General features: G+C 47.7%; 1 protein-coding gene across 1 annotated transcript; it reads right to left on the bottom strand.

Moving 5' to 3' along the window:
- Positions 1-64,473: 64,473 nt before the first annotated feature.
- LOC147710183 (uncharacterized) lies at positions 64,474-126,479 on the bottom strand. Its single transcript, XM_086920868.1, has 3 exons — positions 126,225-126,479; positions 126,076-126,132; positions 64,474-67,463 (listed from the first exon to the last, which is right to left on the bottom strand). The coding sequence occupies exon 3, from the start codon at positions 67,080-67,082 to the stop codon at positions 66,159-66,161; it is 924 nt and encodes a 307-aa protein (XP_086776994.1). The 5' UTR covers positions 67,083-67,463; positions 126,076-126,132; positions 126,225-126,479; the 3' UTR covers positions 64,474-66,158.
- Between the last annotated feature and the right edge of the window lie 17,700 nt (positions 126,480-144,179).

Genomic DNA, 144,179 nt, shown 5'->3' with positions numbered 1-144,179 from the left:
GAAAGGATCCAATTTTCCCTGGAATTTATTTTATTTGTGGCAATAAGGCTTATTTTAGCCTCCCAGACCACTGGTATGGGACATGTTATCTTGGCCTGGTCTTTCCAAAAATATTTCATGTTGACAGAAATGAAAAAGGTACTTTTGAATTTGGTGAACACTTGAATCAAAATAGATACAAAAGAGAAAGCTTCACAGAAATTCTGGGAGACATTTTTGGTGCTGTTATTCCTATGGTGGGGATTACAATGAATTCTATAAAAATTAGAAAAGGGTCCACAATTGTAGATAGGTTGTCAACTGATACTGCAAGTGGTTTCCAATTGGTTAGCACAGAACTTGTTGCAACCAGAAGTATGGTTATGCAGAATCGTCTTGCGTTAGACATTCTGCTTGCAAAAGAGGGTGGAGTCTGTGGGGTCTTGCATGTCCAACATTGCTGTACTTATATACCTGACAAAAGTCGGGATATAGAGTTACTTGTTAAAAATATCACACACTTCCATGAGGAAATTGAACCCATGGAGGAGGAAACCTTTACTGAGAAAATTGGGAAAAGAATGGAGGCTATCAAAGATTGGTTTTCAGAACTTGGCAGGTCCGTCATTGGAAAAGTGCTCTATCCAGTAATTGTCATTATTATAATGATAATGCTGCTAAAAATTAGTTGCTTGATTCACAAGAGGAGGAAGCGTCAGAACGAAAAGAAAAGAATTTATAAACTCAGAAAGGAACAGGAAAAGGAATATGAATTAGAAGAAATGCGAAGAGTTCAGTTTGATAAGGATAATCAGACAGCTGAAACGGGGGTTTAGGGAAACTAATATCGAGAGAATTCAGTGTGTGTTGTCTCTAAAATGGGTAACATTTTTCTGAAATTTTTGGTGTGTTGTTTGGTGATTTTAATATCACCAGATGAGGGAGTTGATAAAGCGGGCTGCAGAAAATATTTTATTCTGGCTTGTGGATTCAATTCCCCATAACATTAACTGATTAATTAATGCACTGTTGCATGATTTATTTTATTAATCCAACCTAGATTAAGTTTGCACCACACATGAACACGCGGGAAACTAATTATATGTGCTTTTGTTGCATTTGCTAGTCTGTTTTTGTAACACATTATTAATATTGTCCTGTTTGTTATGTCTGTCCTATTGTCTTTGTCACTATTAATATGCAGCTGATCATTCATGGCATGTGCTTTTATATGTGCTTATATGTAAGTCTTATGTTGTGTATTGTTTGTCTGTGTATCATTTAATTATCTTTTTATTCTTTCAGAAACATAAAGCTGGACTACATGAAGAATGGTGGTTATTTTATGTGCTGCTTTAAATGTTTGCTTTTGCTAAATGTTTTATTAGTGGGTTAATTAATAATTAGTAAGGGACTGGGTGGTACAGAAGGGTTTGCTTTACTTGAATTAATCACTCTTTTTGTGTTTGTTTAAATAATAGCTCAAGAGTGAGCTGAGGCCTAGTCTTTGCTTTGGAGAAAAAGTTGGTCGGCCTGAACTGAGCAGAAGCTGAGCCAAGCTGCACGTTGAAAAGAAAAAAAAACTTTCCATGCAAGAGGTTATTGAACTTATTTCTCGTGGCTCAGACTTTTTTATAAAAAAGAGACTCTTTCAATGGAGAATATTTTCATGGACTGCTCTGGATGTTCCTATTCAAGGTCGAGGAAGTGACAAGCGTGACTCTGCCGAGCTTAGGTGGAAGTAGATTGGCAACTTTTTGTTGCAATGCCTCGGAAACTGATGTCACTCTAATGGACAATGGCACGGTGACGCGCATATTCTCTGGACTGGTAGCTGAGGTGGCCTGATGGCCATAAACCAATCACAGTGCTGAACTTTCCAAAATAATAACATTTAGTTAGTTTTGAGAGCGAAAAATGATATAAAATTGGCTCTCTTGAGGGGTTTGGGACTGTCTTTTCCAGAGGGGCGAAGCGCTGTCGGATTGCCTTGTGAGAGTAAGCATGCAACTGTTTATTATTTGTTTCTCTTTCAGGTTAGAAAAATTAACTTAGAGAAAAAAGCTATGATTTCTTAAATTCATCATTTTGATTATTTCTAACTTGTCAGCTTACTTTGTGCCAATGATTATGTGATTTGAAATAATAAAACTAAATGCTTGATTTTAATAAAGTGAGTTATTAAAGATTTCCAATTATGAATTTTTAAAAAATAAACTTTTCAAAATGACAAGCTGGTCTTGTTTTTGTAGATAGTTTATTTCTAAAAGTCATGCAACATATAGTATCCATTCACCTCACTCTCTATGTTTATGGGCCTGGTATTGATTGGTAAGTGTGATAGTGGATTGAGTCATCATTTATAAAGAATTTTAGTTTCTGGGCTCTATCAACATCCAGCATTAGAACTACAAAATAAGTCTGGCGGTAAAACCGGAAGTTGTTCTGCACTTCCGGGGCATGACGTACGACGTACGGATCGTTTAAATGAAGGACGTGGAGAACATTCCGTCCCCTTCAGCCGATACACGGATACTGGAGGATTCGGAAAGTTAGTAAGTAGTTCCTGGAGAGTGTTTTTTTTAGTTTCAAGTCTTTTTTAATTTTAAAAAAAGATCGCACATCACAGGACCAGAGGTACACAGCGTTAAGCCTACAACCCTAGTCAGGGTGGCCGCGAGCTCGAATAGTACATGCAATTTGGTAATACTCCATATAGAAGGTGAGATGATACACAGCGTTATGCCTACACCCACAAGGGGCCGGCCGCGTTCTGTAATGCATATAATGGCATAGTCTGGTCCCGTGTGGAGGGAGACCCCTAGTGTCCACCCTCGTAACAGACGGGCAAAGCGCCCGGATTCAACAATCGGCCCAACAGGGCCCTAGAACCTGCAGAGCAGTGGAGAAAATGGAAGAAAAGGATAGACGATAGGAGATAGACGAAGAGGAAGAGGAGAGACAGTGCAGGAAGAGTAAGAGCAGTGTGCGCTGGGGATGAGAGAGCCGGGCATGAAGGCCATTCCAGTGGCGGCCATGGTGGAATCGCAACGCAGGAGAGCGGCTAGGGTATCAATCTGCTTGGGTTAGAGGGAATGACAGCATCCATGAAAAGGTGCAGCGTTCTCAATTTGGTGGGCACATGGCGGGCATGTTCTACCGTGCATAGGTATTTAATTAAAGGTTGCCAAACAGCTTTAAAGTGTGTATCGCGTGCCTGCAGTCGCGCTGTGAAGAGCTCCATAGTGGCAACATGCCATAAACGCACAAACCAGGTAGCGATTGGAGGGCCTAAGGTTTTTTCCAATACAGAGCAATAAGCTGCTTAGCTGCTCCTAGCATTTGAAGCGCCAAAATCCAATCACTCCTGGTGAGCGCCTTCAGGCCAGCAGGTTTGATGCCTAGCAAGACCGCACTGGGATCCTCAGGCACAGGGAACCCCAGCACCCTCCTGATGTGGCTAAGGACCTCCTTCTAGAGTATAGTCCACAGCGGGCAAGCCCTCCAGATGTGAATGAAGTCCCCCGTCGCAGATCGGCATCTCCAGCACAAGGGGGAGGATGAGGGGAACATCCTGTGAAGGCATTGGGGCATGTAGTACCACTGAGTCATGAGCTTATAAGTGTTTTCCCGTTGCGGAATGCTACAGTACACTTTGGGAATGTCCCGTCACAGCCTGCTCCACTGCGCAGGAGAAATATCCGCGTCCAACATTTCCTGCCAGGGGTGTTGATAGGGGTGGGAGGGCGGTATCCGTGGATGTGGCATCGGGCCAGGCGCTCAAAGAGAGTGACGTCCTGTGTAGCTGCCTGATGCATGTCCTCCGCGGAAACCCAGTGCCTCAGCTGGGCATATTATAGCCCTGCCGTCAACAGGACTCAGAACTCTTCCCTGCATTGAGAAAAGGATTTAAGCGCACCCCCCCTCGAACAGGTCCGTTATAACCCGGTAGTCCCCTTGCGACCATTTGGCAAAGGCCCGTGTGTGATAGGCCGGTGGGAAGGACGGATTCCCCTCTATAGGAGTGTGTGGCGAGGGAAAGGTCGTGAGGCCTCTGCGTACAGCTTCTTTATCCCAAATGTCCAGGACCGTTTTTGTGGGTATCGTAACATAGGCCCTCTTAGAGCGCACCGCCCGTTGGTGCCAGGCAAGGTCCCAGATAGTTCGCCCTGTCACGGCTCGGTCCATGTGTAACCATCCCTTCTCACTCTCTGTTACCACCCACTCCACTATGTACCTAAGATGTGTGGCCCAATAGTAGACCACTAGGTTGGGACATGCCAGTCCCACCCTATCCCTCGGCGCCATCAGGAGCTTCTGCGAGAACCGGGGTCTCTTCCCACCCCAAATAAAGTCTGTGAGGTCGCGCTGGAGGCTGCGTATACAATGTAATGGAATGGGGGTGGGGAGGCATAGAAAGAGATATAGGATTTTGGGAAGGACCGACATTTTGATGGCGTTGAGTCGGCCCAGCCACGACAGCAGCAGTGGCCGCCACCTCCTCAGATCTTCAAGCACTGACCTGCGACAGTCTCGCCAATTAGCTTGCGTCCACGTGTCAAGAGTGGGAGTCACTTGGAGGCCGAGGTAGCGAATGGAGTGGGCGGCCCACTGGTATGGGACCAGGCTCTCCAGAAGGGACATTTCGTCCTGCGGGATGGTTAAGTTGAGTGCTTAAGACTTACTATGATTAATTTTGAGGCCAGAAGCACATTCAAAAAGGCACAGCACAGTATGGAGGGCCGGAAGGGACTCTCGGGGGCGCGTTAAGGAGAGAATAAGATCATACGCAAACAACGCCACCTTGTTCTCACGTCCCCCATGTGGATGCCATGTATATCGGGCGCCTGGCGGATCATTTCTGCCAGTGGTTCCACCACAAGGGCAAATAACAGAGGTGAGAGAGGGCTCCCCTGTCTAGTACCCCTGTAAATGGTGAACGGGTCCGTGAGCCGGCCATTGACCCGAATCCTAGCCTGTGGGGCAAGATATGGTGCCATGATCCGGGTGATCATGTTCTGGCCTAGTACAATTTTACCTAAAACTGCCCACAGGAAAGTCCAATCCACACGATCAAATGCCTCCTCCGCATCCAACGAAAGCAGGCAAGCCGGGATCCCCCAGTGATGTGCCTTACCCACTAAGTGCGCTATTTTGCGTACATTATCCGCCCACTGCCGGTTGCGGATAAAGCCAACCTGATCTGGATCCACCAGGCCCGGCATATAGGGGTCCAGACGCTTCACCAAGAGTTTGGGGTAAATTTTGAGGTCGGTGTTTAGCAGAGCAATGGGGCGATACGATGCACACTGTGTGGGGTCTTTTTAAAATCAAGGCTATCTCCGCCATACCCATATCCTGGGACGGTCCCTCAGTGTCTGTAAAGGAGTTATACAGCCTTAAGAGATGCGGCCAAAGCTGGGACTGGAAGATGCGATAGAAAGATAGGGGCAGACCATCCGGTCCCGGAGTCTTCCCAAGAGGAAGATCGCTCATGGCTGCTAGTACCTCTTCTTGAGTAATGGGGCCTTCCAGGGTCTTAGCATAGTGCAGGTGTAACGTCACTCCCGTGTAATTATTCAGGACGTCCGTCACCACCTCCGGAGACGGTGGATCCTTCTGATATAGTGCCGAGTAGTAGTTCTGGAACGCCTCGCGCTTATCCCCCTCCAAGGTGACCTTTGTCCCGTCCGGACGCTGGACAGTCGCTATATGAGCCTTAGCCGCACGCGCCCGTAACCTCCCCGCGAGCAACTTGCCCACCTTGTCCCCCCCCCTCATAGTACTTCTGCTTTAGGGCCAGTAGAGATTTTTCTGCTTTGTTAGTGCGTAAAAGTCGGAGTTGCCCTCTAAGGTTGGCGAGGCGTCTCCTAGATGCTAACGAGGGGCCACCCTGATCCCTTCGCTCCTCCAATTTTATGTCTTTCGCCAGTCTATCCTCTAGGGCTCGAACCTCACGCGCCCTGACAATCGAAAGAGTGCTTATATGACCTCTCATGGTTGCCTTGAAGGCGTACCATACCACAGGGAAGGGCGTCTCTGGGAGATCATTGGTAGCGAAGTAGGAATCAATGGCAGTTCTAATGCTGTCTACATCTGCCGGGTCTCAAAGAATACCCGGTGGCAAGTGCCACTGTGATTCGCGGGTAGAGGAAGCGGTCGGGTCCTGAAGGAGCAACTAGACATGCGCATGGTCTGAGAGCGAAATATCAGACATGGAGGCCCCCAAATATTGCGCAGCAGGGCGTGGGAAATAAATAAATAATCAATCCGTCAGTAAATCAAAGCAAATCATCTTTATTCGGTTTCCATTTTTTGAAAGCCATAAAAGTACATAAAAAACACAATAAATATTAAAAATCACATTCATTTTGTATTGAACGGTACATTAAAAACATATTTTTAGAAGTCCATCTTATATCAAATATCAAAAAGGATTCTCCATCAGAATTCATAAGTTCATTCGATGCCTAATACATAATTTGAGATACTGTACAACCGATTTTGTCATCAGGTTATTTTCCAAAAATTGTAGTGCCAGGTAGTCAGGGCGACATCTGCGAATTTTTAGAACTTTTAGTACTGGTATTATCCACCGTCTGCGTAATGGTGTATAAAATTTGCAGAAAAACAAGACATGAATTGTGGACTGTGGAGACATTGAATCACAAGGGCATACTGAGATATTATGTGTCCAGTCATTCTGTTTAGGAAACAAAACCAAGTAGTGATATAAATTAAACCTAAAACGGGTAAGAAGGAATTTTTCATGTTGTGTTAAATCAAACTGCAAGTACGGTTGGATGGTGGGGACCAGCTGAATTAGTAGGCAGTGCTGAACTGATGGCTTCCCTATTTCACTCAGCATCCGTAGTTGAGATAGACGCGACATACAGATTGTTTTAAGTTCTTTTTTCGATATGTCTGTTACTGACAAGGGATCGTCAAAGAACCTCGGGAAACCAATGTCTATAAAAAAAGATTTCACGTAGGCCAACCATTTTATCTTTCTCATGCTGTCTAATTTCAGACAGTCCTGAATTATTGATTTTGTGAGCTGGCACTCGTCCGTTGCCCATATTCTGCGCCACAACATGATCGGTTGGATTTTGATGATGTCAGTAATAAAGTCCACCCCGAGTTCGAGGTGACATCCGTATGTAGTTGTACTTCTTGGGACAGCCAATAGAAATCTAAGAAAAGAGTTTTCAACTTTTTGTAGTTGTTCAACGTTTGTCGTTCCCCATACCCCTGCTCCGAAGGTGGCTGTACTTATGCATTTGGCATTATATATCTTGATCATCTCGGTCGGGGGTCTTTTGCCGAGGCGAAGGGAAAAGGCCTTTAATGCACCAATTGTTCTTATGAAGGACAGTTTTCGGGAGTTGACTGCTTCCTTCCAGTTGAATGCCTCGTCCATAGTGATGCCTAGATAGGGGTACGTGTTTGTTCTTTCAAGGGGTAGGTTGTCCACGTATATATTCTTTACTTTTTTCCCCTTGGTACCCGCGTGCATCACATATGTTTTCTTGATATTAATTTTCAAGTTCAAACTGGTCATGAAGGAGCAATAGTTATTTAGAGTCTGTTGAAGTTGGACTGGAGTTTGGGCGAGAATTACTGCGTCGTCGGCATATAGTAGTGCAGGAATCTGCCGACGACCGGCTTCTGGGAGATCAATCCGTGAGTACGAGCGATGGGCGTGGGAATAAAACGAGTAGTCCCTCAAGCCCGAGGAGTGATAGCACCACGCATCAAACAGTCCCAATTCCGTTACTTGAGTACGCAATGCGGAGGACATGGCCCCGGCGCCACTGAACACGGCATCACTACGGTCCAATGTCGGGTCCCAGACTAAGTTAAAATCCCCTCCTAGGATCAGCAAGGGGTCTCCCCGCGGGACATGATCTTTCAGGGGCGACTGGAGATACCGATCCTGCATCTGGTTGGGTGCATACACATTACACAGAGTGAAGGTGCGCCGTCCAATCGCCAATCTCATCTCAAGAAAAGCCCGTCCCCACTCCTGAAGGGCCCGACCCCCCCGCCTGATGCCAGCCCTGCACAGTATTGCTACACCTGCTGTCTCAGTTTCTGCCGCCGCCCAAAATTGGAGGGGATATCTGGTGTGAGCCATGAGTCCAACATCAGCCTGCAAGAGGTGGGTTTCCTGCAAAAATATGATGTCTGGACTCTGTTGCAGGAGATATCGCCACGTCTGGCGCCGCTTATTAGGGGAGTTCAGGCCCTTGACGTTTAGGGTTAAAACCTTCAAAGGCCTGGGTGTGTTAGCTGTCATAGTATGAGCCAGCCAGAACCCACCCATGCCTCCCCCCTCCTGCCCTTGAGCAGCGCAGCCCCGCAGGGTATGCCCCTCGCCAAACTCCATACTGAGTGTCGCTGTCGCATCTCCCCCATCCAACGCACACTAAGGAAAGGAAAGAGAAAGAGAGCGGAAGCAATGGAAAGCAAAGTGCGGAGAGGCAGAGAAAAGAGAAGGGAGGAAGAAGAGAAAGAGGGAAGAAAGCCAGCACGAGACAAGTAGAGAGAGAAAAGAGCAAAAGGACAAGAAGCTACCAAACCGGCCTCAAAACATAGTATAACCATAATGGCCAACAGGGCCTCACTTCTCTGGCCCACGTAGAGGGCATCCTACACCCAAGGGTTTGGATACTCTCAGGGATGTCACTCCCTTGGGGACAGTCCGGGTTGGGTCCGCAGTAGCCTTGCAGCTCTACCATCAGGGAGCTCCTGCCACCCCCACCCTCCCAACCAGGAACCGGGGCATAAGGTGAGACATGCTGCAGAATACCACCCATCGGGGTGAGAGGAACCTGCCGGGGGAGCGGGCAATCTGTTGTTCAGTTGAGAGCCACTCCTCTGATTATGGCGTCGAGGGGCGCAAGACAGGCTCCTCCTGGTCTCCTTCCAGGGATTTAATGTGCGCTGTGATGTCCTGTTTGGCCTGGGAGGCCGACCACTCGTCTAACGAGGGCGTGCGATGATGACGCTGGACAGTTGTCCAAGTCGGTTTGGCTGGTATCCGTTCCTGTCTTCGTGGACGGGATGGGCTTTCCGGCAGCGACGTTGGTATATGAAGGAGCTGCTCCGCCTCTGTGAAGGTCCGTATCACTCTTCGCCTGCTCGCCCACTGGAAAATGAGGGCAAAGGGGTGGCCCCAGTGGTAAGAAATGCCCAAGGTTCGCAGTTTTTCTGTCACTGGCTTGAAGGCACCTCGTTGCTTCAGTGTGTTGGGCGCCAGGTCCTGAAATATCTGTATTTTGTGCCCCTGGTATCGGAGTTTCGGTTTGTCACGGACCGCTCTCCAGATGGCTTCCTTCTCTGTAAAGAAATGGACCCGCGTCAGGATGTCTGGAAGGATGCCCGATCGCCCCGAGGGTCCAGAAACTCGGTGCACCCGGTCCAAAGTCAGCGGAGAGGCATTCTCATCGCCCCATACCTCATTGAGGAGCTGCGCCGCATACGTTAGAATGTCCTTCCCCTCTTCTCCGATGGGAACTCCCCGGATGCGGAGATTGTTCCGGCGGCTTCTATTCTCCAAATCCTCCTGTTTGACTTGCAGCTCTATATTCTGCTCCTCCAGAACCGCCAGGCGCTGCCACAGCTGCTCCTGATCTTCCGTGCGGGCATCCATTGTTTTTTCGAGCCCATCCACCCGGTCCCCCAAGTCTGTGACTTCCCTCCGAAGCTACGTCACGCAGGTGTGCACCTCGGATCTGAGGGAACCGATCTCCATCTTAAGTTCTGTCATGAAAGAGGTCATAAACGCCTGAGTGACCGGCATCGAGTCCCCCGCCGCCTGGGAAGAGCCCTCAGAGGCCGTCGACACCCCCGTCTTACCCCACATCACCACAACAGAGTTGTCTCTGGGGGCCGGGGCTGGGTCCGCCTTACCCCCTCTTGAGCACGTCATCGCCAGCCCTGGAGTGGCCCGGAGGCAGTCAGAAAATGCAGCCACAGCACGCCTAGCACAAGGTAATTAGGGGGCCTCCCCAATGTGGTGCCATTCGTCAGGTATGGTCCAAAGCCTCAGCCCCAGAACAGTAGGCATGGTATCGGGCCCCAGCTCCCAGCTCGTCTGCTCACTGGCACTTAGGCACAGGGAGCCTCCCTTTGTCCCTCCCCTCCTCCTGTAAGGCTTGAGCAGGGGGACACAGCTGTCAAAAGTGGTGAATCTACCCCCCAAGGACATCAACCGCAAATGGTCAACAGGCGAGGACTCAAGACTTCTAGACAGGGCGCAGATGATATGCTCAACCCTCGCGACAAACAAACAGAGGGCTCAGGAGGCCATATGGGTTCAGACGGCACGATAAGTACAGCAGGCCACTCAGCCACACCTCCCTACTCGGGCCCGCTGCACCCTAAGTAGCAACACCAAGGCAGAGTGGATGTCCCCCTGTACTCAGGATATACAAAACACTTGTCTCAGGGCAATCAGTCTCAGCAGCGCTGGAAAGTCCATGAAAGAAGTCCCCACCAAGGGGCCAACGCAAGATGTAGGGGATACCAGTCTCTCTGCTTCCCTTCCTGCAGCCGTCCTCAGCAGTAGTGTCACCTCCCCACCCGTTGGGACCCCCGAGGTGCAGTCTCAAATTCCACTGATCTCCCGAGCAGCCGGGTCAAGCGCCGCAGGGCAAAGGCCCACCGGGGCAGGGTGCCCAGAGACTTCAGGCTGGGCACCAGGTGGAATCGAGAGCCATCGGTGCCGCCACCCAGGGCTCCCCCGCGCTGGCGCTCAGTAGCAGCCCCTCATAGGCACCTCCTAGGGCCCCCCCACGGCAGCGAGACCCAGCGGGGCAGGGGCCCGCAGCAGGAACAGAGGCCACCAGGTACAGGAGCGCCCAGGGGCGGGGAGCGCCATACCGCGGTGGGGAAACAGTCAAAATGGCAGGGAGGAGCACGCACTCACACTCCCCTCTCCCCTTAGGCGCCAACCACCTTCAAGTCCAGCAGTGTTGGGCCCCGTCGCCTCCGCTCCGCGCAGCACACCATCCAGCAGAGCGGGGGGGGGAATGTCTCAGGCCGGCCCAGGCCTCCACCGTCCGGCTGCGTCTCCAGCTGGCAGATCGTAGGGCTCCCGCTGCAATCCGGGGACCAGAGGTGACACCACAGCTGTGGGGCTCCGTTGCTCTCAATCCACTCTCGTCCGACACCCCACCTCTGCTGCTGACGCGGGTGGGGCCTGTGTAGGCACTCGGGACCCAGAGACACCCAGGCCCGAGCAGGCCGCACCAAGTGCTCCTTCGGGCAGGCCACAAGATGGCGGCTCCCACCTCCGCGCCGCAGTGTACCCCCTGCCATACTCTCAAGAGGGTCCCCACGGGTCGGGTATCCGCCTCACTTCAGGCTCTCCGTCAGGGGCCCGCCTGTGTAGTCACCACAGGGCCACTGTAACTCCCCTGCACTTCCGCCACTACAGCGGGACCAACCCAGCCGCCGGGGCCGCCCACTGTGCAAGGCCACAACCGGAGGTCCGAGAGAAAGCCCTCGTCACCTTCTCCACGCGCAGCTCACCACCTGTCAGAGCGGGGGGGGGAAGCCTCAATCCTGGCCCGAGCCTCCGCTTCCCAGCCGTGTCTCCAGCCTGCAGGCCGCAGGGTCCCACCTTCGTCCGGGGGCCAGAAGTGACACTGCAGCTGCGGGGCTCCAGTCACACCCAGGTCGCACTCCGCCGGCACTCCTCCGTAGCTGCCGACACGGGGGAGGCCCATGCAGGTACCCGGGGCTCAGGGACCTCCAGGCTCAGGCAAATCACACCAAGAGCTCTGCCAGACAGTGCACAAAATGGCGGCTCCCGCCTACGAGCCGTTGTGTGTTCCCCGCAAGCCTCTCAAGGGGGACACCACGAAGCAGGATTCTGCCGCACCTCCGGTTCCGCGGCTCACCACGGACAGCTCTCACTCCGGGGGTGGCAACATTAGCGCCCCAGCTCCGCTTTGCAAGCCCAAAACAGTGGTGGAGGGTCTGAGCTCCCACAGAACATGTCCTACGGTATCTCCAGTCAGGCCACGCCCCCCCCCCTGGAGAGTGTTTTTGTCATTGAGTAGATGTTGACGATCCAGATTGGCAAGTTAGATTATGCAGTACGTTAGTGTTAGAAATGGGGGTCTCTAGTTGGCAATGGCTGGTGCCAATGTCCAAATAGGGACCTTTCTTCCTAAGACAGGGCAAAGGGGCTACCCCTTTTGACAACCCCTGCTCAACCCTGTGGTAACGTAGCACAAGCAGTTAGGCCTATGTCAGAGGCAGTGTGTGAAGCATTTATGACCATGTACAATTAGGCAGTAATATATTTGGAAAAAGAATGGGCCCCTGCAAATCAGATACCAAACCCAAGCAGGAAAATTACTTATTTGGAAAACGTGGCACACCGGGCACAGTGTATATTATAAAGGGGCATTTAAACTCTAGACTGAATTGGCCTGTGTCTATACAAACAACATCAATACTAGTACACCAAATAAGTGATATATTATTTTCTTTTTAATATTCTTTTATCTTTTTTGTAGAAAACATTTTTATATATAAATAGAAAGTATACAAAAATAAATAAATTTGATGAATGAACGATATTTTATCATCCACACATGTTCTCGTCCTTAGACACAAGATACATATCAAATGATTTAAGGATTTTATATTCCAAATATTACAATTGTCTTGATATCAATTCCTTTAGACATGCAGAAATTCTACTTTTTTAATTTTGCCAACTTGGTCAAAGAAAATCAATAATAAAAAACCCATGAATCACAAATTGCACAGAGACTGGCGGTTTGTTGAAAGACAACGCGTTTCGGCTAGGCCTTCCTCAGGACTCTGTCACAATGGTTTAACTAGACAGAAAAAATATATATACATATATTCATGAGTTTAGTTTAGAGTTTACATGCCCTATTCAGAATAACATTTATACATTTAAATTAAACCTAAAATAACCAATTGATGTAAGATGAGATGGTATAAAGGTTTCTATTCTCGAGTCAGGTTAAAACACCAACAATAATAAACAACTACATTCAAATAAGCAATAAATCTGCAGCAGAAGCCATAGTTTAATTCATATACAGGATAAAGATAGAAAGTAGTGTCCAGAGACCAATAACCAGAAAAGTTATATAGGTGTCAGTGAGTGGCATCATCCGTGCTTCAGACCGAACTATCAAACTTATAAAAACCGTTGAGATAGGTCAATTTGTCCTAGTGTACTAGATTTGCCTTCACATGATTTATGAATTATGTGGAATAGATAGAATAATATATTGCTCAATCTACCTCATGGTAAGGCAGTAATGACACCACAAAAGGACACAACTCAGGTAGGTATAGAAAAATAATATCTTTATCTAACAGTTTAACTCAAAACTCTCAAAGCGTTTCAGCAACTACAATTCACTTCAACCAGTAGGGACTCAAAAAGGCAATAACGTATTCACCAGAACGTGACACCGACTGAGTTCAAGGCCAGGGCCTACGCAACCCGTTGCGCACCCGATACCTGTCGTTGAAAGGGGACACAGCACGTAGCTTCTCAAAGAAGCGGAGATGGTGACAGGCGGACTCCCAGTGACCACAAGTCTTGGCTGCAGAGGTCCGCAACATGCACCCACAATGATTCGGGCACTAAGGGACAGGCCGGCTCTCAGCAGCAGCAGCACGCGGCTGCGGCAGCCCGGGCTGGTGGTGGCGATGACTCTCAGCTTGCAGCTCTGTGGTGGGCTCACAGCGGCAGCAGCTGTCTCTTAGCTGCGCCGGCCTACGAGACGATAGCGGCAATCCTTGATAATGGTGAACACGATGCGGGCACTCAGCGGTAGGAGCTCTCCCTTAGCTGCGACAGCCCACAGGACAAATCACAAAGAGGCAAAGTTAGCAAAGGTGCGGGCCCTCAGCGGCAACAGCTTTCTCTTAGCTACGGTGGCCCACAGGACGAATCACAATGATGCAAAGGGGGCAAAGGTGCGGGCACTCCATGACTCGTAGCTGCGACGGCCCACAGGACGGAGGGTGATGCAAAGTTGGACAAGAAGCAGGCACTCAGCGGCTGCAGCTCTCTCTTAGCTGCAGCGGCCCACAGGACGAATCACGATGATGCAAAAGGGGCAAACGTGTGGCCACTCAGTGGCAGCAGCTCTCTCTTAGCTGCGGCGGCCCGCAGGACAAAGGATGATGCAAAGTTGGCCAAGGTGCGGGCACTCAGCGGCAGCAGCTCTCTCTTAGCTGCGGCGGCCCACAGGACAAAGGGTGATGCAAAGTTGGCCAAGGTGCGGGCACTCAGCGGCGACAGCTCTCTCTTAGCTGCAGCGGCCCCCACAGATTCAGCAAAGGGTCTGAAGGTTCACCTCCAGGCGGGCTCTCAGCGGCGGCAGCTCTCTCTTAGCTGCAGCGGCCCACACAGGTTCAGTGAAAGTTTAGAGGGTTCAAATCCATGCGGGCTCTCAGCGGCGGCAGCTCTCTTTTAGCTGCAGCAGCACGCGCAGATTCAGCAGAGGTTTCAAAGGTTCAAATTCAGGAGGGCTCTCAGCGGCGGTAGCTCTCTCTTAGCTGCAGTGACCCGCGCAGATTCAGTAAAGGTTTAAAAGGTTCCGTCCGCAGCCCTCACAGTAGAACTAGAAGCTCCGGATTACTCGACGGAGGCCTCACCTGCAAGCAGAATTCCTCGCACAGGAATTCCGACGGTTGATGGGGTGAAGTCTATTGTCCCTGAGACTTCTGCAGGAGGCGCTCTTGAGTCAGGGCCTCGGGTAGTTTCTTTGGCAAGCTTGGTGAAAGTTTCAAAGTCCTTTCCTCTGTTCACTCGGACAGAGTTTTGTCTTGACATCCAGAAGGAACACACTTGGACAAAGTTCAGGCGCCGCATTTTATACCTAAAAAGTCTTTGTTTTCCGAGGTCGCCAATCACTAACTCCAGTCAGAACCAGAACAGTGGGGTCGGGGAGCCCTTGGTTTACGAGGCAACATCCTGCCCTTTCAGAATGAGGGGGTCTGCTATCAGACACCCAGTGGGAGTTGGAGCCATCATTCACCTTGCCAGGCACGGCCGTGCTTGGATCAAAGAGCCACCCCTCCCAATGCTCTGAATACCGATCTCTCTCTCCAGCCAGGTCTGACCCAGCTGGCCCTGCTGCTCCAAAACCAGACTGGCAATACACATACTCGCAAAGCCTCTGGTAAAGTTTAGGCAAGAAACTACCACGTTTTCAGATGAGGCATTTCCCAACATGGGATATATAAACGGTCCTTACTAAAAGGTGTCTCTCAATGTCCTGAGCATAAACATATCAAACTTGAAGTTCCTATCGGGTTCCTGGGGCCAGATAGAAAGACAGAAAGTAATCCTTAACCGGCCCATTCTGGCCTATGAGAATGGATCGTTTCACAGTAGCAACAGTGAAATGGAGGGTAAATTATGATCGGAACGTGCTACACAGCTCTAGGCATTATGATTATGCTAATTCATACAGTCATCTTTATACAGGGAGCATTCGCGCTGTGGCACTGATTAGCAGTGGCATGGCGCCCAGAGCATCTAAATCCAGCCAATATAAAAGATAGGAAGAGGAGAGGGGAAGGGAAGGGAGACCCACACCAATGATGCCAGATCCAACAGTTGGGGTCCGGTGTATAGGTATGATCGCTAGTATGGGTCGCCACACTAGGGTGCCTTACAAGTATGAAAGAAAGATGATGTGCCCTTAATGCATCTTAAAATTGGATCGCAATGCAGCCGGTTGTGGAACTTATTGTTCATAAACAAGTGCTTATACTTTATGGGTCGCACACTCTCTAGAACAGGTTAACGTGCTTTTGAAATGTGAACCACTGTAGTCTGAAGTGGTATGCTTTGGTCCATATTAAACGCCATCATATGTTGTTAATTGATGGTACTTATATTGGCGAAGTGACATACTAATGATTTACATGTTTATAACAACAGAGCACGCAGATTGTTATGAGCACTCCCCTTTTAATTATCCGACTTTGTGATAAGAGTAGAATATGGAGGAACACATATTGAGATAAGATATGTCTAAGTGAAATAATTTATGCGTATACCACACTTATAGATTCTCGAGATCCACGTGAAAAGGACCTTTTGAAGGTGGAGGCAGACGAGGTGTCTAGAATTGGTGAGATTGTGTAAATTACACAAATAACTTTGTCACGTGTGTACTAAGGTGGAATGCACACTGGCGTTTTTGGTTGTTATGGGGGATGAATGTTTTCCGACTGATAGAATTAACTCTATTTTTACAGGATACGGACCAGACTGCAGTTGGTTTATGGTTATTTGGTAATTTTTACATTCATTATTTTTTCACTAATGTTAGCAGAGTGACGTGATATGGTCCTGAAGAATGCCACAAACCTTTAATCATCAAGGCAGAAACATGTCGACCTAATCTAAATAGGGAACATCCATACCCCAATTCTCACACTGTTTTTATGTCTATCCTTTGAGGACACATATTCAAGTTTTTTGTCCTCTTATGAGATACTTTTAATTCAATTGTTAATAAATATTTTTTTCCCACCACCATTGGATGATTAAAACACCTTTCGCTCCTCTTCTGTGGGAGAGTTGTAGCCCACACTGTATACCTTGCAGTCACAGTGTGTAAGAGGGAACCCAAGCATGTCACCTTTGGGTGAGTGAGGGTTCTTATCTTTAGAATAGCTTCAAAACATTTACATACACGTGTGAACAGAACAAACCTGGTGATCTCTGAAATGCCTTTTGAACCCATAGAAAATATACTCATAGTATTACAGAGTGCTGTGGTGAAGGAGTGAGAATTAGCCCAGGGGAAACGAATTATCATTGTGACTCCGGTGCCAACCTCTAAGGCCGTCATAAAAGCCACTGTTCCAAATGTGAAAGCACTTCATCCTAGATGGAAACAACGAGCTACCTTCCTCACAGCAACAGGAGTAGATCACAGATTTGATTCTACACTGCAAACACAAGCTTTCCTGCAATACGAGAATGAATATCCTCTAGGGGTGGGCGAAGCTCGCAGAGTTCTACCCAGCAGAATTCCGCAGAGATTACATAAGAACTACACAAGATTGAGCGGAGTTCTGCCCACTCCTTGCTACGCTTGTTTAACTCAGCAGTGGTGAAGGTTGCTATCTATTCTTAAGCACCTTGATATCGTTAGTGTTCACCGTACAATAGTGTCACACCATGGCGGCACCAGGGCCAGACAGGTAGAGCAACAGGCAAAGATCGGCTCAATGAAACCATGATTACTGCCGAATGTTTACTGACTATGGCAGCTCAGCTGATCTTCCCGAACTAGGGAAGTCATGCCCCTGCAGGAAAGGGAGGTGTCCCAATCCAAGATGGCTGCCTCTTTTACAGTGATAACACAATACACCACTGCTGCACAGCACATTAACCTGCAAATTTGCCTCAACATGGTTGCATTTTTCTGCTCAAAGCAAAAACAACAGCACTACGTCGTGCCTAAGAAAAGAAAGGTGTCATACACATCCCAGGAGAACATTCATGCTTCCAGGACAATACATGTCTAAAATGGGTTTCCATAGGTTCCCCAATCCGAATCAATGGTACTAAGTAATCACATTTCCCCAAGGTCCAGTCTTACCCTCCAAGTAGAAGGCCCTGCAGATTCGTCCTTGAGCCACTCCAACAGCAGTCACAGTAAGCTGTCTCCAATGGTAATGCCGCCGTACTGGTTGCAATTGCTCACAATTCTCAGCACTGGGCAGAGAGTTCAAAGTGGTAGCTTCCCTCCCCGGCTTGGCATCTTTTGGTGTGTTTCTCCTGAGTTTTTGCTTTCTGACCTCCCGATTTTGACTCTGTTTTTGCTGGTGTAGTGTTTCTGCGCTCATTTCTCACTGCTGATCAGTGGTAAAGTGCAAGTGCTCCTGTGGTAAATTGTGTTATGGATTGGTGCTTCCATGGTTGGATATTTGATGGTGCTTCCATGGTTGGATATTTGATTTACTTGTTAGCCCCTAGTGAAGTGCACTGAGTGTGCCAGGGCCTGTGAATCAAATGCTACTAGTGGGCCTGCAGCACTGATTGTGCCACCCACGTGAGTAGTCTGTGCGCAGTTTGTAACTGCCATGCTGACTTGGCCAGAGCACACACTTGCCAGTCCCTCTCCTCCCCGTTTCCTACATGTCAGCCACCCCTAAGGTAGGCCCAAGGTACCCCTGTGGGCCGGGTGTAGTGTATGTGAAAGGTAGGACATGCCCCGGTGTGTGTGGCATGTCCTATCTTTTTCGCTATTGCACGGCTACCTGTTCCCCATAGGACAGAATGGGGAGTTTGTTTATAACATCTTATAAATATAACTGGCCCAGGGAATTAGGTAGGAAAATAAAGTTTAGTATGCCTGAACTCAGAACCTAAAGATGCACCTTTTAGTGAAGGTGATTTTTACATTCTGTATTTGAAAATACCACTTTTAGAAAGTAGGTATTTACTTGCTCAGTCATCCCGTGTGCCTCTGCTGGAATGTGGATTGCCTGTCTGAGTTTTGGATGACAGAAGGCTGGGGAGCAGGAGTGGCTCCAGATAGTCTAGGTGGGTCAGGAAAGGGCTGAATAGATCCGGGCTGCAATTGGGGAAGGGGGAGGAGATTTTCTTGCACCGCAAAGGGCCTGGTCTGCCTCTGACCATGCTGTCTCCCCCTCCAGCCAGGAAGTCACACCAGAGAAGGCAGAGCTGGTACTGGCTGGGCACAGACACTCTCTGCCTAAAAGATCAAAGGATTTTGGGATATAAAAACTGGGGCCCAGACCCCTGAACTTTAGAACTCTTTTGGACGAAGATGACTGCCAAGAAGAAGAGCTGGAGAAGCCGGGAGGAGGAACTACCACCTTGCTGTGTGCTTTGCTGTGTTGGCCTGCAGTGGCTGCTTCTGTCTTGGGCAGTGTAAGTACTGGACTGAACTTTCTGAAATCTACTTTTGTGGGTTTTGTGAGTTTCTCCAAGGGCTTGAGGTAGAGCTTTCCCCCTGTTCAAGAAGTCTCAGGAATAGCAAAGATTTCAAACTCTTCTGACCCCAGCACTGGGAACTGTGTTTTGTGCTGCAACAGAAGGAAAATCAACCCAACTCCGTCTACGACGCTCTGCAGACTCCGTGTCCTGAAGGCACCGCAGAGGGCACTGCCGCAATGCCGCACAGCGACCCTGGTCTCACTGACGCCATCTGATGCCGCCATCGAGCCGCTGTTCGCACCGCGACCTGTGGGCACTGCCTCAATTCACCACGTCGCCTTTGGTATCCCAGACGACGACGTTCCACACCAAAATCGATGCTGCTGCCTGCACCATGGTTCGAGGGCCCCGCTCGTAAAGTTACACAACGCACCGCCCTTATCCCGCACTGAACCCTTGACCTACTGACACCGGCGTCATCGACTCCAGTTCGTCAACCGGCGACAGCGCTTCAGCAGCGACGACACTGCTGCTTGCACCGCGACTTGCCAGCACCGAGACAAGCACCACATTCACTTCACACCACAACCCTGGACTCACCAACGACACCATCCGATGCCGCCACTGAGCCGCTGCTCGCACCGCGACCTGAGGGCACTGCACGCTGCACCGCTGCACTTCGCACCACAGTACCCGATGCCAGTGCTCCTGACTTCAACAGAGAAGAGTTTGATCTGCAACACTTGTGACTTTGAGGGCCCAATGGCCCCTGCACCAACCTCTGGAACCGACGCCTCCGGATTCCGTGCTTTCGGAAGCTCAACGAGAAGTCGCCGACGTCCTGCATTTCTAAAAAGTACTATTTGCGGGTCTTCCCGACACTGTAGCTGGCCCGCGACGCCGCGGTCATCCAGAACTGTTTGGATTTGTCTGCTCACGACGCCATGATAGCCTTGGACGGAGCTATCAACATCAAGGAACTGTTTTTTAAGGATATTCTAATAACTGAAGATTTCTAAGTACTGTATTGTGGATTTTTATCGTTTTTGGTCTTGTCTTAAGGATATAAAAATATTGGATATTTTTCTAAACTGGTGTGGTGTCCTTTTGTAGTGCTTACACTTTATTACTGTTGGTTATGTGCAAATGTTTTACACACTGCCTCTAAGATAAGCCTGACTGCTCGAGCCAAGCTACCAAGGGGGTGAGCAGGGGTTATTTTAACTCCCTTATCCTGACTGGAGTGGTGGTTTCTGCCTGGCTTTGGCAAGTGCCCTGGGTCTACCAAAAATCCCATTTAATTCAGAGCACCACCTCACTAAGCAAGGAGAGGACTCGTAGAGCTCCTGAGGCCGGCAGTCCAACATGAACAGCAACCCCTTGCTGCCTTGCTTTGTCTGCTTCTTCAGCCAGGCCGTTGTCTTGCCGCAGCTCATCATTCCAGACAGGCGAAACTATTCCAGCATGGGGAAAAGGCAGCGAGCGACACCGGCTTGGGATCACAGCTAATGCTGCATGTGCGGGCTGCTCCCACTCAGAAACAGCGGTGCCTGCTCCTGCTGTCTGTCTTCTTCTTTTTGCCACACTGCATCCAGAGGAAAGAGTGGTCCCTGCATTGCTGCCATACCACGCTACCAGTGAAGGCAATGCGTGTAAGCCGGTGGTCGCATGTAACTATATACATGTTAACTAGCTCTTCATTGGCTGCCATTTGTTCTTAGTAGCGCTTCCATGATTCGATATTGTTGGATTACCGCTCCGCAGCTCAATGTGGGTGCTGGTAAACTCCACAACACCGTGGTTAGCAGAGTTTTTGCTAAACTTCCAAGAGGAGGGCAAAGTGGCAAAAACTCCATGAACGATGTTGATGGGGCGGAGTTTATCGCCCACCCTTAATATCCTATGCCCAAAGAAGTAAAGCCTCTAGATCAATATGATTTACTCTGATGGTTCTGCAAACTTTCCGTAGGGACTAAATGTTATTCAGCCGCATGCGCAGCTTTTAAAGGTCACATGCGTGAAGAAGAATTCCTTCCTGAAAAGCCTACACACATTCACTGGGTGCTTGCACAGCACATCTAGCAGAGCTTACAGTTCTAATTCTGGCACTGGAGAATACAAATCCAGAATTCCTTACACTAATAGTGCGTGATTCGTATTATTGTATCCAGTCTTACAATGTGTACCTACACTATTGGAGCCAAAATAGATTAAAAAATGCAAAGGTAGTCTCAATTCAGTACAATAAGCTTTGGGAAGAGGTGGCCAAGTTCAGAGAATGCTTCCCAAGGACTCATATGACTCAATGGCTGATGAAGCCACAAAGGCAATGATGCATTCTGCCGCTATAGCTGCAATCACTTGTTCAGGAATGAGGATAGACAAAGACATAATGGCAGCTGTCAACGCTGTGCACGATGGCACCCATTTACCGAAGGGCTTTCCACTCAAGTACTCCCTTCAAGTTAAATGTAGACAATAGTGACTATTGTCTGCATTTAACTTGTAGGAGTACTTGAGTGGAAAACCCTGAATAGTCCAATTACTAATATTCCTGGAGCGGGAGATAGAGTAATTTAAAACTCAGGCCGCAGGTTAAAATTATTTCTAGCTGCTCATGAGGGTCTAGTAACTACACATGGTGGAGTGCTGGCTACAATTTCATTATTACAGCAACACTCTTCTGATTTCAAACAGGCCGCTTGAATGCACCTATTTGGATCACTGCAGGCCACTAATATCTGATGGTGCCTACAATTACATCTTGTTTGCAGTGGATTCTTGCTCTCGATTCCTGTGGGTACGGCAACAGTGATCAGCTGACCCCCGTACTGTTATATACGGTCTATAAGTCTTTATCGGGACGTACGCAGTTGCCACTCTCCATTCCGACCATCGTCCGGCATTTGCCTCCCGGGCCACTGAACATGGCAGACACTTTGCTATGGGTGCGTACCATGGCGTTATATCAACATGACAGATCTGTTTATGCCTTACAATCTGAATAAAGAACAGATGCTTATGGCGCACAAAAATACTTCATACTCTATGTTACACAGAAAAGTTCAGAGCAGCTCCCTTTCACTGTGGCAGAGACACCGTCTGCAGACCGGATAATCCATGGATGTATTACCCTGCTGATTTTGACCTTTCATTTCCAAAACTACTTGCAACACTACAAGGTAGGCAGGTATGAGGCGCTAGGAGAAGTATCTGTGCACGAAGCATGGATGTTACCTTTTCGATTTCATTGTAGAAACAGAAAACAAGTTCTTTTTTAGCAGGTCTGACTGTGAGAATACTCTGAGTCACTCCGTGGTCCTGCAAGAAGTATTGCTCCATGGCGCCTGTAACGCATCGGTGGTGGACCTTTCGTGCTCTCTGATGGGTTCAGCTGGACTCCCAGCCCAGGAGAATCCGGTTTGCTCTCTCCCTCCCCGCGGGGAGGGGGCGTCCAGCTTGTGACCAAGAAGGGACCTGAGCACACCTACCTGGACAGATCACCGCAGGAGGATTTTGGCAGATTACCCAGCCCTAAGTAACTAGGTTTAGGACTCTTAGTAGGGGTGCATTATGCACAGTACTTACATGCCAGCATACATATATGACTTCAGCAGGATGGTGGAATTGTTTCTCTGTATGGTTCTTATTATGCTAATTACCCTACTATGCTTCTGTCTTTTAATTATTGCAGCGCACATCCTATATACAAGAATCATAATGGTTCAATAAATATTGAAAACGCTACTGTGTGTATTTCTTGCATATCTCTCTGAGTGTGTACGAGTGACTGGGCAAAAGGGTTCTAGATATGCTACCACGATTTCCTTTGGAGAGCTGGATTGTCCTGTTCTAAAGTTGCCCATGCCATTGGTTACCTTCTAGGGGTTAGCGGTAAGTGGAGAGGGTGGGGGTATAAAATGGGGAAGATTGCCGTGGGGTACAATGTAGTTACCGGACAGGTTGGTCTATATAAAAATGTAAAAAATGTTTTTAAAAAATGCAGCAAAGAAGAGTGATAATGATGCCAACGAATGGTAAGCAATGGGTGGGCTTAAAGCCCTTTTTCAAAGACTTTTTCTTAGATACAATAGGTCATTGCCAAGCAACAGTGCATGCGTGCTCTGCATAGGCTCGACCTAAAATAGGCTGTTGCCAAGCAACAGTGCATGCACACAGTCTGCAGGGGTCTCCAAACCGGTCCTGGAGGGCCGGATCCATGCCAGATTTTTAAAATAACTACATGTATCTCAATGGGGATATCCAAAAAATCTGGCATGGATCCGGCCCTCCAGGACCGGTTTAGAGACCCCTGAAGGCTGGGATTAAAATGAAAGCGAGTGAAACGGGTTATTCCCAATGGAACCGATGGGTCAATCAACAAGACTTGATACTGAAAAACAATCTGTAGCTATTGTTTATCACCCCTATGCGTTGTCAACCACGGTACATGCCATTATGTTTGTGTAGAATCGTGTCCACTATTACCGTACCAGATTGAGATCTATAAATACAATATTATTACTTTGCTTTCCTGAATGTATGAAACTATGGTAAAGTGCCCCTTGTCATGGCCGGAATACCTAATTACCCTTAAAGTAAGGTTAAGTTGGAGGTGAATGAAGAGTGTTCTACACTTGCATGCCCATGTTGGCTGTCTTGTAGTGAAACATATTCCATTTTCCATGGGGAATACAGCCTTAAAGGGAATTGCAGTGTCCACAGTGTGTTGGGTTGTTATTATGATTCACATCAAATAAAGAACAAGAAAACTAAACTAAAATCTAATTTTTATTTGTGTTGTAATCATTCCTAGGTCGCATAGGAATCTATGGAAGATATCAATACTGGAGAACCATAGTGTACAGGTAAGTAACTAGTTTTTTTTCTCCAGTACTGAATCTTTCGTAGATTCACATGCTTGTATTAGAATAGAGAGCAGTGTTTCTAATTACCAGAATACCAGAATGACTAAATAAACGCTTGCATATCACATTGGGAACATGATATCTGAAAATACCCACAATACATAGTAAGACCATTCAATGAACACATAAGAGTAAAAAATGTAACAAGAAATAACATAACATGGTAGATATGGTCTGAGAAATACCTTAGTGAAACAGGTGCCGTAGAACTGCTTGTCCCACCGCTGCATCCGCTTTCCACGCTGTGTCCAGACAGTAATGCCTGGTAAATGTGTGCGCATTTGTCCATGTTGCCGCTCTGCAGATGTCCGGGAGCGATACTCACGCGAACAATGCCGCTGAAGTTGCCATCTTCCTTGTTGAATGAGCGCAAACTCTGGATCGCAGAGGCTTTCCAGCTTTCTCATGGCATAAAGAAATGGCAGAAGCTATCTATCTAGAAATACTAGAGCTTGACAGAGCCAAGCCTTTTCTGGGCCCAGCAAAGGCCATGAACAATTGGTCTGTCTTTCGAAAAGATTTTGTTTTGTCTATATATAATTTGAGGCATCTTTTGATGTCCAGTGTATGCAAAGATGTTTGCGCTGCAGAAGATGGGTTTTTGAAAATATGTAGGCAATACAACAGGTTCATTGAGGTGAAAAGCTGAGGGGATTTTGGGGATGAACTTAGGATTCGTCCTGAGTATGACCTTATCTTGTTTGAATTGAAGAAACGGTTCTGCGATCGAGAAAGCCTGGATCTCACTGACCCTCCTGGCTGAAGTGAGGGCAAGCAGCAAAGCCACCTTCCAAGAAACTAACTATAATCCAGCTTTGTGAACTGGTTCGAACGGGGGCTTCATGAGTTGCGTCACGACTGTATTGAGCTGCCTTGGAATTGACGGATGCTTGAATGGAGGGAAGCCCTTTCAGAAATCCCTTTATCACCCTCTGAGACCAAAGAGATGGACAATTTGGTGTTCTGCGATTTCTTTGAGATAGCCGCAAGATGCACTTTGACCGATGCATGGGAGAGTCCTGCCTTGGCTAAGTGTAAAAGGTTAGGAAGGATTTGCTCTGGAGAAGAGTGAAAAGGGTGCAGAGCTTGAGTGGAACACCACTGGCAAAATCTCTTCCACTTTGCTGTGCAAGTTTTATCATTGAAACTGCTCGAGAATGAGAGAGGATATCTCTGCATTCCTGAGAGATATTTAAGGAATGAAATACGTGCTCATGAGGTTCCAGGCTTACAAGTGCAGTGATGTCAACTGTGGATGAAGAACTTGTCCTTCGTTCATTGATATTAGGTCTTGAATCAAAGGAAACTGCACTCTGGGGGCCACTGACAGCTGGAGGGGCTCTGAAAACCAGAAATGTCTTGGCGATGCCGGGGCTATCAGAATCAAGAGGCACAGTCCCAACCTTATTTTCTGCAATACCCTCGGGATCAGAGAGATTGGGGGAAATGCGTACGCAAACATTCCTGACCAGCGGAGGAATAGAGCATTTCCCCAATGATCCCGCTTGAGGGAATGTTTGCACTGCTTGATGTGGTGATTTGCAAACAGATCCAGAGATGGAGTGCCCCCTAACCGAAATATTTGCAAGAGTTGATCTTGAGCTAACTCACATTCGTGGGAAACACTGGCGGATCTGCTTAGGATGTCTGCCCTTGTGTTGTGATCAACCGGAACGTGCTGAACCTGCAGAGAGATGTTGTGCAGCAGAAGCCAGTTCCAAATCTCTTGAGCTTGTGCCGATAAGGGCTTTGATTTTGTACCCCCTTGCTTTAGCAGATAAAACATCGTTGTCGTACTGTCTTTCCTGACCAGTACAGGCGAATCCTGGATTCTGGGGAGGAAAGCCTGTAGGCCCAAGAACACCGCCTTTAGCTCTAACAAGTTGATGTGTAGCTGAGCGTCTTGAATGGTCTAATGGTCTTGTATTTCGAGTTCTTGGAGGTGTGCTCCCCAACCTTGGAGTGAGGCATCTGTCGTCATGATACAACTGGGGCATTGTGGTTCGAAGAGCAGACCTTTTAATAAGTTTCCCCTGATCCCCTCCATGACAGTGCTGCCTGTATTTGAGGATTGATGGTGATTCGATCCTCAAAAGACCCTTGGGATTGCACCGATTGCATGTCGAATAGCTCTTGAAGGTTCCGCATGTGTAGCCGACAATCAGGAACTAAGGGGATGCAGGAAGACATCATCCCCAACAATGATTTGAAGATTCTCACTGAAGTGGACCTTTGTGTTTGTAATTGTGACGCCAGACTTAAGATTTTTAGGGTGTGTTCTTCTGAAGGATACGCTTTTGCTTCCTTCGTCTGGAGCCTGGCCCCTAGGAATTGAAGAGACTGCGATGGAATGAGAGAAGATTTTTCCATATTGATCCGTAGGCCTAGGAATTGGAAGAGATCCATGCAGCATTGTAGGGATTGCAGGGTGTCTTGGTATGATGCGCCCTTTATTAGCCAATCGTCCAGATACGGATGTATCTGGTTGTCTCAAGTGCACTGCAACCGGCGCCATGCATTTCGTGAAAACCCTTGGCACAGATCTGAGGCCAAAGGGTAACACTTTGAATTAGTACTGGCGCCCTTCCACCGCGAATTGTAGATACTGCCTGTGTTTGATGTGAATCAGGATATGAAAATAGGCATCTAAGAGATCTAGGGATGCCATGTAATCTATCCTTCTCAGCATCAGGAGGATTTCCGGAAGAGACAGCATACGGAACAAAATGTTTCTGATGTATTTGTTCAAGCCTCTCAGGTCCATTACCTGCCTCCATTTAGAAGACTGCTTTTTTCGTATCAAGAAAAAATGCGAGTAAAATCCTTTCCCTCGCAGTTGAGGCGGAACCTCCTCTATTGCCCCTTTCACAATGAGGGACAGAATTTCTGCCTTGAGGGATGAGAGATGTTCTTGCTTTCTGTGAACAGGTGGTCGATCCAGAGGTTTTTGTATGAATTCTAGGGTATGGCCTTGATGGATCACGTCCAGTACCCATCTGTCCGTTGTTATGGACAGCCATTGATGATAAAAACGAGAGAGGTAATGGTTCTGCTTGAGGTACGACGAGGTAGTCGGCGCCTTGGCACTGTTACTGTCCCCAATTGGAGTCCTGTGATTTTCCCCTTGCAGCAGACTTTCTTCTGGGCTGTTGTTTGTAGGAAGTGTTTGAGTAACGAAACTGCTAGTTGCTGTAGAATTGACGGTACCTCGGTTGGTGATAAGGTTGGTACCTGTTGGATTGGAAGGAGGATCTCGGATTATAGTGGCCTCTTTATCCTAGTCTACGAAACGACTGGAACCTATTTTGTTGTAGGGAACCCAACGCTCTTGCTGTGTCTGTGTCCGATTTTATTCCTTGAAGGGCATCATCAACGTGTTTGCCAAAGAGATTTTCCCCACCTAGAGGCATATCAACATTTTTTGCCTGGTCTTCAGGCCTGAATGATGTAGCCTTTAGCCAACCTTGTCTGCGGAGCGCCACTGCTCCGGCCATCTGTCTGAACGCCACCGATATGTCCATGGGTATGTCTATGGATTTGGAGGCTGCCCCAGCCCGTCCTATAAAATGATGGTAGCCTCTTCCTTTTTGTCTTCTGGCAGATGAGATAAAAGTGGTGCGATGTCCGACCACATCTGCCTGTTATAGCGGCTGATAAGAGCCAGCGCATTTGAAGCTCTAATCGAAGCTGCTGCCATAACTGCAAAGCTCTTCCCTGCTCCATCCATCTTTCTTCCATCCTTGTTGGGAGGAGCTGAAGTAGCAGAGACCGGTTTCTTGGAATGTCTCTGCGCCGCCTGCATTACCACCGACTCAGGCCTTGGATGCCCAATCAGGCACGCTGGGGAGGACTCAGGAGCTGGATACATTTTCTCGATTTGGGTACTGAGGCTGCAACCAAGGCTGGGTTCTTCGTGATCTTTAAACCCTCGTCCCAGATATGACCTATCATTGGGATCGTCCTGATAGACTTCCTGGATGATTCCTTGAATTCATAGAGGAAACAATCAGTTTCCTGCATTGGCAGAGGAAGATCAAACCTCTTGGAGGCTTTTTCCATGAGGTCGTGGAATCCTCCGATGTCTTCCGGCGGGGAGCTTGTGAGGGATGGCGACGGAGATGGAGTAGTTGGTATGACATATTAATCCTATTCGTTGCCCAATGGATCCTCTTCAAGAAGTTCCCTTCCTCTGGCTGTTCTTCCCTTTCGCTCTCCGCAAAGTAATCCAGAATTGCAATTATTGGAGTGCGCACTTTCTGCACCAGAGGTGGAGCATGAACCACCGGAGCCTGTGCCGCAGGTTGTGATCTACCTGAGGTGTCGGAGGCAGGGGTTTAGCATCCAGAAAGCGGCGATAATAGTCATTAATCATGTGTCGTAAATCAGACACTAGCGAAAGAGGCATAGACATTGACTCCTCCCTCACATTAGGATTTGTGTCTTCTTCCTCCTCATAATCGTACGATTGTTGGAAAGACTCATATCTCTTGGAGCCAGATACCAGGCGGTCTTTAAAAGAGAGATCGTCCTGCACTTCCTGGTATACGTTTTCGTCTGTATACTGGCTTATAATTTGCATCTATGAGGGGCTGTAGGCCACTCCATATGGTCCATCATCTTCCGACTCTTGCATATCCAGAAGATTTGAGGGAGGAAGCTGTGAGATTTTAGTCCATGAGGTAAATTCCGTGTTCATCTTGTCCATCGACGAGCCCATTGACAGGGGAAACCTCTTTATTGAGATCATCATCAGCGATCTTGTCATTGGAGATTTGAAAGTCATTGTCGATGGAACTCCCATCGACGAGATCGTCGACAGAGAAACCAGGATGGTCGTCGACGAGGTCTGCATACTCATTGTCTGTGCCGTCGGCGAACTACCTGTCGACAGGGTCGCCGACAATCTCGTCTTCGTGGATGCAGTCGACGACCCTGTTCCTTCGTGATGGTTGTCGTCAACGTCTTCGTAGCCTTAGGCGCCGGGGACACTTCGGTCTTCGTCAAAAGGGCCGACAACACAGCTCTCGTCTATGAGGGCTTCTTTAGAGGTGTATGAGGCAAAGAAGAGGAAGATGACTCCTTGTCCTTAGTCTTCTGCTTTTTCAAACCTACCTTCTCCCAGAAGATTCTGTCTTCTGTTTTTAGAGGAGTGTGCCTTGGAGTCACCCTCTGAATCAGTCTCTGAGGAGGCCTTCTTTTTCTGAAGCCACAACAGTAAACAAGCCTCTTTGTCCTTAAGAGTTTTAGCAGGGAAGGTTCGACAATGTTTGCACTCCTTAGGAACGTGCTTGGGATGATGGCAATTTAAACAATCTTTGTGAGGGTCTTCAGAATATAATTTGGCCTTCCCACAAGATCTGCAAGGTCTGAAAAGCCTCTTTTTACAGCCATCAGACATTTTGAGACATGAGAGGAAAAAGGAATACCTCAAATCCAGTTGAAAAGACTGCAGCAAGACTGTTCAAAAGTTCACCAGAAAACAAACTGAGCAAGGCTCAGGGAGACTCCTCCTTACACGACGGTGGTTGGAAACCTGAGGTATTGTGGCTCTGCTGGGGAGTGTGATTTCAGGGCAGGCAGCTGATGTGGCTGGCATTTGGACCACATAATAATGATGAAAGGCTACCACATGCTATACTTCCCTATGGGTTTCTATGCAGTTTTTTTCTTTTAGTGCTATTGCTATTGATTTACCTTGAGACTCCAACCATGACGACGGGGAAGATACACGCATGTGAATCTATGAAAGATTCAATACTGAAAGGCCCAAAATGCCATGTGTTAAGGCTTTTTCAAGATGCGAAAGTCTCAGCCCGCTTAACATGGGTGCCGAGGGTGTGCTAGGGAATGTACAGCGGTATTACTAGTGTCTTCCCACATCCAACACTAAAATCCAGTTTGAAGCAGGCACTGTACTCACAACAAACCTACAGACAGAAGTCTAGAAAGACATAAGTAGGGTTCTTCAGAAACCAATTAGGGGCTCCACAAAAATAGTCTTGGTATCCACTTCTCTTACGTTGAAGTGCACTCCAAGTGTTACGACATGGCACAATAGACCTGGATTTGGCACTGTGCTGTCAAAACAACGGGTCACACTGCGGGTTTAAACTGCATCAGTCAGGGTACATGGCGTAGGCCTGTAGCCATGTTTACTGCCACTTTAGGAGATGGCACAATGGGTGCTTCAGTCCACGTATGGTATTTAACTTTCACGCCCTTGGTGCAATTTTCTACACCATACACTAGTGAGGTACAGGCAAGTTGAATGTGCCAATCAGGAATATGATAATTTTACCAGGGTAAAAGGAACATACTGGTTATCAGGGTTATTGTGCACAGTGTTCTAAAGGCAGCAATTATAGAGAGTCTGGAAAAATTTGAGAAATCTGGTGTGATTATGCCGAAAAGGAAGATTGCCTTCAAAGGCCTATTGACCCACCCACATAAAGTTCCTCTTCTAGGTGCTGACTTCGTCCTTCACACCAACACCCCAAGTGTGTGTTGTGTGTTTGTATGTGTGCCCAGTATAGCACATTGATGCTGTGAAGGGGCTGACAAATGGAGGCCAGTGGTATCCATCTTGAATGGTCCTGCCCCTGCACAAGATGGAATTGCGAGGGCTTTGTTCTCAGACAGCAGATGTGTAATGCTAATATTCCTCTATCTGGAGTGAGGAATCTGTAGTATCCGGTGTACTGCTTTTCCCTGTGTGTCTCAATTGGTGTCTTGGAAAGCTAAGAGTGGAATACTGAGACTGAATGATGTCGTAGAATGCTGGAATATGGTCAGCAGTGATAGCTAGGAGATCGGCACAGTTAAATGGAGCCCTACCTGGTAGTTAGAACCTAGTTGCTGTCTCTTTGTTTGCCAAGATGTGTGTTATGTGTCATCTCTTCGCTTGGCACACATTTTCTGTAAATGCTGTTTGTTGTCATTAAGAGTCTTCATGGGTACTGGAGATGTTTAAGAGGTTGATGATGGGTGAATGCGTAAGTGAGACATGTTGGAGATTGAGTGATTGTGAATCATCATTTCAGTTCTTTACATGCAATGGAATAGCTGTTTATTTGTTTTGTTTGTAATGATGAAAGGTGTTGTATCCTGTGTGCTCCCATTCCCTGTATGTCTAAGTAGGTGTCTGGAACATGTCATATCCTATGCCCCCATTCCCTGTATGTCTGATTTTGTGTCTGGAATGAAGGATGTAATACAATGTTGGCGTGTGGCTGTTTGGAAATGTGGTGTTTTGTATAGTGTGGTTGTCCAACCTTGCTATGTAATTCACTTACCAACCTTTAGGACCAATACGTTTTTGTCTCTTAAAATGTGGTTCCCTCTGTGGTACTGAAAATTCTGGACCCTGCTGTTGTATGGTACCGAAGCTCTACACTCGTGTCAGAAAATATCATCGTACCATGTCAAATTTGGTATCGGCAGACCGGTAATGATTGAGACGTTATACCTGTGCATTTGCGTCATGACCAAGTGACGAAATCACCTTTAAATCGCAGTTTTTGTCTTGGACCCTCAGGTTCCATTTTGTGAGCGGCATCCATTTTGTGGTTGCCCTTACATAGTCAAAATGACCAAGGCCGAATCCCATCTGAAAGGACACGTACACCTTTGCTGACTCCTCTGTGACCTGGGCGAGCTGACTCCACTGCCTCAAGCCAAACCTGTTCGGGCAGTTCTCATCCCAATGGCCGAGCGAGATTAGCATCAAGGCACAACATGTCATAAACCGTTCATCGCATACAAGCAACCCCAGCAGTATTCGAGGAACTCGCAAAGGAACGAGTCTTCTCAACAGCGTTTACCGTATGGTCCGAATCAGTGTGCGTACTGCAAAGAACAGGGTCATTTCAAGAGTAATTGTCGGGTTTTGTTACAGCCCATGAATGGTGTTTCTGGTGCGAGAGGTCGAGGTGTTCAACAAGCTCCTAGAGGTAGGGGCCTTGGAAATTTCTCCCAGAACACTCGTCCCTTTCCGCCTCAGAATTCTATGAACAGCTTTGACCAACAAAATAATGCGTCTTCTAGGACGGCTCAGTACTATGCTGATGACTACTATGCAGAGAATGAGAATGAGGGTAATGATTGCTATGACAGCCATGGACAAAGAGAGGGAGTTGTTTGGCGAACCTTTGTCTGGCGAAATGAATGTTTCTGTAGGTTTTTCTGGCGCCCCGGTTAGGAACCCGATTTTATGTCCTATGTCCCTGTCTGTTGCTCCTTGTGAATTCGAAGCACCCCTCATTCTTACAACAGGTTGTGGTGAAAACTTGTTGGGATTGGACCTGTTAAAAAGATTGTATGCAACTCTGTACTGCTCTCCTTTGGGAGTACAACTTACCCTAGGTAAGAAAGTGGTTTCTCCAATGTATTTGTCAAGAGAAAAGATTCCAACAGAATTGTCTTCGATCCCAGCTACACTTTGGGCTACTGGATCCAATGATGTGGGTCTCTTGGAAATAGCGCCATATGTTATAACATTGAAAGCCAATGTTAGGTTGCCACATATTCCCCAATACAAGATCTCTAGTGAAGGTGAAAAGGCATTGTTAGCTATCATCTACGATTTGATTGAGAAAGATGTGATTGAGGAGACAAGAGGCAACATCTGTAATAGTCCTGTTCTGCCGGTTTTGAAGCGTACTGATCCTTCCCAACCACCTGTCTATAGATTCGTGATTGATCTTAGAGAAGTGAATAAGATTGTTGTACCACAGTTTCCAGTTGTTCCTGATATCACTGCCTTATTGACCATGGTTCCAGCGTCAGCCACTTGGTTCTCGGTGATTGACTTGAAGAATGCTTTCTTCAGCATCCCGATTGCCGAGGAGAGTAGAGATATTTTTGGCTTCAATTTAGGAGGCCGAAGTTTTCGCTTCAAACGCGCTCCTCAGGGCTACTGTGAAAGTCCTTCGATATTCAGTCAGGCTCTGAAATCACAACTTGACACAATTGTTCTACCTGATGGCGCGACTCTTATTCAGTACGTAGATGATTTACTGGTCGCTGCAGATACTGAAAAGATTTGCAAGCAAGCCACTTTGTCATTGTAGCGTCATTTATGTGATCTACGCCACAAAGTCTCTTTTTCAAAATTACAATATTGTCGACAAGAAGTGACCTACTTAGGTCACATCTTATCAAAGGAGGGAAGGAAACTGACCCCAGAAAGAATCCAGGCAATAGCAAAATTAAGTGTGCCAAAAACACAGAGAGAAGTGCGTGCTTTCTTGGGTATTACATCGTACTGTAGACAGTGGATTCCAAATTTTTCTTTACTGGCCAAACCATTGGTGGCATTAACATGTAAAGATACACCCAATCCTGTGCCTTGGTCTGTAGAGTGTCAGAAAAGTTTTTCTGAATTGCGCGCAGCATTGTGTTCGGCTCCTGTGTTGGGTAACCCCGACTACAGTAAGCCTTTTACATTATATGTCCACTAGAAGGAAGGTTGTGCATTATCAGTCCTGACACAGCCTTTTGGGGACAAACAGCGTCCATGCGCATACTTTTCGGCGACTCTAGATCCGGTGGCTAAGGCATTGCCAAGTTGCTTGAGGGCCACTGCGGCAGCAGCTGTCTATATTCGACAGTCTGCTGGACTGGTAATGAATAATACACTCATTGTCATGGTCCCACATGCAGTAGACATTTTGCTAAACAGAACCAGGACACAGCATTTAACTAGTGCTCGATTGTCAAGTTATGAGCTGACACTGCTAGCGAGTCACATACACATTAAAAGGTGTGACACACTCAACCCAGCCACGTTATTGCCCATTCCAGTAGAGACAGATGAGGTCGAACAACATGACTGCTGTTTTAGGACAGAAGAAGAGACAAAAGAGAGAGTAGATTTACAAAACACTCCTCTCCCTGAATGTAATGATACCTTATGGTTTGATGGTTCATGTTTCAAGTTGCCGAATGTTGATACAACTGCAGCATATGCTGTGACAACATTGCACACGATTGTTGAAGCTGTACATATCCCACACAATTCTGCGCAAGCAGCAGAGTTGATTGCACTTACAAGAGCGTGTGTGTTGGCAAAAGGAAAGCGAGTGAATGTGTACACGGACAGCCAATACGCCTTTGGCGTGGCTCACAGTTTTGGACGATTGTGGCGTGAACGTGGGTTCCTGACTTCGCACGGTACAAAGATCCAGCATGGTCAGTTAGTAAATGAGCTTCGAGTCACTGACCTTGCCACTACAAGTTGCGATTGTGAAATGCAGTGCACACAAAAAGGTGACAGATGATGTTGGTCGTGGAAACGCGTTTGCGGATGAAGTCGCAAAAGAAACTGCAAGGAATGTGATGAGTTGAATGTATGTTGCGGGTCCGGCGAGATGGGTTCCGGATAAAGGGATGTGTGAAGACACCATTGAAAGTGTGAAATCGATTCAATCTGAGGCTACAGAGAGAGAGTTGAACATGTGGAGAGAAAGTACAGGCAGAATGGATGCGAATGGTTGTTGGATTGAATTGTCAGAGCATCAGAGATGGCTGTTACCCGATGCATATGTGCTTGCTGTGGTGACAATGGCTCATGGGATGGCTCACATCAGTGTGAAAGGGACCTGCAAGTTGTTGGCTCCAGTATGGCAGAATAGTGGAATTCTAAAATGTGCAGAGAATGTGGTCAAGAACTGAATGGTGTGTCTGAAGTAAAACCCTGGTAAGGGAACTCCAACTCCAGCTGGTCATTTTGCGCCTCCAACGTATCCGTTCGAGGTTTTGCAGCTAGATTTCATCCACATGGAAAGGTGCAACAATCTGAAATACGTACTCGTTGTTGTTTGTGCCTTTTCCAGGTGGGTCGAGGCGTATCCCCTTAAGGACAATACTGCCTTGTCCACAGCTAAAGCCCTTGTCAAAGAATTCTTCCCTAGATTTGGAATGCCTAGAATGGTCTGGAGTGATAATGGGAGTGAATTCGTGGGACGAGTGATGAAGAAAGTGTGTGAGGGGCTAGGCATACACCAGAAGTTCCACGCTGCAAATCACCCCCAATCAGCTGGACTAGTAGAGTGCTACAACGGCACGTTAAAGTTGAAACTGGCCAAGATTCAAGCAAGCACAGGTCTTAAATGGCCTGACGCTCTGCCCTTGGCACTCCTATCCACAAGAATGACTGTTCACTCTAGATTGGGACTTAGTCCCCATGAAATTGTGTTCGGCCGCCCGGCCAACATATGGGGGGTGCCAAGGCCCACCAGGTTCAGTGAGATAGAGCATCCTGTACTGCTTGACTATCTGTATGAATTGACGGCTTAATTGCGTGATTTACACCAACAGGTCTACAACGGTCTACCTCAGGCCTCTGAAGCTCCAGGACACCCTATAGATCCTGGAACATATGTCCTCGTGAAAAACTTCCAGCGAACGAGGAATGACCAGCCCCAGTGGACCGGCCCTCACCTAGTTCTCCTATCCACAAGATCGTCAGTTCGAGTGGAAGGAAAGAAAAACTGGATCTACGGGACCCATTGCAAGAGGGTCCCGTTACCTTTGCCTTATGACCGATGGGTCCAGGAGGCAATTGCTGACTCTGAGACTGAGACTGTGCCTCGATTCTTACCCTTCAGTGATGCACGTTTGAAAGAGACTACTTCTGAAAAAGAAAACAACAACATTTTACAAGAAGCTGTGCCTCCGTCAATACGATTGGACACTACTGAGCCTGAACTCCTGTTTCTGGACCACACAGCACCTGGTCGAAACCGTTATAACTTGAGGCCAAGACCTATGACTATGGACAAATAAATATATTTTTCTTTTTTATTGTGCAGCTCTCTCATCCAGGAACCTTGTTCATTTTTTGATTTTCGAACTGCCATCCGGTTCTGCTGCTAGGGCCGCGGTTGCCACAGTCTTTGGAGTGCAGCTGGAGACGGATAGGTCGACAGTTCTGGTTGGTCTAAGGGAGTTGCCCTAAACTGACAGAAGCATTCCTTAGCAGAATCAATCTCCCGCCGCGGGCAGCAACTTAGAGGATGGAGTTTCCCAAGATGGAGAGACCTGCCAGATCACCGAACTTTGAAATGAGAATATGCACTGTGATGGCGAAAACACGATTTTTAATAATCTGCATTTTCCTGTTGTGTAGCATAATGATGTTTTTGATTGGCTATGCTTTGTTCACCTTTCGAGTTTCATTTACACACACCACACAGCCCACACCTCCTCCTACTGTTTCCCCGCACTCTTTTCACCCTCTGCCTGAACACGAGTCTGCCAGAAGATTAGAATTCATAAATAACTCATTTGTCCAGCTCCTACACCAGCACCAGGTTGTAATGAACACAACAAATTGTTGGGTATGTGGACTTATGCCACACACGACAGATAAGGGTATCGCATATTTCATCCTGCCGTTTAGCTACTGTGGTTCATTGTGGGCATTTCAAACGATGTTCCTGTTTGCCCTCGAACCATATTCCCCAGGAAGAAATTCGAGCAACAAGGCATTAGTGGCCGGAATCAGAAATATGAGTAGAGACATCGACACGTATAGAACGATTCCCAGGGATGAATTGACGCCTTATAGTAGATGGAATATCACGAAATATGGAATTTCCTTGAGTGAGAGCCAGCGAGCAAAGAAATCCTCCCCAATCTTGATAGTACCCCACCAAGGTCACCTATGCCTGCAGGGAAATGGCAAAAACCCCAGAGCTCAGCTAGGAAAGAGTGTCTGTACTGAGACTTACGTTTTCCCATCTCAGACCTCCCCTTCATTCTTAGCAGCTAAGGGTACCTAATCGCCTGCCATGATAGAGCATATACATGGTTGCCTCCTGACTTTTCGGGCACATGTTTCATCTTGTTTCTGCTGCCACCCACCTACACGGCCGAGGCAGATTATCATCGGACAAGGACAGTTAGGGGTGTTGTGAGTCAAGACGACACTGCGGAACAGGAGTTTGGATATTTCGCAAAAGGTTTTCTGCCGTTTTGGGGGCCCATGGTGAACAGCAGGAACATTCACCAATTGACGAGGGTAGTTGAATCGGCCGTGATCAAAACGGCTGGTGCCCTTAGTAACTTGACTGCGGAGCTCCAGTCGGACCTACTTATGACTCTTCAGAACAGGGTTGCCCTAGATGTCATACTTGCAGACCGTGGTGGGGTATGTAAAGTGATCCAATCCAGTTGCTGTATTTTCATCCCCGATAACGCCCCAACAGTATACCAGGCCATCTCCAAACTGCATAAGATCTCTGAATCCATTCACGTGGACGAAGGAGACTGGTCCTTAACGGGGTGGTTCTGGAAACTGATATCTGCCTGGGGATGGAAAGCTCTGATATTCATCGGGATGGTCTTAGCCATTCTGTTTGTGTTCTGCTTGTGTGTACAGTGCGCTCCTGCAATATGTGGCCTCTGTGCTACATCATGTGTAAGGAAGCCTGTATCAAGAGATGAACTAAGTAACAGAATGATGCTACAGCAGCATCTCAATGACTTTATGCACACAGACCTGGACTCAGACTAGCATGAGCATAGGTTATTGCCTATATAAGGGCAAAAGGAGGGTCTGTGGTACTGAAAATTCTGGACCCTGCTGTTGTATGGTACCGAAGCTCTACACTCGTGTCAGAAAATATCATCGTACCATGTCAAATTTGGTATCGGCAGACCGGTAATGATTGAGACGTTATACCTGTGCATTTGCGTCATGCCCAAGTGACGAAATCACCTTTAAATTGCAGTTTTCGTCTTGGACCCTCGGGTTCCATTTTGTGAGCGGCATCCATTTTGTGGTTGCCCTTACATAGTCAAAATGACCAAGGCCGAAATCCCATCTGAAAGGACACGTACACCTTTGCTGACTCCTCTGTGACCTGGGTGAGCTGACTCCACTGCCTCAAGCCAAACCTGTTCGGGCAGTTCTCATCCCAATGGCCGAGCGAGATTAGCATCAAGGCACAACATGTCATAAACCGTTCATCGCATACAAGCTACGCTAATCTCACACACACCTGTCCCTGTTTCTTCTTTATGACTAGTTTTACAAGGAGGAGGTGCCCGATTTTATTGGGGGTTCATCGATATCTGATGGAAGTTCTGGGCCTTGCTGGGTAATCTATCACGAACTGGACAAACTAAAGTATGGGCTTGCCATCATGACTCTGCTTTTTCTTTGTACTGAAAATATGTATATAGTCGGACTGTAAAAGAAAGAATTCTTGCCTGAAGCTTATATTTGTGTATAAAAAGAGAAGGCTGGTTCTGTAAAAACGAGCAGTCCCCTGAGAACATACATGCGCTCCACGCTGTTGTACTTCTAGAACACCTGTCACTGGTTGCAGCCAATAAACCCGATCCTTGACATCACCTAGAAGACTCTGTGTTTCTGTGGTCCAAAACAGGAAGAACTCAAGAGGTCTGTGGGTGTTCCCCTGGCACCGCCGGGTCCCTAAAAACCCGGTACCTCACCCCATCGACAAGTTCACGGAGCCTGGTGGAGGTGCCGGGGCGGCGGGGGGACCCTCGGACTCTAGCCCAGATAATGCAACGCTGCTAGCGGCTATCAATCAATCCCGGGACACACTGGACGCCAAGAATGGGGCTGTGGGAGCGGATTTGACCCTGTTGCGCGAGGATCTGCACAACGCGGTGGCCCGTATCACTGAAGCAGAAACAAGGATATCGGGCGTGGAGGATGATGTGGCTACCTTGAAGTGGAAGGTTGCCAATATGGAAAGCGTACAGAAAAACTTGGCGCTCAGGGCGGAGGACGCAGAAGGACGGGCCCGAAGGAACAACCTGCGCTTTGTAGGGCTGCCGGAGGGCTGCGAAAAGGGCAACATGGAGACTTTTCTGATGCAGTGGCTGACGGGCTGGCTCCCCCCGGACTCCCTATCACCGTGCTTCATCATTGAACGGGCGCATAGGGCTCTGACTCAGAAGCCGCTGGTTGGGTCCCGTCCCAGGCCGGTGATTGCCAAGTTATTAAATTTTCTTGACCGGGACACCATCTTACGACTGGCACGTGCGAAGGAGCCTCTTCTCTATGAGAACCAGCGGATTCTTATCTTTCCTGATTATACTAAAATGGTGCCGCAGCAGCGGCAATCCTTCATGGCGGCCAAGGCCCGCCTACGGGACCTTAAACTTCCATATGCACTACTGTATCCGGCACGTCTTCGGGTGGTGTACCAATCTCATACGTACTTCTTTGATACCCCTGAAGATGTTTTTCAATGGACAGATGAAACTGTGAAGGTGCGGGCGCATACCCCACCGAGGTTTGACACTGATGCTTCGCAGAATGGAGGACAGCCGAGTACCGCTAGAGGGTTGCAGAGTAAAGGGAACTGGCGGTCCAGATCCTGGAAACGATCCGTTTCTGGGGAGGAGGAAGGGAGTGCTGGGGGCCGAGTCAGACAAGAATGACTCCTCGGAGGAGGAGGAGGAAGAAGTAGAAACTCCAGCCGAGACAGAGGATAAAATAGCGTACGTAGGTAGAGTGAAACTCCCTAAACAGTATTCTTTTGATAGACCTTTTGACAGACCCATTTGTCTGGAAAACAAGAAACGTTTCCTTTCCCCGATACCAGAGCAATGTTCTCTTGAACATATATTCCAAGTTACTGATAAAATACTGAAAGAAAGAATAGGGTATCATGAACTTAATACCTTACGTGATCAGGAACTAGCCCGGTCAGCAGTCCAATGGGCTGGGGATGACAGTATATATAAAGATGATTTAGTAGTGCAAACATTTTTGAGCCTTACTCCAGAAGAACAGCGACTAGCTGGTATATACATGATCCAACATCTCATTACATTATATGAAAACCAGCAATCCGATCCAGGTCCATTGTATAATTTATTGCAAGACTTACTACTGAGAAGATGGAGAGGCCTAGGTACCGATTTAATTGACATCATTCTAGAACAACGTCACAAATACAGAACCTTCCTAACTCCACATCTTGTTTCCGTTCCACCCCCAGTAAGACAGCCATATCACCTAGATAGACAGAATCTCTTACGAGAAGTTCACCCAGTTCTGGGTACAGGAGGTACGCTTGAACGCGTATTCGTATACACCCCTTTGACTAAAATGGAATTACTGGAAATGAAGAAAATTGTACCTTGTCACGATAAAGATCCTGCAGGGTTCCACCGTGAATTAAAAGACATGTTACTCATGGGCGATTACACGTATTCCGACATTCTTAAAACGCTAAAAGTATTGTTGCCAGCAGGGATTTACGAAAAACTGAAAGAAAAAGAATGGGAGGCTGGAGATAAAAAGATTATTTGGACTGAATTAGAAGACGAGGAAAATAGACGTACCCCAGGTGTAGGTCTGGGGGACAAAACTAAAGCATTACCAGGATTATTAGTACAGGTTTTGCCTAGATTATTGACAGTTAAAAAGGAAGACTGGGATGCAATCTCAGCCTGCAAACAGAAACAAGACGAAGACACTAGTGATTTTTATTCCCGATTTGAGAAATGTTTCATTATTAATAGTGGCTTGAAAACAAGTAGCGAATCATATCCACATCTTTTTGTGACCAAATTAGTCGAGAATTCCTTACCACAGGTTAAGAATAGAGTATTGAAAGTCGAAAGTACATGGCAAGCTAATACACCTTCCCAAATGTTACAAATGTTACAGTACCACCAGAACAGAATCAGAGAGGAACACGATCATGAACAGAGACGTATGAAAGATACGAAAATGAAAGTACTAGTTGCCCAGTCTGTTCCAGCAGATGGTCAGAAGAGGGGTAACACACAGAACTCACAGACTAGTCATTCTGCAGCTCCTGTTAAAGGGAATTGCAATTACTGCAAGCAGCCAGGTCACTTTATAAATGAATGTGCCGTTCTCAGACACAATATTGCTACAGGCAAAACGAAAGAAAGACCACGTCCGCCTAGACCAGAACACGTTCAACAGAATATTCCACAGAATCAGCAACCTCCTCCACAGCATGCACAGCAACAGACAGTAGCTGTACCCCAACCCCAACCCATTGCCGCAACACAACACGTCACACAGCAAATGTACCAGTATGCACAGTCTGATTATCCCGATTATCAGCAGTACACATGAAACCTAGAGAGGGAGGTTGGCTTGCCCCTTATCGAGGTTCCTGTAGATCAAGATGGTCCCTATGTACATAGTCAGGTATTAGGGAAAGACAGAACATTTTTGATTGACACGGGGGCGAGCAGAACTACCATTAGTCATGACAAGGTCCCAGGGGCACCCCTCTCAGGCTCACAGAATGTTTCCCTTGGATTTTCAGGAAAGCCTATTGTTAACGAAGTATCAAAGCCAGTTCCCCTTGCAGTTGGTCCATTATCCCGTACTACAGATTTATTGCTTACGAAATCATGTCCTGAAAACTTGCTTGGTATTAAAACGCTGAAAGCTCTAGGAGCTGTTATATGTTGTTCTCCGGAAGGAGTGAGATTATTCCTTCGTGACTTTAAGGGTCATTATGTGTTGAGAGATTTTGATGTAAGATTGAAAAATGTTCCACAGCATTTATGGGCGCAAGGTCCAACTGATGTAGGTTGTATGCATATTACTCCTTATCGTGTCACACTCAAGCAAGGTGTTGTACTGCCCCGAATCCGACAATACAAATTGCCCCCCGAGGCTGTAGCAGCCTTGCTGAAAATTATTGACGAACTCATTGCCCAAGGAGTGGTTGTAGAAACTGACTCCAATGTATGTAATTCTCCTATCATTCCGATTCTTAAACGAACTGACCCAAATGCACCTCCAGTTTATCGTTTGGTGATCGATCTTCGAGAGCTGAACAAATGCATAGTACCTCAGTACCCAGTGGTCCCAGACATTTCATCCCTATTGACTGCCATTGATTCCGAAGCTGCGTTCTTTACTGTAATTGATCTTAAGAACGCCTTCTTTAGCGTCCCCATTCATCCTGATTCTGTTTAAATGGCCGAAGCTTCAAATTTGCACGTGCACCTCAAGGGTTCACGGAAAGTCCTAGTATTTACAGCCAAGCACTGAAAAGACAACTAGACAGTATTCACATGCCTACTGACACTGCTCTGCTCCAGTATGTTGATGATCTACTGATCACAGCACGGACCGAACGTGACTGCGAGCGCGCGTCACTGACAGTCTTGTATTTTCTAGCCGAAAAAGGGCACAAAGTGTCCCCTTCGAAGCTCCAATTCTGTGCCCAGCAAGTGGTATACCTTGGGCACTTGCTGTCCAAGAGGGGTAGACAGTTGACACCAGATTGTATCCAGTTAATTGCACATCTGCCACAACCCAAGACACAAAAGGAAGTAAGGGCCTTCATTGGCCTCACTTCGTACTGCAGACAATGGATTCCCCAGTATGCATTTCTAGCCAAGCCACTCATACAGTTAACAACACAGGAGGCAGCGACTTCGACTGTCCTCCCTTGGACTCAGGAACATACACAAGCTTTTAATGACTTGAAGAAAGCATTATGTCAAGCACCAGTTTTAGCGACACCATGTTACAGCAAACCTTTTACACTTTTCGTCACAGAACGTGACGGCACAGCATTATCTGTTCTCACACAAGATCAAGCAGAACACCATAAGCCTTGTGCTTATTTTTCTAGTACATTGGATCCCGTAGCCCAGGCCTTGCCTGCGTGCTTGAAATCAGTTGCAGCAACAGCTCTAGCTATCAGACAAAGTGATTCAATAGTGTTAGGACATCCCTTGACAGTACAGGTTCCACATTCCGTGGAAGTTCTTCTGAACCGCACCCAGACTCAGCACTTGACCATAGCACGACTGACAGGTTATGAACTGACACTGTTCCAGCCACACATAGAAATCAGACGCTGCAACATACTTAATCCTGCCACGTTGTTACCCTCGAGTACCCCAGATCCAGCACCACATGACTGTGTTGAAGTCATTAATACAGTAACGAAGCCCCGACAAGACTTGACAGACATTGCATTGACCGACCCAGACCTGACACTTTATGTGGATGGTTCATGTATGAGAACAAGTACAGGAGAGTTAGTGGCCGCCTATGCAGTGACCACTGTAACTGAAGTCATAGAAACACACCGTATTGACACACTATCTGCTCAAGCTGCAGAGCTTATTGCTCTGACCCAAGCCTGTATACTAGCCAAGAACAAGAAAGTTAACATATACACAGATTCACAGTATGCATTCGGAGTCGTTCACGACTTCGGAGTCCTTTGGGAAGAGAGAGGTTTCTTAACTTCTCACGGTACCAAGATCCAGCATGGTCCCCTCATTCAAGCCCTGTTAGAAGCAATACACTTGCCTACAGCCATAGCCATCATGAAGTGCAAAGCACATACCAAAGTCACCGACAGTATTTCCCAGGGTAACGACCTGGCAGATCGTACAGCCAAATTCACAGCTCAGACAGACATTCCGACTGACATGACAAAGACTGACACACCTACACCGACACATTGCCTGACAGTTAAGGATCCCACTCTAGATGTACTCGACATACAGACACATGCAACACCAGACGAAATCAAGAAATGGACTGAACAAGGAGGGATCCAGACAGATCAGGGATGGGTGACGAAGGGACGAGCCACATGGTTCCTCCCCGACTCTATGGTTCAAGTCATTATTAACACAGCACATAGTCCAGCACACTTGGGAGAGAAAGCTATGTTAGACAGTTTACAGAATCTCTGGTACAACAAACATTTACGAGCAGCCGCAAAACAGAAAGTGCGTACTTGCATGATCTGTTGTCAGTTCAATCCAGGAAAAGGTGTCCCCGTGGAACAGGGTGGATTTCATCCTCCTGACCATCCTTTTGAAGTCCTCCAGATGGATTATATCCAGATGGACAGATGCCGAGGATTTAAGTATGTCCTCATAGTCGTATGTGCTCTTTCCCGATGGACAGAAGCATATCCAGTCCTCGATTACACTGCTGTAACCACTGCCAAACAGCTGGTACGTGAGTTTTTCCCGCGGTACGGTTTGCCCCGTGTCGTGTACTCTGATAATGGTCAGCCATTCTCGTCCGAGCTTATGAAGCAGGTGTCACTCCTGTTAGGTTACCAATGGAAGTTCCACTGTGTCCGACATCCTGAGGAAGCTGGTCTCGTGGAGAGACACAATCAGACTCTGAAAACCCGTCTTGCTAAAGTATATGCAGATAAAGGTGTAAATTGGATGGTAGCCTTGCCAGTTGCCCTCTTTTACATGCGAATGGTAGCTCATTCTAGGACAGGGCTATCCCCGTATGAGGTGGTCTTCGGTAGGCCTCCGAATATGTGGGGGACGCCTATGCCCCGTAAAATCACCGATGTTGACAGTTCTATGCTGACAGATTACTTGGCTGCATTGATGTCTGCACTACAATCTTGTCATTCACAGGTCGCGGCAGCCTTCCCAGACAACACCGAGGTGAAACCGCATGAACTTGTTCCCGGTGACATCGTCGTGGTCCGCAATTTTGACAGATCAAGCCCTCTGGAGCCCCGCTGGAAGGAGCCCAAAATCGTTCTGATGACCACAAGGACCGCTATAAAAGTAGAAGGAAGGAAGGGCTGGCTCCATTCGAGCCATGTGAAGAAATTTTATGGACTTCCGCCAAAAACTGTTTCCCAGGACTGCCACATTCCAGACACTGATACTAAACTCCCCTGTTAGAGAAAACTCCATAGCAGGAGTATAAGTCAAAGTTGAGGTCTAGTAAGTCAGACAGTTTAATTGTTTAAGTCCCCCTCGGGTGAAGCGGTTAGACAGGTTTCTGACATGTATAGAATAGACCCCAGTAGTCAGAGAGATAGGAGTATCAAGAAAAGAGAACAGTACTGTAAAGTCTTGCACAGTAGATGCATAATTGCCTTGATCTCGATGTTTCTTCTGAGTCTTACGATTATATGCATTAGTCTAATGTTACACATTTTCTTTCCTCTTGATTCACTTGCACATGTTTCTTCCAATGACACTGTGGAGCACACTTTTAGTGACCTGCCCCCACATGAATTATCCTATCGTTTAGCCATGCGCAACAATACATTCATCCGTATGTTACATCATTCACAACAGACCAGCAATGCCACTAATTGCTGGGTATGTGGCCGACTCCCTCCCTATCAGAAATACAAGGGAGCTCTGCCCCTCTTTCCTTACCCGTTCACACATAATGGTTCGTGTGGTGCATAGTTTACTTTAATGTCTTTCCTAGATAGTAAGTCCAAGGTTTCCCAAGGCAATTGGATATGGGGGAACCTGAATACAGTCATGAATAAAATATGTTTCCCAGACCAAGAAGGTCTTCCCCAAAGGACAGGGACCGATCTAGAAAATGAAGTGTATGGATTAGGTAATTTTACGCTTAACCTCATGATCCTGAACGTGCAGTCTGAGACTAATTCGGATTTGCCGTCTATTACAGTTTTACCAGTAAAAGGTGAATTATGTGTCAGAAAGAATGGTTCAGTACATCTAGGACACAGTGATTGTAATACTGTTGTCGAATTCAGTGATAAAGGAAAGTCTACTTTCAGAGCTTCTCGCATTCTTATTTCATATGTGGTCAGACAGCCTATGTACGTCTGCCATTGGATTGGGATGGGACGTGCTATATTGCGTTCCTATTGCCACCTGTTTTTCTAGCCCCGCCTGATTATCACAGAAATCCACATCTTGTTCATGGAAGACATAGAAGGGAGATCAAGACCCCGATTGTCGACCAGACCGAAACTACCTGGGAGCAATATACAGATTTCAATAAAGGATTCTTTTTCTTTGTAGGCCCTGTCCAGAATAGTAAATTGATACGGAAATTAACTAGAACCTTGGAAGCAGTAGTGAACGAGACTACTTCTGCTTTAGGAAATCTGACCGAGGAACAGTCTGCTATGAGACTTGTCGTTCTTCAAAATCGCCTTGTCCTTGACGTCATCCTGGCAGATAGGGGCGGGGCTTGTAGAGTCATCGGATCCAGTTGTTGCGTGTTTATTCCAAATAACGCGCCATCCGTGTATAAGGCCATAACTCGGCTTCATGAAATAGCTCACCTGATACACCAGAATCCAGGCTCCTGGACTTGGTCTGGTTGGTTCTGGAGTGTGATTTCTGCCTGGGGATGGAAGTTGTTGTCATTCCTAGGAATAATATTGGTCATAGTATTCAGTTGTTGTCTCTGTCTGCAATGTGGGCCAGCGATTTGCGGCTTGTGCGTCACAGCTTGTATTCCCCGTCCAAGTACACGTTCCCGTTCCCGAATCAAGAAAGATGAACAAATGATGCTTTATGAACAGATAGATGGTCTCATGAATATAGATATATCCTAAAGGGTGTAGTAGGGTCCAAGGAGGGAATGAGGTAATAGAAATTTTCAGGTAGCTAATGTGTCCCCCACTCGCACCCTATCCATGCACCCATGTTCCTTGTATGTCGTGTAACTTCTGTTCTGTACATGCTAGACAGACGTAAATACATTTGCGTCCATCCTTAACATGTTAGCTATCCAGTCATGCAAAGAAATCCCGTTAATTAGACTTCTAGGCATACGGTGCCAACGTCTTTACATGGTGCACTTCTGAATTTCGCACACGTTTTCTCCATGTTTCCTGGCCCAGTCGAGCTAGGCCCTTACACGAGGCCCCGAGCCTCATCTCTCCTGTCTCCGAAAGCTGTACGCATCCCTGACCCCTGCCTTACTTCCTGCCAGCGCAGCGGTGCCCGGCTCGGCCTGGACTACCTGCCAGATTCATGTTTTGCCTACAGTTATCTGCTCAGCCTCCTCGAAAACACATTCCAGTCTAGTGAAATAGGTAAACATATTCCCGGCTGCAGAGCAAAGGGTCCAGCCTTCCTGTCCTCCTTGCAAGTGATTTACTGAATCCGTTACCATGGTAGGCCCTTGGCTCCGCACGTTGCACCAAGACACGTATGCGCGCACCAGCATTCAGTATTGTACGGCCTCTGCCCGAGAGACCTTTTACTTCAGACACTACATCCTCTAAACATGAGATACCAGATATGCTATAGGTACAGGTTGCCCTGACACTGCAGACACCAGTCTCTTCCACTAGTGCTAAAGTCAAAGCCCCCAGTTGCACGTCATGCTAGTTGCGCGCGCATACAGGTCAGAGGTTTCTGCTGATCCTGCAACTTTCTCTATGCATCCACCCACATGTGACGTTTCTTTGTTACGTTTCTCTGACATGTACAGTGCACGCCCATGTGTACGCCTTTTTACACGCCTCCTATTACGCACATGTGTTCTTATCTCTCTCTTTTCACCTGTTACGCCTACTGTATTGGATTCAATTGTGCTAGTTTACTATATATAATGTGTAATGCTAATAAACGTTGAATGTCCCTTCCCGAACCTTAGTGGTGACGGAACATGATATCCATCCTCGAGGATCATTGTCCATTAAAGCCCGTATGACTCAGATACCACGGACTCTGCCTCTCATTTGAATGAGCTGTCTTGTATTGATAATTATACGGAAAAATGCATAGGTAAATTTATTTACCACACCTGGGTGGGATTGGTTAGGGGGGTGGTTAGATGGTGGGTAGTGTGGGGGGATCCATTGGTGGGGATGGGCTCGGGTCCTCTCTTCTGGACTCTGGGCAGACGTTGCCGCAATAGGTACTTCAGTGGTTTTGAGGTATGGGGTGGGGAACTGGGAGTTGAGGGGGGGGGGATTGGTTGTTGTTACATGTTTGGAGGTGGAGGGGGGTTCACACAACTCTAATGGCGTCTCCTTGATCATATGGCATGCTCCTGTAGGGTTCAACGTTGGGGGTTACCCCTTTGTGATTCATTAATGGGGGGGACCAAAAGCTAATGTGAATGGTGTCAGGGCTTCCCTATGAGTTCTCAGTTGGAATGTGAGGGGTATGCTGGATCAAATTAAGAGGGGTGCAGTGCTGCGTCAGGCGAAGCGAGAGCGTGCTGATGTTTTATTATTGCAGGAGACGCACCTCATGGGTACCAAGACCCTTTGCTTGCAGCGGTTTGGTTATCAACAGGTCTTTCATGCTGGATTTACTAGGGGTTCCCGGGGGGTGGCCATTTTAGTGCATCGCAGGCTCATGTATGCCCACTATACTCATGGTCCTTCTATATTGTGTATGACAATTTATTTACCAATACATTCTTGACAATTGGTTGATTTTACTGTCACAATTCCCTTCGATCACACCATCCTCACCTAATCACTCCCTCCCCCCTCCCCACCGGGGCACTGTATAACCTACTATATTGTATGATTAACTTGGTAGTATATTTAATATACCTATCCCCATTGTGAATAAAACAATGCAGATTCATTTAGTGTGTTTTTTGATTTATTGGTAATTTGTATATACATTGTTTCACTACCACTGCGACCCCTTCCTCTCAGTACTACACTATACTCAGTGAGTCAACCCGCAGGGTCAATACATATTCATAAGGGGTACGATTGGAGGGGAAATGTTTGTGTTTGGCAGTGTGTATGCCCCGCCCCCGCTGCAGTTGTCCCTGATAGAAAAGTTGTTTACGTGTGGGCCGAGATTCCGGAGTCCCTAGCGGTGGTGGGAGGGGACTGGAATGACGTCATGGATGGATTGGTGGATAGGTGCAGGCCGGGTGGAGGTCAGGGGCAGGGAATTACCAGCAAGTTAGGAGGGATGGTCACGCATCTAGACTGGGTGGATGCCTGGAGGTATTTACACGCAACTAGGCGGGATTACACTTATGTTTCTGCAGTTCATAATTGTTTTTCCAGGCTTGATTATATCTTTGTCCCTAGGACGGTCATAGGTAGGGTAGACTCGGCTTCCATTTTGCCGCGGGGGCTCTCAGACCACTCGCCGGTATGTCTGGAGTTTCGGTTGGGTAGGGCACGGCAGCCATTTCGGTGGCGCTTGTCCACCTGGCACCTCCATAATGAGGAATATCGAAAGCACTTGGGGGAGGCCATCACCCACTTCTTGACTGAAAACGTCGGATCGGTCCCTGGGGCCGGGACGGTGTGGGAAGCCCTGAAGCCTACGTTGAGGGGGGTAGACATAGCGTGGTGTACAGCAGCGCGCAGGCAGCGGAAGGCAGAATTGCTGCGTAGGGAGGTTGAGGCCATGGAGCGGCGCTGAAGAGACTCAAATGGTGGGTCAACTTCTACTGGCTCAGCAATCGTATTCGTCGCTGCTTCTAGATGAGGCTCGGCAGGCTTGGTTAGCGACACGCAGTAGAATATACCAGTGGGGTGACAAATCGGGGACCATGCTGCATCGGCTTTGTCAGGGCTCGTTCCAGGCTCCGGCGTTGCCGGGAATACTGGGCGTTGATGGAGACCCGATGGTGGATCCGAGGCTGCTTGCTAAAAGCTTCGTACACTATTATGCGGCTCAGTATGCCCTGAGCGAGTGTCTCCCAGCAGAGATGGTGGACAAGTTTATAGCGGATCTGCCGCCGCGGGCAGTGTCGGACGAGGTTCGGGATGGCCTTGAGCTTCCGCTGACGATGGAGGAGCAGGGGACGGCCTTGGGCAAATTGAACTCCGGGAGGACTCCAGGACCCAATGGGTTTCCTAGTGAGTTCTTTACGAACTATAATGGACAGCTGGGTGCTCACTACAGAGCTGCGCTAGAGGAGGCAAGGGAGCGCGGCCTCCTCCCTGCTGACTGGCGGCATGCGGAAATAGTAGTTTTCCAGAAACCAGGCAGGCCACCGGACCAATATGCCTCCTATAGGCCGATATCCTTGTTGAATGTAGAGGCGAAAATTTTGGCCAAGGCATTGGCTAATCGTCTTTTGCCCTACATAGCGGATGTTGTACACCCTGATCAGGTGGGGTTCATGCCCAATAGGGCCACCAGGCACAATATTCGCAGAGCACATGTGGCTGTAGCGGCGGCCCAGGGCCTTGGGGTGCAGGCGGCTCTCCTTCTGGCAGATATAGATAGGGCCTTCGATTCCCTTAGCTGGGTATACTTATTCGCCTTGTTGCCGAGACTCAATTTAGTCTGCGGCTGCTGTATACAGATTTGACTGCCTCGGTGAGGGTAGCGGGAGCCATCTCCACTAGATTTGCAATCGGACGGGGGACTAGGCAGGGTTGTACCCTGTCGCCATATCTCTTTGCTCTGGCAATGGAGCCCCTGGCAGCATGGGTGCGTATGGACGCACAACTTTGTGGCATCGAATGGGATTCGGGTCCATCAGACAGAATAGCTCTATATGCAGACAACGCGCTATTTTTCCTTACCCATCTTAATAGGTCGGGCCTCGTGTCTCGGAGATAATGAAGATTTTTGGAGGGACTTCTGGCCTGTACCTCAACCCCCGTAAATCGACGCTGTGGGTGTTGGTAGGTCAGGCTGGTGTGGGTGATTGGGCCTCAGCGCTGCAGATGGCAGTGGGAGCTATCAAATACTTGGGCGTTTTCCTTACAGGGGTCCCCGCGGCCTCCTGGGAGCGCAATTTAGCCCCGTTCTGGGATAGGGTCCGGGCTGATATGAAGATCTGGTCCCGTATGCCTCTCCCCATATACAGCAGATCAGCCATTTTCAAAATGGTGGCACTTCCCTGGCTGCTATATCAGTTACAAAACCATCCAAATGCTATACCCCCCCTGTGGTGTCGACAGGTCAATTCAGCTTTGGGGCAGTTTCTTTGGGAGGGGGGAGTAGTGCGAGTGGCACTGCGGACATGTTTTCTTTCAACGTATTGCGGGGGTCTGGCGTCCACAGATATTCTATCGTACTATCAAGCCTCGCATCTCCTTGTGTTGAATGAATGGTGGTATGGGGACAGGGGTGACCCGGCTTATGCTTTGGAAAGCCACTTGATGGGAACTAGATCTCTGCACCAGATACTGTGTGCGGCACCTCTGCGCGGGAGGCTGCCGCCGGCTAACCCAGCGGGTTCTTCCAGGTGTGGAGGCAGCCAGGCACTGAGTCGAATGGGCTGGTGGGGCAAGCTGATGGCGGATACCCCGCTATGGCGGAATGGTCGCTTCCCGGCGTTGGATTCCCTGAAGGGCTTCAGGGGATGGGACGACATTGAGATTTCCAAATTTGGGGATGTCATGTCGGGCACTACACTCAAATCCTTTCAAAACCTCCAAACTGATTATGGTATGCCGCGGGCCCACTTTTTTCGATATCTGCAGTTTCGCCATGCCATTGCACCGAGCCTGGTGAGCCTCGATTCCCTCCCGGAATTCAGACCCGTGGAAGCTAAGGTTTTTATGGGAGATCTGGGGGACAAAAAGATATCATGCATTTACCAGACTCTTACCACACATTGTTCCTCGACACTACAGAAGCTCAAGGAGGCGTGGGAAAGAGACGTGGGAGATCTAGAGGAGGATGATTGGAGGGAGGTATTGGAGGCCCCTAGAGGTGCAGCGATAGCAACGAGACTCAGGCTAATTCAATTTAAATACTTACACAGGATTTATTATACCGGGAGCGATTGTGGAAGGCAGGCCTCATTGCAAGCCCGGATTGTCTGCGCTGTGGTGTAACGGAGGGGACACTGCTTCATACGGTATGGGATTGCACTTCTTTGGCTAGGTTCTGGAGAGGGCTGTGGGAATGCCTGACAGAGGTTTTAGGATGGGAACTTCCACGTACGACACAGTTAGGTCTGCTGCATGTGATGGAGGGAGTGGGGGGGGAATAGGTACAAGAGACACCTACTGGTATTGGGCTTAACCCTAGCCAAGAGGGATATTGCAAAAGCATGGAAAGACCCCCCGAGCTCCTTCGGTTCAGGTGTGGAAGCGGGGTATGGACTATTGTATGGGGCTGGAGCAGCCCATCTTTGTAGCACGGGTTTGCCCGCGTAAACATTACCGGATCTGGAAAAGGTGGGATGACTGTAGGGGCTTGTGGCTTGAACCCCCGGTGGAGCGAGATGCCATTGAAGGGACGATGGAATGACTCTACATTTCGATCATTTCGCGAGTGGGGCTTGAGATGCTATGGACTGATCGGGAGGAGGTGGAGTTGTGTGACAAGGGGGAGGATGGGGGTTCTCGGGGGGGGGGGAGAGGGAGTAAAGGGGGGGGGGTGTTATTTGGTTTTGGTTATCATTGTTGCTGCATAAAATGATGTACAGATTGCTTGTCACTAATGCTTTGAATTATTTGGTGGCTTCCTCCGAAGTGTGGGGGTCGCATGGTATGTGCAGTCTGTCAAAGAAAATCTTCACAAAAAAATGTGGCTCAACCCTGGGTAGCTGTGGCTCTGGGCAGCAAGGCTTACACATAGGAACAAGTGTAAATCATTTAAAAAGGACCCAAAACAATTGAAGAAAAAAATTACTGAGACACTCAAGAAATCTGACACCAATTTATAAAAAGACAGATTTTATATTTCTAGAAACTACAATGAAAGATCCACTAGAGGGTTTTTGAGATCTGGAATTTACAAGGTATAGTTGGACAAGTTGAATTGTGGGCAGTTAGTTACTTTGTCAACCAACTCCAGTGGAGAGCCAGTCGGGGGACCAGCAAGGCTCTTAGAAACAGTTACCTCCACAGAAGAAGCAATCTTCAGATGGTTCCAGGCACTTTATTCTCATTGTAATGGATTCCTATGGAAGTGGTCTTGATGCTGAAGATGCCCAATGGTGGTGTGGATCAGGTGTGGTCGAAGCTACTCCTCGGTCAATGGACTTGATGAGGTGATCCTAGCTACAGGGGTCGACGTCCCTCAAGCTCTTCTCAGGTCTGGCAGAAGTCCAGTTGCCACTGAACTGCTAGTTGTCCAGTGACAGTCACAGCCAAATCCTTCTCTGGGCCGTAAGCGTGCCTTCTGAGTGGCAAAGACAACTCCCCTGGGTCCAGAAGACTCAGCGGCAACAGACAGTTGGGTCCTGGTCCTTCGTCCTGCCGAGTGATGAGGAGTAGCGATCATGGCTACCTTTCACCCTTAGCAGACTTCTTCAGCCGTTGTGTCCCTGTGCTATGAACAGGCGGTCAGCCGGCTGACCCTTGGAGTCTCTTTGCTTAGGCTGGGCTCAGAAAACAAGTTCTCTAAACGCAAGACACTGCAGGCTTGGTCCGGTCTCCTATGCAAGACACCAAGTGCAACAGGTGCAGTCCGCATCAGTGTATCCTCGCTTCACCAGAAATTAGGTGCACCATTCTACCCACTCGCAATACGGCAGAACCCCTTTCTTGGCACCCAGATCTCCTTAGCCCACCCCAGAGGTTCCTCCTCTCTGTAACTCGCTAGCTGCCACTTGTCCTGATCTTTTGGGCCTGGACCCTCAACTCCAGGCCGCCACACTCGACCGGTGGCTCACCAGCACCTGTGATCCTGTGGCTCCTCTGAAGCGGACGGTTATCAACCGCTCTCATAATGCCAACAAATGGTTCAGCCCCGCTCTTAAAGCTAAGAAATTAGAGGTAAGACAGGCTGAACGAGCCTGGAGAAGAGCATACTCCTCCACTCGTCGACAACATTTCGTTACCGTGCTTAACGAATACAAAGTAGCCATTTTGACAGCTAAGACCGAGTATTTCTCTGGACGCATTTTAGCGGCAGAATGCCAATTTCGTGAGATATTTTCCACCGTCCACGAGTTGGCATCGTCGGATAGAACCCTACCCAAGATTCCCCCCTCTCAGGTCTTATGCGACTCGCTTAATGAATTTTTCATTGACAAGATAACTTATCAAAGCCAACATTCCCCCCCCCCCCTCACTTTCACTCCCCCTCAACCCCCTGAAAATAACCGCTCTCTCACTATTATCCCTTCACCCACCAGAGAATCCCTGCCCTCTCTGCTTAGTCGTGTCAAGTCGGGCTCCCCAGCTGACATTGCCCCGGCACGCATCCTCAGCCAGTTTTTCTTGGCGTGTCCATCTCCCGCCCTTGCCTTCTTGAACTCCTTCGCTTCGGGCTCCGTTCCGGCCTCTTTGAAGACTGCCATAATCTCTCCTATATTAAAAAAAAAACCAGGAGCCGACCCTTCTTCCCCTGCAAACTACCGCCCTATATCCCTCCTCCCTTATTTGGGAAAAGTAGCAGAGTCCCACGTCACCCAGGTGCTCAGCTCCTTTATAGAGAGCAGCATTTATCTCGCACCCTGCCAGGCGGGCTTTCGCCCCTGGCATTCCACAGAGAAGGTGGTCATCTCAGTTATGGACCAACTAAGGAAAGGACTCGACACCAACACCCCTCAGGCCCTGGTCCTCCTGGACCTATCCGCCGCCTTTGACACGGTAGACCATTCCATCCTTCTGTCCCGTGTCAAGGCAGCGGGCATAGGGGGACAGGCTCTCGCCTGGATAGGCTCCTTCCTGGAGGGGCACACACAGGCGGTTCATCTGGCCGAATTCTCAGCCTCACCTAACAGGGTGAAATGCGGGGTTCCCCAGGGCTCTTCTCTTTCCCCCCTTTTATTTAACCTCTACATTTTCCCTCTTATTTTTGCACTTCAACAAATGGAGGTCACAGTCTACAACTATGCTGATGACCTCCAACTTATTTTTAATTTTTCTTCTTCTTCACCAGGTGCCTCAAGCTTCCAGTCGGTCTTACTGTTTATCCGGGCTTGGATGAATGCAAACCACCTTAAACTCAACCCGGATAAGACAGAGTTGATTCTGACTGGAGGCTGCGGCAACCCCTGGTCGCCTTCCTTTTGGCCCACCTCTTTTGGCCCCCCTCCCTCTCCTTCTTATTCTGTCAAGACCCTTGGGATTATGCTTAATCATCATCTGGCACTTCACACCCATATAAGTTCTGTTGTGTCTTCCTGTTTTTTTACTTTACGCATCATTAGGAAAGTATCCCGTTTTTTTTCTCCTTCTGCACTTAAATTGATTGTTATTGCCATGATCTTGTCTAAGATCGATTACTGGAACATCATCTACAACGGTGCCCCCGCCTATGCACTTCAACGCCTCCAGATGGTGCAGAACCAGGCAGCTCGCCTGGTGCATGGTCTACCAACATTTCACCACTCCTCCCCTCTTCTTATGGCCCTTCACTGGCTTCCAATTAAGAAAAGAGCCCTCTTTAAACTTGGATGCCTCACCTTTCAAGCTCGGGCAGGCACTGCCCCCGCTTTTATAAATTCTGCCATTATCAATTATAGTCCCGTCAGAGACTTACGTTCCTCCTCCAAATCCCTGTTGGTTATCCCCCGATTCAAGAAGAAACGATTCGGTGGTCAGAAATTTTCGGTGCTGGCTCCCACCTTCTGGAACTCCCTCCCCCCCCTTCTCAGATCTTCACCCTCTTACATGGAGTTTCGTAAAGACCTCAAGACCTTTTTGTTTCAGCAAGCTTTCAGCCTATAGCGCCCTCCTTTCTCTACAGTTTGAAATCCTATAGCGCCAAGAAACTGCCAAGTGAATGCGCGCTTTACAAATAGCTCAAAATTCTAATTCAATTCAAATTCAGAGGTTTGGCTAGCAAGGGGGCTACACGCCCCTGAAAAACTGGTTTAACAACTGATTGCCCCTTTCCTGTCCCTATTGCTAGTCTGTCTACCCAGACAATACAGCAGCCCCTCACCCAAGTGTTTTCCTTTTACCTAAAGGCGGTTTCTCCATTAAAGCTCGCCTTTTGGGCCAACACCCGTGCAGCTTCCTGCAGGAGGGAGAAAACACCTCCTTCCAGTGCAGGCCCTTATTGTATCCGTTTCTGGGAGTCGTTAACACGTCTCCCCAAAAGACTAGAAAGCTGACTCCACAACCGATGTGCAACCGTTGAGGTCATAGGGAATTAAAAGCAACTGTGGCAACTCTGTAAAAGTAGCACACCACAAGTGCTTACATTAATTTCCACTTGAGAATCAAATTCAGCTTAATGTAATGAGTTGTTTGATACCTTGGAGTATCAACTTTTGTCACACAGTCCCTAGGTTAGCACAGCTGAAAGGTGAACATGTAACTCTGCACTCCATTTGGGCGACCAAGACTTTCCAGAGCAAAAACAACAGGTTCTCATTTTTACTGTCAGAACATGTCAAATACATGTTCTACCCACAAAATAGGCTGCAGCCTGCTTTAGGGCTAGCTAGACCTGCCATGGAGCTGACTTACACATAGTACAGGCAGAGACATGGCTTTGCCATTGCTTTAAATGGCAAAAGTCGGACCAGCAGTTTAAAACTATCTATCAGCTGCTTTTGATACTGTAGATCACAGCAGATTGCTGACCCGACTTAAGGACATAGGTATTGGAGACAAAGCTCTCAACTGGCTACTCTCCTACCTCACTAATCGCTCCCAGAAAGTGGCCTTGGGCCCCTTCTCTTCTGGACCAAAAAATCTCTGGTGTGGCGTCCCACAAGGGTCGGCACTCAGCCCCCTGCTGTTTAATGTATACTTGGCCCCACTCTTCACCCTGATTGCCAAATGGGGGGTCAAGGCAATATCCTACGCGGAAGACACGCAATTAGTCTTCCCATACACAGACACGTCCGAGGCAGCATTTAGCAAAATCAGGGGCTGTCTGCAAGACGTGGCCAAGTGGATGAACACAAACAAACTTAAACTGAACACGAGCAAAACGGAGGTGCTATTCTTTGGTAACCCCAAACATCCCCCTCCGGATCTGTGGTGGCCAACGGAAATGGGCCCTGCCCCATCTCCCAGCCCCCATGCAAAAAATCTAGGAGTAAAATGGGATGAGAAGTTGTCTTTCTTGCCGCATATACAACAGCTCACCACGGGCTGCCTGCATAAACTCAAAAATTTGCGGAAATTTCTGCCTTTGCTACCAGTCGAGTGCCGGAAAACGGTTGTTCACGCAACAATCACCTCTCGACTCGACTACTCTAATGGCCTCTATCTTGGTCTACCTAAATATGCGGTGCAACGCTTACAAATCGTGCAGAATGCGGCTGCGAGATTAATAAAACGGGTCCCTTTTTGGCAGCATATCTCTCCGCATCTGCACGAGCTGCACTGGCTACCAGTGGCAAGCAGAATTAAGTTCAAAGTCTTAACCCTGGCTTTCAGAGCGCTAAAAGGCACATGTCCAAATTATCTGAAACTCCGACTTCCCCGCTACCACCAAAAACGTGAGCTACGCTCAAACTCCCTACTCAAGCTAACTGTACCGCACATAAGGAAAGCGAGACTTGGAGGCAGATCCTTTTCGGCCGGCACAACTTTGGAATACCCTGCCTCCTGCCATCCAATCCGCCACGTCAGAAGCAAGCTTTAGGAAACTCCTAAAAACCTGGCTTTTTACGCAAAAATCCTGCCCCCCTTCCTGACTACTTACTCTTGTTGTGGGACTCGCTAGCGCCGGGACACCTCCCCAGAGGTAGCTGTTCGCGCTCAATAAATTTCTGTATTATTATTATTATTATTATTATTAAACTGCTCCTCCAGTCTGCAATGGTGAACTAGGAGACTCGCTTTAATTGACTCAAACCCACAGTGGCACAGCCAGTGATGCAATCTCTGGGTTGACTGTCTAACTCACATGCCCTGGGTGCCATATACTAGGAACTTACAGGTAAGCTAATTTATGCCAATTCGATACAAGCCAATTCGACAAACACATTTTGAGGCTCTGGCCTTCTCTCCTCCTTTGTAGTCTCTAGGGAGCAGAACATACATTGGGAAAATCTACAATCCGACACATTTAATCTTTCATACGGAGCGCCACAGGGATCAGCCCTGTCACCGACTCTATTTAATATCTATGTTACTCCACTGGCCAGACTCTTCAGAGAGCATGGCTTTACTTTGGTCTCGTATGCGGACGATTCACAGCTTGTCATATCCATATCTAAACATCCAGCCACCCCCGCCATTAGCTTTCATGCCTGTCTGACGGAAATCATGAGCTGGACAAGTAAAAATTTTCTTAAGATCAACACCGATGAAACGGAGGTAATGGAGTTCGGCAAGGGCCAATCCCTGTGGAATCAAAGCTGGTGGCTGATTGAGGCTGGTGAATGTCCCCGCCCAACAGCTAAGGCCAAGAACCTAGGAGTGATCTTTGATGATCAGCTTAATTTCGCAGCCCAGATCAATCGTCTAACCTCTTCCTGCTTCTTTTTACTGTTGACCTTACAGAAAATTTTCCCCTTTAGTCCTCAGGAACCCAGGAAAACTGTGGTAGTAGCTCTTATTCGTTCTAAAATAGACTACTGCAATGCACTTTTTATAGGCATTGACAAGGCACAGAGGACGAATTTACAACAGTTACAAAATGTTGATGCACAATTGTTATTAAACATTCCTAAAGGCCATCCCACATTGGCTGGCATAAGGTTACTACATTGGCTCCCTATCCAGCAACAAGTAGAATTGAAGGCCCTCTATTTGGTGCACAAGACATTATATGGAGCTGGTTCGGTTGATATCCAGAAATTGTTCTCATGGTACACTCCCACCAGAAATCTTAGATCCACAAATGTGGGCCTCATCCACATCTCCAAAATTCGCAGAGCAAGATGGGGAGGTAGGAGTCTATCACACTGTGCAGCCAAACTGTGGAATCAGATGCCTACCGCTATGAGACTACAATCCAACAGGCAGCATTTTAGGAAATTGTTCAAATCCTGGCTGTTCAACCCTAAGTTGCCGGTGTCAATGGCACAGTCCCTCTTCACACTTTCGGCACCAAGACGCTGCGGCATTCGAGCGCTTTACAAAATGTATCTTGTCTGGAGTTCAGGGCACTGGCAAGGAGGTCTAGTTAGCAGGCCTCAGTGCACTCAGTCAAAAAAAAACAGCAGTACCTGTCCTAAACATTGTCGGGGGGGGGGTAAGAGGGGGACGACCATACAAAAAGAGGCATTTTGTTACAGTGGTGTTGAGTGGAAGCTAGGATAGAAGGACAATTGGGAGGATGGGGCCCTGACAGGACCCACTTGTTGTTCCTACAACATAAGGACGAATGTGAAATAAAGATACCTCCTACCTGTATGACTCTTATATGAAGACCCAACCCCCAGACTAGAACATATATCTTGAATCTGAAGTGAGGGGAGCTGAAACAGGGCTCCTTTAGTTAGTCTTTGAGCCCTTTTAGTTAGCAAGGAGCTGCTCATTAGTCTTCCAGAGCACTTCCATTTGGTGGAGGGTAGGAGTGAGGGGTGGGACTGGAGACTCTGTTGTGAAAGGTAAGAATGCCCTTTGGTGATACCTACCTATTGATATTTTCCAGATTATGCCTCTGATGGGCTGATGGCAGTCAGGTGCAGCAGCCTCACCGCTGTGTCTCTTTTGTGGGTTCTCCAGAAAGCAGACCATTCTGCTGTGAGGAGCTTCATTTTTTGCAACACCTGAATCTGTAGAATAGCCTGAACGGATAATGCTCAGGGCCTGGAAGCTGGATCTTAGAGTGCTTCTTACACCAGGGTTGTGTGAGATCTAGGCCACCATTTTCAGTACCCACCATGCCGTCAGAAGACCTCAGACTCACTGGACAACTGGTGCCTTTCAGAATCAGTCCCCAAGAAGGAAAAAGTCACAAGGACGAAAAAAAACTTCAGAAGTCACTGGAGCTGAATCCAGAGGTATAAGGAATCACAACAGAAGGGAGTTTGATGATCAACAGGAGAAGCAAGCACTGAGCTGATCAATCAGGATTTGGAGCTAAGCAGCTGTCTAATCACCCCAGGGCGAGTTAATTCTCACCTACAGTTATGAAGCAGATGGCAGTTTGGTGGTTACGGCCCGTCTTTTCCCCCCAGTTTAGCCAACCTATCCCTTGCCCAGAAGATGCATCTTACCGTTTGGACTTTCGCCACACAGGTGCCTGACCTTCAGCCCCAGACCAGTACTAAGTAAAACCGGTGCTGCACGTTCTTCTCAATTTCACAACATGGTGGTTGCTAGTGTTGTGGAAGCAGTGATGGACAAACTGCGCCTGGACCTCAAGGAGATATACTTTCAAGTTGGGAGTTCAAATTCCCCATGATTGTATGGCAATTGCATCTTGCTCCACGCTATTCAGGGATGTCCCCCACATAGATTTTTATCAACTGAGAATACCCAGATCCAGCTTTATTTAGTGGGATCTGGATATTATGAAATAGGTAGAACAGTTTGTGGAGCAGCCACATTTTCATAATCCAAGTCCCAGTCACTGATATCAGCACTATGATCCATTTATCACTTTGGTAAAGCACTTCCCATAGCTAACACTAATTAATGTAGACAAATCCCAATGACACCCGTCTCACGGGCATCTTACAGGTTCCAATTGCCACCTCAGGGGTGCCTGCAACTCAGAGTTAGTTGTCCACCTGGTTAGGGGCATCATGTCAGACTTGGATCTGTTGATTTTTAATCCAGACCATTCCCCTAATATATTTCAGTAATTCTAGGATAAAGTTTACAAGCAAGGCCCTTGAGCATCGCAGAATGTAGTCTACATACATCAAAAGAATGACCCTACGCACACCTAATTTTAGGTCTCTGGTGAGCAAATGGCTTTACAGCTAGGGGAAAAAAGGATAGAAGAGAGGACAGCCTTGACAGGTGCTCCTCTATATCGAAATTAGAGAACACAATAAATCGACCTTTATTCTTGCCTTAAGGTGGTGTAAAGTAGAGTGGTCCATTTGAGCACAGCATTAACCACTCCCATCGTTTCCATTGGTGAGAGTAAGGAGGACCATTCTACGGAATCAAAAGCTTTGGCCGTGTCTAAAAACACTACGACTGCCTCAATATCTGGGTTGATTTGGCAAATAACCACAAAAAGTTTGCTCAAGTTATCTGTGGTTGATCACCCCCGAATGATATTGGACTGTTCTTGTTGCACCAGACAAGGCAGAAGGGGAAGTAACTTGTTTGCAATCATTTTAGCTAGCATTTTGTCAAATATGTTTAGTGACAATGGACGGGATGATCACACCTATGGGGTGGCTTGCAATCACAATGGTTTCTCATTGAACACTTCCAGTAAAAATGAGGAAAGTTCTGGTGCATACGGTTTCTAAAACTCCATGGGAGCCCATCACCACCTGGGGCTGAACCATTTCTCATTGATTTTATCACAGACTTAATCTCTTTAGTAGTGATACGGGTGCACAGTGGCTCCCTTTGAACAGTTTAAGCCATTCCTGGGTCACCCAATCCAGGTACGTAGGTATATCCTGGGCAGGAATACTCGCATTGGTAGTGTAAAATTCTGCATAAAAATCTCTAAATTCCTGTAGCCTCTCCTTGGGGCCCGGGGGTGGGGAGAAAGGGGGGTTGGGGTGCCCTAGGCGCCATCCCGGGTTTCTATTGCAACTACATCTGAAGCCAACCATGCTGGTAGCATCACACCAGGGAGTGTACAGTACAGTGCAGGTGACTCCCCCTCCAACCACCGGGCAGCAGTATGCTAATCTAGGGATGTATCTTCACTGCCCACAGTGCCACAGAAATCCAGCCTTTTAACCCCTTTGCTGTGTCGAACGTTCAGCACCCAGTGCTGAACGTTCAAATAACGAGCGCTGGCCAGTCTGCCAATGGTCGTGCGCAGCACTGGCAAGGTAGTGCTCGCGACGGTCGTTGGCCGACGGCAGCGCTTAAGTGGTTAAGGTTTAATATAGCTAGTGTTGGTTGGGCTAATGTACTCACAAATTCTCACTCGATCAATGAGATCGCCTGCTCTGGGCGTGACATTCTCTCTCTCTCAATTATCTTAATATACTGTGACTTTAGATATGCATGAATCCCTAATAATGGCTTCAAACGTTTCCCAAAGCAATTGAGACCTGATTTATTGTGAGGTGGAATAAAATTGCTTGGTGGGTTTCGGTTTAAAGTCTGGGTCTGAGAGCTTAGATGGTAGCAGCCATTCTATATATTCACCACATCGCTGACTATGGTCAAAGCCATCAGAACCAGAGAATGATCAGACAAAGTCCTAGGTAAATGTGTTATAGTTTCAGCCCATCACATCAGTAACCAGTAATCGATTCTGGAAGATATTCCATGTACTATGAAACGGAATGTAATCACTGCAGAATTAGGGCATTCAACATGTTACAAGTCTAGCAGTTTGTACTGGTACATGATATGTCAGATGTTCCTGTGCTTGGGTGGGTCAGCTGGACACACGGTCAGTGCTATCCAAATCAACTTGCAGCATTACAGTATTCTTCACATATTACAGAGGGAGGGGAAGAGATCACAAGTCGAAATTTTAAGGCCATATTTCTTGAACCCAGCAACTCCTGCACATCTACACACCAGCCCTCTCCATCTCAGAACATGTACAGATGTCTGAACCACAAACTGCTTTTAACCAATATGGCCACACAACTAACAAAAGAGGACTAGGAAGAAAAATAGAGGCAAGAGCTCCAGCTTTTGGCAAAATGATTAACTCCCACAGAAACAGGACTAGTGTCCTGAATTAATGTGACATCCACCTTCTGTCTATTAAGGTATGTGATCACCAGTTAAGCCTTGTAGTGGTCTTTCACCCCTCTAACATTTCAGGCAAGCAACCTAATCTTACATCTGGGGCTTGCCCCAGTCATATGTGTGGTCTCTGCAGTTTTGAATCCCTCTTTCCTCTAAGCTGATCCGTCAGATCTGAAGTATTTCTGACATCAACACCCTGTGCCACATGCCTGTGTTCTAGTAATAGTCACACAAACAGCTCTCACAACAAAGCCCTACCCGCATTTCACGAGTCCCTTAGCATAGCATTACATTCTAGCCTTGGGGTGGCTAAACTGGCATCAATCACACTGCTGCCCAGGCTCAAGTGACGCTCCGCAGTGTTAGATATAGCAGGAGGGTTCGAAGCCTGTTCTTTTTGCATATCGATGAGAAGTAACTTGACTTGAGACTTTGGGTGGTTATTCAAGGATTAGTAGCTGTTGAATTATGGGCAAGGGGAGACCTTTTCGAAGTCACAAATGAAGTATCTCCCTCTTTTACAATCTTTAAAGCACAGGAACAAGCCCTACTCACTGTGGAATTAACAGTTAGCTTTCCATAAACAAGTGATAAGAAGCTTCCAGTTTTTTTTAAGACTCCATCCAAATATCAACCTCTTCAGGATAGTGAAACAATTTCCTATTAATTGTCCCCTTCTGTATCAATTCAAGTACTTAGGATTTATCTTCATATTCTCCCCACAGTGGCTCTTCGATTACCCAATGGGCCCAGTACAGTAATAATATGCTTTTCATCTTGGTTACAAAGCAGGAGCCCAGTCGGGGACGAAGTAGGAGGGGAATTTGGAAGAGAGCTGTTGCATTTGTCATGATAGTTCATTATAGAAGGCTCTGGAACAGGAAAATGGTTGTGTCAAGCTCCTTGGTGACCATGAGTTAGCTTTGTAAAGAGATCATCACTAGATGTGTAATCCAGTCACGACAAACAGCAACAACATCGTGGACCACTTCATAAGTACACGGGCAAGGAGTTAATAGGATTGATACAATGGCTCTCTCACGTAGTTTTGATAGTTTTAAAGCTTTATTGCACTTCTATATGTAACCAACACAATCTGTTCCTATGTATAGTGCTCTGATTCTTTTGGGTCATGTTTGCACTTAAAAAACCTCTAAATAGGAATAAAACTAAAAATTATAGAAAAGATCGGGATTGAGTGAATTTTGGCCACATCCACATCATTGCAAGACACCAAGGGGTACTAGACCATTTACCCACAATGGACAAACTAAAGGGACCCATCAACCAGATCGCGAAGAGATACCAGTTCAAGATGCTCACACTTACCAAGGACTATATAATGAAGGGCCGGCGTGTACCTCAACAGACAAGTGAATTTCCACCAACCTACCAGAGCACTCCGTACCGGATCCCTGTCCCTAGCAGCCACCTAAAGCATTCGCCAGGCAAACAGCAGAGGCCACTCCTACTCCCATCTGGTGGATAAGACCAGGAACACCCTCCCCCTGCAAGCCACCCCATCTCTGCAGCAGTACAGGAAGGACCTCAAGACCTGAATGTTCAACCAATAGCTACAGACAGCGAGATCCTGCAGTGCTTTAAAGACCTTCATGGGTGACCAGCCATGATATACAAATCCTGATTGATTGACCATGTGCTCAATTTTATGAGACTAAGGGGTGGGGTACACACTGCTAACATTACATGTCATTCTCCATAGCCCTTAATTATAAATCCTCCGTTTGAGTCTCCTAATTAACACCCTTCCATGTTTCCCCAATGATGGCCACAGAGATTATCCTTTTGGAAGAAGGCTTGTGGAGAGATAAAAATGTTGTTTTGTCTTTCCCTATTCAGGCAAACAAGTTAGCTTTTTTCTATTGTGCAGGCATAGCCTGAATGGACATTAGAGCACTTTAGAAAAGTAAATAACTAAATATACTATGCGGCATAAGAAAGTTTACAGTGTTCAAACATCTAGGATTGCAGTTGGTACAGTAGAAAGAATACAATTGTTGCCTACACGTCTTATAGGAGACTGTAATCACTGCTTCAAGTAGAGGCCTCTTATTCAAGGTTGGTCCAGCAAGCTGTCCTGCAATATCTGAAACAATTGCTGGCAGCTCTTGTCCTGTATGAAACCATTAACCGGATACATACATCGTGTGCTGCAAACCTCTAAGGCCAGTGGCATCTGACTTTCAACAGACCCCAAAACTCCACTTGTCCTCTCTCGGGCAGCAGTGTTAATGAAAGAAACTAAAGGTCAACGATAAACAGCACAAACACAAGATAACTAGATAAACTCTGAATTTTATTATCACAAACGACCCCATAACTGTGGATGCGAGCCCTAGAAGGCCTTGCAAAACAAACCTCACATAACTGGGTAGAATAGGCAGAGCTAGGTCATATCACTTGGTAGCCACATTGGTCCTTACACCATAATAGGCTAGGAACAGTGAAAAACCTAGCTCTTGCTTTTTGTAACATTTGTATTCTGCCAAAGTCTGATGCTCTCTGTAGTCTGCATATTGTCACCTTTGTGGGAAAGGGGTAAGGTGTCATGGGACCTTTTCTTGACTAATCGTTTGGCACTCCTGACTGCTACTATTTCTGTTTCTTTGTTCCACAATTTGTTTAGGTATTTCCTCCCCCAATATCTATGTACTGGTGTTGAATATTTGACGTAACAACTGAAGACTTCACAATCAGTGCATCTGAAACCTAGGTGGCCTTTTGATGCCTTAAAGAGCGTTTGGTAGGAAATGCTCTTTCACGTTTAGAATATTCAAATGGCCTTTTCCCAATGTATAACTTCTGATCAAGCATTAGCAATGAATGTCTTGTCACACTGAAGACGGATATAGTTTCTCCCTGGAATGCATGTGGACACATTAGGTTCCTCCTGTGGAATAAAAAAAAAGCGTTGCAAGAAATGGTGATCAGTACATAGTCACATTTATTGCTTTGGTTACTTCCCAGGGTGTATTTTCCTATGTTGCAAGAATAGTCCGTTTATAACGATTTATTTGTCAAATTCAGTATATTCCTATGCATAGCGAGTGGGCGAGTAAATTGAGGCCTGCTATGGCGTCGCTCCTGTGTGAAGGACAGATGTCCCACTAGTAAATCCTTTCTGATGTAGCATTAGCTTTGCCTCTGTAAAGGATGCATTGTCACATCGAGTGCATTGATATGCATTCTCCACCGTCATAACTTTCTCCTTTATGTCAAGTTACTGTCATTGTATTAGCTGTAACCTGCCAATAAATGAATTGTCACATTCAGCACAGTTACATGGTTCCTCCCCACGGTGGACGTTGAGGTTATGTTCAGTCTTTCTTTTTTGAAAAATTACTTGACACATTTATTGTGATGTGGTTCTGTGTCATGACTTTCTCCCCTGTGTGGTGCATTAGCTGTGACTTTCTAATAAATACTTTGTTGCATTCAGTACATGGATATCATTTCTCTTTCATGTGAACTTTCTGATTTGGTGTTGGGTTGCTTATTTAACAAATGCTTTGTCACAGGAGTGGACCAATAAGGTTTCTCTCTATGTACATTTGCTGTGCACCTCTAATAGAAGCCTTGTCACTATCTGTACATTCTTACAGTTACTTCATTAAGAACACGGTCACATTTGTATAGATTTTCCCCAGTGAGGATTTTGATGTTTTAAATATTCATTGTCTTCAAAGTGGACCTTTGATGTCGCTTCATCTCTCCATTTCTTATGAATGCATTGTCACATTTAATAAATTTATATAGTTTCTCTGCTGCGTGAACATTCGGTCATTACGTTTTGTAATAAATCCTTTGTCGCATTCTGCACATCAATATGGTTTCTCCCTAGTGTGGATCTGTTGATACTGCATTAGCTCATTCATCTTGCGGAAGTCTTTATTACATTCTGTACGTGCATAGGAATTCTCTCCATGGAGATTTTCAGAAGTCGCATTAATTTTCCATTTATTACGAATGCCACTCGACATTCAATACAGTGATGTGGTTTCTCCCCGTGTGGACTTTCTGGTGCAGTGTTAACCTTTGCAAAGTAATAAACGCCATGTTGCATTCTGTACATTCATAGTGTTTCTCACCAGAGTGGACTTTTTTTTGATGCTGCTTTAGATTCTTCTTCCTTCCGAACACTTTACTACATTCTGTACATTCATATTGTTTCTCACTCGTGTGGATTTGTTGATGCAGTTTTAGGTTCTGCTTCCTTCGGAACACTTGATTACATTCTGTACATTTATGGGGTTTCTCCTCTAGGTGGACACTCTGATGTTGCGTTAGGTGTCCATTGGTAATAAAGGCCATGTCACATTTAGAACATGCATACGGTTTCTCCCCAGTGTGGACTTTCTGATGTAGTATTAACCTTTGCCTTGTAATAAATGCCTTGTTGCAGTCTGTACATTCATAAGGTTTCTCTCCGGTGTGGAGTTTCTGATGTTGCAGTAGGCGCGACTTTCTAATAAATGCCCTGTCACATTCAGTGCAGATGAATGGTCTTTCTCCTGTGTGGACCTTCTGATGTTGCTTCAGCTCTCCATTTGCTATAAATGCTCTGTCACAATCTGTACATTGATATGGTCTCTCCCCAGTGTGGATCATCTGATGTCGCTTAAGGTTTCCATTTGTTGTAAATACTTTGTCACATTCAGAACATTTATGCAGTTTCTCCAAGTTGTGGATTTTTTTATGCTGCTTGAGATTCTTCTCCCTTCGGAACACTTTGTCACATTCTGAACATTTTTGTAGTTTCTCCAAGTTGTGGATTTTTTTATGCTGCTTTAGATTCTTCTCCTTTTGAAACACTTTGTTACATTCAGTACATATATATGGTTTCACCTCTACAATGATGATCTGATCCTGCTCTAGGTCTTCCATTGCAAACAACACTTTTCCAGTCAGGCTATTAATATGGTGTTTCCCCAGTAAGATGTTTCTGATGCCAAACTTGCTTTCTGCCTAATAAATGTTTTGTCACATTTTAGATATCCACACGGATTCTCTCCAGTTTGTTCTTTCTGTTACCAGGTTAGCTCTTCTTTCGTAATGAGCACCTCATCAGACTTGCTTCAGGATGTCAGCGTTTTAAGTCTTCTATGTATATCATTAGATGACTAAGAACCAAGTGCAGACCTCATTGGGCAGTTTGGGTTTTATGCTGTAGAAGAATACTTCGGCAAGCCACTAGTCTTCCATTATTTTATGGTATACGGTTTTGTTTAATGCCTTTACCTTTTTCATTTCTTACTGAATTTTCACCTGTTAGATTAAGAAAAACAAAACACAGAATGAGCTCAATGCAGAGTCCATCACAAAAATCCATTGGCATGTAATGAAACATTGTTAGTCCATATAGACAAGTGCACTGAAGAACCTTTAGAGTACACTTTCAATGTGAAGATGCAATAGGTAAAGTAAAGTTTCACACTCCTTGAAGATCACTGAAGGATCATATGCTCCTTCCGTGATCCCCTTCTAGCGAGGAGTGAGGACTCAAAGAGTAACCAAGACACCATAGAAGGCTCCTTGTTCAGGGAGTCAGACCCTTTCCCCATGACAAACTACAATTTTAAATCCATAGTGACAAGACGCCTCACTTCTTAGCTTTTTGCAAAGTCACTACGTTTCACCTTTTTGATATATAAGCTTTCCCGATGCCGAACATCAGAAAATAGGGTGCAATAATGTGTCTTCTGTCGCAACATTCTGAAGGTATGCACATTTTTCTCCACAAATGTGCACACCTATAGGACACATGCACCATTTTCAGTTTTTGTCTGCTGTAAGCCAAGACCTTTTATGTAGCAAAAATTACATGCATAATATACTTACTTAAAGTGGCTTTCAGCTCTCCATTTATTGGTATGTTGTACCATTCACATATTACTTCTGCCCACTACAGAATGCAGAATGGGGCAGTAGGTATGTAACCATCCAGGATCCATTCCGACCAGTGCGCCCTTCTGCCAAATATTACTGTTTAGAGTGATTGTTTATGCCTGGTTATATGGATGTGTGATTATTAGTATATTTAAACTGCCACTCGTTTCGAGGGCACCCCAGACTGTGATTGCTGAAAGTCGCACAGTTTAAACACTGTACTTCACGGTCCACTTCTTAAATAAGAGGTTCCACAGACATCTTATGAGACTTTATCCTCAGGAACAATTCCTCCCTTCGAGCCTTATTGAACAAGTGTGCCGAGAACCTTAGATATGATTCTCCCACCCCAGTTTCTTTTGGATGACTCTTGTTCCACTCGTCGCCAACAGACTCAACACCCCTTACCATTCCTGCTTGCCCATTCCGGATGTGTGCTTGATTATGTATCCCCAGATCTAGAGACACATTTAGGACGCTTTTGGTGCCTCTGTTGCTGAAGTTGGAAATCCCTCAATTAAAAGACGACAAGAGGCATTTGCTAAACAGGAACATTTCATTTAATTAAACATTACAACCAGGAGAACAGTTATAGGTACATGGTCTGAGGACTGTCTCAATCTACAAATAGTAAGTCGTTCTTATATACATGAAGGGTTGCAAAAGCTTCTGCCGTACCATATATGGTGAGGAATATTGGTTGCTGCCTTGGGAGTCAAATGGTCTCTCTAAACCTGGTAACTACAGGTGGGTCTTGACCTTGCGTGGACACAATGCGGCCAGTGAATAGCGTCTCTAGATGTTGCTTATGCCGAGCACATGATCACTATGTGTGCTAGGCCTGGATTGGCTAGGTATTCCTAAATCAGGAGGCATTTGACTTTATGGTGTTTTAGGAACACATGTACCCACTCTGGCCATGTGTGCTTTACTGGGGCATTATCCCTGGACCTTTGTAATGTCGCTGCGCCAATCTTTGGGATTGATCAAGCGTTTGCCGCCTGAGCATTTCCTACCAGCTACACACCTTTTTGCATGTAGCTGATCACTCAGCAAACCCTAAGCGTTGGTTTCTGGGCCTTCTTTTCAGCGATGAATGCATCCATATTAACATTCCCTTCCTCCAGTCGATTCTTTAACTACACTACCTAACTCATGCATTAGAAACATTGCTTTCTTTGGTGCCAGTTCCCTATGCTCACTTGTGACAACTGCCACCCTATTTACCTACATTCTACCAGTGTAATAACTGCATTTTTAAGAATAGGTCATCCCCAATTGTATAACCCCACATGTTAATAGCAACACAATGATAACTGGCAACAGTGATTTACATAAACTGGATATTTATTGTGGTAGCCAGGAGAACCAATTCGAAAACCACTCCTGCTCAGGGGCACCTCCTTTGCGCATGTCTGTTTGTAGATTGTGCAGTGCTTGGATGGCAAGTGTCAGTGTTCAATTATCTGTGTCGTTCCCTGGCATGAACGTGCAGCAAGCTGCTCCGTCCCATCCCTCCATTGCAATCATTAAATCCAGAACATACTGGTGCTGCATCAACATGAGGCAGATTGCTCGCATTTCTTTTTATCAATCAAAGATCAATCAAAGACATTTATAAAGCGCACTACTCACCCGGAGGGTCTCAAGGCGCGGGGGGGGGGGGGTGGAGTTCCAGGTCTTGGCGGCCAGGTAGGAGAAGGACCTTCCTCCTGTTGTCGCTCTTCGGATGCGGGGGACGGCAGCGAGGGCGTGGCTGGTTGATCGGAGATGGCGTTTGGGAGCGTAGAAGTGGCTTTGTGTGCGTGGGTGAGGAGACGGAAGGTGATTCTCTTGTTGACGGGGAGCCAGTGCAGGTCTCTCAGATGTCCGGAGATGTGGCTGCGTCGGGGGATGTCGAGGAGGAGTCTGGCTGAGGCGTTCTGGGTCCGCTGGAGTCTCTTCTGGAGCTTGGCGGTGGTTCCGGCGTAGAGGGCGTTGCCGTAGTCCAGACGGCTGGTGACGAGGGCCTGGGTGACCGTCTTCCTGGTCTCGGTGGGGATCCACCGGAAGATCTTCCATAGCACGCGCAGGATGTTGAAGCACGACGAGGAGACGGCGTTGACTTGTCTGGTCATGGAGAGGGAGGAGTCCAGGATGAAGCCTAGGTTGCGTGCGTGGTCTGTCGGTTTGGGTGCGGTGCCCAGGGCGGGGGGCCACCAGGAGTCGTCCCAGGCGGAGGGCGAGGAGCCCAGGATGAGGACTTCCGTCTTGTCAGACTTCAGTTTCAGGCGGCTGGTCGTCATCCACTCGGCTACGTCTTTCATCCCTTCGTGAAGGTTGGCTCTGGCGGCGGCGGGGTCGTTGGTCAGGGAGAGGATCAGCTGGGTGTCGTCAGCGTAGGAGATGATGTTGAGGTTGTGTTGGCGTGCGATGGCCGCGAGGGGGCTCATGTAGACGTTGAAAAGGGTGGGGCTGAGCGAGGATCCTTGAGGGACGCCGCAAATGACTTCGGTGGCCTCTGACTTGTACGGTGGTAGGCGGACTCTCTGTGTTCTTCCGTCGAGGAAGGAGATGATCCATTCCAGTGCCTTCTCCTGGACTCCGACATTGCTGAGGCGCTGCACTAGGGTGCGGTGGCAGACTGTGTCGAATGCCGCGGAGAGGTCTAGCAGGATGAGGGTCGCTGTTTCTCCGTTGTCCATCAGGGCTCGGATGTCATCGGTGGCAGCAATGAGGGCGGTCTCGGTGCTGTGGTTGGCTCGGAAGCCAGACTGTGAGGGGTCGAGGGATCCATTCGTCTCGAGGAAGGCGGCCAGCTGTTTGTTGACGGTCTTCTCGATGACTTTGGCTGGAAACGGGAGGAGCGAGATGGGGCGGTAATTCTTGAGTTCGGTGGGGTCCGATGTTGGTTTCTTTAGTAGAGCGCTGAGTTCGGCGTGCTTCCAGCTCTCAGGGAAGGTGGCGGTGTCGAAGGAGGTGTTGATGATGTCCCGCAGGTGGGGTGCGATGACAGCGTTGGCCTTGTTGAAGACGTGGTGAGGGTGAGCTCAGTGGTGTTCATTTTGAGCATCCCCACAGGGTTAGTTGTAGCCTGCAGGCATTTGCTTGTCTGCTGGATGAAAAAGGGCAGCTGCTGTACTTGCATGAACAGTCTAGATTATTCTGGAATGTCTTTAAATTGAGCCCAGCCAAAACAGTCCGCAGCTCCCTTTCCCGAGCTTGGTGCAGCATGGTTGCTTTTCTCCTTAGTGGGTGCGGATACAAGTCTGATAGCTCTTCTCCAGGAATGACCAGCGTCAGGTGAGCAAAATGAACAGGGAACACAGTTCCCTGTACTAGGGTGTAAGCCGTGTGTAGTCCTACTCGCCGCTGCCAGTAGAAATCCACCAGCATGGTGGTGCCCGTTACATATCCACAATATATAATATCACTCCAAATAGCATGTCCATAAGATGCATGTTTTCCTCTGAAACATAAGGAATCCAGTGTTGGTTTCCATACAATCAGGGGTTGCCCTTTCTATTCTAACCAAGTGTATCCTCCCACCTCAGTGTCCCATATTTTCTTACTTGGGGTGGTCATACTTTCATTTGACACTCCCCCCATGCGACCCATTACCCTTTCTGTGCTGGAGCTGGATAGGAAATCCATGCAGGGAGACCATTTGTTGTTTAGGAAGACCGTCTCACTTACACCAAGAGCCACTCTTGGTCCACACATGGGAGCTGGATGTGTTTGTTGACAGAGTTGGGGTTTTTGTCACTCCCCCCAAAACTTTTCTCCAGGAAATGTCACGGCCATGTGGTATCGTCCCCTATTTCGCCTCTCCTACACACCCAGTCTAGCACAGTTTGGGTATCAATGAGTTCAGTTAGAGTGTATAGCGGTATTGGGATTATACCTGGTTATGTTTACCACTACACTGTGTGGTTCTGATTTGTTGGGTTGGACCGTGGCCCTTATTCTACATAGGTAGAGGTGCACCTGGCATTTTGCTCTATCGGGGCGACTTCTTGGGACAGGAAAAGCCTGTCTGCACCTACTGGATTTTGGATTAACAGACATACCATGATCTGGCTGATGCCTGGGAGCAGATTGTGGTCATGTGCTGGTACCATGTATTATGGAAAAGGGCACTGTGTAGTGCACGGGTACTCCTAGTACGGCCCGCGGGCCTCCAGCCACCCGGCAAGCCTTCCGTGGCGGCCCACGGACCCCCGAGACATCGTACCTGTGTTTTAGATTTTTTTTTATGAGTGTCTGCAGCAGCGCCAGAGACTCTGCTGCTCTGTGGGGGCTGGGCGATCCTAGCGATGGCCAGAGTAAAGCTGCAGGGGCCTAAGAAGAGGTGAAACACATCAAAGCCTCATTAACATGCAAATGGTTTTTTAAAGACCTGTGAAGTGCTCGGGTGCGGCTGCGAGTGTGTGCGCGCCCAGGCTGGCACACAGGCAGGGTGAGATGACAGAGGGCGACAGAGGGAGTGGGAGGGGAAGGGAGGGGGACGGAGAGGGAGTGAGGGGGGGAGTGAGAGGGAGGGAAAGGGAGGAAGACGGAGAGGGAGTGAAAAGGAGGGAGATGGAGGGCGTGAGGGAGTGAAAGGGAGGGAGATGGAGAGGGAGGGAAAGGGAGGTAGACGGAGTGAGAGGGAGAGAAAGGGAGGGAGTGACAGGGAGGGAAAGGGAGTGAGAGGGAGAGGGAGTGAGAGGGAGTGAGAGAGGGAGGGAGAGGGAGTGAGGGAGGGAGAGGGAATGAGAGGGGGGGAAATGGAGGGAGAGGGAGGGCAATGGAGGGAGAGGGAGGGAAATGGAGTGAGAGGGAGGGAAATGGAGGGAGAGGGAGGGAGACAGAGGGAGTGAGAGGCCGGGAAAGGGAGGGAGGGCGGGAAAGGGAAGGAGACGGAGAGGGAGGGAGACAGAGGGAGTGAGGGAGGGAAAGGGAGAGAGGGAGGGAGAGAGAGAGAGGGAGACTGAGGGAGTGAGAGGGAGGGGGAGGGAGATGGAGTGAGAGGGAGGGGGAGGGAGGGAGACGGAGTGACAGAGGGAAAGGGAGTGAGATGGAGAGGAATGAGAGGGAGGGAAAGGGATGGAGACAGAGGGAGGGAAAGGGAGTGAAAGAGAGTGAGAGAGGGAGGGGGGGTAGGAGAGAGAGAGAGAGAGATACCGAGAGACCGAGAGAGAGAGAGAGAGAGAGAGAGAGAGAGAGAGAGAGAGAGAGAGAGGGAGAGCTAGAGAGAGCTAGAGAGGGAGGGAGAGCTAGAGAGAGGTAGGGAGACCGAGAGAGATGTGTGTATGCCGGGTCTGGTGGCTCAGTGGACGAGGGCATCCACTGCAGGGACCTGTGATCAACCTCATGGTCAGTTTTTTTTGTTGCTCTGGCCCCCTTCCCCTCCCCCCACACCGGTGCGGCCCTCAGACACAAACCAAACTGTAAATTTGGCCCCCCGAGAGAAAGTTTGCGAGTACCCATGGTGTAGTGCATGGGGGATGCTGGAGTTGGTCTGTGTAATTCTAGGTACCAAGTGAGAGATCCCCGCAGACGCTGCAGTTCCCCTTTTGTAAACTCCTTTGAATAACCAGATCCTCAGTAGTACTCAAGCGTGGAACTACCTATATAAAGCAGATTGTACACAACCAAATAGATAGTTTTTGCTGCAACACTGCAGTTCTAGGTGTGGGTCCCTTGGAGTCAGCTGTGGTACTCAGATGGCTGTGTTCCTTCTGACCAGTTCGTAAAAGTTCAGTAACAGTTCTAGGGTGACAATTCCATGGAAGGACTCGACCGCACACTGGAACAGCTCACTTTTCCCCTCCTCATGCGGGGCCTTGGGTGTTGAACAGACCCCTCGCTGAGGGCCTGCTTTTATTCCTTCTTCCATTTGCACAAGTTCAACAATGTTTTTTTTCTCCTTGAGTCGTGGGAGCTGATAATAGTCGGCATTGGTGCACCGTGATGTCGCTTGCCAGCTACCTGTTGTGAATAAGAACTTTGTTGTCTGTTAATTAAGTTCAGTTATACACTCCATAAAAGTTCTGGGGAACCTGTATTTTACCACAGGGGGCAATCCCATCAATATAACATCTAGTAAGGTATCGGAAGGGGACCCCTGTTGGATGTGTCCTTTAGGTATTAGGGGGAGTAAGGTGGTTAATATATTATTAATCGGACAGATCTTAGTTTTATAAGCGTTGAGCCTACTTCCCAATCCATTAGGGTCTTTTCAGACCTTTTCCTGAGATTTTAGCTCCGGGTGGTCAAGTCAGCGTTCAGTATGTGGTGAAGTGGATAAGTGGTACCATGAGTCCCGGGAGGGACGGGACTGTGGCTTTAGCCAGGTTTTTATGGTGTCACTATTTTGTTTCCTTCCAAAAACACGCTGTGCATGTACAAGATCATGGTTGCAGTGCCGTCCCCCTTCTGAGGCCACCCTCTTGCTCGCTACATGTGTATCAAAATGTGGGAAGCGGGCTTGCAACATGCCACAGGAACATCTTTTTATGTTTGTGTATTTCTTGTGGTGCAATACATGGCTTTCCCTTGTGGAGTCAGTGACCTGGCTTTAGCTGCTCTCAACCCCACCTTTGTCTGGAATCTTCCTTTTGGGGAATTTTGTTTTTGGTGTTCCCTTGGGGCGCATAGTTAATAGTTTCCATTGCGTCGTGGGGAGAGGGCCAGCGGCTGCTCTGTGAACCTCTTTCCTCCGTACCGCTCGCGTTTGGCTTGACAAGCCCAATCCTACTCCATATTTCGGGCTAGGCAGACTCTTCTAAACATGGACCATGCTGCCAGATGGCCCAACCTCAGTGGCGTATCTTAACCCCTATACTGCACCTGTGGGATCAGAAGTCAGGGCCTGCTGTTTCTCCTTGATTGTGCCAACAATGTTGGAACAACGCAAAAGGCATATGCTTTGAATAGAGGTGAGCCCCAAGGGATTGGCACCTGGTGCCCTATATTCCATCTGGAGCAGGGGAACACTACGGCAGCCCACATTTCTTGCACACTCCTCTCCCTCAGACCACACTCCACCTTCTATTTGTGCCTCCGGAGGGCCCCATGACCGTAGCTTTTGGGTGGAGTCTCTTGAACTTCTCAGATTAGATAGTTGTCACTACCTAATGAAATTGTTGCCAATTTGGTTGATCACCAGAAAGATGAAAGGTCGAGCAGACCCCAACCTGAGTCTTGAACTAGTCATCACGCTGAGGTCTCTTATCTGATTGACTCGTGTGTGGTTGTGGGTCTCAACATCCCAGGCGCAAGGATGGCTTAACCTAAAACTGAAAGCTCCATTGCTTTGGAGACCTACAGAGCGTTTTGGGGTGCTATCGGGGCAACATGCCATTAAGGAAGCATCCAGCGCAGACATGATCCAGAAAATAAAAAGCGAGTACTTCTGGCTTGGTAACAAGAATACGCCTCATTTGACTTTGGCTGCGGGGCCTAGCGGGCTGTTTTTAAGCAGTTTTCTAGATGCTACGGTCAGTGAACCACGCCCTGGGGAGGGGCATTAATCATATCCTGTCATGTAGGGTTTTGTGGTGGCTGGCCCTAATTTTCTAACCTCTGCTGCTCATTGTATGCCTTTAGCCAGTAGGACCTCGACCAGATGGCCAAGCCTACAGTTATAGTAGCACTTCCTACTGTCAGGTGGCGGCCAGCCTCCCTGGTCTCCACTACCATAACCGGGTTGTGTTTCTGGACTACCGATTTGGAACCCTCTAAAGTTCTGTGACTAGTGCCATTTGCATGGCTGCGGCCATTGGTGCCCCTTCGAGGGCAGTCTTTTTTTCAACTTAGCTGTGCTAAATTTGCTGTCACTCTTTGGTCCTTCTCTGGATTCTCTACATCCTTTCCCGCTTTTTCTTATGGTGATGGAGTATGTATTTACAGCCACGTTAGGTATTTAAGCCAACTATGCTACCCAGCCCACTCTGTATCTCATTGGGTAACCCTTCAGTGTCCCTTTTATTTTCTAAGTCAGACAAGCTGTTGCTGCCTTTGATCGACCTGGAGCACGGAACCTGCAGTCACTGCACCACTGCTGCTGTGCAGTGAAACAGCTTCCATTCCTGCTTGGACCCCGCAGTTCAACACGCACGGTGGTCATGCTGATGTGCTGCTTCAAATCAATAGGGCTCCACATGATGATCTGAGAGGTGCAGTTGCTTGCCTCCGAGATTCTTTCTACCCATGACAGGGTGCCATTAACTACAGGTGTGGAGAATGAAACTGGTGATGTCACTGAATTTCCTTCTTTAGCTTTGATCATTGTTTATAGAAATGTATGGGATTTACCATATATTTTTGTTTAACACGGTGTACTATTTAGCCCATGGGAGAACCAAATAAGACAAACGGTCCATTGCTTTTAAGTTTAAAATGAGAAATGCAAAAGCAATTCTGTGGCTAAATTTCTGACTAAGTTGCACAATACATAACCAGGAAACCGGGGGTCAAATCCCAGCTTCCAGCCTTGACCAAAAGGTGATCTTGGGCAAATTACAAATTAATGATCCGCACGGGCAATGCCACCGTGCAGGACGGTGCTACTTCCACTCAGATTTACTAACACTCTGCACCAGGTTTGTGTGACTGAAACCTGGCTCAAAGCGTTAGTGTGGGATTTACTAGCCAACACAAATCGAATTTGCATTGGTTAGCATTCCAAAGTAATGCAAAGTTGCTTATTTTGGCATTACTTTGAATAAAGGGGGCGTTCCATGGGCAACGCATGGGTGTTTCCATGTAACCACCTATGAGATTTCACGCAAATTCTTATTTGCAAATATTAGTAGATAGGGATTGGCCCAAAATCTTACACTTCCTTGAAGGCTGAACAAAGAGAATTGTGTTGATTTTTCCTCATTCTTCCGAATGTGCATATGTGCTGCATTGGACAGCACCCATCCAAAGTGGATAAAGCCTTTTAGGCCTGTTCGTGCACTGTATTCTGAGAAAGCATACACCCTCGCATTATGGTGCAAGGTTTTTTTTGTTGGCGCATGAATGCCATATTTTGCCAGGGCTGGGGGAGAAAAATTGCACCATGTATTAGTAGGTATGGCAGTTTTCTCTTTCCCTTTGACAACAAGCATTGGCATAGCCAATAGGTCTCGCCTTTGTGACCTTATAAGTGTTTAGCCAGAGCTATTGGCTTTCGCAATGTTTTAAGGTATGTTGTAGAGCAGTGTGGTTACTGTGCACCGTTCTGCAAACTTGGTGTCCAAGTTCTGCTTTGTGCAGTGACGTGGGGGCAGTGGCATGGTGTGGATTTTAGTGGTGTGTTATATGGTGTGTGTTGGTGGGATGCATTTGGGGGTAACTGTTACCACGCATACTTTTACAACGCAGGTCATTTTACAACGATTACTTTTACAACGCATTACACTACAACGCACATACTATTACAACGCATACCATTACAACGTAAGTATAATTATAGGTAAGTTTATCTTTTTTTAAATACATTTATTAGTGGTATTTGGTTATGGGGTACAGGGGTCTTTTTAGGTTTAAGGGCTGGGTTTGGATTTTGGGGTACAGGGGTCTTTTTAGGTTTCAGGGTTAGGTTTGGGTTTTGGGGTACAGGGGTCTTTTTAGGTTTAAGGGCTGGGTTTGGGTTTTGGGGTACAGGGGTATTTTTAGGTTTTAGGGCTGGGTTTGGGGTACAGGGGTATTTTTAGGTTTTAGGGCTGGGTTTGGGGTACAGGGGTATTAAGGTTTTAGGGCTGGGTTTGGGTTTTGGGGTACAGGGGTATTTTTAGGTTTTAGGGCTGGGTTTGGGTTTTGGGGTACAGGGGTATTTTTAGGTTTTAGGGCTGGGTTTGGGTTTTGGGGTACAGTGGTATTTTTAGGTTTTAGGGCTGGTTTTGGGGTACAGTGGTATTTTTAGGTTTTAGGGCTGGGTTTGGGGTACAGTGGTATTTTTAGGTTTTAGGGCTGGGTTTGGGTTTTGGGGTACAGGGGTATTTTTTAGGTTTTAGGGCTGGGTTTGGGTATTGGGGTACAGGGGTATTTTGGGGTTTTAGGGCTGGGTTTGGGGGTACAGTGGTATTTTTAGGTTTTAGGGCTGGGTTTGGGTTTTGAGGTACAGGGGTATTTTTAGGTTTTAGGGCTGGGTTTGGGTTTTGGGGTACAGGGGTATTTTTAGGTTTTAGGGCTGGGTTTGGGGGTACAGTGGTATTTTTAGGTTTTTGGGCTGGGTTTGGGTTTTGGGGTACAGTGGTATTTTTAGGTTTTAGGGCTGGGTTTGGGTTTTGGGGTACAGGGGTATTTTTTAGGTTTTAGGGCTGGGTTTGGGTATTGGGGTACAGGGGTATTTTTGGGTTTTAGGGCTGGGTTTGGGGGTACAGGGGTATTTTTAGGTTTTAGGGCTGGGTTTGGGTTTTGGGGTACAGGGGTATTTTTAGGTTTTAGGGCTGGGTTTGGGTTTTGGGGTACAGGGGTATTTTTAGGTTTTAGGGTTGGGATTGGGTTTTGGGGTACTGGGGTATTTTTAGGTTTTAGGCTTGGGATTGGGTTTTGGGGTACAGGGGTATTTTTAACATATATTTACAAATAATAAAATTAAAATTGTATAAATAAAATTATTTAATAATTAAATAATAAATAAATTAAATACAAAAATTATTATTTACATTATATATTAATATTACATACTTACCTATACTTACGTTGTAATGGTATGCGTTGTAATAGTATCTGCGTTGTAGTATATTGCGTTGTAAAGGTTTCCGTTGTAAAATGACCTGCGTTGTAAAAAATGCGTGGTAATGGTATGCGTGCTAAAAGTACGCGTGGTAACATCATATATCCGCATTTGGGTAGTGTGTGTTGCTGGGGTACATGTGAGTGGTTTATGCATCTTTACAAAATAAAAATCGCCAATATTAATTATGTTTGTCTGTAAAATATTAAAAGGCAACAAGAATAAATGTACATCTCCCCACAGACCCATCTAACATGTTTATAATAGTAAACTTTCAATTGAAAACAACAAAATTACCGGCATGTTGGCAACTCTTACATTTAAGGTATCACATTGTTTATGTGTGACTTTTTCATAATTTCAGTGCAATGAGTGACATTTCACCAACTATGAGTGACACTTTCTTGCGAGTAAAATCCAGCCATGAAGAGGGAAAACATTTAAATATCAGAAGTTATAGCAATCTGAGAAACCAGAAACTCTAGGAAGAGTCTAAAACCGCTGCAAAGCATCAGAAATGGAAGGGCAAGAACTTCACAGGAGGGCCTGGTAGTGATAAATGAATGCCAAATTGACGGTTCATTAAAGTAAAGGAGTTGGTGAAGAAGTGCGCCACAGACCCTGGACACCACCTAATGAACAGCCAAAGTTCTAGACTACTGAGCTTAGTCAGTACAGAACTTGAAGCAGAAGTGTAATTTGACTAAATAAAATTAGGATATAAGTACTTTGGCACTAGTGCGAGTGACAGAGCGAGCATCACCACAGTACCGTCCAGCTCAGTCATGACGACTCCGGTCATACAATGCACTTTACATGCAGCTGATGTCTTTCATAATAGTTTGTAGGCCAGTGTGTATATTAGGATTGAAATTTATGAATTGCAAGTAAGAAAAGCATCTCTGTGACAAAAGCAGTAACCTCCTGAGCTAGCCACATAAAATACTGTCCTTTGATATGCATAATACACGTTTGTTGTAGCAGGCATGTTATCCCTCTGTCCTACTTGTAAGCCAAAAGTTGCATGAGACAACTTTGATCTCTCTGTAGCAGCAACATGATTAATCACTATTTCATCTTTCACTTACCCACGGATTCATGGAGTGCTGGGTAAATCATTCCTGCTGCTCAGCCTGGTCACTGTAGCTGTAGTCTGTGGGGTCACTCAGTGCAGACAGGTGATCTGACAGTGTTGTGATGTGCTGGGGGCAAGACTGGCCCATCTCCAGCTCTAGATTGTAGTGAGGGTGAGAGGTCATTGCGTGACGCGCTTTTAGAGCTGTGCAGTATGCCTTTAGACACACGGTGCCCGCTCTCAGTCTCACCACGACTTGAATGGTCACCACGACCAGGGGAGATGAGGGGAGGGAAGAAGTGTGGAGGTGGTCGTGGAGTTCATTGAATTTACGTATTCTGCGGCGGCAGAAGCAATTCTTGGTTGTGACAGGAATTTGAAATAAAAAATCCCGTTGCTGCTCAGCCGGCACTGACCAGAAGCCTCTCAGCAACAGTGCCTACACGGTAGGGCTGCAGGACAGGAGTGCTGTCATGTAGGGTGCAGTACTGATTCACCCGAGCCGTTAGCTGCTATCACCAGCCACAACAGAGAACTGTACCTCTGGTGCCATGATTAAGATGGCATATTTACAACAAGGGGTGGTGAGGGACAGAGTCTCTGAATTAAGCAGAAAGCTCTTACCCAGTCAAGAGATCAGGGCTAGATCCAACACCGTTTTTTAGCTCACTGCACCATCCCAGTTTCAGAACCTGGCTGTATGCAAATTAGTCTGTTCCTGTCCCAGTGCATGATGGGAACAGGGCAAACCAAACTACAAAAGCCAATTCTTACACTGGGAAGGAAACAAGCTCCCGGGGACCGGTTTCTGGCATTACAGCCGTCTTCGGCCCGGTTTGCTTGAATCCTGATGGTGCAATGAGCAAGGGTCTCACATCTGAGAATACCCTTCCACGCTTAGGGTGGACAAAAATATTTACAACAAGGGGTGGTGAGGGACAGAGTCTCTGAATTATCATGATTAAGATGGCAGCAAGACTCTGCTAAGCACATGTCACACACAGAATTTGTGCGCACGTATGGAACCCCGGCCACATTATTCCTACTGCATACCCATATTGCCCACTATATTCGCACTACATGGGGACCAGACGGGGCTGAACCACCCACGAACGCACTCCTCACTACGCAGTACATGATGGGTAACGGTGCTCGATTGGTTAAATGGCTAACCCACGGGATAAGGAGCGAAAAAAAGCTCCCCCTGCAACTAACACGAGACAAATGGGAGGGGGATGCAGGCCGCACGGTCACGGACACAGAATGGAGCAGGATCCTTGAATTCCCTAGAAAGGTCTCGCGAAACCCTAAATTTAAATTCATACAGCTCATGCTGCTACATAGAGCGTACTTAACGACGCGACGCTTACAGGCTATGTTCCCAGACACGTCGGATGAGTGCCCGAGATGCAGATCACCGCAGACGGGCTTATTGCACATGCTATGGTCCTGTCCTAAAATATGAGGTTATTGGGGCACTGTCCGTGACAGTCTGACAACGGTGGTACCGGCGCGCCCGCATGATTCCCTGGGATATTGCATCCTGGGACTGGGGCCCCGTGCGAAGAAAGATAATCCCTCCGTGCGCTTTGTTAATCTTGCGCTCCTCCTGGCCAAACGAACAGTGACGGCACGGTGGAAGTCGACTAGGCCCCCATCACCAATGGAATGGAATGGCATGCAGAGGTGCTTCGCTGGGGTAGTGCGGAGGGGGCAGAATTAAGCAGAGAAGAATATAGGGGACTGAGGCGGACGCCTATTTCATTGGAATGGCACGCGTTGCTGAATGATTTTGCAGCACTGGATGTCTCTGACTGCTGAGCGCGCCCCATCTTGTGATGCATGCTTCGTGGATAATGTAAGAGCAGACAGCACGCACCTCCGATCCCGCAGCGTGCATTAGGGTGTAAACAGCAACTAACGTTACAACACGGATAAGTGAATACCGATAACACTACACTTTGCACACCATGGGAGAACAGGAACCTATACACATTGTCACTGAATAATAGGAACAGAGCACAGGGGAGGTTGGGGAGGGGGGTATGATGTTTCGAGTTCACGTTAGGAATTTATTTAAGGGCACTACCGATTATATATAGAGCTACTTGTTTGTTAACTAATGACTATACTGATGTTATGTTCTGGTAATAGTTCGGGTAATACGCTGACCTGTTATATGTGCCTGAACTACACATATGGTCTAACTAAACACTTATACTTGCAAACATATTGTTTATTTCTACTATACAGTCGGCATTTAAAGTGATACGATGTGAAAGCCCCCCCTACATGTACCGACGATAACAATGCGTTTTACTGGCGATGTATTGTCCTATGTTCGTAATTTCAAATCAGTAAAAACATATTTAAAAAAAACTCTGCTAAGCACACACTGGCCACAGCAGACAACTAATTTGTGGCACTAGTGTTAGCGAGCTCCGACCAACAGGAACCCCGATACTGAGACGATAAGAGGCAAATACGGCGCCAATTTCTAATCCTTACAGTTTTTTGCTTCATCACTTTGGATCAATTAGACGGAGGTAAAAATGTCTTTTCAGGTAACACGATGTGGCACAAGATGCCCCTGTGCAGTACGCAGGGCAGCCATACTCCACAGTCGCCCGCAGCTGGTAGCCTCTCCTGCAGCCTAGCCACGGCTTCTAGCTACAGTTCTCTAACACAGCCCAGTGCCCACTTGCTGCAGGCAGCTGCTGATCTCGCGCTTACACACTGCACTGCAGCGGCGCAAGCAATAGTGACTCAGAGCTGCCAAGGTTTCCGATTGCCATATGTGACATTTTCCACATTTCTGTGTAATTATGTGCTATATTTCAATGACTGAGTAAAACTTTTTTTCTAGCAAAATTAAACAGCGAAGACCAGGTAAACATAAAAATCATTAGCAATGACACCCATGCGAAGACCGAGTAGATGTTTTCAAGTAGGGCCGACCGGCACCATAAGGCTCACCCCAGGACACAAAATGGAATTAGTCAGAGCAACGCAGAAAACGAAGTAGTACAGTGAGCAGACACTGCAGTGTGGCAGTTCAGAAGAAATGTATTCCTGAATGCATGGCGCGCTAAGTAGTGTAAAAGTATATTTTATTAGGCAGCACTATCAACTTTCAAATTATACCTTATTCCAGGCTAGGCAGCAAGAGTAGCAATTCCGTGGCAAGCCTCTGATTATGGCCGACTTGGACTTCCAGCCCGACTTTGTAACTGGTGTACAGTTTCAGGTGCAAGTCGTGGCGTGAACTTTAAAAAAAACAACGTGATTCACTTAGCCATGACACCTTGCATCCGATTAATTTACTGTGTGATCAGTGTTTTATTTAACACAGTGCGCTAGTAAGCTCTTGGTAGAATTAAGCAAAAGCTCCATCCTTTGCTGTTAAACTTGAAGAAATTGCACATGATGTAACCAGGAAACCTCTAGTCCAAATGCCGGCGTATTTCTTTGACCAAGTTGTAAGATCTTATGCAAACCATTTTACTTCACAGTTTCTCATTTTCCTCGATCCTCACGTTCAAGACCACCTTTAAGTAATTCAGTCTGGGGTGTGCCTTATACAAAATTCTCTTGTGTATGGTTTTAACACTATAAAGTTGCTCATCTATAATAACAATAGAGGCCATGTAGAGGCGAGCTCAAAACTGATTTGTCCATTAGGCTCCTCATGGCCTTATCGTACAGTGGTGAGGCACGGCGGCAGAGGAAGGGCTTTATGAATATTTCCAAGTTCATCTTTAGAAACTTTCTCTTTCAATGTCACTAAATGCAGTGGTTTCATTTAGTTGCTGAATTAAAATATATATATATGTTTATATATATATATTTTTGGTAGCTCAGCTAATGCTTTAGCATTTAGGGAAAAAGCAGGCCCTTGGTTTGGCTCTGGCTCAGCTGTCCCTATTAATCTGCAGTCTTGCTTACACTTACCTGTATTCCTGACTCCACCCAACCATACATTCACTCTATATGCAAGAAGGCAGTTACTCGTTTTGTAGATTGTGAGCCATAAAGAACCTTCTTCACATGAGAGGTGATGCGAGGGTGTGGTGTTGAAGCTTGGTTGAAAATGAATGAGTACCGTGACTTGCAGCATTCAACAATAAGGGAATACACCTGCTTTATGCTCATATCGCTTTAGAATATGGAAGGTGAGGTTGTGATGCAAAAGTTAACATTTTTGACCCAGGACCAATAGAAAGGGAGACATCCTATACAAGGAGATTCTAATCATGTGAGCTATATTTTAGCAGACCACATCCAAATGGCTCCAGTCTAAGTCTTACTCTGGCTTGAATCCCAAAAAGGACAAACTCAGCCATTAATTTTTCTGAGAATAATAATTTTAGTATCATTAACCTGGGAAACAGTAAAATCATATTTACCGCATTTGGAATTCGGAACTGTAGTATTGGGTAGTTTAAACAAGCACTGGCAAAGCAAACATGTTCGACAGTATGTAGTGCACGCTCCCCAAAAACACTCCAGACATAAGAAAACCCCGTAATATGGCTATAGATAAGCAGATAAATATGCATACAGACCTACAGGCACACAAACAAATCACCTAGCAAAAAATCACCCATGCAGAGACTTCAATCAATCAATCATCGTATTTATAGAGCGCACTACTTACCCAGAGGGTCTCAAGGCGCTGGGGGGGGGGGGTCCGCTACTGCTCGAACAACCAGGTCTTGAGTTGCTTCCTGAAGGCGAGGTGGTCCTGGGTCCGGCGGAGGTGGGTGGGGAGGGAGTTCCATGTCTTGGCGGCGAGGTAGGAGAAGGACCGTCCCCCTGTGGTGGCTCTGCGGATGCGGGGGATGTCGGCGAGGGCGTGGCTGGTCAAACGAAGCTGCCGTTTGGGAGCGTAGAAGTTGAGGCGGCTGTTTAGGTATCCTGGGCCTTGGCTGTGTAGGGCTTTGTGTGCGTGGGTGAGTAGACGGAAGGTGATTCTCTTGTTGACCGGGAGCCAGTGCAGATCTCTCAGGTGTCCGGAGATGTGGCTGCAACGGGGGATGTCCAGGATGAGTCGTGCTGAGGCGTTCTGGATCCGCTGGAGTCTCTTCTGGAGTTTGGCGATGGTTCCGGCGTAGAGGGTGTTGCCGTAGTCCAGACGGCTGGTGACGAGGGCCTGGGTGACCGTCTTCCTGGTCTCGGTGGGGATCCACCGGAAGATCTTACGTAGCATGCGCAGGATATTGAAGCACGACGAGGAGACGGCGTTGACTTGTCTGGTCATGGAGAGGGAGGAGTCCAGGATGAAGCCCAGGTTGCGTGCGTGGTCTGTTGGTTTGGGTGCGCTGCCTAGGGGGGGGGGCCACCAGGAGTCGTCCCAGGCGGAGGGTGAGGATCCCAGGATGAGGACTTCCGTCTTGTCCAAGTTCAGTTTCAGGCGGCTGTTCTTCATCCATTCGGCTACCTCTTTCATCCCTTCGTGAAGGTTGGCTCTGGCGGTGGCGGGGTCGTTGGTAAGGGAGAGGATCAGCTGGGTGTCGTCGGCGTAGGAGATGATGTTGAGGTTGTGCTGGCGTGCGATGTCTGCGAGGGGGATCATGTAGATGTTGAAGAGGGTTGGACTGAGCGAGGAGCCTTGAGGGACACCGCAGATGACTTCGGTGGCTTCAGATCTGAACGGGGGGAAGCGGACTCTCTGTGTTCTTCCGGCGAGGAAGGAGATGATCCACTCCAGTGCCTTCTCCTGGACTCCGACGTTGCTGAGGCGTTGTACTAGGGTACGATGGCAAACAGTGTCGAAGGCCGCAGAGGTCGAGGAGGATGAGGGCTGCTGTTTCTCTGTTGTCGAGCAGCGCTCAGATGTCATCGGTGACTGCGATCAGGGCGGTCTCGGTGCTGTGGTTGGCCCGGAAGCCAGACTGCGAGGGGGGTCGAGGGATCCGTTCGTCTCGAGGAAGGCGGCCAGCCGCTTGTTGACGGTCTTCTCTATGACTTTTGCAGGAAACGGGAGGAGCGAGATGGGGCGGTAGTTCTTGAGGTCGGTGGGGTCAGCCGATGGCTTCTTGAGTAGAGCGCTGAGTTCGGCGTGCTTCCAGCTCTCCGGGAAGGTAGCGGTGTCGAAGGAGGTGTTGATGATGTCCCGCAGGTGGGGTGCGATGATAGCGTCGGCCTTGTTGAAGACGTGGTGAGGGCAGGGGTCGGTCGGAGATCCGGAGTGGATGGAGTTCATCGTGCGGACGGTGTCTTCGGTGCTGATCGGAGTCCAGGCGCGGAGGGTGGTGGTGGTTCGGTCGTGGTGCTCGTCGGTTGAGTGCTGAAGCTGTTGTGTATGTCCGCGATCTTGTTGTGGAAGTAGGAGGCGAGGGAGTTGCAGAGGTCTTGCGAAGGGGTGATGTCGTTGTTTCCGGCGTTGGGGTTGGAGAGCTCTTTGACGATGTTGAAGAGTTCTTTTCTGTTGTGTGCGTTGTTGTCCAGTCGTTCCTTGAATGCAGTTTTCTTGGTGGCGCGGATGAGTTGGTGGTGTTTCCGGGTGGCGAGCTTGAGGGCAGTCATGTTGTCCGGTGTTGGGTCTCTGGGCCAGGTTCTCTCGAGGGCTCGGCAGTTCTTCTTGGAGCTCTTGAGTTCGTCGGTGAACCATGGGGCTTTCTTGCTGCCGGGTCTGCTGGGCGGGGTCCTCAGGGGGGCGAGCTCGTCTGCGCAGTCGTTGATCCACTTCGTGAGGTTGGTGGCCGCCTGGCTAGGGTTCGTTGTGCTGGTGGGGGGGTTCGTGCTCAGGGAGGACGCGAGGTGGTCGGCTGTGATCTTGTTCCAGTTCCTGCGTGCAGCCTGTTGCTGGTGGATCGTGGTCCTTGCGAAGCTGAAGTGGACGCAGCTGTGGTCCGTCCAGTGGAGTCCGGTGGCGTGGCTGAAGGTGATGTCCTTGCTGGATGAGAAGACGGGGTCGAGTGTGTGTCCGGCGTAGTGGGTGGGGGTGGTCACCAGTTGCTTGAGTCCCAGGTTGGCGAGGTTGTCCAGCAGGGTGGTGGTGTTGCGGTCGTTGTTGTTCTCCAGGTGGAAGTTGAGGTCCCCTAGGAGGATGTAGTCAGCGGAGCAGAGGGCGTGCGGGCTGATGAAGTCGGCGATGTCTTCGCTGAATTGTGTGCGTTGTCCAGGGGGTCTGTAGAGGAGGGTGCCTCTGAGGGTGGTCTTGGGGTTGATGTGGACTTGGAAGTGCAGGTGCTCGGCGGTAGCGAGGGTGTCATCGGTGTTGGTCGTGATGCGGATGGTGTTCCTGTGGACGATGGCGATGCCTCCTCCGGTGTGGTTGATGCGGTCCCTTCGGATGATCTTGTAGCCGTCTGGGATGGCGATGGCGATGTCAGGCGCGGAGGAGGCGTTCATCCAGGTTTCCGTGAAGAAGGCGACGTCTGGGGCTGTGGTGTCGAGCAGGTTCCAGATCTCGATGGCGTGCCTGTGGACGGAGCGGGTGTTGAGCAGGATGCACTTGAGGTGGTTGCTGCTGTTGCTCGTCGAGGTCTTGGGCACTGCTGGAGTGGTGCAGGTCCGGATGCAGGTGAACTTGCAGGCGTTGCAGCAGAAGGGTCCGTGGGTGCGTCTCGGGGTGGCTCGGTAGCAGCCCGGGACTCGGCCGGCGTTGAGTGCGTTGTGGGTGGCTGCGTCGTACGTCCGGCGGGTGGGCAGGGGTCTGCGGGGGCCAGGGGTTCTGGCACTGGGCGCGTTCCAGGCGCGGACGGGCGCAGACGGGCTTACCTTCGGCACTCCCGCTGCGCGTAACCGCTGCGCGTTCGCACGGTCGCCATATATGGCCAAGTGCAAGGGAGGGCGGAGCAGCTGGGAGGCAAGAACGGGGAGGGCACAGAAAGAAAGGGGGCATGGCTAACAACGGAGGCGGGAAGCGGGGCGGGAGGAACCGGGGGAGCGAGTACAGATGACAAAAACAATCCAAACCGAAACAAAAGACAATCTCAGTACAGTAAAGGGGCACACAGCAAGGAAAAACGGGGCACAGGAGCCTAAAAGGCTACAACAGCGAACACAGCACTAGACCGCAGGAGACCACGCCGCTCGGTGGCAGGGGGCATGGTCAGACGGCGGCGGCAGGGTCAGCGAGGCAGGCGGGTGGCGGGAGGCACACGCAGCAGCTGGTGGCCGTGCGGCGCGGGGGTGTCCTAAGCTAGGTCACACTCACCTGCGTCGCACGGTCGCCATATATGGCCAAGTGCGAGGGAGGGCGGAGCAGCTGGGAGGCAGGAGCGGGGAGGGCACAGAAAGAAAGGGGCGTGGCTAACGGAAGCGGGGAGCGGGGCGGGAGGAACCGGGGGAGCGAGTACAGATGACAAAAACAATCCAAACCGAAACAAAAGACACTCAGTACAGTAAAGGGGCACACAGCAAGGAAAAACGGGGCACAGGAGCCTAAAAGGCTACAACAGCGAACACAGCACTAGACCGCAGGAGACCACGCCACTCGGTGGCAGGGGGCGTGGTCAGCCAGCAGCGGCAGGGTCAGCGAGGCAGGCGGGTGGCGGGAGGCACACGCAGCAGCTGGTGACCGTGCGGCGCGGGGGTGTCCTAAGCTAGGTCACCATGTGTAATGTTGATTGCTTAAATAGTGCTTTAAGCTGTGGGAAGGATGTTCAGAAGTGCTAGATGTGACAGGAGAGTGGAATGAAGGGAAGAGCGAGGAAGCGAGGAAGCGAGGAAAGGCCTAATGATAGGCATGATCTGTGCCAACATGCAAGTCAGCAGTAATTGACAAACATTTTGTGTGTGCTTGTCTTAAAGGAAGGACAAACGAAAGGAAAACAGGTTACAGAGGAGAAAAGTGATTTAGAGAAATAAAATCGGGGCCCAACCGATGTTTAGGAATAGTATATTGCTAGAAACATACAGATGGCAAGCCAAGTACCTATATCTAGTTACCAAAATAGTGACGCTAGGATGCAGCCAATAAACATTCAAGCACACCTACACTGTTCCACAAAGCAGAGATAAAGTCAATCAGCACACAAGTAGGTATTGAAAGAGTGTCAAGGGAATGAACAGACGGGGAAAAAAAATGGGCAGCTGTCTAGATACAGGTTTTGGTCCACTTAATCCCTAGACTTCGCTGTCTAATTGTTTTTTTGAGTTAAAGGAAAGATTTATGTAAATACCTGTACAATCAATAAAACTCTCCAGAGTAATCCCTGAAAAAGGTCTGACTGGCTGACTAAATAGGTCAATATTTATGCCCATTCAATATTCCGTCTTTGAAATGCGCGCCTGTAATAAATGTGTATTTATGTGTGGGTACTTATACAGCTGGGAAACATCAGAGAACTGAACACAAGGGCGAGAACCAAGATACAGGTTAGGAGTGAGGGATATAGATCTACGAAGAGATGAGCCTTCACTTCATTCCCGAATTTCAAGGGAGAGAAACAAATGGAAGTTCTAAGACAGATAGGCTGTTAGGATGCTAATAGGTATATTGTTCCAGGGGAGTGCATAGATTGATTACGTTTGTCTTCTGTTCTTTCCTGGTCTCTTTCTGGCATTTTCAAGTTTGGAAAGGTCTTTCCCCTTGGTATGTATGTATGTATGTATGTATAGGCATTTATATAGCGCACTACTTACCCGGAGGGTCCCAAGGCGCTTCGACCGCTGCGAAACCCTTCCTGGCTTCCCTGAGAGATGGTCCCTTAATGGGTATCTCCAGGGTGAGACCAGGCATCCCCGGCGGTCTGGTGGGGCCGTTAGTGAAGATGAGGCAAGCTAATGCCCAGAGTTGCCGAGTGTGATCGCTGATCAGTGGTATTGTCCCTCAAGATGGCTAGCTTCTGATGAGTAGACTAGGGGGATTGTTTATGGCGGACTTGTAGATGAAACACCCGGTCTTGAAGACGATTCTATGTCAGGACCGGAGGCTTCTGATTATGCTTCTCAATCTTTACTAGAAGCTCACAGCAGCCAATGAAAATGCTTTGTTTTCATTCAAAAATAACATTAACCTACATATCCCATCATGTCTCACACATAGACACGCCCCCCTAGTCCATAAGAGGCCTCAGCCTGCCGCCATCTTCCTCTTTCTTTGCTGCTCACAGAGCTAAGTGCACCTTCGTTTACTCTCTCTGATGTGTTATACTGGTTATGACTGTTGTTAGCGGCAAGCTTTTGCTGTTTTGTTGTTGATCACTGTTACAGGGTTGTATGCCTTACAGGATTCTAGTGTTGTGGGAGTAGTGGTGTTTTGGCGGGTGCTTCGGCGCCCGCCGTACTTTTTTCTTCCTCATTGTGGCAGTCGCGCTGGTTGCGCGGGGGTAGCTTCGGTCGTTGACCGGAGGTAGACGGACGCCTGGTTTGATTTGAGCCGTGGGTTTTTCCCGGTGATTTCCCTTTCTCGAATGCGCGCCTTGCGCATGCGCAGCGAGCATCCCTAGTAGCTGCTGGAGCGAATTCTCAAGCCGGGTGGCTCTCGGCCGCGTCCGGCGCTCAACTGCGCTGAATTTGGGCTCCCTTTTGGTAGAATTCAGTCGCGTTTGGGCTGCACGTCGCGGCACGACCCTCCAAGTAGTTTCACTTGCGTTTTCTCATCGGAGTGGTTAGGAAGGTGTCCCTCTACCTCTTGATCGCCTGGTGAGGCTGTACAATACTGAGTAGGCCTGTTGGAGTGTGCACACGCTCGGGGAATTGGTGCTGGCCTGGGTCTCTGACCCCTACTGACTACAGCTTTGCTGAGGGGGTTGAAGGTGATAGTGCTCGAGTGTGCTGTGAGGGCTGACCCCCCCCCCTTGACCCTCCTCGCGACTAATACTCTTGCGAGACCATTCGAAATGGCGGAAGATCAGTATAACGAAGAGTACAATGAGGAGGAGAGCTTTGAAACCAGGCAGACGGCTGCCTTGGAGGACAACCTGGTTAGCGCCTTGGACGCTTCGGTCCAGTCCTCCGTCAATAGGGCGATGGAGACTACGGTCCAGCAGACGGTGCAACAAGTCCTTGCGGAAGCCCTTCGTCCCACACGACGTCAACTTGAAGGTTTCGCCAAGCGACATGGCTTCACTAAACCTCAGAAAAAGAAATCCGGGGCTGCGGCCTCGAGTCAGCCTTCTGCCGACTCTGCCACGTGGCCTCACTCTCAGGCCTTAGCTACCCTTCCGGATATGGCGGACCATTCTCACGCGGGAGGCAAGGCCTCGGCCAAGCGTAGGGTCCATGACACCGATACAGACACAAACACAGGTACCGACACGGATACAAATACGGACACCTCTGAAGAGCACAACCCTCCGAAGAAGGCGAAATCGGCGCAACCCAAGAGCCTTGCGCCTGCTCAGACCCCATTCACCTTTGATCCGACGGACATTGTCCACCGCAGATCACAGGACTGGGTGCCTCCTCTGGCGGTCACTGCCTACATTCATGAGGATTTGCGTAAGGGTTTCCCCAGGGATGTGAGGAATCGGTTGCGGTCAGAATGCCCTAGACCCGACATTCCGGACCAGGTGGCGGAAACTCCGGAGATTGACCCCAACCTTCTAACATTTCTAAAGAAATTCTCGAAGGATCCCAAGAGAGGACTAGACAGGGCTTGGAAGGGGTGTCAAGATAAGATGCTGGACGCCATCGGCCCCTTGGCTAAGATCCTAGAGATGGCCTGGACGGCCAAGGAGACCTCTGTTCCCGTCGATCCCGACGTTCTGGCCGGATGGGCCCAGCGGGCCATCTGTTTCTTGGGCAACGCTAATTGTGCCGTTTCGGCAGAAAGGAGGAAGTCGTTGCTCATGAAAATGGACTCCAATCTCATGGAACTCGCGGATGCGGAACCAAGGCCTCTTGCGGAGGGCCTTTTGTTTGGCGACAAGTTCGTCAAGGATGTGTCCAAGTACGTGGGTACCTTTACGGCGTTGGACAAAGCCCAATCGGGCATCAAACGTGCACTGAATCAAGGTGTTTTTCACAGGGCCGGACGAGGCAGGGGTCGCTCGTCAGGCCGCGGAGGTCCTCCAGGCCCCCATCGAGGCGACTTCAGAAGGGGCAGAAATGACTTCGACTCCACCCGTGGAGGGACCTTCTACCCCTCCCGCAGAAGGTTCAGCAAGAACAAATACCAATCTGGCAATGCAAGGGGGAACTTCAAGCATCAGCAAAGCTCAGGTGAGACTTTCGAATATTTCCCTGCTTCCGTTGGGGGGTCGAACTCAGCATTGTCTGGGGAGGTGGAGAGAACTTACACAAGACGCCTGGGTCTTGCAGACGGTTCAGGGTTTTCATTTGGAGTTTTACTCACGTCCTGTTCAGTCGACCATACCGTCGACTCTCCGTTTTTCCCAACTAGAGGCCAGTTTTATAGACGAAGAGATTGCGGCCTTGCTGCAGAAACACGCGATAGCGCCAAGTGTTCAAAGCCCTCACGGTTTCTGCAGCAATATCTTTGTTATTCAGAAAAAAGGGGGAGGAAACAGACTAGTTTTGAATCTCAGGGACTTCAATCAGTTTCTGACGTACAACCATTTCAAGATGGAGGGCATCCATCTCTTAACGGATCTACTGCAGGTAGGGGACTGGATGGTCCGGCTGGACCTGAAGGATGCGTACCTCTCTATACCGATTTTTCCCCCGCATCGCAGGTTTCTGCGGTTCAGGTGGAGAGACCGTTGGTACAAATATTTGGTTCTGCCTTTCGGGCTCTCCTCAGCTCCTTGGTGCTTCACCAAGGTGATGAAGCCGGTAGTGGCGTACCTCAGAGAGAGGGGTATTCGGCTCATCATTTACCTAGACGATATACTGATAGTGGACCAGTGCCAGCAAACTCTTTTGCGGCACCTCCAGCTGACCACGACTATTTTGCAGGATCTGGGTTTTGTGATAAACTCCAAGAAGTCGGTCATGTCCCCCTCTCAGGTCATAGGGTTCACGGTGGACTCTGTGTTAGCTCAGTTGTCTCTTCTGAAAGAGAAACTGAAGGATCTGAAAAGGGAGATCAGGAAGTTGCTGAACAGTCAGACTCTCTCTCTCAGGGCTCTGGCAAGAATGGTAGGGATTCTAGCGTCGTCAGTTCAGGCGATTTTCCTGGGCCCATTGCATTACAGGGCCCTGCAGCAATTGAAGATCAGGCATCTTCAGAAAGGTCTTTCGTATTCGGACAGCATTCCCCTCACGCAAGATGTGAGGACAGAATTGCAATGGTGGTTGGGACACGTCGACGCTTGGAACGGTCGAGCGATCTTCGGTTGCCTTCCAGAAATCATGATAGAATCCGACGCCAGCCGTTGGGGCTGGGGCGCACGTTGTGGAAACATCTCCACAGGAGGGAGGTGGTCCCCGGAAGAGCTTTCACTTCATATCAACTGCCTGGAGCTGCTTGCGGGGTCGTTCGCTGTGAGAACGTTTTCCCCGAAGCAGACATCCTGTTGTATCCTCCTGCGACTAGACAATATTTCGGCAGTGAGGTACATCAACAAGTTGGGAGGCACGAGGTCGTCCATGCTTGTGCAGATCGCCAAGGACTTTTGGCATTACTGCTTTCACAACCAGATATCGGTCATTGCGGAATATCTCCCGGGTCAGTCCAATCAGGTAGCGGACTGGAACTCGAGGTACCTCAGGGACTTCAGCGACTGGAAGTTGCTCCTGAGGATGTTAGAGTGGTTGGAGGAGATTTGGGGTCCGTTCGAGACGGATCTTTTTGCGTCGAGACGGACCTTCCAAATCCCTCGCTTCTTCAGTTGGAGGCCGGATCCGTTGGCTCAAGCGACGGACGCTTTTCTCCAAGACTGGTCACAGGGGGTGCAATATGCGTTCCCCCCCTTCTTGCTGATCCCCAGAGCGATGTCGCAGGTGATCAGGCAGAAAGCGGAAGTGGTCATGGTGACGCCTTGGTGGACGTCGCAATCTTGGTTCCCCAAACTGATGCAGTGGAGCTGCGACCTACCCAGATTCCTCCCGGAATCGACGATGCTGTTGCTGGGCCCTCATCAAGAGAGGCATCCGATGATAACGGAGGGCAGACTGCGGCTGATGGCCTGGAGGCTTTCAGGCAACAGTGGCAAGTGCCAGGCATTTCGAGCAGGGCTGCAGATTTCATCAAGCAGGCCTGGGCTCCTTCCACGAGGAAGCGCTATTCCTCGGCCTGGAAAGGTTGGGTGGATTGGTGCGTGGAACGACATCTGGATCCAGTGGGGGCCGACTTACCCCATGTGCTGAATTTCCTGACGGATAAGGCTTCACAGGGTTTGGCCTATCGGTCGGTCAACAACTTCAGATCTGCTATCTCAGCAGGCCATGTCCAGCTGGATGGTAGGCCCATTGGTATGCACCCTGTAGTGTGCAAATTGTTGAAGGGCATTAGAGTGGAAAATCCCCCTAAACCGAAATATTCCGGTTTGTGGGATGTTACTCGGGTTTTGGACCTATTTGACAAATGGCCAGCGAACCCGCTTCTATCCAGAAAGCAATTGTCGGCCAAGCTGGCCATGTTACTTTGCCTGTCGGCTTGTAGGAGGTCTTCGGATGTACGAGCGTTGGACATAACAGGTAGAGTATTTACTCCGGAAGGAGTTTCTTTTCAGATTGTTAGACGCACTAAAACATTATCTACACATGTTTCTTATAATGCATTTCAGGAAAATGAAAAGTTATGTGTGGTACAATGTCTAAAGACTTATGAGGAATGTACTGCGGCTGTTAGGCCTCAGGGCTGTTCGCAGCTCTTGATAGCCCTACAAAAGCCTTTCAAAGCGGTGGCGGCTGCCACCATTGCCAGATGGCTTCGCTATGTTATGAAAGAAGCAGGCATTGACATCACCATGTTTGGTGCGCATTCCGTCAGGGGTGCCATGGCATCAAAGTCGTTCATGTTGGGTTCCAGCATTCATGATATCATGCATTGTGCAGATTGGTCGTCGGAATCGACCTTCAAAACGTTTTATTATAAGCCGGTGGGGGATATTACCTCTGTTGTTTTCAATAAGCGTTAAACTAGCATAATCAGAAGCCTCCGGTCCTGACATAGAATCACAAATTTGCTAGCATTCGCGACAAGAATTTGCAATTCTATTAAGGACACGGAGGCGAGGATTATCCCACCCGGCATTGTATATGTATTTATAAATGCTTGCCCACCCAGATGATTATGGTGGTTACGGTCTCATATCCTTTCTTTCAGGTTCTGATAAAAAGAGCGACTGAGACTCAAAGAATGCCAGGATATTTCCCCTGAAGTTGTGGTTTCTTCCCGTTGGAAGAGTTTGAAGTTTTCCAAGTTTTCGTTGGAGCTGTTCGCCGAAAGAAAGAGGAAGATGGCGGCAGGCTGAGGCCTCTTATGGACTAGGGGGGCGTGTCTATGTGTGAGACATGATGGGATATGTAGTTTAACGTTATTTTTGAATGAAAAGCAAGCATTTTCATTGGCTGCTCTGAGCTTCTAGTAAAGATTGAGAAGCATAATCCTCGCCTCCGTGTCCTTAATAGAATTGCAAATTCTTGTCGCGAATGCTAGCAAATTTGTGATTCAGCTTAAGGGGCAGGTCACTGACTAGATAACAGACCTGCTGCAATTCCCCACGGCCCAAACAACCCTCCCCCATCAAACCTGTGTTTCATTGAAGCGGTTCATATTTCTGGTATTCACAAATGTGTCTCAGAACACTGCATCCACAACTATATATTAGTACATACTGTACAACTGTGAATGAGAGAAAAAGCGATTAGCATCATTTGGGTTTCTGGTTTTTAACTCTGCAGGGGCAACATTTTCTCCCAGAAAGAAATGAATTTCCTTTAACCACCCCGAACATTAGAATTACCACCCTGAAAACAGAATCATACTGCACTTGACAGGATTTACTCTACATGTACTTATAGGTAGTGAATGGCTTGCACAAATGTTTGTGGGTGTACAAAATTGTTCCAGGGTATTGCCACACTAGAATTCCTGCTGGACACCTAGTTTACAAGTAAATATTTACCTTCTTTGAATAGCAAAAGTGCATTTGATCTCTCAGAGCTATTAAAGGGAGGTTACAATACATCATTTTTAAAGTAAGTGGAAACGTTCCTTATCTGCATTAGGTATAGTAGTATACATCCGGTTTTCTTCCAAAGGCTAGTGCCAGGATGTTGTGGGCATGGTGATAACTATAAGTGATTGGTTTATGTGGAGTTGTGCAGGTTAGTAGTGATCATATTTGTGGACCCAGCAGGAAACTTGCACGGATGTCAAATATTTACAGATATGAGGTGTATTAATTCCATGGTCTAACAATGTAAATGAATGTATGTGGTTTAAATGCTCAATGTTATTTCAGAAAGTTAATACAACATTGTAAGGGGATAGATCTCACCACAGCTGTATGTAAGAATACTGATTAAAAAGATTCTCCGACGTAATATAGTGGCCTAAATATTTGATTTAATTCACAATTTTCTTACACCTACTATACCACAGAGCATGGGCAAGAGGACAGCCCAGTTCTGCATTATCTGACTTCACCGTGAAGCACTACACTTTTTCACAACCAGCACATGTACACAAAGTACACCTCTTCACTGCAAGGACCACCATGGGAATATGTGCTTTTTGAGACCAAAACATGCATTTGGTTTTAGCCATTTTTTAAAAATATACATTGGAAAGTGCCTGCCAGCTTCCTCAGCAATAGCATTTACAAACACTGACAAAACAAAATAGGTATGGACAAATCCTGAAGGCTGGAAACCCACGCCAGGCCCATTGGCTTTCCCAAATGCTGGATAATGCCAGTGATGCGATGTTTTCATAAACACTTAGAACAATATTTTCATGACAAATTATATTTGAGCCATAATATTCTAATACAATACCCTCACTACCCTGTGAATACAGACCATGCCATTCCGGTCATCTCATAATGGAGGGCCGTGGCGCCCCCCCCCCCCCCCCTTCCTCCCTCCTCCTCCAAAAAATAAAATATTCCTGGCTACGGGCCACCATACATAAAAACAATCTTTGCCCAACTCCCTTCCACACTAGCAAATATCCTACCTTTGAATACTTAGGAGTTCAGCCCTCACCTAAAGGCCCTAAACCAATCCAACCCCACGCCATCTACCCCCCACCCCTATTAAATGACTTAATATTACAACACTCCCGAAACGGAAGCACAAACATCATACTAGGAGACAAAACTTACACCAGAATAATGCAGAAGGTCATGCAGTAAAAACCCTATCCTCCCTCCTGGAAACACATGACCTCACCCAACACTGCAATAGTCAAACTCACAACAAGGGCTCAACCCAGGAAGCAATCATCTCTAAGCACAATACCATACCCCTTCACTCTATCCTACCATCCGATTGGACCGACAATCATTTAATCCCTTTTAATCTCTACACTGCACGACCAAAGGCCTTCCCTCCATCTAGCCATACCATGCACTGGGTGAGGAACTAGCATTGTATTGCCCAGTAAGAGTTAGAAACCTTAATCAGCACCCACCGGACCTCTCCACCACCGAGGACCTTACAAACCATTAAAACACAAAAATGGCAACACTCATCAAAACAGTTACCCCTTGGAAACAAAAAAACCCAAGAAGGATCACCTTCAGATCCTGGTTCTATGAAGAGAGGCAACCACTCAGACTTGCTGGAAGAAATTGGAGAGAGCAGCCCTCACTAGCCAACCCCATGCCCCCCTCGCCCCTGGCCCTCCACGCACCACCCACACACCCTGCCCCTCCTTCCCCTACAGAAATCGTAGACCTGAAATTATTCACCGTCCTATATGCTAAATCAAAAGATGCCAAATCCGAAATGAAACTTATTAACATACAACACTCTGCCCCCACAGGATCAACACTCCTTCCGTTGCACCAAGCACACCATCTCCTCTAAGCTGAGGATTAGCATTTGTGGGTGCTATTTGCCCATGCCTGTCGGATGAAAACAGCTTGTTGCAAAAAGTCTTGGGAGTAGATACCAACCAAGCCATCAACTTGAGTTAACTTGACAGGACTAAGGGATGAGGAAGCACTTCCGGGTTCAAGAAGAGATCTGGACAGACTGGAATTTTAATAGGAAGAGTACTCGCTAGAGTTAGGACTACTGGGAACCAATGCTGAGCACTCCAATATGGAGTCAAGAGAATGACCTTAGACTTCTGATTTGTGCCAGGAATCTGGGTATTATAATGAGCAGGAACCGGGCATAGCCCGGGAACTGAGACCAGTCCTGGAGAAACACATCCGTAGCCTGGGCGTCCGGATTTGGGCACCAACTGAAAAACTTTGCAAGTTGTCGATTGAGCCAAGATGCAAACCGGTACACTCTGGAAGCTGAATCCCTAGGTGTTCCAGCAACGTCACAATTTGTGCTGTCCTTGCAGTCGCTGAAATCCTGTAAATGACAGGAATTCCAATCGGCTGTAGTGTCTTCCTTGCCTGGGAGATATTCCACTGTGATGGAGATGAGATGACACCCAGAAATGCCAGAAATCCCTGGTAATCTCCGCTAGTAGACGGGACTTTGTTTCACCCAACTTGTTGATGTAGCAAACAGCTAAAATGTTGTCAATCCTCAGCAATTGACAACAATCTGTCTTTACGGGGAGAGACTCCTGGTGGCAAAAGGGAATTGATATGGAGACTCAGCTCTGCTACTGATCAACGTCGCCCAGCCTTTCCAGGATTCCAGGTGTTCCAACCACCATGTAACCTCCGTTCAGCCTTTGTCCGAAAGGGTAACCTGTTCCATGTAAGAGACATCCTTCCTCAAATGTTGAATTTTCAATCTCTGAAGGGCTTTGTAGTGGAGGGACCCAGAAAATGACCTGGATCGAGGAGGCCAGAAAGCCCACAATCACAGCGTTCGACTTCAACGATACAGTCGGTCTGCACAATGCAGACCTGAATTCCCTCTTGATGTTATGAATCCTCTGGGAAGGAAGGACCAATTGTGTTTGGACCTAATCCAGATGGAATCCCAGAAAATTCCAATTCAGTTATGCAAGAGACAATACGGACTTCTGCGAGTTGATTAAAAATTTTAAACTCTGCAGAAGCTGAATGGTCCATGAAAGGTGGGTCTTGGACGTCTAAAGATCTTGGGCCATCAAAAGAAGATCACCTAGATACACAATCAGACACTCCTCAAGCTCTCAGCTACTCCACCACTGGTCTCATCAGTTTGGTAAAGCACCAGGGGGCTGATGAGAGTACGAACAGAAGGGACTTGTATTCCAAACATTGACCCCGCAACAGGAATTGTAGAAATCTCCTGTGAGGCAGGAAAAATTGGGATGAAAAGATAGGCGTCCTTCAGGTTGTCGGGCCTCCAGGTCACCTTCATGTAGAATATCCCGTAGCAAATTAATTCCCTTCATTTTGAAATGCTGTATAATATCCAGATGTTAAAATCTTTCAGATTGACAGTATCCGCCCACTTCTTTTTAACCAGACAAGTGGGGCTTATGAACCCCTTCGGATGAGGTACTGAAAGACATATTGCCTCTTTGTCGAACAGAGTCTGAATTTGAGTCTATAAGACTGTTTGGGAAAAATACATTTGTTTTGGATAGCCAAATTGAATTGGTGAGCCTTAAAATTATAGTATGAATCCTAGAACGGTCTCTGGGACCCATGGTTTCAGGGAAATCTGCTTCTAGTTGTCCGGGAACAAGCCCACTCTTCTCCCTCAAGATCAGCTTAAAAAAAGGAACAATTCTCACCAGAATATCCTGCATCCTGAATCGCACCTTGTACGCTGCAGAAGCGGATGTCCACCTCTGGATAGAATGGGAGTAGATGGTGGCTTACGTTTGTTCTCCATACAAACCAACTCTGCTCCAGGGGTAGTATCCCTTTCAAGAGCCATGGAAGGATCCCCGGCCTGACTCACTCCCTCCTTCCATAACAACCAGCCCAGACAAAAAGGCCTCATCCAGCCAAAAAGGCCTCTCCGGAAAACTTTTAAGTGACATTTGGGCCTTGTCAATCGTGGAGTAAGAGGAGCAGAATCTGGAGAGTTCCTTAACAAAGGGATCCCCATACAACAGACCTTCGCCCACTGGGCTGGCTTCCGAGGTGACAAAATCATTGAGCTTAAGGTCTTACCCTCATGCGAATAGATATGCAGTGTTCTGTGAAGATAAAGCAGTTGGTGATTCCTAACTGGCAAATGGCTTGTGTGTCCAGCCGAGTAGGCACTGGGGAATTTGAATCTTTTGCATGGTACGCCAACTCGAGTATCTTCAAGGGCCTGACTTGTAAAGGAGCTTGTCCTGGCATTTACGCCATGCTCGGTAAAGGCCCTTTTTGGGTCCTCCACAAAAAAATTCATAAATGTGACCGTGGTAGGGTCTACCTCTGGTATTTCTACGTCCTTACCCACCAGGTCTGGATGGGGCATTCAGTTTGAAGGAGAGCTGGAAATCCTGGCAGAGGTGTCATTGGACATACCCCGCAACCTCCTGGGGAGGGGTCCAATTTGAAGCCATGGGTGAATGAATTCTGCTGTTTCTGTACTCAAGGAGTCTTGGAAGAGGACAGTTTATTTAATAGGACCAGGTTCACCCCCCCCCCCTTCCATTCATTCATTCAACGCTGTCATCAGCGAACAATGAAGAGTGCAACTCTTGCACATCGCAAAGGAAGAGCTGCATGAGTGAGGGGACTCATGGGGAGGGGGAGAAGCACTATCATGTTCGGTGTTTCTTACACCACAGTTTCTCAGAGTATCAAGAGAATAAAAGGGGGAGTGTTGCCCCTGCCAGGCAAAAGACTGCCACAGATCAGATGCGGCGGGAGTTACCTGGAAATACACTCTAGGCCAAACTTGCATCTATTCGTTGAACCCTGTGTGCAATTTGCAGGCAGGGTAAAAAGGGAGCATTCAATATACAGGGCTCGACAAATCCACTCGCCCGCTCGCATTTGCGAGGGAGAATTGATTAGGACGAGCTATTTTTAGGTCCTACTCGCCCTTTCTGGGGAGTAGGAAGACAAACTAACTTTTGTCCTCCAGCGGAGCATAACTGACAAGATAAGATTTAAAGGCATTTTTATTGCTCACAAAGGGAATGAGCAATAAAGATGCCTTTAAATCTTGTTATCTTGTCACTTTTGGCCCATTTTCAGACAGAGGTCAAGTAGGTTGCAGTTAGGTCGAGGGGATTTTCCAAGGTACTAGACCTGCAGGCCTAGTACAATTTTTCGAGCCCTGATATAGGCCATCATGCCACGCCGTGTGAAGAACGACCACGAACGCTGCAACAGCTTCTCTGAGCATCGCGCATGATTCTGCACATGTGCGTTGTGGTGCAGACAATGGCAGTAGAAATAGGACTGCACCCGCCAACGAGACAAGCGTAGTCCACTTCCTGAGGCTTAAACCGGCATTGGAATTCTGACAGCAGGCATATATAAAAATCTGTGTCAGAGACAGTCAGCACGCCATCTACGTGGGTGTCGCAGTGCATACAATTTAGACTATATCATGCCGCAATAGTAAGCAAGAATCGTTAAAATGGAAACAGCACTGTAATAACAAGTCACTCAGTACTGACAATAGGCAGCATATGGGTTGCTCGCATCTTACTGGAGCATGTGACAGGGAATGTACAGGGGTGCATGGGCAAAGCAGTTTTGTTTATTTAAAGTGGTTGGCTGCTGGTATTTTGTAGTAAAGAAAAGAGAAGCATAGTCGGAGCCTCTGTTTCTGACACAGAAGCTCACTGGTTAGAGGCGGCAGACCCGAGAGCAGAGGACGGCCCGGGACCAGGGTTCGATTCCCGGCGCGGCAGGTTTCTGGACCAGGGTCAGCGGACTCGATAATTCTCTCGCCTCGGTGCCCACTCTGACCAGCGATCACACTCGGCAACTCTGGGCATTAGCTTGCCTCATCTTCACTAACGGCCCCACCAGACCGCCGGAGATGCCTGGTCTCACCCTGGAGATACCCATTAAGGGACCATCTCTCAGGGAAGCCAGGAAGGGTTTCGCAGCGGTCGAAGCGCCTTGGGACCCTACGGGTAAGTAGTGCGCTATATAAATGCCAATACATTTACATACAATACATACTCGGGTACCAATTACAATCGGCTTGATACTCAGTGTCTGCACAGTAATGGTAATTCCATAATTAAAATATCAGACTAAGAAACATCTCATGATTGTTGAGAACACACTTAATATAATTTCGTTAGCATCATTTCCCTGCAAGAACTCTGCTGGCTCGTGTCGCACCGGCCTTAGCTGACTGCATTAGCAGCTGAGATCCTGCCATGTCTGCCTCAGTCAGTCTGACTGCCATGTGGTTTGCAGCTACTTAGGGACTGAATGAAGGTGGAATGTGAACTGGCTCTTGCAGTGTTACGGCAACAGAAGAGGACAACTGGCGTCAACCCAAGGCTCTTGTCAATGAACTTTTCTTTTGGGAGCTTCAGACTCCACCAGCAACTCATCACAATGGGAAGCAATGATCACACGATTTTCCGCGCCAGCGACAGAATGAAGCTGCTGGTGCCTCGGAGGCTTTCACAGGTCGATCGGGTCACACATGGACACTATCCGGTGCCACTTTTGTGATGGCAGCGAAGATGGCCGGTTGGCTTTGGCATGATGTTTCCCCCAGGAATTAATTGCTGCTGACACGCTGAGTTAAACACAGGATGATTTTGAAACATGCTGCCTGCCCAGCCCGTGTTCTGTGCGGGAGGGTCCGTAGGGGTTGAGTCTGAGAGCAGGGCGGGGTGTCTTTAAATGCACAGGCAGCAGCGCATCTCACTGTTGTCATAGCATGAGAATCTATCCCGATTCCCAACAGCTGTCTGCAGCCAAGGAGCCTGACAGACTCCAAGAGACTGTAGATATCCATGGCCAGCAGGCTTTATTTTCCCAGCTGCAGCACTGCAACTTAGACTTGGTAAGTGTAAAAAAAAAAAATCAACGTTCTGACATTATAAATGTTCCTCCTAAGGTCAGATTTCAAGTTTAGTCTGTTACACAATTGTTTTACAGTACAATCAGGTTACAAGGGCACTATGGTTAGCGCACTTCCATTTCAGGTGCTTTACAGCAGTTTCAAAATCTTCTTAGAGTTTACCAGCTAAGAGAGTAGTATCGACACCTGATCCTCTACAGCCTGAGCCAGGCCCCCCTTTTCCCACCCTAGCACCTCCTGTCTGGGCTAACCACTTACTAATTGATCTCTAGGCCCATATGGAACAGCTCATCAACTCTCATTTTAAAACCTTGTCATGTAGGATTGATAAACTAGTTTCATTGATAAATAATAAAGGTATAGGTGGAGTACAGGCAGCTACTTCAACTGGGAATCCCGCCACTAAAGTGGCTCTAGGTACAACCAAGTTGGGCACTGAAGACCATAACCCAGGGGAAAGTATTTGCCTAGATAATCCTACAGATGATCTGGTCCCCTTAAACACGCAGAAATGAATCACTGCCACGATTGGTTCTGGCCTAGTTAGTCGACCTAAGGTGCTTCCAGTTACTTCCGGCCCGATCCCTCGAGATCCACTTCCTACCCCAAAAACCCCTGGAAAACAGTGGCCAGAACTGGGTAGGTCACAATACAATTCTGCTTTGAAACCCTATGAAAATAGACCCTAAAAATCCCCTCCTCGCCCCCAGCTACCACCTGAAGCAGCTCTGTATGTGGTGGTGCTAACAGGAGTTCTCTTGCTGGTCGGTGAGCGAGGCGAAACATTTCCCCGAGTTGAAGAATAAAATCATCTTCTGGCTGAACAGACACAGACCCTTAATGGGTCCAGGCCTGGGGGAAATCTTATTCGCCCGAAGAGTCAGCTGGCTAGGGACTAGACCCAAAGACATCTGTGGTGACTGTGTAATTGTCAATTTTAGGGATCCTGGAGTGGTCAACCACATCCTAGGCCATGGAGGTCCCTTTAACGCGGGTCCAATTAATACTCTCCACCTGGGGTATTTTTACTCACGAGTTCCAGCACCGGGTGGGCCTGCTCCAACCTATTTCCACCAGGGTGGACAGGATTTAGAAAACAATATACCCGTGGCTAATAGATACAGTCCCTTGAACAACGTGGATTGACTACCCATTTCCCCGGGCCCCGATGGAATGGTCTCTAATCTAGCCAGGAGCCATGTGGAGGAGGGTTTGAGTGACGAGGTGGGGCTAACCAAGTTGGTTATCAGGAACAAGGCGGATAGTATGACAACACTCCTACCATCCCAAAATACCAGCCCCATAGGAGGCGAAAGGGAGTTGGATATGCACACTCGCATAGAATCTCCCCCCCCCCCCTCCTCTAAAATGTCCCAACCTACCACAGTCACCTCTGTTCGAATGATGACTCGTAGATCTTTAATTGGGTCCTGGAATGTAGCGGGCTAGGGTCTAAGCTGGAAGACCCGGAGTGGGGAGAGTTGATGGACCGTTACGATTTGTGTCTGTTCCAAGAGACCTGGCTGCTGTCTGCCCCTGCTAGGGTAGGTTTCGCAATATTCTATTCACCGTCTGGGCAGGGACCCAGGGGAAGACCCTCGGGGGGCAGGGGGGTTATGCATTTGGGTTGCTACGCACTTGGGGTGCTCAGTTAAGGTAATAGACTCCCACTGCCCGGACATTCTTTGTATCGTACTTAATTTTTTGGACGGTGTGATGCTGGCAGTGAATAATATATACTTACGTTCCTCCTCACACCAGTTGGGCTCATCTATCTTAGAGGCCCTTGAGGATCTCCTCCTTTTATTTCCCTCGCCATTCCATAAAATTATCGGGGTTGGTTTTAATTGCCATTTTGAACCGCTTGCTGGGATCCCTTCTGTAACCTTGGACGAGGATTCCACTTGGCATATTCTGGAGTGCACTATGTACCCGGTAAAGCGCTTATCGCCTTTGGCTCCCATGATTAACAAGCTGGTTGTAACCCACTCCCTTGGGGCCTGCAATGGTAGAGGTCCCTGGTACAAGTACATAAAATAGACCGGGGAAAAGCACGACCATTTATTACATCTTGGTTAATGTGGAATTCTGGGCCCAATTGAGAGCTTTGTCTGTCATCCCAAGGGTAGATAGTGACCACAACCTTTTGTCACTAGAATTAATTAACATACTGGGCCACCAAAATGAACTGGGGGCAGTGGAGACTCTTACTAACCCGAATCTTGTCACAGCGGCGGGTGGCAGACGCATTAGGTGGGTGAAGGTTGCGCTAGCCCCAGACAAGCTAGCTGAGATATACCAACATGTTGCATGCTCCCTAGCAGAGGCTTGGGACCTCTTGGGTCCCAATTGTGATCTGCCCCATTTCCAGGATTTACAGCACATCCATAACAAGCTCCTTTGTACTTTGGCCGATTATTTCTATACTACTGATAGTAATAATCAATAAATTAACATTTTCACGAAATAGCAGCATAAACTATGGACAGGGTACGAGGAGTTCATAACAACCCCGTCCTGTGGGCAATAAGATCCAAAGAAGAATCGTTAAAAACAAATAAAATCATTTCCCAACAATATCACGCAAACGAACAGCTGAAGAGATGTATCTAATTCATTTGACAGGTGAATTCATAATTTAAAAGCTGGAGATGATATAAAGCTGGTCGACACTTCCGAATGTTTAAAAACTTTTGAAGAGGGGTAATAAAATCATGCCTTGGCTTAATGTAAAGTTGACAAAAGGAAATGGAGCGTGCTCTGAGTGGACTTGGAATAGCAAGGGCACAGATCCAGGTTGGTGTCACAATAAGCTTTGTTGAGATAAGAGACCAAAAGATGCGAAATAACAAACCTAAATATAATAAGATAAAAATTTGGTATGACGAAAATAAAAAAGATACGGCTCAACACCTGAAGAGCGTACTCAGAGCGAGTGTTCTGAGACACTCCCTTTTTACCATCTCCAAGTTTTCTCTAGTTGATTTTAGACAGGTTAGGAGATCTTTTCAGTTTTGCTTTTGGTATTTTGGCAAGATTAGCTGGATTATAAAACAAGCATTTGCAGTGCAATAGGTCTCGCTTTTACGAGAGTTTGAGCTATTGGCATTGTAAATGGCAATACATTTCATTTATGTGTAGTTTCTAAAACAGATAAATAAAAGGCATTGTCATTTACAATGCCAATAGCTCAAACACTCGCAAATGCGAGACCTATTGCATTGCAAATGCAAAAAACAGCACTATCAACACAGCATCCCTTAGGCCTAAGTAAATTAAAATAGAAATTCTGAGTAGACAGAATGTGTGCGGCACCCTACATGACCAAAAACACAAACAAACATTGAATACATACTCTTTACCAAGCCGTTGGCACCCTAAAACATGGCGTGAATGCATATTTGCCACCTCTTGTCATGCCAGGCAGACAGCAGCCCTTGCAGCGTTTAATAATCAGTCAGCAGCAGGTCAGTGGCTGCTCATCCACTATCACTTGAGACCCCCCACCCCCGGTCATAGCTTTCATAGGACTGCTCCTGGCCAACAAGGGTAACACACAAAAGAGAAGGACACTCCCCATTCTGTTAGCTACTTTTAAATTTGTCAAGGTGTAAACGGAGCATGGCAGAGTTCCTATTATGAGGGGGATTTTCATGTGCTTTCATCATCTACGGACACATCCACCCCGCGCACCAATCCACTTTGGAAATTAAACTGCTGTGTTAATAACAAAAACAAGCAGGAATTTCCTATCCGGATTCTATCAGTGTGAAGATGCAAAACGTTTAACTTCGAATGAACCCCGAAGAGCGTGCCAGTTAGATCTACATGTAAATCCCTTCCAGGAAAAGAATAGCATAACACGTTAACGAAAAGGCCCCTTGTGGTTCTCATGGGTAAACATGTTACGGATCCTTCTGCGCACTATATGGCAAACGATAATACACGTTTGAATAGGTCTACAAAATCTCACTTTACACCGGAACAGATAGCCTATCAATAAAGTTTGCATTAAAAACAATCCCCTCGTTATCGAGACTTGGGATTGTAACCCAGCTGGTGAATGGTCGGTGGTGCCAGGGGTTCATGGGAAGCAGCAGGTCTTTTTGTAGCAGCCACTGCACCCGCAGATGCCGCCGCAAACAAGTGTCCAGGACAAGAAACATTAACAAGGAAAGGAAAAAAACCTGGCTTGTAAAAGAGGCTCAGAATCACTGAACTTTGAATAGCTGCCTTGCATAATGTAAAGGAGGAGCTCTCAAGCTCCCAACATCCCATCCTACCTCTGCAAGAGAGTAAACATGGACAGGCGTGGGGTTTAAGGAGGAAGTGGGGGAGGGGGTGGCAGACTGGGCATTTTAATAAGCACTGGGGTGTTCAAGGAAAGAAATGTATACCGATTGTATTTAGGGCTATGGGCGGATACATTTCCCTGATTATGCGCAAGGTATTGTTATTGGAAAGACACGGGTGGGTCAATGTACTGAGTAGTTGGAGGTATGTGATTATTTCATGAAATTGTCCTTCGACGCTTAACTTTTAAGGTTCCGAGATGTTTCTGAGATGAGTACTTTCCGAAACAGTGAACATGTATATGTATCAGACTGATTACAAAGTAGTGGCCTAATGTATATATTATTCATTGCAAAGTAGTGGCCTGAATGTTCATCATTAAATTGCAAGACCTGCCATAATCACTATACGGCGTGCAATCTCGCCTGCTGCTTACCACTGCTTCACTCCTGCTTCATTCTTCTTTGCTGGCTCCTCATTGGTTGGCGCTCTTGAGACATGACGTCCGTTTTTCGCTCACTCAGGAACACCCGCCAACTAAAGTTTCCTTACGCTGTAGGTGGTTATGTGTTCTGTTCTGGGACTACTTCAAGAAAGCAAAACTGGAAGCAACAGCTTTCTAATGGCAGCTACCATGCTGCCAGAGGGTTATTCCGCGTTGACCTGCATTATTTGTAATCCCTCTTTAGAACCGCTCAATCTGCCAGCTTTCTCCCTTGGTGTGTGCCAGCACTATGCACCGCCTGGAGATGCTGTCTGTCGTTTCCTCGCTCTTAGCAGCTCTGCTGGGGACACTGCCTTATTCACACCCCTCCCACACATCCAGGCATTACTATTGCTTCTTAATGTGAGATCCGAACCTGCTTGCTTACGTTTGTGTCTTTTAGAAGCTCCCTTCACTTTTCCAGGATTACTATAGCGGTCTATATGATTTCTTTGAGGTTTCTGTGTGAGGCGCAAATTCATTATGTTACAATTAAATAATTTCCTTTGTTTGTTCTCAGAGTGCTGGAATCCCCGCTGTCATCTCAGGCATCATGGCAATAGGCCTGCGGTGGTTCTGAGGGTCATTGTGCATATCAAAAGTGCATTCCACGTAAAGCATGGAACATTCGATAATGGGGTGCTGTTTTTGTTTCATTGGAGACTACGCCGAAAAGGTGTTATCAAATGAACATAGGTAAAAGACATTGCGATTTACAACACCAATAGCTCCAACTCTAAAAATTAGACTGATTGCATTGCAAATGCTTGTTTTGACAGGTTGTGGCCCTGTTTTAGGGTCAGGTGGGTTGGTTTTTACGGAGGTCTTCCCAGAGATAACCAAAAGCATTGCCTGCAACAAACAGAAATGCATTCTGTCTCTCATATCTTGCAAAATATACATACAGGGTGTCGTACAAAACGGACCTAAAATTAAAATGTTGGCCACTTTTTTAGCTACCTGGATCACCAATCAGAGACAATTTTATTTTTGTAGCAGGGCCTATTTTTTGTCCGAGGCTGGCTCTGGTAATGAGACCAGTTAAAGTACACATGCAGCAGGGTCTACTGCAGCTGACTGAAAACAGCACTGCCTGGAGCCCACCCACAGTGGTTCATTAGTGACATTTGCAACATGGAAGGCTTTGGCTGAAAAAAGACGAGCTGCGTCTATCAAGAGCCTATGATTCTGAGCAAATAACTTAGGGCCATATGTACAATGCTTTTTTCATGTCGCAAACAACCCCAGTCGCAGAATCGGGCCATTTGCTATGAGGAAAAAAAAGCCTTTTTATACTTACCAAACCCTATTTTGAGATTCAGTAACTGGTTACCAAATCGCAAAAAGGGTTGGCAAATCAGAATTCGGGAGGGGCCTGTTAAGGGCATTCCTTCCCAATAGTGACTTGCGGTGGTATGTATGAATGTTTTGCAGCTGAAATGCGGTCACAATAACATTCACTTTTTACCACCAAATTCAATTTGGTGGTAACCCATTCACAAATGGGAAGGTCTCTGAATGTATGCAAAACCCCACAAACCACTGTCTACTCTTAAAACATGAAAAGAAAACTTCTCATTTTTGTTTGAAACGCATCAATGATTCCTTTAAGGAAAACAGGTTGCATTTAAAAAAGAAAGTTGTTTTATTTAAAATTAAACACACAGACATGGTGGTCTGCTGTTCCCAGCAGGCTACCATCCCAGTGATGTTAGTGATTCCCAAAGGGTCACAAAAATTTGCTTTTAGGAAATCGCAAACTGAAGCCTATGAACATGTGGCCCTTAATCTACTGGCATAAAAAAATTTATGTGGACTTGTATAATTTAAATATTGCTCTTGTACAGAGCCTAATATTTTCCGATCAGACTGCTCTATTCAAAGTGCAAACAAATTAAATAGTATCTTAATTTACGGTGGGAGCAGAGGATGGACACTCCAAGTTGAATCAATCTGTTCTTTGCCCATGATCCACACATCCATCCGAATTGATGTTTAGTACATTATTTTTAGTTCCAATATATACAAGGAGTTTGTAATCCTGTATTAGTGCAACATTTTTGTATTTTTATTATTTCAGTTGAATGAGGTTCCAAGGCCAGAACCACCATGCAATTACATAAGATAGCCAACACATGTTTTGCACTTTATGGGCGCAATGGAATGGGACTCTCTCAAGGCGGACTGTGTAGACAATGTGTGAAATAAACAAAATGTTTATCATCAAGATACATGAGAACATACACAACATTAAACCACAATAAGCGTATAGCCATAAGACCAATTTCAGTGGAAAGAGTGAAGAAAGAAGAAAAGAGGGGGAAGTTAGTGAGTGACAAAAGCAAATACAAACCATTTTTGGCATATGTACAGTAACCCAACCAAAATATAAATTGAGATTTTACATGAACAGAAACAAGATATCCACATAATAAAGCATGGTTATAGTATGGGGTGTGGCCTTGCCAGCCAAGATGACAGACGTGAAATCCACCCTCCCCATCCAGCTTGGTTCACCAGATCGATCACAAACCACAAATCTGGCATGCGATCAGACAGACCGGTGGGTGCCAATTTATTTATTATTTATAGATTTTATGTAGCGCTAGCTAGCCCTGAAGGAATCCGAGAGCTTTACAACAATCAAGTCGCTGAGCATATGAAGGGAAACAATATTAGGTCCAAGTACACACAAAATATATACAAGGAAAAATAGGAAATGAGGGTGGTAACCGATTGTGGTTAATTAGCACAGTATTAGTGCAGGGAGAGAAAGACTTAATAGACTGTAATATCAAACAAAACAGCCAACTGTTGCAAAGGTCTATACTTAGAAAGAGAGAATATTTGAACAGAGTTTAATCACCCCCTGATGGCGCTGTATGGTCGCCGGGGAGTACTCCTGAATCGCAATCGAGGCCAGATTCGGCTTCTTGACCGCAGAAATTAGTTTTCTAGGCAACAACTAGCACAAGCTCATGGACAGGGTCTCCAACAGCAAAATAATGCAGGCAGTCCTCCAGCCCCTGGCAACAAGAAATCTAACTGATTTGAGATTTACAAAACTAGGTGCAGGAGCCCAAGAACAGGGCGGAGTAGTAGGCGGGCCACTCCCGCAGGAGCAACAGTTGAGTCCGGGGCCTCCCTCAGGAGAATGGAAGTCAGGCCCTCTTACTTACCTAGAGTCATGGTTCAATTATTTCACCCAACATGGTTCAACTATTTCACCCAATCATCTGGTCTTAACCCCTTCTACCACGAAAGGGCAAACTGATTCCCAGCCCGGCAAGCATTTCCAGGAGCGACTCCCCACCTCAAATACTTAATTTTAAGGACCGCAGTGCAAATCTCTGGGTGGCCAGGCAGTCGGGCCCGCAGAGAATGCTCTTCCCGGACTATACTAGAGTAGTCCCAACGATCCTTCTTCCTGGAGGTCAAGCGATGCCTCCGGCTGATAAATGTGCAGTATTCACTCCTGTTTCCTGCCCGGCTCCAGGTAATACCTAGTAATCCCGGCTCCTAGGTAATCCCTGGTGACACCACCTTCACAGACCTTAAAAAGGCTTGGGACTAAGCAGACTAGCACTCCTGAGGCTATACTCACCCCTGAGACAGAACTATCACAGAGCCCCCACCCGGCCAAGCGGCTAGACACGGGGCAAAACATGGGCAGGGACGAGGAACCGTTGACCAGCTCTCCCAACCTCGATCAGATCATTGCAGTTCTCAGAAAATCCTTGCAGACAGCAGCTGACTTGAAAGCTACCACCACTTAACAGACTACGAGAAAGGCCTGCACCTCTTCATGTCCGAGGATGAAACTTGGCAGTCAGACGATTCACAGACTCTTCCCAGGGTACCCCAGCGGGCAACCTACTCTAAATAACTGGGCCCTCCAGACTCCGAAGTGATCAGCCTCACAAGAATGATCCGTTTGAACTGATGTGGTAAAGATGCATGCTAAATACCCACCATGACTAAAATGGTCATCTGCTCATAACATATGTACTTAGTACACTATTTACCAGTCCCTCCCTCTTTCCCCACCTATCAATTCACCATGCATCCCCGCTTGATTCGGGTTCCCCCCCCCGACCGGTGACTGCTGCTCCCAGCATCTGTACCTCAAGCAGGTGCTGACACAACCAGTTATGCATCTTCACAAGGCAACTTGGCTGTTTCATTCCACCCAAACACCCAGTCACACCCCCACGTAATGTTCGAGCTTGCAGAATGTTCAGTTTGGACACCACCTGTTTTGGTAGGGTCACAATGTTGGAATTTGAATCACCCCAGAATGGCAGAGAATCGCAGTACACCCTTTCCTGCAATAACAGCCCACATGGGCACACAAGCCTCCCCAAGGCTCCACCAAGGTACGCCTGATGGCACACCAGAGCGGCACCCTCACCAAGTGTCCCTCCCCCACAACAACACCACCATGCTGCTATGACACACCTGACGGACATCCTCACCCTTACCCTGAATGTCCGGGTCGTGCATACGGCTAGGTAGCGATATGCAGTTTATTGATATGTCAAGCATCAGCAAGCACAAATAGTCCTACTACAGGAAAAACACATTGTGGCGGGGGAGCTAGATTGACTGCACAGGCATCGGAGGGTTTGTATCTATGCCGCCACCTACTTTGCCTATGAGCAAGGTGCACTGATTGATATGGGTGAGTCCGGAATCTCATTTCAGAAAATCAACGTAGTACTAGATACAGAAGGTCAGCACATGCTCCTAGAGAGCAGTCTAGATGGCACACCTATTCTACACTGGAGCATTTACACTCCCAAATCCAAACAAGGGCCCTTTTAGAACACACTGCCATACTAGCTCACAAAATACCTTTACCTTGGGTCTTAAAAGGAGACTACTACTTAGTTCTTGAGTTCCACTTAGATAGATCCCACCCCCATTGCCTCAATATTCTCCACATGCAAAGGTGTCTCGATTTTGGAAATGATTGGTCAAGAAGCCCCTCACTGACGCCAGGCAATCTCAGAATACCACGGCCCAGCTTTACTCATTCCACTCAATACCAAACAACCTGCGGATGAGCCTGCATCACCTATGCCATCCCTTGGACCCACTGAATATCTGGGTTGCGTCATTTCTGACCAGGATGCACATATCCTGGACCTTAGATGCACAACCCCATGTCCGCTCATCCCTACCTGGAGACTCTCACGAGGATATGTGGAGGACCCAGTGTTCCGCGTTGAACAGAAAAAAAACACATTGCGCAGTATTGCTCTGAAAACCAGAACATGGCCTACACCCGAGCACCTTTAAAGTTGTGACAAGGGACACCTGTATCCAAATTATACTGGGAACTTGCAAAACGTTAAAGAAAGACATCACAGCCACTGAGAGAGACTGAGCTGCATTGGGTAAAGCACTAGACAATAACCCTGCTTTCAACCAGCACAAGCAAAGACCGTATACTGTTCATGGCACACTCTGCTTGGGTTCACAGAGAAGGGGATAAGTCTGGTAGACTATTAGCTTGGGTGGTCCAGCAGGAAACGTTTACATGCTCCATCACTGAAATGGTCATACTATCTGGCAGTACTGCTCGCGCACAAAGCAACATCCTACAGTCCTTTTTTAGGTCTCGCATGCGCTGCTCTGATGAGAATTTTAGTATGTGGCCTTCAGAAAATGCTACCACACGCTTTTGCTTGTGGCGGCCTAGAGCTTGGGGTTACACGCTTACGAGCAGAGGCGCCAGATGGCTTTCCTCGTCATGCTCATTAAGCGCATCGCTCGCAGCGCGCAATCACTTTTGCGGCTGCCTCACTTTCACGGCCACGCGGCCAATGCTTGTTGTTTCTAGTGTTAATTATTTTCCCAATCGCTTTACTCATGTGCACAACCTTCTCTCTGGTGGATTATCAGGCAGACCCGGCAGCTCTTTCTGCTTGGTTGGTCATTCAGTGGTCTTTGGAGAATATGTACACCTATCTATACATTCACGAGAAATTAATATCTTTTAGAGGATGTCCGCAGTTTTGAGGTTTCCTTTCATGTTAACGTTTATGCTCAGTAATTGGTGGCCTAGCATTCTCTCTCGCCCTATCTCAGATAACACTATTGCTTGAAATGCCAGCTCTTGTCGAATAACGACTGAGACTTTTAAACCTCTGTGCTGGGTGATGACACTCCTACGTAAAGGGTTGATCTGCTGGCCTGAAGAATCGTACCCAGGGCCCAGGTGTTTTCAGCAACCGTGGTCTATGTGTGGCTGATCCCTTGTAGATGAAGAGGAAGTCAATGAAAGAAAATTACATACTGTAAATGGTATTTTATGTAGTGGGTGGTTATGCAGAAATCATGGCACGAGTCTCTCCTTCTCGTATGCAGTTGTTGGGTACCACCGCTGTACATGCTCCTACCAACTAATCTAAATGCAATTACAATACAATACAATGCCCGCTAGTCTGTATTCGATACAGGCTTCTAGTGTAGCCTTTCCGCTCTGTACGCCCTCCTGCAGACAGTAAACTACGACCCAGACATGGACGGACCTCGAATGCCTTGCTCTCCATTCCCACCTCCTTATGGCTGTCCTTATAACCAGAGTCCTTCATCTTCAGCCTCTTGCTAGCAGTTTTCCGAGAATCTTACATCTTACTAGCTGGACGAATCCCAACACCTCCTGCAGTGAGTTCCTCTGATGATTTACACTCAACACAAGATTTGCATTTCTACCCCACCTATAGTATCGACTTGCTGGTACCTCTTTTCGGTCCCTACTTTCCCTCACAGTACAGGAGGAGAACTCTTGTCTCAGTTCTGTATTTAAGTAGTTCACCCAGTCTAGGTTTTGGCTCTGCTTTTTAGGACTTGCTGCCCCTGCTTATACCATTGCATGAGTACCAGAGTGCACTAGGGATGCATTGGGGATAAACTGGAAATGAGATCGGCTTCTAACAAATGTCCTCAATTTTCTGTGTTTAGTAATTTTTTCCATAAAAATACTGAAGGAAAACAATGTTTCCAGTTTGTATTGAATTGTAAAAATGTAGAGGTTACTATTGTGTGTGTATACATAAACAGATGACATTGAACAAGTCTATCTAAAGCTTATTAGCTGCAGATACGCAGTTCATTCACCCTAGGCCAGAGGTCTTCAAACTTTTGGATGCCGAGACCCCCCTGTCAACATTTTCAAGCGAAAGGACCCCCTCCTGACAAAAATTTCTATACCTCTAGGTTATGAGGAAGGTGAGGACCAAATTATGCAACAAGCTTGATTAAATTGTGTGAGTCGAAAATGTAAATAATGTTCTGTGATGCTGCGTATTTTGGGGTAGCATTGCTTTATTATTTATAATTTTTTTAAACACAGTGATACTGAGGAAAGATTTCACCCCATCAGTATCAGTTTATAACCAAAATACAGCAATTAACATCAGAAAGATGTCTAGTCAACCTCTGTGAAGGGCCTCCCAATCCGCAGGAATACGCGCTGCCACATTAGAAGCTCACCTGGCCATGGCCAGGAGCAGCAAGGGTGAGTGCATGGTGATTGGTGTGAGTGCATGGTGATTGGTGTGAGTGCATTGTGATCAGTGTGAGTGCATTGTGATCAGTGTGAGTGCATTGTGATCAGTGTGAGTGCATTGTGATCAGTGTGAGTGCAGGGTGAACTTGAAAGTGAAGGCGAGAATGAGAAGTGAGTAGTCTGAAAGCAGGGTGCATTCCCAAAAACTTGAATTTTAGGGTTTCAGATATAAGTTAAATTATTGCTATAATGGCATTAATCAGGGTTCGAGGGTGGAGGAAATAAATAATGTGCTGATCCTGCAACAAACTTCCAGTCTAATGATTAGGGTTACCAGCTCATTATTTTGATGGCCCAGAAATAAGCAGTCACCTACAGCTGAATTTTTGCACTTATCTGTGAATACTTAGAACAGCAAATATAAATAGAAAGCACTTTTAATTGTGTTCTAGGGATGCCTTAATGATCCATGACTAATAATTAAAGAGAATAAAGACAGAAAAGTCACATACCTAATTAATACATACTTTTTTATTTATAACTAAATTTAGTGTCAAGAGTAGGCCTCTGCAGGATCTTTAAACAACACATAGCAGGCATGTTTCTTTTGGCAACCCAACTTTATATTTATTTTCATTAAATGCATTCTCACACTACAGCAGTAAGTGTAAAAATACAAATGTAAGAAATAGGCAGAGTGGGGGCCCAGGGGGTACTGGAACCATAAAAAAAGAATCTTTGGTAATCGGTGAACAAAGGCATGTTAATATGATAATGGTCTTTCAAGACCTGTGAAAACTCGGGCGGAGATAAGACTCCAGACACTGCCCACCCGAGGACCCAGGAGCGCGAGCTGCACTGCAGCAGCCCAGGCTGAGAGACAGGATGGGGAAGGAGGGGGGCTGAAGCCCTGGAGGCAGAAGTGACACTGTGAAGGCGCGACCCCCTTTGCATCGTTCCACGGCCCCCCTGGGGGTCGCGCCCCACAGTTTGAAGACCCCTGCCCTAGGCGATGATATATCAGACAGTGTTGTTGTGGTATTTAACCCCTCCTAAGCTCATGACGAGGTCAGCTCGTCATGAGCCGCAGTGCTCGTGTGCTCATGATGAGCTCAGCTCGTCATGACCGTTGGAACACTCGCACGCCGGGCTAATTCCCCTGCTGTGCGAGCGTTCTATGAAAACGGGTGTGGTCGTGACGAGCTCAGCTAGTCATGAGCAAATGAGCACAGTGGCTCATGACGAGCGGACCACGTCATGAGCACCGGGGAGCTGTGCGCCCCCTCCCCCCCCCCCCGCTCCCAGCACAGCGGGGGAAACCGCCCCGCGGCCAAGGGGTTAAGGAGAATTATAGCAAACATTACGTCCAACAGTGCGTGCACATATGGCTGTCAAATAAATGTGGAAGCTAGTGGCGACTTCATATTTTCACAACCATTAAACACATGGATACAGATAAAGTGGACACAAAATAAATGATGCATGTAGCTGGCACTTTTACAAAATAAATGCCACAAAAGTGGAAAGCCCTAACACATGAGACATTACAGCCGGCGTTTTTGGTAGGTGTAAGAGGTGAGCCACAGAATTTGAGGATTTTAAGTGCATTTTTGAGGTTATTGCACAGCTGATAAATGGCAGGAAGATGAACTAACACTCTGAAGAAAGATCTTTAGGTCTGGGTCTCTACAGAAATGGGCGCTTTCAATGGATGCCGGCAAAGCACCAAACAGGACAAGGCATGTCTGTGATTTTTTAACGTCTATGAGGGACTTTTCGCTGCTAATATTGAAACTTTAGACATTGCGCTACCAACCTCCTTCTCGAAGACGTCTTGTTATCTAGATTCTGACACTGGCTGCTTCTAGTTCTGTGGTCTTATTTTACATGACCTCTCTATGCCGTCCTCGCACTTACACTTGTATTTCACTTTCGGCACATGACTGCTGCGTTTCTCCTTTCACACCCCCAAACAGCACGTGAGCATGCCAGCCAAGCCCGGTCTCAAAGTTCACCGTAGGGAGAGACAGAAAAGTAGGTAAGAGGGCAGCGAGGAAGGATAAAAGGGGATTTTGACCACAGGGACATGCTTCACACCAGCTCTGCAATTGCAACTGGAGGTACTGGTGACTGTTACAATATTCGTGTATAGCTTGCACTGCAAACCGTATAGCTTCTAGGTGCTGCCTGAGTCTGGCAAATAAGATAACAGACCCAGGGCGGTGAGATGACATGGGCGTCAACTAGGGGACGTGCTCCTAGGAAACCTGTCCTGATGCAAGCTGAAGTCATCAGTGCCAAGACATTTGTTCCCTCAAGGTATCTATCCATCCTCTCTAACTGTAGCATTTGATCTTATGGTCATTGCTCTACTGGTTTAATTGTTAATGTAGGATAAAGTAGAGCAAGTATTCTGATGGATTACTTTGGCTAGAGATGTGTTGAAACATTTGTGAAATTATGGATTTTTTTATGTATTGTGATGATTCAAACCATTTTGCATTTCTATCCATGTTCTATAAAAAATTTTAAACAGTAGTGTAGGATGAAAAGACAAAGTTTATAGTCTAGTATATGTGAAGCGCGCAACGTTATTTTGGTAGGCAAAAGTAGGAGCTCAGTATGTTGTCCCTTAAGTGAAGTAGTGTGGCTCACTGGTTAGAGGCGGCAGACCCGAGAGCAGAGGACGGCCCGGGACCAGGGTTCGATTCCCGGCGCGGCAGGTTTCTGGACCAGGGTCAGCGGACTCGATAATTCTCTCACCTCGGTGCCCACTCAGCGATCACACTCGGCAACTCTGGGCATTAGCTTGCCTCATCTTCACTAACGGCCCCACCAGACCGCCGGGGATGCCTGGTCTCACCCTGGAGATACCCATTAAGGGACCATCTCTCAGGGAAGCCAGGAAGGGTTTCGCAGCGGTCGAAGCGCCTTGGGACCCTCCGGGTAAGTAGTGCGCTATATAAATGCCTATACATTTACATTTACATTTAATCTATAGATAAGTTATGTAAAGAAATAAGTTATATTGTTAAACTTTGAGATAAGTGTTGCTGTCTTTTAATGACTGACTCTGATAACTCCTCCTTCCTTGTTTGTGGGGGTCCAGTTCAGGAAGTGTGCTGGCAGTCAGCATGATCGGAGGTGGGCGCTAAATGTGAAGGCATCCTACTCTCGGCTGTAGCATTTTGGGCTCTCTATTCTACTTAATGATATCTGTCCACTAAAACATTGCTAAAGCCAATACTTCTGGCTAAACACTTATAAGGTCCCAAAGGCAAGACCTATTGGCTATGCCAATGCTTTTATGAATAGTATTCCCTCATACCAGGAGCCACTGGGTATCACAGTGTACTACCCTAAGTGCTTCTGGCTAACATCACCCTCTCACGGATCTTGGCCGGTATCAGCTGTTCCCTCAATGCCACCTTAACACCCACTGACGTAAAACAGGCGTTTCAGGTACTCGCCCACAACAAATCACCAGGTCTAGACCGGTCTTCACCTAGAGTATTACCACACATTTTCGTCCAGCATGGAACCAAGCCTAGCAGAAATATATGAGGATGCAATGAAGTCTGGTGAGCTTCCATACTCCCGTCGGGAATCCCTCCTGGTTTCCCTCCCTAAACCTGAAAGACCCAAAACAGCTGGCACCCTATAGACCAATCGCCATCATTGTAGCAGAATATAAAATTCTGGACAAAATCTTAGCTGACCGATATACCCAAATACTCCTGGTGCTTGTGAATGCTGACCAAACGGGCTTTGTCCCGGGCTGCAGCACTCCCAGAATATCCAGTGCCTGTTACATGTGAAAGACTACGGGGCGAGGGTTTGGGGGGGGGTGGTGAAATTCCCCCGAGCAGCCTGGCTTTTCCTGGAGAAGGCATTCGACACTCTAGCCTGGTAGTATCTTTTCATCCTCACTCAAATGGGAATTGGGCCAAAACTCTTAGAATACTCTCTGCTCTTGTACTCCAAACCAATCTTTGAGATTTGCCTGGGCCGCTAGATACCGGCCCCATTGCCGGTCAGCCATGGGACACGATGACATTACTGTTTGCGCTCGCAATGGAGCCACTAGCCATGCAGCTGCACAAGGAGAGCCGGGCATGGGCATCCCACTTGCGGACAGGACTCGTGCGGTGTCCCTCTATGCAAATGACATGCTCCTGTATATACAGGTTGTACCAGCAGACCTGTCATCCATCCAGGACACCTTGGTAGACTATGCTCCATTGCTGGACTTGGCGTTAACTGGGTGAAATCTACAATCTATGCCCGGACTTGCAGCAGCGAGAGGTGCACCTAGGGGTGTTTCGGTCCACTAGCACGCTCAGATGACTTGACACAAAGGGGTCTACCTTTATCACACGTCCACAGACGTCTGGAACCTTCGCAAAGCTCTTGCAGGAATCAGGACACAAATGTGCTTTTTGAGCAGTCCCTGCCCTTGGCCCCAGTAGGCAAGATTGCCTTAGTAAAAATTATAATACTACCCTGACTTGTGTATTATATCATGAACTTGCCAAAAGTCCCATTGCGCTCCTTCTTCAAGAAATTGGACACCATTCTTAGCACCTTCATATGGGGCAACAATCGACAATGGACTGCTCTCGTCAAGTTGCAGCTCCCCATAGCAAAGAGTGCTAGGCACGCCGTCATTTGAAGCCTATTATCTGGCTTGCCAGCTCTAGTGGCTGTTGCTTTGGACTGTGGGGCACTACATGGGAGAGGCCTGCACAGACCAGGCGATCTTGCCAATACCAACGGCACGTTGCTCACTTCTTCTGAAGGAGCTCCCCCCCATCACCATGGCCCATACAAGTAGCAGTGGCACGGAAGTGCATGGTCCGAATACACCGCCTCTCTCGCAGCCCCACAATATATGCCCCGACCTTCGCCCTGGTCGGGTAACCCCGGGATTCTATACTGCCTGAGAATGGAAGGTCTGGACACAATGCTTGATACTCACCCTGGGAGATCTCTTCACCGAAGTTTACCTTCTTGTTTGAGCAGCTGACTGAGAACTACAACCCCTCACCAGGCCAATTCTTACTGCAAAAGAAGCTGGCCGTACTTGCCACACTCTCTGGGGTACAGAGGCACAGGAACCCGCCACGCAGCTGGTGCTTCAGGCGATCTTGAAAATGGGCGAGGATAGTCACCTCATCACTTGGCTTTACAAAGCCTTCTGTGAACTAGCAGATGGCCCCCAAGCAGCCCTGCGCCAGAAATGGGAAAAGGACTTTGGAAGGGTACTACTAGATAGAGAGTGAAGCCGAGCTCTGGAGTTTTCCCAGCAGGTCTCCCGCATTTCTCAATTCAAGAAAATACATTTCTTAATTTTGCATACGGCTTATATAACCCCATCACAATTGAATCGCTATTTTCTCCTAAGCAAAAATAGGCTGTCTGCGCATCCCCCCCTCCACAATGGGCCATCCTCTGAATGCACTTCCAACAGGTGGTGGGGAATGATAATCTTCCCCCATTAGTGCTCAAGGTGCACCTTCTGCCCACTAGCATTCTGACACCATCATGCTAAAGTTGTACAACGTGGTTAAAGAACGAGTCCAACTGCATTAATGTTGAACCTAGAGTCTGCAAATATGCAATATGTTGTAGCGTAACATTTCGTATTTTTTTTTTTTTTTTTAGAGTATGAAGAGTGCAATGGTTAAATTCAAGAGGATGTTCGTACGTTCGAACGATGGTCAAACCATATCATCAATATGTACGTGCATAGGTACTTGTATTATGTGTATGATGTAAGGGAAAAGGATGCATTATAATTCTATTACATGACCGGAGGCTTCGTATTATGCTTCTCTTTCATTTTAATGCTACATGCAGCAGCCAATGAAAACTTTGTATATAAACACAAAACTACATTTCCCATAATGCAAACACCACATCACTTCCTGTAACAGCCCATAAGAGCTAGGCAATACCGGATATCCTCCTTCTTTGCCAGCCAGTTAAGTGCCTTTGAATATTCTTAGTGTTTTCTTTTGCTAATTATGCTTATGGCTTTTTTATTTTATTAGCGCCGCTTTAGCGCTTGAGGTACGCGCTTTCGCACTTCATATTGTGTGCCGGTTTGTGTGGCACCGTGTTTCATTGACCGTGACACCCGCTGTCTCCGGGGGTGTGCGCGAGTCTGTATGCGTGTCCATGCGGGACAGCGGTATTTGCCTGTGCGCGACCTTTGTTCGCGCGTCTGTTGCCGACAGCGCCACTCCCCCTAGCAGGGAGGTGAGCGCTGTGTTCCTCCCTCAACGGGAGCAGTGTGTTTACCCGCGCGTTGGGTTCTGCTCAGCAGCGGTATCGAGGCTGCATGTGAGAGTGTCACAGAGTACCGGCCTGCCGTCGGCAGGTTTAATTAACGTATTTTAGGCACGGAGGCCTCCCTGATCGGCCGAAGGCCCTGGGGCATTTAGGTTCTTGTTACTTTAACTTTCCCACATAGTTTCGAAGTGCGTAGCCCAATTGGGCTACCTTTTGGTAGGATTGGGCTACGCACATCGCTTCTGCCTGATTTTTGCTTGTTCAATCCGGCTGACATTGTTCACCCGAGATCATCTGATTGGCTCCCAGCACCGGAGGTTGCAGCTTATTTACATGACAATCTACGCAAGAGTTTTGACAAAGAGGTGAGAAACAGACTCCGGTCAGAGTGCCCTAGACCGGATATCGCAGAGGTCGCAGAAACCCCTGACATTGACTCTAGCATGCGGACCGTCTCAAAAAAGTTTGCCAAGGACCTGAAGAAAGGCATTGGAGGGGGTGCCAGGACAAACTCCTGGATGTAGTGGGACCCCTTGCAAAATTCTTAGAGATGGCCTTGGAGGCACAAGAATCAGGTGTCATTACGGATCCACATGTTCTGGCTGGCTGGACCCAGAGGGCAATTTGCCTCTTGGGCAATGCTAATCGTGCAATTTCCACAGAGAGACATAAATCTCTCCTTATGAGGATGGACTCTACCCTCACTGAGCTTGCAGCAACAGAACCTGGCCCTCTGGCAGAGGGCAACCTATTTGGTGACCGCTTCGTGAAGGATGTGGCTAAGTACATAGGTACCTTCACAACCTTCGGTAAAGCCCAGTCAGGGACAAAGCGTGTCTTCCAAGATGGTGTTTTTAACAGGGCCGGACGAGGCCCGGGGGTCGCTCGTTTGGCCGCCAGAATTTCGAAGGCCCCCCAGAGAGGTGATTTTGACAGAGGCAGAGGTGACTGGGACTCCACCGATGGGGGAACTTTTTACCCCACCAGGCAGCGTTTCAATAAACGACGCTTCAACAAAGGAACCTACAGTGGTGGTTTCCAAGCATCAGAATCTTCAGGTGAGGGCTCCGGATACTTCACCGCTTCCTCTGGGGGGTCGTATTCGTTATTTCTTTCACAATTGGGCTCAATTGTCTCAGGATGTGTTTATTTTAGAAACTGTGCAGGGTTTTCATCTCAATTTTTTTCAGGTCCCCTCTCAGTGCAGTCAGCCCAGGCAGTTGTCTTTTTCCCAAACAGAATGCTATTTCATGGATTCAGAAATCAAAGAATTGCCGCAGAAACATGCGATAGCACGCTGCGATGAGGACCCTCACAGTTTCTGCAGCAATATTTTTCAGGTTCAGAAGAAAGGCGGAGGTTACAGGTTGGTACTCAATTTGAAAGATTTCAATCAATATATGGTCTATAACTATTTCAAGATGGAGGGTATCCATCTCTTAGCGGATCTTCTGAAAAAAGGGGACCGGATGGTTCGTCTGGACCTCAAGGACGCCTATCTGTCCCAATTTTTCCTCCTCATCGGAGGTTTCTGCAGTTTCAACGGAGAGTCCGGTGGTACGAATATTTGGTCCTTCCTTTCGGTCTTTCCTCAGCCCCATGGTGTTTCACCAAGGTGTTAAAACCAGTGGTAGCCTACCTCAGAGAACAGGGGATACGCATGATAGTGTATTTAGACAATATACTGATCATGGCGCAGACGCAAGAGATGGCAGTAGACCATCTGCGCATGACCATTCTTACGCTGCAGAATCTCGGATTTGTGGTCAACGAGGCCAAATCCCTGCTGTGTCCGTCACAACAAGTGGAATTTCTGGGGTTTGTCATAGACTCACGAACGGCTCAGTTGAGTCTTCCCCGGTCCAAATTACGCAACGTACAGAAGGAGCTTCGCTCTTTGTTGTCCAAACAGGTGGTCTCGTTGACAACAATTGCCAGGATAGTGGGCCTTCTGGCGTCATCTATTCAGGCGATCTTGCCGGGACCCCTCCATTATCGAGCCCTTCAGAGATTAAAGATTCAGCATCTCCAGAAGGGTCTCTCATACACGGATCTGGTCCCTCTGACTTCGGAGGGTCGCCAGGAGCTACGGTGGTGGCTCAGGCACGTGGAAGCATGGAACGGTCGGGCCCTCTTTGTCTCCCTTCCAAAGGTTGTCATAGAATCAGATACCAGCTGATGGAGCTGTTGGGCGCGCTGCGGAGATATTTCCACAGGAGGACGATGGTCCCTTCAAGAGTTAGATCCCCACATCAATTGTCTAGAGCTGCTCGCCGGCTCTTTCGCAATCAAAACTCTATCCCCCAAGAAGGTCTCGTGCTGCATCCTACTAAGGATTGACAACATTTCAGCAGTCCGCTATATCAACAAACTGGGAGGTACAAGATCCTCCATGTTAGTAGAAATAGTGAAGGACTTCTGGCACTATTACCTAAGTCACCAGATATCAGTCATAGCGGAATATATTCCGGGACAAACGAACGTGGTGGCGGATTGGCATTCGCATCACCTCAGGGACTACAGCGACTGGCAACTCCAGCCGCAGGTAGTTCAGTGGCTACAGGCGATCTGGGGTTCTTGCCGGATCGCCTTCTTTACATCCAGATTGAATCTTCAGATGTCTCAGTTTTTCAGCTGGAGACTAGATCCGTTAGCCCTTGCAACGGATGCTTTCACTCAGGACTGGACTCAGTCTCTGAATTATGCCTTTCCTCCGTTCCTGTTGATTCCACGTGTGTACTCACAGATAACGCGCCAAGGGGCAGAAGTGATCTTGGGTGACTCCCCTCTGGAAGTCGCAACTGTGGTTTCAGAGCCTCCTGGAGGTGAGTTGCGACTTGCCCAGGAGGATTCTGGACTCCCCAACGATACTCCGGGGCCCTCATGGAGAGACGCATCCGATGGTAGTGTCGGGGCATCTGTCCCTGATGGCCTGGAGACTTTCCGGAAACGCTGGCAGATGCCAGGATTTTCGGAACAGGCTTCAGCCTTTGTTAACCAGGCGTGGGCTCCGTCCACCAGAAAGAGGTACTCTTCAGCTTGGAGAGGCTGGGTTCGTTGATGCGTGGAACAACAGGTGGATCCCGTGGGGGGCGGGATTACCCAGCATGTGATCTTCCTTTCTCTGAAAGCCTCGGAGGGCTTAGCATACAGGTCGGTCCATAATTTCCGCTCCGCAATTTCGGCGGGCCATTCTCAAAATCGACGGTAAGCCTGTAGGTATGCACCCCCTTGTCTCTAAACTTCTGAAGGGTATTTGAGTAGCGAACCCTCCTAAACCCAAATATACTTCTTTATGTGATGTTTCTCTCGTTATTTCCCTGTTCAATGTTTGACCCCCTAATGACGCATTATAAAGGAAACAACTCTCAGCTAAATTGGCTATGCTGTTATGCCTTGCGGCATGTAGACAGTCTTCGGATGTCAAGGCCTTGGACATTACAGGTAGAGTATTTACTCCGGAAGGAGTCTCTTTTAACATTACTGCCAGAACCAAAACGATGTCTAGAAGTATTGATTACCATGCTTTTCCTAGCAATGCCAAACTTTGTGTGGTACAGTGCCTTAAGGCCTATGAGGAATGTACGAGGTCTTTTCGGCCTCCAGGTGTAACACAATTATTGATTGCTCTGCAAAAACTGTTCAAACCGGTTACTGCGGCTACTATAGCCAGATGGTTGAAATATGTAATGCAGGAGGCGGGTATTGATACCCAGGGTTTTGGGGCACACGCTGTTCCGGGTAGCATGGCCTCTAAGAGTTTTCTGTTAGGCTCTACTGTTCAGGACATTATGCATTCAGCTGATTGGTCCTCAGAATCTACTTTCAAACAGTATTATTATAAACCGGTGGGTGATATTTCCTCTGTACTGTTTCAAGAGCATTAAACTAGCATATTACGAGGCCTCCGGTCCTGTAATATAATAAAAAATTAGCTAATTATTGCGCCAAGAATTTTCAATTCTATTAAGGACACGGAGGCGAGGATTATCCCACCTGGTTATATTACATGCATTGTAATCATTTGCCCACCCTGAATTATAGACTGTTGCAGATTTTACGGGCATTCTTTCTCATTCTTCCAGGTTCTGAGAAGAAGATGGACTGATTATTTTTCCGATTGAAGGAATTTTTTCCATTTGGCTGTTCCTCCACGTTGGAGGAGGTTTACGTTGGACTTCAGTTATTTATGGACTTATGTTTGAAGCAAAGAAAGAGGAGGATATCCGGTATTGCCTAACTCTTATGGGCTGTTACAGGAAGTGATGTGGTGTTAACATCATGGGAAACGTAGTTTTGTGTTTATATACAAAGTTTTCATTGGCTGCTGTGTGTAGCAGTAAAATAAAAGAAGCATAATCCTCACCTCCGTGTCCTTAATAGAATTGAACATTCTTGGCGCTATAGCTAGCTAATTTTTTATTTTCAGATTGCAGCCAGCGTCCACTTAGGAATTCAAATTTAAGTCACAGCCAAGGTCATGAGAAAATATGCGAACATATCATCAGGAGGATGGATAGTGTGCAAAGTACAGATATGTCCGTGCAGCCCTTCGAGAGGCTTGATGGAAATATCAGGAAGCAGCCTGGTGAGGTAGGGTTACGTACTCATGAGAGCATAGGGTCAAAGGAGACAGGGAACCAAGTGCAAGGAGCCAGGGTGCGGGGAGGCAGACCTCACCGTGGGAAAAGTGTGTCCCAGGGGAGAGCGACAGAGGCATGGCTCAGCAGTATTAAAATATTATCAGGGTCTTACCGTGGGAAGGAGGAACAAGGCGCAACTCCAATGCAGCGGCAGAGACGTAAAAAGATTCTAAAATAAAGGGTATAGGCTAGGTAAGTCAAAATAGTTAAACAATCGCCTGAATGAGAAATAGAACATGACAGGTATATAGCAGGCGTTACCTGTATTAAAAATGTTCTCAGGTGGAAGGTGCGTCTGGGCACGGGCCGCACGGGATGCCGACAGCAACAAGGAACGGCCAGAGGCGAAAACAAGGGTGAGTTGTGGCAAGCGAGCTGGGACGGAGTCCGAGTCACACGGAAACAGGTCACGCTGGCAGTAACGGAAACGGTACTTCCACGGGAGGCACACGCAGTCTGAGGTGGGGCCGAGAAACAGCCCTCCCTGTCGGGAGCCAAGCTACTTCCGGTATGTCTATAACGTATAGTGAGCACACCGACGATCGAGCTCAGGCAACAGCGGCCGCCATATTGAAATACGTCAAAGGAAAAGATGGCGCGCTCCGAGAGACCTCTGTAAAGGTTGAAAAGTGCCGCCATGTTGAGATGATGCTAAGTACCGAGAGTAATGCCCTTAGCACGAGGTGTCAGACTCTTCTACACAGAAAGGCAACAACACAAAATAAGTAAAAAGAAAAACAATAAAATAACATGTACACAAATAAAAGGTTGTGCATGGGAGTGGCGAAGAAGGCTCATGACTAACGATGAGGTAGCTTAAATCCAGCTAGCGAGGAGAAGGGAACACAAGAGTCTTGGACAAAGGTGAAAGTAAGCATAGAGCGCTCACCCAATGTATAATGGGAAGGAGTGTGCCTGTAGTATTGTGCATTACTTCCGAGAGCACCTTTATGGTAGGTATAGAGTTAATTATAAAACTCTATCTTGCGCTCTAGAATGATAGAATAGTAGGGAAGCATTGGAGTTCTGTATGGTGCTTATCTGCTGGGAGACTGTTTGTGTTGGATGCTTTCTTTCCAGCAGGGGTTGGAATAAAAGAACTTATACTTTCTAAACTTCGTGTATGCAACTATTCTTTGGAGAATACTACATCGCTTTGGCGATGATTGATGGTGTTTTAACCCCTGCTCGTACTTCTAGCGGCTACCTGTCAACGCTCTAATGCTCCATCTACTGTGTGTTTAGGAGTCCTCCCAGCACAAACTTCGAATATTATTCCGCGGAAGACTACAGCAAGGTAACTCCACCCGCTGTATGTGAGTTTAAAATCCCTCTTTTGCTTTAAATTCTCAGTACAGCGTTACGTTGAAGTTGACGTTTACTTTTACAAGCTGCTGTGCCGTTGCGATCAGAACCATTCTCCCTGGCACATGTAGACATTTCTGTGCCGCAAGTACCTTGCGCGAGTTGTATGTACGATAACTTGCGCGTCCGACGTCAACCCACCCGTCAAACATAACGTTGAGCAGAGTTGACGAGGTCACGTTGCATGACCCTACGTGCGGCCATCTTTGATTATTCACAATCTGTGGGTTTCATTCTTACGCATCTACGGTCTTGTCAGCTGTTTTATAACAAGCATTTACAATGCAATGGTTTTGGCATTCTTAAAGTTAGAGCTATTGGCATTGCTCATGACATTATTTTTATTTATGTTTTTGTTTTTCAAACATAAATAAATGGCATTGTCATTTACAATGCCAATAGCAGGGCAGGAGAGCAAGCACAACCAACGAGGGGGCAGGAGAGCAAGCACAACCAACGAGGGGGCGGGGGCAGGAGAGCAAGCGCAACCAACCAGGGGGCGGGGGCAGGAGAGCAAGCACAACCAACCAGGGGGCAGGAGAGCACGCACAACCAACGAGGGGGCAGGGGAGCACGCACAACCAACGAAGGGGCAGGGGCAGGAGAGGACGCACAACCAACGAGGGGGCAGGAGAGCACGCACAACCAACGAGGGGGCAGGGGCGCAAGCACAGCGAGGGGGCAGGGGAGCAAGCACAGCGAGGGGGCAGGGGAGCAAGCACAGCAAGGGGGCAGGGGAGCAAGCTCAGCGAGGGGGCAGGGGAGCAAGCACAACCAATGAGGGGGCAGAGGCAAGAGAGCAAGCACAACCAACGAGGGGGCATGGGCAGGAGAGCAAGCACAACCAACGAGGGGGCAGAGGCAGGAGAGCAAGCACACCCAACGAGGGTGCATGGGCAGGAGAGCAAGCACAACCAACGAGGGGGCAGAGGCAGGAGAGCAAGCACAACCAACGAGGGTGCAGGGATAGGAAATCAAGCACAACCAACGAGGGGGCAGGGGCAGGAAAGCAAGCACAACCAACAAGGGGGCAGGGGCAGGGGCAGGAGAGCAAGCACAACCAACGAGGGGGCTGAAGGGAGACAGGCTGCCCTCTTTTAACCCCTTGGGCGCGGCCACGATTCTGCGCTTGTGCGGCACATTCCAATCGCGGGTGCGGTCATGACGGCCGGGAGCCATCATCAGCACACGAGCACTGTGTGCCATGATGGCTCCCGGAAGTCATCAGCATGGAAGGGGTTAAAGAGATGCCCAGTGTGTATGTGTTGAGACATTTTGCCCTCGTCTGAACAGATGTCCAAGGGATCTGTGGGTCTAAGAAAAAAACTAATAAATATAGGAAGGTACAACATTTTCAAAAAGACCAACATAAATACTTAAGAGACAAGTCCACATTGCACCAAAAGCTGGCGTGCATACAATTTGATAACTTTGATACACACACAATAACAACTTATAAAAATTATCCATGTGACTAGACGTGTTTTATTTTGAACGAGCATGTATGTTCAAAAGCATCAAATATTATATCAAATAAGAAAGCAAATAGCAAAATGACAGCGCATATCCTTACAACATACCACACACCGATGGAAACAAACAAGCACTGGCGTTGCCAATAGGTTTCGCATTTGGAAAGTGGGAGCTATTGTTTTTGTAAATGACATTTTATATTTATATATCGTTATTGGCATTTTCAATAACAATATATAAATATAAAATGTCATTTACATAACCAATAGCTCCAACTTTCCAAATGCGAAACCTATTGGCAACGCCAGTGCTTGTTCTGTGGGGGTGGGGGACACTCGAGAACAAAGAGTTTCCCTGCAGGGAAAAAAGTGCAGCGTGAGTAACAGCAGAAAGGAAACGCACGTGATGACCCCTGTGGGGAAATAAATGTGGTCATGCTGAGGCTAAAAGCCAACAGCTTGTCACCCTGCACCCGCCTCTTCGCGCTCAAGCGTCCCTCCCCCACCACCAGCAATCTGCGATGCACTTCAGAACTGTTAACCTGCCTCCAGCATCCTGCCCCCTGTGTATGGGCATGAGCGGCTGGATTGCAATACCATGTTCTATCATTGCACATCTACCTATGTTATAAATAAAAATATAAAATACGAAGTAATTCGTAAAAGTGACGAGGTCAACATTCATTCAGAGTTGCCGACTTTGGAGCCGAGAACCAGATTCGAGTGGTCGGCGTGGGCTCAAGATCCAGTGAGTGCATATTACTTAATGTCCCCGTGCCTACCAACAATGAATGCTTCCTTGTGTAATGGTTCTCATCTGAAGCGCTCCGAGACCTTCGGGTCGAGTTCGCGCTATATAAAACAGAACAAAAAATGCACATTCTCGTGGCTTATAATAAGTAATGCGTTTTTCAAATTGTGGCTACTAACACGATTGACAACACAATTGGAGATTAGGGTACATGGGATATCCCCGAACAAGGCTCTCTGTGACCGGACTGCAATCCCCTTCTCGTGTGTACCACGTAGCCTTGTGTCGTTCAGTGTTTATTTGAATCACATGACCGTTCATTACTTGAACCCTCTTTTGCGGTTATCAAAAATACGTCTCTAATTTACCCATACTCGGTTATAATTTTTTTAGCAACAGTGATTCACACCTGACAGACAGCACAAACAAGTTCCTCAGAATACGGAGGAAGCGCTCCACGTGCGGGTTGTTTCTCTTCTTGAAACACCGGGAAGGAGTGATTCTGCCCAGCCCACGTGGGGTCTTCGATTCTTTTATTCTGCACTTTAAGCAGTTCATACTGCTATTTTGTGACAGTCTCCCAAAATATACTATTTTGTTCCATAGTTCTATACAAATTGTGTTTTTATGTAACTAAAGCATTCATATAAGGACGCCGGTGCGCTTTCTCGTCCATGTAAAGTCAGACTGTTTTACGTGCTGTTTGGCATCAACGTTATACTACCTTTTGACGGGTTCATGGGTTTTAAAATACTTTAAAAGAAAAGTTGTATACGTATTTATTTAACAGTTTTATATAGCGGTAACTCAGCACAAGGGCATTAAGGCATGCGCACCACATTATATTACAAGGTCAGATTATGTTTGTGTTTTTATATTTTGTAGGCACGGGGAGATTAACTGATTTGCCTGAAATCGACGGATGTTGTTGACCCTACGCCGGTGCGCTTTCTCGTCCATGTAAAGGCAAATGGCCGGAGGGAAGCCGGATGGGGGCGGGAGAGCCTGGTGGGGGGGCGGTAATGCGAGCGATCGGAGGCACACATTATATTACAAGGTCAGATTATGTTTGTGTTTTTATATTTTGTAGGCACGGGGAGATTAACTGATTTGCCTGAAATCGACGGATGTTGTTGAGCCTACGCCGGTGCGCTTTCTCGTCCATGTAAAGGCAAATGGCCGGAGGGAAGCCGGATGGGGGCGGGAGAGCCTGGTGGAGGGGCGGGAATGTGAACGAGGAGTTCACGGTGAGACTGTAGGGGGTGTCGACGGGGGGAGGAGTCCTTTGCGGCAGAGGCAAGGAGTGTGGCAAATGGCCGGAGGGAAGCCGGATGGGGGCGGGAGATCCTGGTGGGGGGGCGGGAATGTGAGCGAGGGGAGGAGAAGTGTGGCAGGGAGATGCGCGTGCTTGTGTGGTCACGTGACTCGCTTTTGTGGACACGTGACTCACATGCACTGTGAGAAAACCGCAGTGGTTTGACGAGTCGATCAAGCCCTTGAATTTTCGCCTATTACATTCGCAAGCGAATGATAATAGGCGAAACCTAAAAACACCCACACAATATGAGCGTATGTAAATTGTCCGTCTTACTGACTATGTGTAATTGTATAATACGTCTATGCCAGATAAATCAACGTATTACACTCAAGAAAGATTCAGTAAATAACCAACATCGTAACTCAGGCCATCTTCCACACACGATAGAGAGGAAGAAAGCAGCACCCATTAAACGTGTGCATGCCTTCAGCAATACATCCATTTGCCCGTATGGTCACACATAAACAACATAGTGCCTCACATAAAAGCACAGATATGCTCAGTCACAATTAAAATTACAAATGTCAAACTACATGCATGCAGGGATACTTACATCAAATGTTTCTCAAAAAGCCCCCATGTTGCGTTGGAAAGGGCAGTTGCAGCAGAAGGACATAGGCTATGCAGGCGGATAAAACATGTATTAAAAAAAATTGCAAAAAACTACATCATCCAGAAGGCCGAGGGCCAAAATAACATCAAACAGGAAATGATGTAATAATGTGACTCACTATATTGAGCCTGGAGCCAAATTGATTGTGAACAAGGGATATGCTATCCCGAAACGCGTAGATTTGTGCCTGCCTGCTTGAGAAACTCCATGCTGTAAGGATTAAATAAAAAGCTCATAAGTGAAGGCAAAAGCGAATTCGTCCCATTTTTCTCCCAGCTGGGGAAATTTGTTGTGGATTTAAATGCGGCGTGGTTCTGCTACAGGGATTCACAAACCGGCGAGAGAGCGCTGCAAATTCTGGCGAAAAGGAACCGAGGGGTATCAATATATATATATATATATATATATATACTACTATAATAAAGGAAGAACTTTCAGCCTTTGAGGCGGGTAAACTCGGGAACCACAGCGCCAATCAACACACCCGATACACCGTTGGAATCGTCAGGGTGTGTAGATGGTTATAGGCTATATAAATAAAAATAAAAAAACGTTATTTAAAAAATTTAGTAGTTCCTCTGAAGTAGCGCCGGCCGTGACGTGCATGCTCACGTCAGGAGCGCGGGGAGGAGCGGCGCCCAGGAGCGCGACGAGGAGCAGCAGACATGGAGCGGGGGAGGAACGGTGACGTGAGGAGCAGCGGACAGGTCAGCGGCGGTGCGAGCAGCGGACAGGCTGGAGGAGCGGCGGCTGAGGTAAGGGAGCGGCGGACATGGCGTGGGGGAGAAGTGGTGACGTAAGGAGCAGCGGACAGGCCAGCGGTGGTGCGAGCAGCGGACAGGCGGGAGGAGCAGCGGCTGAGGTAAGGGGACCCATGTCTGGGCAGGTGGGGGTTGGGGCTTGCGTGGGACGGGCTGGGCGGGTGCGGGACAATGTGGGGGCGGGCGGGGGTCGGGGAAGCCTGTTGCTCCCTGGCAAGGTCGGTACGGGCTGCTAGTATATATATATATATATATCTATACTACTATTATAAAGAGAGAACTTGCACCTTTTGGCCAGGTAAACTCAGGAACCACAGCGCCAATCCAAACACCCAATACATCATTGGAATTGGCAGGGTCTGCAGAGTGACATAGGCTATATACCCCCCAAAAAATACGTTCTTTAAAAAATATACCTTAGAAAAAAAAGTAGTCCCTTGGAAGTAGTGCCGGCCGTTGGGTGCGCTAACGTGCTGACATCATTCGAGGAGGAGTGGCGGACAGCAGTGGGGAGGAAAAAGTAACGCGGCGTTCAGCGGGAGGAGCGGAACCTACAACCGGTTCACCGAAGTGCGGAGCCGTGGGGAGGAAAACGAATTCGGCGGGAGGAGCGCGGAAGACAGCGGCCCCCGAGGATGACGCAAGGTAACGGAGTTCCTGCTACCTGGAAGCGCCATTGCCCCCGGGAGGTCTGTAACTGTGGGGTTTTAAAGGACGGACGAAATGTGTAGTAGGGATGTCTCTAACGGGTCTAAAACCAAGCCTGCGTCTTTTACTAACTACGATACCAGTAACATAACTAATACCACAAGGTGGCGCCTGGTGATCATTCTGTAATGTCTTCGGTGTCCCAGAAGTACACATTTTGTTTGACTTTGAAGGTCCTCTCTGATATGGGGCTGGCGTTTATTGCCTCGGCCATGCAACATCTTCCTAATTCCCTGATTAGTTACTGCTCTGTTAATCGCTGTCTGTTCACAACGCTGTGGTTCAAGCCTGCTTACGTATTTTTTTACATTTTTTATATTTGTATTTATAGAGCGAACTTGACCCGAAGGTATCAGAGCGAACTCGAGCCGAAGGCATCATGAGCACCCGTTGCGTTACAACTTGACACAATTCATTAAAACATTTTTTTTTAAGAAACGGGTAGATTAAGTGATTGATTTGCCCAGAATCACAGGATGTTTGAGCCTCCCACCAAGCTCGAATTGGTTTCCCAGCTTCAAAGTCGGCCACACTAGCCGGGTCAAAGTCTTCTAGGCACCCACGCAGGTCAACTCAGCCCTCTCCAGCCAAGGGTTATTGCGGGAACCTTTTCAATTCAGTAAAGCTCCCTCATGCTCAAAAGTTAAGTTCAAGAAGTCAAATGTCGGACCAAAGATAGAAAGGCAACGTGTTGTACTATTGTAGAGCCTTTTGTGTCAGAAATGTGAACTTATCTTCCAAAATAGCAGGGGAGCTGCTGTAGCTGCCAACGGACAGAGAACCGTGAGAACAAGATGACCCAAGCTGCCCTTTCTGGAGTTAAATGCGCCACAAGGCGTAAGCAGGCCCGTCATATGGAAGAGAATTCTATGTCTGGAAATAGGTATCTGTCACAGTATGCAAAGGGTCAAACACATCTCTGGAATTATTTGCTGCAAAAACAACATTTTTGAGAACGTGCCATGTATCATTGCCGTTCACCGTGAGTGACTCACACCCGTAAATATGCCGCTTTCGTTAAACAGTGGCCGCTTGAAGCGTCCAGAATCACATGTGGAAGAAAAACGAGGTCAGGGCTGCTGCTGGTGAGAAAGATCTGTCATGAGTCAGAAAGCTCGAAATTCTTTTAGCTGACAAATGCCCTGAGACACAAGTGTCAAAAACTGGAGGGCTCAGTGAGTGTTATGTGCTGGGATATGAACTTGTGAACCACAAATCACAAAGGGAAAGAAACATCTCTCGGAACAATGTTCTGGAATTTATGAGTATATTCTGTGTAAATACACAATATAGAAATTATGTAAGCAAATGGCCATTAGAGCTATCGCCCCCCGCCCTGCCCCACACCATGTCGAAACTGGCAGTGGTACTGGAACAATTGTCGGAGTGGGGTACAGTCATCAATGTTACGGTACAATACAAAAAGCGGTCGAGTAGCACAAATAGCTTAAAACATAAACAATTGTACTTGCATTCACCATTAAGATTCTAGAAGTCACTGTTGCAATTGTATGCAGTTTATTTGCATTACATTAAATTTATAAGTAATAGCAACAAAGTTGCTCCTTCAAATTGAATGTATTAGAAACATTTGCAAAAAAGAGAACGGTGCTCATGTTAAAATGATGGAGGATGGGATGGTGATGGTGAATAAGAAGTGGGGGTAGTGGACAAGGACAGGGTAGTGTGGCATAGGGGTCAAAATGTCGACTTTCAACCAACTCACAAGCCAGGACAACTTTAAACTAATGTGATAGTGTCCATACACTGCTATGTGTTACCTTCAGAACAATTAACCTTGCACCAAGGCCGGACCAGTACTATTACGAGATATCTATACTACTATTATAAAGTAAGAAGTGGGAACCTTTGAGGCGGGTAAACTCGGGAACCAGAGCGCCAATCCAGACACCCAATACATCATTGGAATTGGCAGGGTCTGCAGAGTGACATAGGCTATATACCCCCCAAAAAAATACGTTCTTTAAAAAATATATCTTAGAAAAAAAATTAGTCCCTTGGAAGTAGCGCCGGCCGTCGGGTGCGCTAACGTGCTGACATCATGCGAGGAGGAGCGGCGGACAGCAGTGGGTGGGAAAAGTAACACAGCGTTCAGCGGGAGGAGCGTAACCTACACCCGGTTCACTGAAGTGGGGAGCCGTGGGGAGGAAAACGAATGCGGCGTTCGGCGGGAGGAGCGCGGAAGACAGCGGCGCCGACAGTGGGGCCAGGGGGCTGAGACGGCCCCGAGGATGACGCGAGGTAAGAGAGTTCCTGCAACCTGGAAGCATCATTGCCCCCGGGAGGTCTGTAACTGTGGGGTTTTAAAGGACGGACAAAAGGTGTAGTAGGAATGTCTCTAACTGTGGGGTTTTATAGGGTATGCATGTAAACAAAGAACCTCCATAGACCCTAAGATATTTCTGTTGGACAGCCCGTCCCGACGTTGTCCGGGGGCAATTGACGCGAGGTAAGGGAGTTCCTGCTCCCTGAAAGCCTCATTGCCCCGGACAACGTCGGGACGGGCTGCTAGTATATATATATATATATATATATATATATATATATATATATATATATATATATATATATATATATATCTATACTACTATTATAAAGAGAGAACTTGCACCTTTTGGCCAGGTAAACTCGGGAACCACAGCGCCAATCCAAACACCCAATACATCATTGGAATTGGCAGGGTCTGCAGAGTGACATAGGCTATATACCCCCCAAAAAATACGTTCTTTAAAAAATATACCTTAGAAAAAAAAGTAGTCCCTTGGAAGTAGTGCCGGCCGTTGGGTGCGCTAACGTGCTGACATCATTCGAGGAGGAGCGGCGGACAGCAGTGGGGAGGAAAAAGTAACGCGGCGTTCAGCGGGAGGAGCGGAACCTTCAACCGGTTCACTGAAGTGCGGAGCCGTGGGGAGGAAAACGAATTCGGCGGGAGGAGCGCGGAAGACAGCGGCCCCCGAGGATGACGCAAGGTAACGGAGTTCCTGCTACCTGGAAGCGCCATTGCCCCCGGGAGGTCTGTAACTGTGGGGTTTTAAAGGACGGACGAAATGTGTAGTAGGGATGTTTCTAACGGGTCTAAAACCAAGCCTGCGTCTTTTACTAACTACGATGCCAGTAACATAACTAATACCACAAGGTGGCGCCTGGTGATCATTCTGTAATGTCTTCGGTGTCCCAGAAGTACACATTTTGTTTGACTTTGAAGGTCCTCTCTGATATGGGGCTGGCGTTTATTGCCTCGGCCATGCAACATCTTCCTAATTCCCTGATTAGTTACTGCTCTGTTAATCGCTGTCTGTTCACAACGCTGTGGTTCAAGCCTGCTTACGTTCTTTTTTACATTTTTTATATTTGTATTTATAGAGCGACCTTGACCCGAAGGTATCAGAGCGAACTCGAGCCGAAGGCATCATGAGCACCAGTTGCGTTACAACTTGACACAATTCATTAAAACATTTTTTTTTAAGAAACGGGTAGATTAAGTGATTGATTTGCCCAGAATTACAGGATGTTTGAGCCTCCCGCCAAGCTCAAATTGGTTTCCTAGCTTCAAAGTCGGCCACACTAGCCGGGTCAAAGTCTTCTAGGCACCCACGCAGGTCAACTCAACCCTCTCCAGCCAAGGGTTATTGCGGGAACCTTTTCAATTCAGTAAAGCTCCCTCATGCTCAAAAGTTAAGTTCAAGAAGTCAAATGTCGGACCAAAGATAGAAAGGCAACGTGTTGTACTATTGTAGAGCCTTTTGTGTCAGAAATGTGAACTTATCTTCCAAAATCACAGGGGAGCCGCTGTAGCTGCCAACGGACAGAGAACCGTGAGAACAAGATGACCCAAGCTGCCCTTTCTGATATTAAATGCGCCACAAGGCGTAAGCAGGCCCGTCATATGGAAGAGAATTCTATGTCTGGAAATAGGTATCTGTCACAGTATGCAAAGGGTCAAACACATCTCTGGAATTATTTGCTGCAAAAACAACATTTTTGAGAACGTGCCATGTGTCATTGCCGTTCACCGTGAGTGACTCACACCCGTAAATATGCCGCTTTCGTTAAACAGTGGCCGCTTGAAGCGTCCAGAATCACATGTGGAAGAAAAACGAGGTCAGGGCTGCTGCTGGTGAGAAAGATCTGTCATGAGTCAGAAAGCTCGAAATTCTTTTAGCTGACAAATGCCCTGAGACACAAGTGTCAAAAACTGGAGGGCTCAGTGAGTGTTATGTGCTGGGATATGAACTTGTGAACCACAAATCACAAAGGGAAAGAAACATCTCTCGGAACAATGTTCTGGAATTTATGAGTATATTCTGTGTAAATACACAATATAGAAATTATGTAAGCAAATGGCCATTAGAGCTATCGCCCCCCGCCCTGCCCCACACCATGTCGAAACTGGCAGTGGTACTGGAACAATTGTCGAAGTGGGGTACAGTCATCAATGTTACGGTACAATACAAAAAGCGGTCGAGTAGCACAAATAGCTTAAAACATAAACAATTGTACTTGCATTCACCATTAAGATTCTAGAAGTCACTGTTGCAATTGTATGCAGTTTATTTGCATTACATTAAATTTATAAGTAATAGCAACACAGTTGCTCCTTCAAATTGAATGTATTAGAAACATTTGCAAAAAAGAGAACGGTGCTCATGTTAAAATGATGGAGGATGGGATGGTGATGGTGAATAAGAAGTGGGGGTAGTGGACAAGGACAGGGTAGTGTGGCATAGGGGTCAAAATGTCGACTTTCAACCAACTCACAAGCCAGGACAACTTTAAACTAATGTGATAGTGTCCATACACTGCTATGTGTTACCTTCAGAACAATTAACCTTGCACCAAGGCCGGACCAGTACTATTACGAGATATCTATACTACTATTATAAAGTAAGAAGTGGGAACCTTTGAGGCGGGTAAACTCGGGAACCAGAGCGCCAATCCAGACACCCAATACATCATTGGAATTGGCAGGGTCTGCAGAGTGACATAGGCTATATACCCCCCAAAAAAATACGTTCTTTAAAAAATATATCTTAGAAAAAAAATTAGTCCCTTGGAAGTAGCGCCGGCCGTCGGGTGCGCTAACGTGCTGACATCATGCGAGGAGGAGCGGCGGACAGCAGTGGGGAGGGAAAAGTAACACAGCGTTCAGCGGGAGGAGCGTAACCTACACCCGGTTCACTGAAGTGGGGAGCCGTGGGGAGGAAAACGAATGCGGCGTTCGGCGGGAGGAGCGCGGAAGACAGCGGCGCCGACAGTGGGGCCAGGGGGCTGAGACGGCCCCCGAGGATGACGCGAGGTAAGAGAGTTCCTGCAACCTGGAAGCATCATTGCCCCCGGGAGGTCTGTAACTGTGGGGTTTTAAAGGACGGACAAAAGGTGTAGTAGGAATGTCTCTAACTGTGGGGTTTTATAGGGTATGCATGTAAACAAAGAACCTCCATAGACCCTAAGATATTTCTGTTGGACAGCCCGTCCCGACGTTGTCCGGGGGCAATTGACGCGAGGTAAGGGAGTTCCTGCTCCCTGAAAGCCTCATTGCCCCGGACAACGTCGGGACGGGCTGCTAGTATATATATATATGTATATATATATATATATATTTTGAGAACAAAGAGGGCGGCACAACTGGATACTTATTACAAAGCTTTAATTACACAAACACTCCACCGACGCGTTTCAGCCTCACGGCTTTTCTCACGGTCAGCAAGTCCCTTTTTGCTTTTTGTTTATATACTGCCCCATCTTAGCCATAAGGTGGCATTATGGGATACGTAGTTTGTCAAGCAATATGTTTTAAAACAATATATTAAAAACAAAGGACTGGTGTGCTCTACACCCAATACCGCAGTATAAAGATTATGAATGTATAAAATGCCCTAAGTGAAAGTAACTAAGGACGCAAAAGTACTATACTTATACTATCAGAGCACACCAGTCCTTTGTTTTTAATATATTGTTTTAAAACACATTGCTTGACAAACTACGTATCCCATAATGCCACCTTATGGCTAAGATGGGGCAGTATATAAACAAAAAGCAAAAAGGGACTTGCTGACCGTGAGAAAAGCCGTGAGGCTGAAACGCGTCGGTGGAGTGTTTGTGTAATTAAAGCTTCGTAATAAGTATCCAGTTGTGCCGCCCTCTTTGTTCTCAAAATTAATATTGGGCTATGATCCAGCCCCCGGGCCGAGCACACACTGTCGAGCGCTCTCAGGCTTGAAGGATCGCTTTGTGATTTTATATATATATATATATATATATATATATATATATATATATATCCATCCATACCGATATTATAAAAAGAGAGAGCCCAAACCTTTGAGGCGGGTAATCTCAAAAACCACAGCATCAATCACAACACCCAATACAGTGTTGGAAAGGGCAGTTGCAGCAGAAGGACATAGGCTATGCAGACGGCCACCATATACATTTAAAAGGTAAAAGAACCGTGCCAGCAAAGTAGTCCCTTGTGGACGTGTCTGTGTTCTGCTGTGGGCGTGTGCTGGGGGCGTGACAATCGCTGGGGGAGTCTGGTATGTTCCGCCCTTCATGCCATGTGAGTCGTAATTGCGCCCCATCAAGGGGCACGCTGGGGGCGTGACACGCTGGGGACATGACAAACGCTGTGGGCGTGTGTCCGCGCTGTGGGCTTGGGTCCGCCCTTCATGCCATTTGAAGCGCCAATTAAGCAATCGCGCCGCATCAAGGGGCACGCTGGGGGCATGACAAACCCTGGGGGCGTGTGCTACGTTCCGCACTTCATGCCATCTGGGTTGTATATTAATCAGATCGTCTGCTATGGCCGTGTGCTGGGGGCATCACAAAGGCGTTCACCTCGAAGCGTGGTAAGTAACCATTCGCAAGACTCCATTGGGGGACTGCCCGTTGTCCCACACATACTGAGGGTGCCGAATGCAGTGTGTGCCTTGGCCTGGGTGCGTCCGAAAGGGCTGAACGCGTTGTGTGGCTTCTACGTGAATTGTTAGACGGTCGCCGCTGGCCCTCAAGCGGGGGCACACGTGACTGAGCGTGTCTGCGGGGACAATTACTGCAGCCTCTCATTCGCGCTGTTACTGAACTATCACATTAAACCAAATCACACGCGCCTGCTAACATCAGCCAGGGCTGTAGCCGGGCTCAGGCGACGGATCACTACACTAATTACATGCGCCTGCTAACATGAACCAGGGCTGCAGCTGGGCCTCAAGCGGGGGGACACGCGCCTGCTAACATCAACCAGGGCTGCAGCTGGGCCTCAAGCGGGGGAACACACGAATGACCGTATCTGAATACACACATTACACACATTCTATTTCATACCCGGACAACGTCAGGACGGGCTCCTAGTACTAATATGTAGGAAGGTACATCCTGACTATGGTTGCCCCCAACTTTTTGCCCTGTGTTTTAGCTGGTTTTGGACATAGTCGACCTGGGACCCTGCCAATCAGGACCCCAGGCCTACTGCTCTCTCTTTAAAATGGATTCCATGTACCCTAGGTGCATTTCCAATTGGTACTGGGCCACCTTATCAGACCCCGTAACGCAGGGCATAGGTGTACCCAGGGCCGCCAGGGGCTGCAGCATGTATTATGCCACCCCTGGCTGGCCTCCTAAATTTGACACAACTGGCTGCACGACAGCTGGGGCGAAGACGTGTAACCACCCTTCGCTTTAGGTATAGTAGCTCTATATCTAACCATACAATGGACACCCGAGTTCCTATCAGTCACTCCTATGGCAGGCCTTAACGATCCTGAAGGCAGAGTGCGTGGGCTCGTGTGAGCTAGGTTCAGGCCCGAGCCGAGCCCGGTTGCAGCTTGCGGAATCAAGACCTAATAGCTGTTCCATGATAACGCGTACCATATCGGTAACTCCGGTGTCGCGTTATCAAGGCATGTCGAGTAAGGTGTCATACGAATCGGGGTGCTGCCCTCTCACCAATGCTGGCGACGAGGTTAGCATTCCACCCTTCTAGAGGGACACGACATGTACGTAACTGTGAACCCCGGTTAAAGTTAACTGAAGCCTCAGCTCCACAAAATGGATGCTGCCACCACAGACACGAGTCTGACCTCCTGCTGCTGGGAGTCCTTCCAGCGAGGAGCACTTGGACAAAGGGTTTCCTGTCGAGGGCGATGTTCGCACCGTCCCAGACAGGGTTTGTGTATTCTGGGTAGGTAGGGCTTTGGCGAGAAGGTGACTGCGGAGTGGCACCCCGGTGCTCACTACGCATCTGCCGGTTAGAACCAGTTCCAGGGGCGACAGCCCTGGCCTGGGGAAAGCCCGGCAGGGGAGAGGGGTGTAACTACCCCCCTTCCTGGTCCCACCCTTAGGGCAGGACCTAGTCATGTACCCACCCCTTTCTTTAGAATAAAGACCGGAGCGGGGACCCTTCCAAATTAGATCATCTTTGATTCAAGAACTACTTTCTACGAAAGGACATTCAAGACTCTTCTCAAGATTTCTCCCTTGTGACTAAGGAGTAGTCACCCTGCATCAGCGGGCACCAACTAAGAACTCTGCGGTTTGCTGTAAGTCCTTCCTCAAGGAATCCGACGGCCCAGCTCGACGAGAACCGGCTTCCCTGGCACCTCTGACCTCTACCCACATCATCAGCTCAGCTGTGATCTGTGGGTGCGACGAGACCTCGAGGGACCGGCCATCATCAGAACCTGCACGCTCTTAAAACCAGCACGACCATCGAGGTAACTCTCTGGTGAGTGCTCTGGGGTCCGAGAAGCCCCGACCCTGAGCCGCTCCAGCACCGAAGTGCAGTCTCCCAGCATCTCCACGATCTGCGTGGGGCCCTTCTGCTCGCTGCTCAGCACGTTGTCTGGTCACTAGCCGCTGGCTTGTGTCCTTCTGTGACGACATCCGAGAATCATCACTGCTGGTCTGGTTGCTCCAGACTGGCCCTTGCTTCCATCTTTGCGAGAAGCACCCCAGACCCTCCTGGTCCACTCAAGACGCCCTCTTCGGCCCACCACGTGGCCCTGAGAACTGCCAAGGCTTGTTGCCCCATCCTGGGCCCAGCGACGCCGACAGCATCATCCTTCGTGGGACAGCTCGCACCTCCGCCGTGGTCGCCGACACCGCCTCCTGGTCCGTGAGACTGCAGAGCCTAGCGTCGCCCACTCACCTGGTCGAGGTGACGGCCAACCGGTGCCTTCCTGGTACCCTCTGACTACTGGCTAGTAGTACGAACTTGGTCCCCTCTGCTTTCAGGTTTCTTCAATCTCCGATCCAGGCTTGGATCTCTACGAACTATTCAGCACTGGTCGCCGGCCAGCAACTCCTTTTCTTCCGGCTCCTGGCTCGTCAGCGAAGACCCCGACGCCTGTAAGACTTGTGCAGCCGCAGCCCTCGTGGCTAGGTAACTCGGCATTTCGGTGCCTGCATAGCCTCCTTACTCTAGGGTCCCGAGTCCCTCGCTTCCGACTTGCCTTATCGGGTCCGCCCGAGACCTTAATCTTTCCGTGTCCTCGGACACTTGTTCCTAATTGTGCACTTGAAGTATTTGCTAAAGAGATTTGGTTTGTGCTTAGTACCCTGTCCTCATAAAGAGTACAGGGCTGTTGTGATTCTTAATAAATATACTGTTTATTTTCATAACACTTGTGTGGTGTCCTTTCACTGGGTGTTCAAGGGGTACATGTGTGGTAAACAGCTGGCTTAACACGCCCTCTCGAGTCTTTAGCCTTAGACTGCTCGTATCCACGCTACTAGGATAGCTGGTCTATAGGTTGACTTACAACCAAACACCATAAGGGTCGTTGGAACGATACATAGCGGTCGCTAGAATAGCGAACGTTGCATATCGGGCCAACTTCTCACATTGGTGAGCAGCGGGTGGGATTTGAGCTTGCTGTTGTTTTACCACACGTATCCTAAGAATATCTTGTTGAAGGATCGCACAAAGTACTGTTAGTACATATAACTAAAAGCTTAGAATACTCTGAGTTCTACTGAACCAGCTGTTGTAGCTCCTCAAGGCTTAGCACACCTTGGCTACAACTCTTAGCAAGGGTACAGTAGGTAAACACGTAGTGTAGGTAGGTGCATCACTTACACCACACTGGAACCAGTATGTCGGACAAAGGAGGAAACTCTGGGTCTCCCCTTGTGTCAGTTGACCCTCCACAGGTCATCCCTTCAGGATATACTGTGCTGAGCTTCAAGGAGTTAAGACGACTGTGTCACTCCAGGAAGATTCAGCAGGGGTCTAACCCCACTACGTCCTTTCTGATTGGTCTCTTGGAGACTTATGATGCCAGGAGAGCTGAGAAACTTCGTAGCTCTTCTAATCCAGAAGGAGACATGCCTCCCCTCGAGGGAACCCGAGACGATCCTGACCTCATTCACCTCGCAACTGAGAACGAGGATGTGGAGGAGGATGAGGATGAGGATCTCTCTGGGGATGAGGCAGATAAGGGACAGGTAGAAGTCGTCAGACTAAGCAGGTCCAACTTAAGCAAACATGATAGTGGTACTGGGGGGCCCCCGGCGCTACTGTCAGGTCCGCTTAACATTGGGAATGGACGAGCCCGATCTCTGTCGAGAGACTCTGGCGGATCCCTTCGAACCAATGGCTCTCACAACTCTTCTCAGAGAGGGATGACGTCCCCTCAGAGGAGAGTGTACGAAGCTAAGGAAAGGGCAGCTAATCTGAGGATCGAAAGGGAAGAACTTGCCCTGGCCAAAGAAAGGCTTGCCTTTGCTAGAGAGCAACAGTTAAGTGGGGTAGTCCCCACTGGTGGCAGCAATGTACCTAGCAATAGGGAAAGGAGTTTTGATACGAAACACCTTGGTAAAATAGTGCCCCCCTTTAAACAAGGGGACGACATCCACAAATGGATTACTGCTTTGGAGAGGGCCTGCACTGTGCAAGGTGTTCCCCAGAGTCAGTGGGCAGCTATCTTGTGGCTCTCCTTTGAAGGTAAAGGAAGAGACAAGCTCCTCACCACAAGGGTAGAGGATGCTAACAATTACCAAGTCTTGAAGAATACACTGGTTGAAGGGTTTGGCCTAACCACTGAGCAGTACAGGGTGCTGTTCAGGGATACCCCGAAAACTCAGTCTCAATATTGGACTGACTTTGTTGATTGTGCCACTAAGGCTTTTGAAGGCTGGCTACTGGGTAGTAAGGTTACTGATTTTAAAGGATTGTATAATCTAATTATGAGGGAGCAAATCTTAAATAA

The sequence above is a fragment of the Lissotriton vulgaris genome, chromosome 5 (genome assembly GCF_964263255.1).
Source record: "Lissotriton vulgaris chromosome 5, aLisVul1.2, whole genome shotgun sequence".
In the NCBI taxonomy this organism is placed as follows: Eukaryota; Metazoa; Chordata; class Amphibia; order Caudata; family Salamandridae; genus Lissotriton; species Lissotriton vulgaris.
Note: the sequence above shows the minus strand (reverse complement) of the source record. Positions and strands in the feature narration are given on the sequence as shown.

Bases quoted from the DNA above. Each gene is read 5' to 3' on its own strand.
- LOC147710183 (XM_086920868.1), bottom strand. From the start codon at position 67,082: ATGGAAGACCTAGAGCAGGATCAGATCATCATTGTAGAGGTGAAACCA.